The sequence below is a fragment of the Panulirus ornatus genome, chromosome 29 (genome assembly GCF_036320965.1).
Source record: "Panulirus ornatus isolate Po-2019 chromosome 29, ASM3632096v1, whole genome shotgun sequence".
Classification (NCBI taxonomy): Eukaryota; Metazoa; Arthropoda; class Malacostraca; order Decapoda; family Palinuridae; genus Panulirus; species Panulirus ornatus.
The window spans coordinates 21,775,917-21,920,095 of NC_092252.1; the positions used below are offsets into that span (position 1 = coordinate 21,775,917).

At 43.6% G+C, this 144,179-nt stretch overlaps 2 protein-coding genes across 2 annotated transcripts; both read left to right on the top strand.

Moving 5' to 3' along the window:
* Positions 1–25,477: 25,477 nt before the first annotated feature.
* Positions 25,478–62,930, top strand: LOC139758205 (outer dynein arm-docking complex subunit 2-like). The gene is made up of 6 exons (XM_071679448.1): positions 25,478–25,752; positions 26,179–26,337; positions 42,261–42,416; positions 55,550–55,630; positions 58,858–58,986; positions 62,601–62,930. Exons 1-6 carry the CDS (start codon positions 25,651–25,653, stop codon positions 62,928–62,930), a joined length of 957 nt encoding a protein of 318 aa, XP_071535549.1. The 5' UTR covers positions 25,478–25,650.
* A 45-nt stretch (positions 62,931–62,975) lies between these two features.
* LOC139758206 (uncharacterized) lies at positions 62,976–116,503 on the top strand. Its single transcript, XM_071679449.1, has 6 exons — positions 62,976–63,092; positions 70,971–71,150; positions 84,805–84,964; positions 105,062–105,216; positions 113,614–113,910; positions 116,294–116,503. The coding sequence occupies exons 1-6, from the start codon at positions 62,976–62,978 to the stop codon at positions 116,501–116,503; spliced, it is 1,119 nt and encodes a 372-aa protein (XP_071535550.1).
* The last annotated feature ends 27,676 nt before the right edge of the window (positions 116,504–144,179 follow it).

Below are 144,179 nucleotides of genomic sequence, written 5' to 3' on the forward strand. Positions count from 1 at the left end.
TTTAGTGACATTGCTTCTTATAATGCTTACAGTACAGTGCTTGTTATAATGCTTATGCTGGTATCGCTTGGTATAATGCTTTCAGTATAGTGCTTGTTATAATGTTTTCAGTGACAGTGCTTGTTATAATGCTTTCAGTGACAGTGCTTATCATGATGCTCTCAGTGATAGTGCTTGTTATGATTCGTTTAGTGACAATGCTTGTTATAATGCTTTCAGTATAGTGCTTAATATGATGCTTTCAGTGACAATGCTTGTTACAATGCTTTCAGTAGAGTGCTTGTTATAATGCTTTCAGTGACAGTGCTTGTTATAATGCTTTAAGTGACAGTGATTGTTTTAATGCTTTAGTGACAGTGCTTATCATAACGCTTTCAGTGACAATTCTTATTATAATGCTTTCAGTGACAGCACTTGTTATAATGTTTTTAATGACAATAGTTGTTGTAGCGCTTTCAGTGATAGTGCTTGTTATGATGCTTTCATTACAGTGCTTGTTATAATGCTTTCAGTGACAGTGCTTTTATAATGGTTTCAGTACAGTGTTTGTTGTAAAGCTTTAAGTGACAGTGCTTGTTATAATGCTTTCAGTGACAATGCTTGTAACAGTGCCTTTAGTGACAGTGCTTGTTATAATGCTTCTAGTGACAGTGCTTGGTATAATGCTTTCAGTGATAGTGCTTGTCATAATGCTTTCAGTGACATTGCTTGTCATATTGCTTCCAGTGACATTGCTTGTTATGATACTTTTAGTGTCATTACCTTTTATAATGCTTTCAGTGACAATCCTTATTAAAATGCTTTTAGTAACAGTACTTGTTATAATGCTTTCAGTGGCAGTGTTTGTTATAATGCTTGTAGTGACAGTGTCTGTTATTTTGCCTTTTGTGACAGTGCGTGTTATATTGATTTCATTGAGAGTGCTTATGATAATGCATTCAGTACAGTGAATTTCTTAAAGTTTTCAGGGACAGTGCTTCTTATAATGCTGTCAGTGACAATCCTTGATATAATGCTTTCAGTGACGGTGTTTGTTATAATGTCTTTAGTGACGGTACTTGTTAAAACGTTTTCAGTGACAGTGATTGCTATGATATTTTCAGTGATAGTGCTTGTTATCATGCCTTCAGTGGTTGTGCTTGTTATAAAGCTTTCAGTATATTGCTTGGTATGATGCTTTCAGTGACACTGCTTATTATAATACTTTCAGTACAATGCTTGTTATAATGCTTTCAGTGACAGTGCTTGTCATGATGCATTCAGTTACAATGCTTGTTATATTTCCTTTAGTGACAGTACTTGTTTTAATGCTTTAATACAGTGCTTGTTATAATGCTTTCAGTGACAGCGCTATTTATAATGGTCTCAGTACAGTGTTTGTTGTAATGCTTTCAGTGACAGTGCTTGTTATAATGCTTTCAGTGACACTACTTGTTATAATGGTTTCAGTGACAGTGCTTGTTATAATGCATGCAGTGACAGTGCTTGTTATAAAGCTTTCAGTGACAGGGCTTGTTATAATGCATTCAGTGGCAATGCTTGTTGTAATGCCTTTAGTGACAGTACTTGTTATAATGCTTTCAGTACAGTGCTTGTTATAATGCTCTCAGTGACAGTGCTATTTATAATGGTTTCAGTACAGTGTTTGTTGTAATGCTTTCAGTGATAGTGCAGTGACAGTGCATGTTATATTGCTTTCTTTGACATGACTTGTTATAATGCGATCAGTGACAGTGCTCGTTATAATGCTTTCGGTGATGATACTTGCTATAATGCCTTTAGTGACAGTGCTTGTTATGATGCTTTCAGTACATTGCTTGTTATAATGCTCTCAGTGAGAGTGCAATTTTTTATGGTTTCAGCACAGTGTTTGTTGTAATGCTTTCAGTGACATGCTTGTTTTAATGCTTTCGGTGACAGTGCTTGTTATAATGGTTTCAGTGACAGTGCTTGTAATAATGCTTTCCGTGACAGTGCTTGTTATAATGCTTTCAGTGACAGTGGTTGTTATAATCATTTCGGTGACAGTGCTTGCTATAATGCCTTCAGTGACAGTGCTTGTTATAATACCTTCAGTACAGTGCTTGTTATAATGCTTTCAGTGACAGTGCTTTTTATAATGGTTTCAATACAGTGTTTGTTGTAATGCTTTCAGTGACAGTTCGTGTTATAATGCTTTCAGTGACATGACTTGTTATAATTCCTTCAGTGAGAGTGCTTGTTATAATGCTTTCAGTACAGTGCTTGTTGTAATGCTTATACTGACAGTGCTTGGTATAATGATTTCAGTACTGTGCTTTTTATAATGCTTTCAGTGACAATGCTTGTTACAATGCTTTCAGTAGAGTGCTTGTTATAATGCTTTCAGTGACAGTGCTTGTTATAATGCTTTAAGTGACAGTGATTGTTTTGATGCTTTTAGTTAAGTGCTTATCATAATGCTTTCAGTGACAATTCTTATTATAATGCTTTCAGTGACAGCACTTGTTATAATGCTTTTAATGACAATACTTGTAGCGCTTTCATTGATAGTGCTTGTTATGATGCTTTGATTACAGTGCTTGTTATAATGCTTTCAGTGACAGTGCTTTTATAATGGTTTCAGTACAGTGTTTGTTGTAAAGCTTTAAGTGACAGTGCTTGTTATAATGCTTTCAGTGACATTGCTTGTAACAGTGCCTTTAGTGACAGTGCTTGTTATAATACTTCCAGTGACAGTGCTTGGTATAATGCTTTCAATGATAGTGCTTGTCATAATGCTTTCAGTGACATTGCTTGTCATATTGCTTTCAGTGACATTGCTTGTTAAGATACTTTCAGTGTCATTACCTTTTATAATGCTTTCAGTGACAATCCTTGTTAAAATGCTTTTAGTAACAGTACAGTGCTTCCAGTGACATTGCTTGTTATGATACTTTTAGTGTCATTACCTTTTATAATGCTTTCAGTGACAATCCTTATTAAAATGCTTTTAGTAACAGTACTTGTTATAATGCTTTCAGTGGCAGTGTTTGTTATAATGCTTGCAGTGAAAGTGTTTGTTATTTTGCCTTCAGTGACAGTGCGTGTTATATTGATTTCACTGAGAGTGCTTATGATAATGCATTCAGTACAATGAATTTCTTAAAGTTTTCAGGGACAGTGATTCTTATAATGCTGTCAGTGACAATCCTTGATATAATGCTTTCAGTGACAGTGTTTGTTATAATGTTTTCCGTGACAATCCTTGATATAATGCTTTCTGTGACACTGCTTGTTATAATACTTTCTGTGACAGTGCTTGTTATAATACTTTCAGTGACAGTGCTTGTTATTTGCCTTCAGTGACCGTGCTTGTTATAATGATTTCAACGACAGTGCTTGTTATAATGCTTTAAACGGATAATGCTTATTATAATGCTTTGAGCACAGTGCGTGATATAATGCTCTCAGTGATAGTGCTTGTTATAATGCTTTCAGTTAGGGTGATAGTTTTGATGCTTTCAGTGACAGTGCTTATTATCATGCTTTCAATGACAATCCTTATCATAATGCTTTCAGTGACAGCACTTGTCGTAATGGTTCGAGTGACGGTGCTTGTTGTAGCGCTTTCAGTGACAGTGCTTGTTGTAATGCTTTCGGTGACAGTGCTTGATATAATGCTTTCAGTGACAGTGCTTTTTATAATAGTTTCAGGACAGTGTTGGTTGTAATGCTTTTAGTAACAGTGCTTGTCATAATGCTTTCAGTTCAGTGTTTGTTGTAATGCTTTTAGTGACAGTGCTTGTTATAATACATTCACTGACAGTGCATGTTATAATACCTTTAGCGACAGTGCTTTTTATGATGCTTTCAGTGCAGTGCTTGTTATAATGCTTTCAGAGACAGTTCTTTCTATAATGCTTTCAGTACAGTGTTTGTTGTAATGCTTTTAGTGACTGTGCTTGTTATAATGCTTTCAGTACAGTGTTTGTTGTAATGCTTTCAGTGACAGTGCTTGTCATAATGCATTCACTGACAGTACTTGTTATAATACCTTTAGTGACAGTGCTTGGTATAATGCTTTCAGCGTCAGTGCTTGTTATAATTCTCTGTGACATTTCTAGTTATATTGCTTTCAGTGACAGAGCTTGTTATGATACTTTCAGTGAGAGTGCCTGTCATAATGCTTTCAGCGACAATTCTTGTTATAATGCTTTCAGTAACAGTGCTTGTTATAATGCTTTCAGTGACAGTGTTTCTTATAATGTTTAGTGACAGTGCTTGTTATAATGCTTTCAGCGACAGTTCTTGTTATGATGCTTTCCGTTACATTGCCTGTTATAATGCTTTCGGTGACAATCCTTGTTATAATGCTTTCAGTAACAGTGCTTGTTATAATGCTTTCAGTGACGGTTTGTTATAATGCTTTTAGTGACGGTACTTGTTAAAACGTTTTCAGTGACAGTGATTGCTATGATATTTTCAGTGATAGTGCTTGTTATGATTCTTTCAGTGAAAGTGCTTGTTATAATGCTTTAAGTACAATGCTTCTTATAATGCTTTCAGTGAAAGAGCTTATTATATTTTTTTCAGTGATAGTGCTTGTTATGGTGATTCCAGTGATACTGCTTGTTATAATGCTTTCAGTGACAGTGCTTTTTATAATGCTTTCAGTGACAGTACTTGTTATAATGCCTTCGGCGACAGTGCTTGTTATAATGCTTACAGTATAGTGCTTAGTATGATGATTTCAGTGACAATGCTTGCTACAATGCTTTCAGTAGTGTGTTTTTTATAATGCTTTCAGTGACAGTGCTTGTTAAAATGTTTTAGTGACAGTGCTTCTTATAGTGCCTTCAGTACAGTGCTTTTTATAATGCTTATGCTGACAGTGCTTTGTATAATGCTTTCAGTATAGTGCTTGTTATAACGCTTTTAGTTACAATACTTGTTATAATGCTCTCAGTGACAGTTCTTATTATAATATTCTCGGTGATAGTGTTTGTTATAATGCCTTCAGTGACAGTGCTTCCTCATAATGCTTTCAGTATAATGATTAGTATGATACATTCAGTGACAATGCTTGTTACAATGCTTTTAGTAGAGTGCTTGTTATAATGCTCTCAGTGACAATGTTTGTTATAAAGCTTTCAGTGACAGTGATTGTTTTGATGGTTTTAGTGACAGTGCTTACTATAATGCTTTCAGTGACAATTCTTATTATAATGCTCTCAGTGACAGCACGTTTCATAATGCTTTTAATGAGAGTGCTTGTTGTAGCGCTTTCAGTGACAGTTCTTGTTTTAATGCTCTCGGTGACAGTGCTTGCTATAATGCCCTTAGTGATAGTGATTGTTATGATGCTTTCATTAAAGTGCTTGTTAAAATGCTTTCAGTGACAGTGCTTTTATAATGGTTTCAGTACAGTGTTTGTTGTAATTCTTTAAGTGACAGTGCTTGTTGTAATGCTTTCAATGACAATGTTTGTAACAATGCCTTTAGTGACAGTGCTTGTTATTATGCTTTCAGTGACAGTGCTTGGTATAATGCTTTCAATGACAATGCTTGTTATGATGCTTTCAGTGACATTGCTTCTCATAATGCTTTCAGTGACAGTGCTTGATATGATACTTTCAGTGTTATAATGCTTTCAGTGACAATCCTTGTTACAATGCTTTTAGTAACTGCTTGTTATAATGCTTTCAGTGGCAGTGTTTGTTATAATGCTTGTAGTGACAGTGCTTGTTATTTTGCCTTCAGTGACAGTGCTTGTCGTATTGATTTCAGTGAGAGTGCTAATTATAATGCATTCAGTACAATGAATTTTTTAAAGTTTTCAGGGACAGTGCTTCTTATAATGATTTCAGTGACAATCCTTGATATAATGCTTTCAGTGACAGTGTGTGTTATAATGCTTTCAGTGACAATCCCTGATATAATGCTTTCTGTGACACTGCTTGTTATAATGCTTTCAGTGACAGTGCTTGTTATAATACTTTCAGTGACAGTTCTTGTTATAATGCCTTCAGTGACCGTGCTTGTTATAATGATTTCAATGCTATAATGCTTTCAGTTAGGCTGATTGTTTTGATGCTCTCAGTAAAAGTGCTTATTATCATGCTTTCACCGACAATGCTTATCATAATGCTTTCAGTGACAGCACTTGTCTTAATGGTTTTAGTGAGAGTGCTTGTAGTAGCGCTTTCAGTGACAGTGCTTGTAATGCTATCGGTGACAGTGCTTGCTATAATGCTTTCAGTGACAGTGCTTTTTATAATGGTTTCAGTACAGTGTTTGTTGTAATGCTTTCAGTAACAGTGCTTGTTATAATGCTTTATGTAGGGTGTTTGTTGTAATGCTTTCAGTGGCAGTGCGTGTTATAATGCATTCACTGACAGTGCTTATCATAAACATTTAGTGACAGTGCTTGTTATAATGCTTTCAGTACAGTGCTTGTTATAATTCTTTCAGAGACAGTGCTTTTTATAATGCTTTCAAAGACAGTGCTTTTTATAATGCTTTCAGTACAGTGTTTGTTGTAATGCTTTCAGTGACATTGCTTGTTATAATGCTTTCAGTACAGTGTTTGTTGTAATGCCTTCAGTGACTGCTTGTTATAATGCATTCACTGACTGTGCTTGTTATAATACCTTTAGTGACTGTGCTTGGTGCAATGCTTTCAGCGTCCGTGCTTGTTATAATGCTTTCAGTAACATTGCTAGCTATATCGCTTTCAGTGACAGTGCTTGTTATGATACTTTCAGTGACAGTGCCTGTTATAATGCTTTCAACGACAATCCTTGTTATAATGCTTTCATTAAAAGTGCTTGTTATAATGCTCTCAGTGACAGTGTTTGTTATAATGCTTTTAGTGACAGTGCTTGTTATAATGCCTTCAGTGGCAGTGCTTGTTATGATGCTTTTAGTGACAGTTCTTGTCATAATGCTTTCGGTGACCATCCTTGTTATAATGCTTTCAGTAACAGTGCTTGTTATAATGCTTTCAGTGATAGTGTTTGTTATAATGCTTTCAGTGACAGTGCTTGTTAGAACGCTTTCAGTGACAGTGATTGTTATAATACTTTCTGTGATAGTGCTTGTTATCATGCCTTCAGTGACAATGCTTCTTATAAAGCTTTTTGTATAGTGCTTGGTATGATGCTTTCAGTGACACTGCTTGTTATAATGCTTTCAGTACAGTACTTGTTATAATCCTTTCATTGCCTGTTTGTTATTATGCATTCAGTTACAATGCTTGTTATAATGTCTTTAGTGACAGTACTTGTTATAATGCTTTCAGTACAGTGGTTGTTATAATGCTTTTCAGTGACAGTGATATTCATAATGGTTTCAGTACAGTGTTTCTTGTAATGCTTTCAGTGACAAAGCTTGTTATAATGCTTTCAGTGACAGTGCTTGTTATAATGGTTTCAGTGACAGTGCTTGTTACAATGCTTTCAGTGACGGTGCTAGTTATAATGCATTCAGTGACAATGCTTGTTGTAATGCCTTTAGTGACAGTACTTGTTATAATGCTTTCAGTACAGTGCTTGTTATAATGCTTTCAGTGACAGTACTATCTATAGTGGTTTCAGTACATTGTTTGTTGTAATACTATCAGTGACAGTGCAGTGACAGTGCGTGTTATAATGCTTTCACTGACTTGGTTTGTTATAATGCGTTCAGTGACAGTGCTTGTTGTAATGCTTTCGGTGACAGTACTTGCTATAATGCCTTTAGTGGCAGTGCTTGTCATGATGCTTTTAGTACAGTGCTTTTTATAATGCTTTCAGTGACAGTGCTATTTATAATGGTTTCAGGGCTGTGTTTGTTGTAATGCTTTCAGTGACAGTGCTTGTTATAATGCTTTCAGTGACAGTGCTTGTTATAATGGTTTTAGTGACAGTGCTTGTTATAATGCTTTTAGTGACAGTGCTTGTTATAATGCTTTCATTGACAGTGGTTGTTATAATTATTTCGGTGACAGTGCTTGTTATAATGCCTTTGGTACATTGCTTTTTATAATGCCTTCAGTAACAGTGCTTTTTATAATTGTTTCAGTACAGTGTTTGTTGTAATGCTTTCAGTGACAGTGCGTGTTATAATGCTTTCAGTTACATGACTTGTTATAATGCCTTCAGTGAGAGTGCTTGTTATAATGCTTCCAGTACAGTGCTTGTTATGATGCTTATACTGACAGTGCTTGCTATAATGATTTCATGACTGTGCTTTTTATAATGCTTTCAGTGACTGTGCTTGTTATAATGAATTTAGTGACAGTGTTTGTTATGATGCTTTCAGTGAGAGTGCTTGTTATAATGCTTTAAGTACAACGCTTGTCATAATGGTTTTAGTGATAGTGCCTATTATAATGCTTTCAGTGACCGTGCTTGTTATGATGATTTCAGCGAGAGTGCTTTTTATAATGCTTTCAGTGACACTGCTATTTATAATGCTTTCAGTGACAGTGCTTGTTATAATGCCTTCAGTGACAGTGCTTGTTATAATGCTTACAGTATAGTGCTTAGTATGATGCCTTAAGTGACAATGCTTGTTACAATGCTTTCAGTAGAGTGCTTGTTGTAATGCTCTCAGCGACAGTGCTTGTTACAATGCTTTTAGTGACAGTGCTTCTTATAATGCTTTCAGTACAGTGCTTGTTATAATGCTTTAAGTACAATGCTTGTTATATTGCTTTCAGTGATAGTGCCTATTATAATGTTTTCAGTGACAGTGCTTGTTATGATGATTTCAGTGAGAGTTCTTTTTATAATGCTTTCAGTGGCTGTGCTTTTTATAATGCTTTCAGTGACTGCTTGTTATAATGCCTTCCGTGACAGTGCTTGTTATAATGCTTACAGTATAGTGCTTAGTATGATGCCTTAAGTGAAAATTCTTGTTACAATGCTTTCAGTAGAGTGCTTGTTGTAATGCTTTAAGTGACAGTGGTTGTTAAAATGCTTTTAGTGACAGTGCTTCTTATAATGCTTTCAGTACAGTGCTTGTTATAATGCTTATGGTGACAGTGCTTGGTATAATGCTTTCAGTACAGTGCTTGTTATAATGATTTCAGTGACAGTGCTTGTTATAATGCTTTCATTGACAGTGCTTGTTATAATGCTTTCAGTGATAGTGCTTGTTATAATGCCTTCAGTGACAGTGCTTGTTATAATGGTTTCAGTATAGTGCTTAGTATGATGCATTCAGTGACAATGCTTGTTACAATGCTTTCAGTAGAGTGCTTGTTTATAACAAGCACTCTACTGAAAGCATTGTAACAAGCACTGTCAATGAAAGCATTATAACAAGCACTGTCACTGAAATCATTATAACAAGCACTGTACTGAAAGCATTATACCAAGCACTGTCACCATAAGCATTATAACAAGCACTGTACTGAAAGCATTATAAGAAGCACTGTCACTAAAAGCATTTTAACAACCACTGTCACTTAAAGCATTACAACAAGCACTCTACTGAAAGCATTGTTATAATGCTTTCAGTGACTGATTGTTTCGATGGTTTTAGTGACTGTTTATAATAATGCTTTCAGTGACAATTCTTATTATAATGCTTTCAGTGACAGCACTTGTCATAATGCTTTTAATGACAATGCTTGTTTTAGCGCTTTCAGTGATAGTGCTTGTTATGATGCTTTGATTACAGTGCTTGTTATAATGCTTTCAGTGACAGCGCTTTTATAATGGTTTCAGTACAGTGTTTGTTGTAATGCTTTAAGTGCCAGTGCTTGTTATAATGCTTTCAGTGACAATGCTTGTAACAATGCCTTTAGTGATAGTGCTTGTTATAATACTTTCAGTGACAGTGCTTGGTATAATGCTTTCAATGATAGTGCTTGTCATAATGCTTTCAGTGACAATGGTTGGCATATTGCTTTCAGTGACAGTGCTTGTTATGATACTTTCAGTGTCATTACCTGTTATAATGCTTTCAGTGACAATCCTTGTTAAAATGGTTTTAGTAACAGTGCTTGTATAATGCTTTCAGTGGCAGTGTTTGTTATTATGCTTGTAGTGACAGTGCTTGTTATTTTGCCTTCAGTGACAGTGATTGTTATATTGATTTCATTTAGAGTGCTTATTATAATGCATTCAGTACAGTGAATTTCTTAAAGTTTTCAGGGAGAGTGCTTCTTAAAATGCTGTCAGTGGCAATCCTTCATATAATACTTTCAGTGACAGTGTTAGTTATAATGTTTTCAGTGACAATCCTTGATATAATGCTTTCTGTGGCACTGCTTGTTATAATACTTTCTGTGACAGTGCTTGTTATAATACTTTCAGTGACAGTGCTTGTTATAATGCCTTCAGTGACCGTTCTTGTTATAATGATTTCAACGACAGTGCTTATTATAATGCATTTAACGATAATGCTTATTATAATGCTTTCAGCAGAGTGATTTTATAATGCTCTCAGTGATAGTGCTTGTTATAATGCTTTCAATGAGGGTGATAGTTTTGATGCTTTCAGTGACAGTGCTCATTATTAAGCTTTCACTGACAATCCTTATCATAATTCTTTCAGTGACAGCACTTATCGTAATGGTTTGAGTGACAGTGCTTGTTGTAGCGCTGTCAGTGACAGTGCTTGTGTAATGCTTTCGGTGACAGTGCTTGATATAATGCTTTCAGTGACAGTGCTTTTTATGATAGTTTCAGTACATTGTTGTAATGCTTTCAGTAACAGTGCTTGTTATAATGCTTTCAGTTCAGTGTTTGTTGTAATGCTTTCAGTGACAGTGCTTGTTATAATATATTCACTGACAGTGCATGTTATAATACCTACAGCAACAGTGCTTGTCATGATGCTTTCAGTACAGTGCTTGTTATAATGCTTTCAGAGACAGTGCTTTTTATAATGGTTTCAGTACAGTGTTTGTTGTAATGCTTTCAGTGACAGTGCTTTTCATAATGCATTCACTGACAGTGCTTGTTATAATACCTTTTGTGACAGTGCTTGGTATAATGCTTTCAGTGACATTGCTAGTTATATTGCTTTCAGTGACAGTGCTTGTTATGAAACTTTCCAGTGACGGTGCCTGTTGTAATGCTTTCAGCGACAATTCTTGTTATAATGCTTTCAGTAACAGTGCTTGTTATAATGCTTTCAGTGACAGTGTTTCTTATAACGCTTTTAGTGACAGTGCTTGTTATAATGCCTTCAGCGACAGTGCTTGTTATGCTGCTTTCAGTGACAGTGCCTGTCATAATGCTTTCCGTGACAATCCTTGTTATAATTCTTTCAGTAACAGTGCTTGTTATAATGCTTTCAGGGACGGTGTTTGTTATAGGGCTTTTAGTGACAGTACTTTTCAGTGACAGTGATTGTTATAATACTTTCAGTGATACTGCTTGTTATCATGCCTTCAGTGACAGTGCTTGTTGTAAAGCTATCAGTATAGTGCATGGTATGATGCTTTCAGTGACACTGCTTGTTGTAATGATTTCAGTACAGTGCTTGTTATAATGCTTTCAGTGACAGCGTTTGTTATAATGGATTCAGTTACAATGCTTGTTATGATGCCTTTAGCGACAGTACTTGTTATAATGCTTTCAGTACAGTGCTTGTTATAATGCTTTCAGTGACAGTGCTATTTATATTGGTCTCAGTACAGTGTTTGTTGTAATGCTTTCAGTGACAGTGCTTGTTATAATGCTTTTAGTGACACTGCTTGTTATAACAGTTTCAGTGACAGTGCTTGTTATAATGGTTTCAGTGACATTGCTTGTTATAATGATTTCAGTGACAGGGCTTGTTATAATGCATTCAGTGACAAAGTCTGTTGTAATGCCTTTAGTGACAGTACTTGTTGTAATGCTTTCTGTATAGTGCTTGTTATAATGCTTTCAGTGATAGTGCTATTTATAATGGTTTCAGTACAGTGTTTGCTGTAATGCTTTCAGTGATAGTGCAGTGACAGTGCATGTTATATTGCTTTCATTCGCATGACTTATTATAATGCTTTCAGTGACAGTGCTTGTTATAGTGATTTCGGTGACAGTACTTACTATAATGCCTTTAGTGACAGTGCTTGCTATGATGCTTTCAATACAGTGCTTGTTATAATGCTTTCAGTGACAGTGCTATTTATAATGGATTCAGCTCAGTGTTTGTTGTAATGCTTTCGGTGACAGTGCTTGTTTTAATGCTTTCAGGTGACAGTGCTTGTTATAATTGTTTCAGTTACACTGCTTATTATAATTCTTTCCGTGACAGTGCTTGTTATAATGCTCTCAGTGACCGTGGTTGTTATAATTATTTCGGTGACAGTGCCTGCTATAATGCCTTCAGTGACAGTGCTTGTTATAATGCCTTCAGTACAGTGCTTGTTATAATGCTTTCAGTGACAGTGCTTTTTATAATGGTTTCAGTAAAGTGTTTGTAGTAATGCTTTCAGTGACAGTGCGTGCTATAATGCTTACAGTGACATGACTTGTTATCATTCCTTCAGTGAGAGTGCTTGTTATAATGCTATCAGTACAGTGCTTCTTGTAATGCTTATACTGACAGTGCTTGGTATAATGATTTCAGTACTGTGCTTTTTATAATGCTTTCAGTGACAGTGCTTTTTATAATGCATTGAGTAAAAGTGCTTGTTATGATGCTTTCAGTGAGAGTGCATGTTATAATGCTTTAAGTACAATGCTTGTTATAATGCTTTCAGTGAAAGTACCTATTATAATGCTTTCAGTGACAGTGGTTGTTATGATGATTTCAGTGAGAGTGCTTGTTATAATGCTTTCAGTGACATTGCTTTTTACAATACCTTCAGTGACAGTGCTTTTTATAATGCCTTCAGTGACAGTGCTTGTTATAATGCTTACAGTATAGTGCTTAGTATGATGCCTTTATTGACAATGCTTGTTACAATGGTTTCAGTAGAGTGTTTGTTATAATGCTTTCAGTGACAGTGCTTGTTACAATGCTTTTAGTGACAGTGCTTCTTATAGTGCCTTCAGTACAGTGCTTGTTATAATGCTTATGCTGACATCGCTTGGTATAATGCTTTCAGCATAGTGCTATTATAATGCTTTCAGTGACAGTGCTTGTTATAATGCTCTCAGTGACAGTCCTTATTATAATATTTTCGGTGAGAGGGCTTGTTATAATGCCTTCAATGACGGTGCTCGTTATAATGCTTTCAGTATAGTGCTTAGTATGATGCATTCAATGACAATGCTTGTTACAATGCTTTTAGTAGAGTGCTTGTTATAATGCTTTCAGTGAGTGTGTTTGTTATAACTCTTTCAGTGACAGTGATTGTTTTGATGTTTTAGTGACAGTGCTTATCATAATGCTTTCAGTGACAATTCTTATTATAATGCTTTCAGTGACAGCACTTGTCATAATGCCTTTAATGACAGTGCTTGTCGTAGCGATTTCAGTGACAGTTATTGTTTTAATGCTCTCGATGACAGTGCTTGCTATAATGCCTTTAGTGATCGTGCTTGTTTTGATGCTTTTATTACAGTGTTTGTTGTAATGCCTTTAGTGACAGTGCTTTTACAATGTTTTCAGTACAGTGTTTGTTGCAATGCTTTTAGTGACATTGCTTGTTATAATGCTTTCAGTGACAGTACTTGGCATAATGCTTTCAATGACAGTGCTTGTTATAATGCTTTCAGTGACAGTACTTGGCATAATGCTTTCAATGACAGTGCTTGTTATAATGCTTTCAGTGTCATTACCTGTTATAATGCTTTCAGTGACAATCCTTGTTATATTGCTTTTAGTAACAGTGCTTGTTATAATGCTTTCAATGGCACTTTTTGTTATAATGCTTGTAGTGAAAGTGCTTGTTATTTTGCCTTCATTGACAGTGATTGTTATATTGATTTCCGTGAGAGTGCTTATTATAAGGCATTCAGTACAGTGAATTTCTTGAAGTTTTCAGGGACAGTGCTTCTTATAATGCTTTCATTGACAATCCTTGATGTAATGCTTTCAGTGACAGTGTTTGTTATAATGTTTTCAGTGACAATCCTTGATATAATGATTTCTGTGACACTGTTTGTTATAATGCTTTCAGTGACAGTGCTTGTTATAATACTTTCAGTGACAACGCTTGTTATAATACCTTCAGTGACCGTGCTTGTTATAATGATTTCAACTACAGTGCTTGTTATAATGCTTTAAACGATAATTCTTATTATAATGCTTTCAGCACAGTGCTTGTTATAATGCTCTCAGTGATAGTGCTTGTTATAATGCTTTCAATGAGGGTGATAGTTTTGATGCTTTCACTGACAGTCCTTATCATAATGCTTTCAGTGACAGCACTTGTCATGATGGTTTGAGTGACAGTGCTTGTTGTAGCGCTGTCAGTGTCAGTGCTATTTTTAATGCCTTCGGTGACAATGCTTGCTATAATGCTTTCAGCGACAGTGCTTTTTATAATGGTTTCAGTATAGTGTTTATTGTAATGCTTTCATTAACATTGCTTGTTATAATGCTTTCAGTGCAGTGTTTGTTGTAATGCCTTCAGTGACAGTGCTTGTTATAATGCTTTCAGTATAGTGCTTAGTATGATGCATTCAGTGACAATGCTTGTTACAATGGTTTCAGTAGAGTGTTTGTTATAATGCTTTCAGTGACAGTGTTTGTTACAATGCTTTTAGTGACAGTGCTTGTTATATTGCTTTCAGTACAGTGCTTTTTATAATGCTTAAACTGAGAGTGCTTGTTATAATGTTTTCAGTGCTGTGCTTGTTGTAATGCTTTCAGTGACAGTGCTTCTTATAATGCTTTTAGTGTCAGTGCTTATTATGATGCTTTCAGTGACAGTGTTTGTTATAATGCTTCCAGTACAGACAGTGCTTGTTATAATGCTTTCAGTGACAGTGCTCGTTATAATGCTTTTAGTGATACTGCTTCTTATGATGCTTTCATTGACAGTGCTTGTTATAATGCTTTCAGCGACTGTGCTTGTTATAATACTTTCAGTGATAGTGCTTGTTATAATGCCTTCAGTGACAGTGCTTGCTATAATGCTTTTAGTATAGTGCTTAGTCTGATGCATTCAGTGACAATGCTTGTTATAATGCTTTAAGTAGAGTTCTTGTTATAAAGCTTTCCGTGAGAAGTGCTTGTGACAATACTTTTAGTGACAGTGCTTGTTAAAAAGCCTTTAGTGACAGTGTTTCTTATAATACTTTCAATACATTGCCAATTATAATGCTTTCAGTGACAGTGTTTGTTATAATGCTTTCAATGACAGTACTTGCTATGATGCTTTCAGTGAGAGTACTTCTTATAATGCTTTCAGTAACAACCCTTGTTATAATGCCTTCAGTGACAATGCTTGTTATAATGCTTCCAGTACAGTGCTTGTTATAATGCTTTCAGTGACAGGGCTTTTTATAATGGTTTCAGTACAGTGTTTGTAGTAATGCTTTCAGCGACAGTGATTGTTATAATGCTCTCAGTACAATTCTTGTTATAATGCTTATACTAACAGTTATTAGTATAATGCTTTCAGTATAAAGTTTGTTATAATGTTTACAGTGACAGTGGTTGTTATGATGGTTTCAGTGACAGTGCTTGTTAATCCTTTCAGTGACAGTGCTCGTTATAATGATTTTAGTGATAGAGCTTGTTACAATGCCTTCAGTGACAATGCTTGTTATAATGCTTTCAGTATAGGGCTTGGTATGATGCTTTCAGTGACAATGCTTGTTATATCGCTTTCAGTTCAGTGCTTCTTTTATGCTTTCAGTGACATTGCTTATTATAATACATTCAGTGAGAATGCTTGTTATAATGCCTATAGTGACAGTGCTTGTTATAGTGCTTTCAGTACAGTGCTTGTTATAATGCTTTCAGTGACAGTGCTTGGTATAATGCTTTTAGTGACAGTTCCTGTTATAATGCTTTCCGTGACATTGCTTGTTATAATACTTTCAGTGACAGTGCTTCTTTCGATACTTTCAATGGCAGTGCCTGTTATAATGCTTCAATGATAATCCTTGTTATAACGCTTTTAGTAACAGTGCTTGTTATAATGCTTTCAGTGACAGTGTTTGTTACAATGCTTTTAGTGACATTGCTTGTTATAATGCCTTCAGTGACAGTGCTTATTATAATGCTTTTAGTGACAGTGCTTATTATAATGCTTTCAATATAGTGCTTGTTATAATGCTTTTAGTGACAGTGCTTGTTATAATGCTTTCAGTTACAGTACTTGTTATGGTGCTCTCAGTGACAGTGCTTGTTATAATGTTTTCAGTAACAATCCTTGAGATAATGCTTTCTGTGACACTGCTTCTTAAAATGCTTTCAGTGACAGTGCTTGTTATGATACTTTCAGTGACAATGCTTGTTATAATGCCTCTGGTGACTGTGCTTGATGTAATGATCTCAGTACACTGCTTGTTATAATGTTTTAAATGACAATGCTTGTTATAATGCTTTCAGTACAGTGCTTGTTATAATGCTTTCAGTGACAGTGCTTATGATGCTTTCAGTGACAGTGCTTGTTATGATGCTTTCGGTGACAGTGCTTGTTATGATGGTTTCAGTGACAATCCTTGTTATAATGCTTTCACTAATAGTTGTTCTTACAATGCTATCAGTGACAGTACTTGTTATAATGATTTCAGTGACAGTACTCGCTATAATACTTTCAGTGATAGAGCTTGTTAAAATGCCTTCAGTGATAGTGCTTGTTACAATGCTTTCAGTATAGTGCTTGGTATGATGCTTTCAGTGACACTGCTTGTTATAATGCTTTCAGTACAGTTCTTGTTATAATGCTTTCAGTGACAGTGCCTGTTAAAATGCATTCAGTGACAGTGCTTGGTCTAATGCTTTCAGTGACAATGCTTGTGAAAATGCTTTCAGTGACAGTGCTTGTTATAATGCTTTCAGTGACAGTGCTTCTTATAATGCTTTCAGTACAGTGCTTGTTATAATGCTTTCAGTGACAGTGTTTGTTGTAATGCTTTCAGTGACAGTGTTTGTTATAATGCTTTCAGTGAGAGTGTTTGTTATAATGCTTTCAGTGACAGTGTTGTTATAATGCTTTCAGCAGAGTGCTTGTTATAATTCTTTCAATGAAAGTGCTTGTTATAGTGGTTTCAGTACAGTTATTATTACAATGCTTTCAGTGACAGTGTTTGTTGTAATGCCTTCAGTACAGTGCTTGTTATAGTGTTTTTAATGACAGTGCTTTTTATAATTCTTACTTTGACAGTGTTTATCATAATGCTTTCAGTGACAGTGCTTGTTATAATGCTTTCAGTGAAAGTGCTTTTTTAAGGCTTTCAGTGACAGTGCTAGTTATAATTCTTTCAGTACAGTGCTTGTTATAATATTTTCAGTACAGCGCTTGCTATATCTTTTCAGTGACAGTCCTTGTTATATTACTTTCAGGACAGTGCTTATTATAGTGCTTTCACTGATAGTGCTGTTTATCATGCTTTCAGTGACTGTGATTGTTATAATGCCTTCAGTGACCTTGCTTGTTATAATGCTTTCAGTACATTTCTTTTATAATGTTTTCAATACAGTGCCTGTTATAATGCTTTTATTGACAGTGCTTGTTACAATGGTTTCTTTACAGTGCTTGATATAATGCTTTCAGTGACAGTGTTTGTTATAATGCTTTCAGTGACAGTGCTTGTTATAATGCATTCAGTGACAGATCTTGTTATAATACTTCCAGTGCAGTGCTTGTTATAATGTTTTCATCACAGTGCTTGTTATAATGCTTTCAGTGACAGTGCTTATCATAAAGCTTTCAGTGACAGTGCTTGTTATAATACTTTCAGTGACAGTGCTTGTTATAATGCTTTCAGTGACATTGCTTGCTATAATGCCTATAGTAACAGTGCTTGTTATAATGCTTTCAGTAAAGTGTATGTAATGATGCTTTCAGTGACAGTGCTTGTTATAGTGCTTTCAGTCACAGTTCTTGTTATAATGCCTTCAGTGACAGTGCTTGTTATAATGCTTTCAGTGACTCTTTGTTATAATGCTTTTAGTGAGAGTGCTTGTTATAATGATTTCAGTGATAATTCTTGTTATAATGCTTTCAGCAGAGTGCTTGTTATAATTTTCTCAATGACAGTCCTTGTTATAGTGGTTTCAGTACATTATTTATTATAATGCTTTCAGTGACAGTGTTTATTGTAATGCTTTCAGTACAGTGCTTGTTATAGTGCCTTCAGTGACAGTGCTTGAAATGATGCTTTCAGGGAGAGTTTTTGTTATAATGTTTTCAGTAGAGTGCTTGTTATAATGTTTTCAGTGGCAGTGTTTGTTACAATGCTTTCAGTGCCAGTACTTGTTATGATGCTTTCAGTGAGAATGCTTCTTATAATGCTTTCAGTAACAATCCTTATTATAATGCCTTCAGTGTCGATGCTTGTTATAATGCTTGCAGTACAATGCTTGTTATAATGCTTTCAGTGACAGGGCTTTTTATAATGATTTCAGTACAGTGTTTGTAGTAATGCTTTCAGTGACAGTGGTTCTTATAATGCTTTCATTGAAATTTCTTATTATAATGCTTTCAGTGACAGTGATTGTTATAATGCTCTCAGTACAATACTTGTTATAATGCTTATACTGACAGTTATTGGTATAATGCTTTCAGTGTAAAGTTTGTTATAATGTTTTCAGTGACAGTGCTTGTTATGATTATTTCAGTGACAGTGCTTCTTATAATGCTTTCAGTGACATTGCTCGTTATAATGATTTTAGTGATTGTGCTTGTTACAATGCCTTCAGTGACAATGCTTGTTATAATGCTTTCAGTATAGGGCTTGGTATGATGCTTTCAGTGACAATGCTTGTTATATCGCTTTCAGTACACTGCTTGTTTTATGCTTTCAGTGACATTGCTTGTTATAATACATTCAGTGAGAATGCTTGTTATAATGCCTATAGTGACAGTGCTTGTTACATTGCTTGTTATAATCCATTCAGTGAGAATGCTTGTTATAATGCCTATAGTGACAGTGCTTGTTATATTGCTTTCAGTACAGTGCTTGTTATAATGCTTTCAGTGACAGTGCTTAGTATAATGCTTTTAGTGACAGTGCTTGGTATAATGCTTTCAGTGACAATGCTTGTTATAATGCTTTCAGTGACAGTGCTTCTTATGATACTTTCAGTGGCAGTGCTTGTTATAATGCTTTCAATGACAATCCTTGTTATAACGCTTTCAGTAACAGTGCTTGTTATAATGCTTTCAGTGACAGTGCTTGTTATAATGCTTTCAGTGACATTGCTTGTTATAATGCCTATAGTGACAGTGCTTGTTATAATCCTTTCAGTAAAGTGTATGTAATGATGGTTTCAGTGACAATGCTTGTTATAGTGCTTTCAGTCACAGTTCTTGTTATAATGCCTTCAGTGACAGTGCTTGTTATAATGCTTTCAGTGACTCTTTGTTATAATGCTTTTAGTGAGAGTGCTTGTTATAAATGCTTTCAGTGATAATTCTTGTCATAATGCTTTCAGCAGAGTGCTTGTTATAATGTTTTTAATGACAATGCTTGTTATAGTGGTTTCAGTACATTGTTTATCATAATGCTTTCAGTGACAGTGTTTGTTGTAATGCTTTCAGTACAGTGCTTGTTATAGTGCCTTCAGTGACAGTGCTTGAAATGATGCTTTCAGTGACAGTTTTTGTTATAATGTTTTCAGTAGAGTGCTTGTTATAATGTTTTCAGTGGCAGTGTTTGTTACAATGCTTTCAGTGACAGTACTTGTTATGATGCTTTCAGTGAGAGTGCTTCTTATAATGCTTTCAGTAACAATCCTTATTATAATGCCCTCAGTGTCAATGCTTGTTATAATGTTTTCAGTACAATGCTTGTTATAATACTTTCAGTGACAGGGCTTTTTATAATGATTTCAGTACAGTGTTTGTAGTAATGCTTTTAGTGACAGTGGTTCTTATAATGCTTTCATTGACATTTCTTATTATAATGCTTTCAGTGACAGTGATTGTTATAATGCTCTCAGTACAATACTTGTTATAATGCTTATACTGACAGTTATTGGTATAATGCTTTCAGTATAAAGTTTGTTGTAATGTTTTCAGTGACAGTGCTTGTTATGATGGTTTCAATGACAGTGCTTGTTATAATGCTTTCAGTGACATTGCTCGTTATAATGATTTTAGTGATTGTGCTTGTTACAATGCCTTCAGTGACAATGCTTGTTATAATGCTTTCAGTATAGGGCTTGGTATGATGCTTTCAGTGACAATGCTTGTCATATCGCTTTCAGTACACTGCTTGTTTTATGCTTTCAGTGACATTGCTTGTTATAATACATTCAGTGAGAATGCTTGTTATAATGCCTATAGTGACGGTGCTTGTTATATTGCTTTCAGTAGAGTGCTTGTTATAATGCTTTCAGTGACAGTGCTTGGTATAATGCTTTTAGTGACAGTGCTTGGTATAATGCTTTCAGTGACAATGCTTGTTATAATGCTTTCAGTGACAGTGCTTCTTATGATACTTTCAGTGGCAGTGCCTGTTATAATGCTTTCAATGACAATCCTTGTTATAACGCTTTCAGTAACAGTGCTTGTTATAGTGCTTTCAGTGACAGTGTTTGTTATAATGCTTTTAGTGACATTGCCTGTTATAATGCCTTCATTGACAGTGCTTGTTATAATTCTTTCAGTGACAGTGCTTATCATAATGCTTTCAATACAGTGCTTGTTATAATGCTTTAAGTGACAGTGCTTGTTATAATGCTTTCAGTTACAGTACTTGTTATGGTGCTTTCAGTGGCAGTGCTTGTTTTAATGTTTTCAGCGACAATCCTTGTTATAATGTTTTCTGTGACACTGCTTCTTATAATGCTTTCAGTGACAGTGCTTGTTATAATACTTTCAGTGAAAATGCTTGTTATAATTCCTTTAGTGACCGTGCTTGATATGATATTCTCAGTACACTGCTTGTTATAAGGCTTTAAACGACAATGCTTGTTACAATGCTTTCATCACAGTGCTTGTTATAATGCTTTCAGTGACAGTGCTTATGATGCTTTCGGTGACAGTGCTTGTTATGATGGTTTCAGTGACAATCCTTGTTATAATGCTTTCCGTAATAGTTGTTCTTACAATGCTATCAGTGACAGTATTTGTTATAATGATTTCAGTGACAGTGCTTGCTATAATGCTTAGTGATAGTGCTTGTTATATTGCCCTCAGTGATAGTGCTTGTTACAATGCTTTCAGTGTAGTGTTTGGTATGATGCTTTCAGTGACACTGCTTGTTATAATGCTTTCAGTACAGTGCTTGTTATAATGCTTTCAGTGACAGTGCTTGTTAAAATGCATTCAGCGACAGAGCTTGTTATAATGCCTTTAGTGACAGTGCTTCTTATAATGCTTTCAGTACAGTGATTGTTATAATGCTTTCAGTGACAGCGCTTGGTCCTCCATAGTTTACACTCCTCAGCTTTCCGTTACAACTCAGCTCTCTTACTTCAAGTACCATCTTAGCTGCTCTTTCCTGGACCATTTCAATCAAGCCTTTGCTCTTCCTCAAGAGCAGTGACTGATTTATGAGACATAATTCACTGATGGTCTTATATACATATGTTGTGGATGCTTACAAACTTCTCTCAATCATTATGCATATGTTGTGGATATTACAAACATCTTTCTATCATTATACATATGTTGTCAATGCTTACAAACATCTCCCTATCATTATACATATGTAGTGGATGCTCACAAACATCTCCCTATCATTATACATATGTTGTGGATGCTCACAAACATCTCCCTATCATTATACATATGTTGTGGATGCTCACAAACATCTCCCTATCATTATACATATGTTGTGGATGCTCACAAAATCTCCCTAGCATTATACATATATTGTGAATGCTTACAAACATCTCCCTATCATCATACATATGTTGTGGATGCTTACGAACATCTTTCTATCATTATACATATGTTGTCAATGCTTACAAACATCTCCCTATCATTATACATATGTAGTGGATGCTCACAAACATCTCCCTATCATTATACATATGTTGTGGATGCTCACAAACATCTCCCTATCATTATACATATGTTGTGGATGCTCACAAACATCTCCCTAGAATTATACATATATTGTGAATGCTTACAAACATCTCCCTATCATCATACATATGTTGTGGATGCTTACGAACATCTTTCTATCATTATACATATGTTGCCAATGCTTACAAACATCTCCCTATCATTATACATATGTAGTGGATGCTCACAAACATCTCCCTATCATTATACATATGTTGTGGATGCTCACAAACATCTCCCTATCATCATACATATGTTGTGGATGCTCACAAACATCTCCCTAGCATTATACATATATTGTGAATGCTTACAAACATCTCCCTATCATCATACATATGTTGTGGATGCTTACAAACATTTCTCTATCATTATACATATGCTGAGAATGCTTACAAACATCTCCCTATCATTATATATGTGTTGTGGATGTTTACAAACATCTCCCTATCATTATACATATGTTGTGGATGCTCACAAACATCTCCCTATCATTATACATATGCTGTGGATGCTCACAAACTTCTCCCTATCATTGTATGTATGTTGTGGATTCTTAGAAACATCTCCCTATCATTATACATATGTTGTGGATGCTCACAAACATCTCCCCATCATTATATGTATGTTGTGGATTCTTACAAACATTTCCCTGTCATTGTACATAAAGAGGATTTACCTCACAACAGACAATATGCCATTTTACAACACACTTGATGAACATCTCTAGCGACAGGCTTGGTAACATAATTAACCTCTGGGTCTGTTTCTTGTTAGGTTCCCGTAGCATATTTCCTTGTAGGTAATGATCACAATGCGGCTTTCTTTTAGCGTGTTCTGCACACACTGAATTTCATTTACTATTTCTCGACGAACTTTAAGAGGTTTTTCCACGTTCCAGTGTCAGCTGATCCAGTCGTGGTCATTCCTTCCCGGCCTTGCTTGGTATTGCCCGCACACATGTTTAACCAAGAGTCCGTCCCACCCAAACATACATCAAGAACAGTAGTGGCCCAAGATAGAGCCTAGTGGCACGCCTCTTGTGGTTCCACTCCATTTCGATAATGCTCCCTCAAACCGCGCCCTTTGCCACCCCTGCACTAAGTAATATTCCATCCAGTGAACTTAACAGAACTTATCCTTTCATAATAGACAGACATTTGTAAAGCCTGACCCTATTTCTTTAAGTACGTGTTGTCTCCTTCATTAAGCAGTTTGACCTTTGAAATGGCTCTGTTTTTCCTTATCATTTTTTCAATTGTTTCCCAATCCACACTTACTAGTGAGAATGACTTGTAGTTCTCATAAATATAGGCACAACATTTGCCATCTTCTATATTTCTGGAAGGATGTTTTCTCTTGTGATTATATGAACGATATTTGGACTAGGCCAAGCAATTGCTGCCACGCATTCCTTCTGTATATATGACGGAGACGTCATTTGTATCATGATCCTTATAGGTTATGGGTCAAGTTAAGTTATCTGATTTCGTCATTTCCGTCATGTCTTTGCCTTCCAAATTCTGTTCTCAAACAAAAGCAGTCCTTTATTTCATTGTTCCTTGATATTTGTCTTAGTTCTCGAAAATGACCAGTCTACTAAATACTGAACATTATATTCTCCCGACTGATTTCAATGTCTTACTGAAGCTTATTCAGTTTCATAGTCTGGATCCAGAGTCAGGAAAATGTGTGAAAAATGGCTTTCTAAATGATTCCTCTCTTTGGCCCCTGGTATATCTATGGTAGGATTGTGGACATCCAAAAAAAAGGATATTTGGACAGCTGGTTTCAGCCGCGCAAGTTCTACAGACACTTTTTTTTATTTCTATTCATTTCATCGCTAACTCTTACCTTGTCCTTATTTGCCACCTTCACTGATGTTTCCATTAGTTCTCTAGTTTCTCGAGCACTGTTAACCTTTCCTCAAAACACTTTATTCTCCCTAGTGTTTAATGATACTCACTCACCCCAACTCTCATTTACTTTTTCTTCCAACTCCTGCACCTTCCTCTTGACCTCTTGCCTCTTTCTTTCATAAATCTTCCGATTATCTGCACTTCTTCCCTGTGTGTAACGTCCTGTGTATCTCTCTTCTCCCTCACAAGCACATTCGTCGTCCCACCACTCTTCCCTTTCTAACCTGCCAACTTGGGTGTGCCACGCACATATCTTGCACATGCCAGCACAAAGTACCTTCCATTCCTCATCCACTTCACTGTCTTCATTAAGTTCACCTTTCACCATTTTTACACTCAGTCTTACCTGGTATCTCATTGATCAAGAGTCTTTTCCAAGCTCACTTACTTTCTCCACTTTCTTCCAACCCAAAGTGTTTCATCTTTTCCGAAAATCTCCATAAAGTTTCACCCGCGCCTCCACATCCCACCAACTGCAGCACATTCGCGTCCAAAAGTCTCTTTTGCACGTGTATCAATTAGTGTGCAATCCAGTAATGACCAGTGACCACCTCTCCTACTCACACACTTATGTATGCAACTCTTTTTGAACCAGGTATTCCCAATCACTATTTTTCTCTCCGCACACAACCCCACAAGCTGCTCGCCATTTCCGTTCACATTACTGAATACTCTATGCCATCAGACAGAATCCTCAGCTACCACATTACTCACCTTTGCATTGAATTCACCCATCACCAAAACCTAGTTTCTTAGATCAAAACTGCTGAATCACTACATTCACTCATCAGTTGCACCCAGAACATTTATCTCTCATTATTTTTTCTCTCATAGTCAGTCGCATATGCATTAGTGGTCACCCATTTCTCGTGATCCACCTTGATATTTAGCTACCTCAGTCTAAAAGTCATTTCCTTACACTATTCCACACACTCCCACAACTCCTGCTTCAGTAGTAGTGCTACCCAATCCTTAGCAAAATATTCACCCTCATACCATCTCCTGACTTTTCTCTTATGACATTACCAAATGATTCTTTTCTACCCTTGAGTTTTGTTTCGCTTAGAAACAGAAAGTCCTGTTCCTTTCCTAAAGCATACTACCTAACTCTCCTTTTTTCTTATCTTCGTTACATGCACACACATTCAGACACCACAGTCTGAGCCTTTGAGGAAGACGAACACTCCCTGCTCGGCTCCTTCTTCTAGACTATCTTTTAGAAACTGAAATACAGGAAGAGAGGTGTGGTTGTTTCCAGCCCCCACGTTAACTAGGTGTTAGTTGGCTTTGCCTGTTCAAACTAACACCACAAGTGAAAAGTCATTTTTGTCGACGGTATATCATTAGGAGTCCAGTCCCATCGACGAACGTCTCACTCCAAAGGAGCTCATATTTCCCTGCTGCTGGAAGTAGCGCAGCCTTGGGATGCAGAGGCCTATAGATAGGGATCATGGTAAACACCACAGCACTTTCTTAAATGATCATAGGTGAAGAATGAATACACATATAATTATGGTTTTATCGAACAGAAAGCAGCAGGAGGCAGGAGCAGGAAGCAGCAGCAGGAGGCAGCAGGAGGTAACAGCAGGAGGCAGCAGCAGCAGGAGGCAGCAGGAGGCAGCAGGAGGTAACAGCAAGAGGCAGCAGCAGCAGGAGGCAGCAAGAGGCAGCAGGAGGTAACAGCAGAAGGCAGCAGCAGATTTGAGGATGGCGTCCAGGAGGCCGTCGCTAGTTCCTCCTGGGAGAGAGAGCGCCGCTGGCAGCACAGATGGTCGCAGACGCTCCAGCCTCAAGCTGTCGCAGTCGCAGGTAAGTGATGACGTCATCGTCTCTCCAGTAAGTGATGACGTCATTGTCCCTTCAGTTTAACAATGGTAGCTATATATTCTATCGTCACCTTCAGTATAGTTCTTATAGATCCTGTGCTATCCAGACAAGGTGTGCTCTCTAACAGGTAAAACTGTGCACGATAAGTGCGGTGCTGCTCTGCCACAAGACTGTAAGGTTTTAACTTAATCTTGACATATTACTTATAGAGATACGCTACATCATTGGCCTTGTGACCCTCCAACTGGTTGTCTAACAGAACGACACCCATTAGCCACAGTAATGAAGGTAAGGGCCAGTTCTACCGTCAAAGCAACACTACAGGTCACGTAACTTCAGGTTTGTCATAACAGATACTCAAGATCGACAGAAATCTTCACAAACCGAATATTTTCATTTTTTCATCAGCCTGAGAACTCTGACGAAGAGCAGGCGGCCGAGGAGGCGGAGGAGGAAGTGGAGGCAGATGAGGACGAAGGCGGGGAAGAGGAAGAGGACCTGTACCAGTTGGACTTCCAGTCGGCCGATCTCTCTGCAGACTACTGGCAGATACACAGAATGGTTAAGGTACGGCCAAGGGACGGGGGCCCGCAGGGAGAACACAGACATGATGGTGAGGACAGTTAACGTACGGCCAGGAACACCTGAGGGACGGGGGCCCGCAGGAAGAACATGGAGGACAGTTACATGATGTGTATTCATGATAGAGAACAGGAGCTACATGAGGAGGACGCACTGTTCCTCATGCTAGACTTCCACTTTTGCCACATCTTGCATCCACGTTCACTGTCGTTCGACCCATCACCCTACTTCGTTGCTACTGAAGGTGTGGTGTGTGTAGGTCTCTATGCAGACTATAGCGATTCTGGATTGATCTGATCTGTGCCGATAACCCGGTAAGTTTATTGTGCACCCCATGCTCATCCTGTGAGCGATAGCGCAAAAGATTACAGAGGTCACAAATGGCCTTAGTCAGACCCCAGTTGGCTGATGTTACATAAGATAATACAATTCGTATTTCATTATGTACATTACATAGTTTCATATTGTAAGTTTTACCGACTAGATGCAAAAAGTGAACACAAACCTGGAATTTCATGTATGTCGTTATTAATTATAATGTGTTGTGACATTTCTTACAATTTTCTTCTAGATCTATCCCGAAAAGGCTCTATTCTTTTATTTTCTTTTAACTTTCTAAGACATTAGTGTTCTAGTTCGTGTCGACATCTTTGACCACAAACTTTATAGTTCACATGATCAACATCTTCAGTTATGCCAATGCGCCAATAGTAACTGTAGCCTAGCAGTTACAATATCATGTAATCTGCTGATCCTATTACTTTCTCTATATACATGTTTTACTTTGAACATTTCAATATGATGGAAAACGTTTCTACTCGTGTTTAGCTGACTGGACGCTCCTCAGTTCCCTCACAATTTCAACGTCATTCACAAACATATTCAGACATGACTGAAGGTCCTTTCGAAGCCATTTACATATGCAAAAAATGACAGCTTCCCCAAGATTGAGCCCTGCAGAGCATCACTGATTATCTCATCCAGTTTGAAGACTTCTCTGACCTGCCCTTCATTTTATCCTCTTGTTGTAGGTATCACTCTCATATGCTTACGTGAAAATCTACTTTTGTTGTAGCCAATTCGTGTGGGGGTCGGTGGTAGATGCCTTCTGGTACTTTATAAGCAAGTAGTCCACTCACACAGCCTCTCGCCTAGCCAGTGTTCGACCCATCACAGATGTGTGGAAGATTCATCATATATAACATTTAATGATTCTCTCTGAAAAGTTTCTTCCGTGCAAGTGTTCAGCCACCTACTTACTGATCATCTCTTCCATCATCTTGGGTGTCAATATGCGATAACTTATTTGTAGTTTCTGCTGGAGGGAGTTTTGCACTTATGGAGGCCAATCTTCTGAGTATTCTCTGCTTTCACATAACTTCTTGAATCTATGTATGGTGTCTGTATTGACCTCGTCCTCAATCATATTGTTCACACCAATCAATGTTCTTCACACTATAAAAGTACTTTCTTTTTTTACAATTTTCAAATTGTTTTTTTGTTTCATTTCATGTTATGTCATTTTTTTTTCCTTTTTCATGCATCTCTCGATGAATTATCATCCGTCTGTTCTGAAAGCATAAAGATTGTGATCAAGTCAACTATTACTCGTCTCTCCTTCAAGATGGGCAGACCTAATAAAGCCTCTAACCTTTACTTGTAACTCACCTGTCTTGACTCTACTACCATCTTTGCTTCCATCCTTAAGTGATTCGTCTGTCAGTCCTTCGTGGTTCTTGAGGTGTGGCGACCATGATCAGTAAAGCATATCTTAGTTTTGGACTTACTTAGGATATGAACACCTTGCATAATATTTCCTTATACTTGAAGGCTGTTCTTGTATTTGCTAACAGATAGTTTATTTCCTTAACTGTTCTCCTAACGTGGAACTCTGCCTACAGGTCAGGGACGAGGTCGACTCGCAAGTACTTCTCACACCCAGAACCCTGAAGCTTGTATCCTGCTGACGAATAATGATAGTCCTCCTTTTACCTTTTCCCATCCTCCTTAATTCACACTTTCCTCGGGTGGAATTTCACTAGCCAATATCAGACCAAATTTGTAGTCTGGGTTTGGCTGTACGTTGATGCGACCCTCCTCGTATATCACTGACTTCATGAACTTTGCACCGTCTGCATGTATTCGTATAGAAGTCCATACCTTCAGGCAAGTTCCACCGATCACCTCGACCAGTTTCGAGACGACTCCTCTAACATGGGTCGTCTGTGCCCATCCAGCGAGATGATCTTTCCATCAACGGCGTTTGCCCCATGATCCAGCCTGGTGAGCTGGCGTGTTAATCAGCCTCCCACAACGTACAGTGTTACGTACTTTCTACCAGTTCAGATATGAACAATCCAGCCTTGTTGGATTCAGGCAACACTTCAGCTAAAAAAACCCCACACAATTGAGGTATTGCAGACAGAGGTGTGAGGTTAGGTAGTTACTGGCTAACTAATTACAGGAGAACTTGAGATCAAGGTGGAATGCATATTTCCACACCCTGGCTGAGGACACGAGTCAGCTACATCTGGATAGACTGAATGGCCGATATACTTGGATATTCTAGAATAAACAGTAAGGTTTATACATTATGCAGTTGGTTGATCATGCTGTGATGAATAGTTACAGTAATGCATTAGTTGGCATACCACGTAGCCTAACTACAAGACAGCTGTTCTGTTCGCTTGCATAGCTATGCACTTGTCCCTGGATTGTTTATGACGTTCACAGTGTTACGTGTACGACTAGCCTTATTACGGTCTGTACGAGCTGTGATCGGAACAAATCGATTGTGGTGACGAGCGGTGGTCTGAGGTGGTGGTGGAGGTGGGTTGAGGTGGGCTACGATGGAATTGGTGGAAGGAATCTCGGGGAAGAAGGTCTCTGTAAGGTGGGGGGGAAGTCTACCGCCAAACTGCCTGCTCTTGGTAGGTGGTGTATGAGAGACCCAAGAATATTTTGTTTGTCCTTTTCTGCACTGCGTCTAGCTAATCCCTCTGTTTATCTGTTAGTAAGGATGACAAGGCGGGGGAGGTGTAGAAGAGCTCACGTAGAATAAAGATGATACAGACATTCCTGAGCTCAAATGGTGGGACGCCTAGTAATTTCATTAAAGGAGAAGGTGCTGACGGTACCATGATCTGATGTTAGTGCTGACGACTTCCAGTTCTAGCTGTCGTCTGTAGTGAATCAAAAAGGTTTGAAGTTTCTCATTACCCGGAGGATGTCAGGCCCTTGTGTGATGTCAGGAGGCAGGATCATGTTAGCACCCAGATTGGTACTCATCATTACACTCTTGGTGTTGTGGTGGATGGTTTCCCGCAGCTGATGGTTGATGTTGATAGTAAGATGGAGGCGTCTACGTTCTTCCAGCGGTGGTTTGTGTCGTTCAGGAAGTCACTGATATGGGTGAGGAAGCAGAGCGACTCCCATTTTCGTGTCGTGTGGCGCACCACATGTTAGTGAGGCTCCGCTAAAGCGGACAGTATGGTGTCGCTCGGTCAGTAAGTCCACTAGCCACTAGACGACACATCATCTTAGTCCCAAGCTGATGTTATACCTTACCAAGTAAAAGCCTCTACGAAGGTGAGCGCCAACGAGGTCTTGCGCTCGTCCAAGTTGCGGTGACTGAAGTCTAGGTGGCTTACGAGGCAATGAGTAGTGGAGTAAGACTCCATGTTTCCAAACTACTTAAGATCTACTAAATCAGCAATGTCCGCAAAGGTCCAGTCAAAAATAAACTTTCATAAAGTCTATTGAGGACAGAAGTGATTGCAAACGGTCGTAAGCTATCAAGAGACTCTGGGTTGGTGGATTTGGGTAGTAGAGTGACATATGCTGTCTTCCAAGCTGTGGGGTCATTTAGGTTGTATGAGTGAAGCATTAACTGTGGTGGTCAGCGGTAAAGCTCATTCATGGAAGAATTCCTCGTTAGTTTCACCGGAGGATCAATGGATGAGGTTGAACGTTTGGTTCTAAGGCTCTGAAGACGCGTAGCTGCTTGATATTCCATTACTCTTCTGGGGAAATGAAGTTGGTAGGTATGGTGAGGGGAAGCTGTTGTTGAGTTGTGGTAATCGTTGGCAAATATTGACAAAGTGGTTGTTAATTTGATGTGTTTATTTTGTTATTACCAAGTTTGTCTACGTAAGGGAAGGAGAAGAGCTTTCACTTGCCACAGCCAGTCAGGTCTTCTATTCTGTCGTGCCACTTGACCAATATTGTCCCACTGTAAACGCTCCTCCGGGGTTGGATAACGGCCCGTCTTCGTGGCTCGCACTTCGCGTTGCACTTTGTTGCAAAGATGCTTTTAGAAGTCGTTGCTGCGACTGTTGAACGCCCAATTTCGCTGCTGCACAAGTCATGTGATAAGTCATGTAATAAGTCATGTAATAAGTCATGTAATAAGTCATGTAATAAGTCGCGTAATGTAGTGGATGATCAGGGTGCAGCGTTACCACCGTCTTTTGGGGAAAGAAGTGTTGGTAAGCCTGGCTGCAGGTTTCGTGGTACTTTTCCCCACATGATTTCAACATCATCACTAGCTACCTCAGTCCGGTGATATGTGTGTGTGTGTGTGTGTGTGTGTGTGTGTGTGTGTTAGTCGAGGATTAATCATACTGACGTAGGATGACTGAATGTGAGCGGACGTAACTAAGATAAGAAGAACAAGGAAGAGATGATTGATATGTTTGGAGGGAGAAACAGTGTTGGTCTGGCTCTGAGTAAGGCCCTCGGTGAAGGGGAAAAATTGGTTTAGGAACGTCATAGGGTTAAAGTCTATGGTTAGTTTGATGACGAGAAAAAAATAGAGTAGGCTTGTTGAACGAGGAACTGTGGAAACGCGTGACTGACAGTAAGGAGATGAGCTCCATAGTGATGTAGGTGAAGTGAAGCTTTATCATCGTAAGACGTGCGAGTGAGGAAGAGTGGCGATTTACATATAAGACTGGATGATGATGATGGAGCTGTTCAGGGTGTAATTAGGTGGCATGAAGTGCCAATTGGGAGCGAAAATAGCGAAAAGCTTGCGGAATTGTGTGCTTAAGAAGTACTAGTGATTGATAATATCTGGTTTGTGAGTACTAATTGATAGGCCTTTGGATGTGAACGTGCTGACAAAGGCAAATGGTGGAATGCCTGTTCAAATCTTGGTGGAAGAAAGAGTGAAAGTTTTGGTGGCTTAAGGAAGAGAGGATATGATATGGATGGGTGGTGAATATGGGTGGTGAATGTGAGTGAGCTTCGAAAAGAATCTTGTGTGAGGAGATGCCAGGAAGAACTTGGAGAAGAATAGCAAAAGAAAAGAATAAAGGAATGTCGAGGTGTGGGCCAGGAATGTAAGGGATCTAGGGAAACACTGGTTACATGTGCGGGAGAAGAATGTGGCACATAGATGGTAACATAAGGATGTGTGAGAGAGGGTAGTGACTGGTAGGCATGGAACTTAAGTTGTTGGTAAAAGCTAAAAGAGAGGTATAAAAGACGTTACCTGCAGGGAAAGAGTACTTGTTATTGGGCTATGCACAAGAGAAAGTCAAGATGCAAGCGGCTACAAAATAGAGCAAGTAGGAGATAGGTTGAGAGACCATGGGCAAACTTGAGGAAAAACAAGAAAAAATGTTTTGAAAGAGGCGAATAAATGAAAGGAGCGGGTGAGGAAGTGGTAATCTGTAAAGAACAAGTGAAGAGGAGATGGAGTGAGTATTTTAAAGGACTGTTGAATGTGTTAGATGTTAGGAAGGTAGACTTAGGGTGCTTAGGGCATGGAAGTATGCGGACTGAGAGAATCACAGCCAATGGTTTTGTGAAAAGAGATTCGATGGTGAAGGCCTTAAGTATGATGAAGTGTGGCATAACAGATGTAGTAGATAGTACTACAGCTGAATTTCTCAAGGGAAGGGGGTCACTGTGTTTTTAACTGGTTGGTCAGAATTTTCAATTTATGTTTAGCCCAGGGTGAAGTGACTGAGGACTGGGGGAAGCCTATACAGTGCCACTGTATAAACACAAGAGGAATAAAAGAAAATGTTCGAATTACCTGAGTATACCAGGTAAGTTGTACAGGCAACTGGTAACCGAGATGGTGGTGCCATGTACAGAGCATCAGGCGGGGAAAGAACAATGTGGCTTCAGGAGTGGTGGAGGATGTGTAAACCAGGTATTTGCTTTGAAGAATTTGTGTGAAAAGTACTTACAGAAAAAGATTTGCGCGACTTCTGTTGATCTGGAGGAAGCATACGATAAGGTATATAGGGATGCTTTGCTGAAGGTGCCAAGAATATATAGGATGGGAGGAAAACCGCGAGAAGCAGTGAGCTATCAAGAGAGCACGATGTGTATGCGAGTCGGAAGAGAAGACAATGAATTGTGGAGGTGGGTCTTTGTTAGAGGTTTGTCACTTCACCAAGGATTATCTGTTTATGGATGGGATGGTGAGGGAGTTAATACGAGGATTTTGGAGAGGGATTGTTTTTGCAGTCTGCTGGGGGTAACGCAAGGGGCCCGGGAAGTGTTCAGGAGCCAGATTCGAGTGAAAAACTGCTGAAGTTGGTGTCTGACTTTGAGAGCGTGTGAAAGGCGGATATCTACAGTTAATATGAATATAAGCAAGGCAATGAGGTTTAACTTTGGTTTGCTTTGAGTGTAAGTCTGATACCTGGGAGTGGACATGATAGCGAATAGAACTATGGAACTAATGTCAACCGTAAGATGACGAGGGAGGGATGGGTCCTGGGTGCTATAAGGAGTTTGAAAAGAGAGGGATGAAATGAGTATTTCTGATGGTGCAGTAATTTGGACGATACAGACGCGAGTTGTGGGCTATGATTCTGAAAGTGTGGAAGAGGATAGATATGTTGGAAATGAAATGCCTCAGGAAAATATGTGCAATGAGGAGGAATGATGGAGTCAGGAATGGTATTTTGAGAAAAATGCAGTAAACAGAGTATACTGGAAAGAGGTTAGCAGGATCTGCTGAAATAGTTTGGATTTATGAATAGTATGAGTGAAAGGATCTATGCATTAGAAGTGCAAAGAATAGGGAGGAAAAGGAGACCGAGGACGAAATGGAAGTATGGAATGAAAGACGCTTTTAGATTTTGGGGTTTGAAGCTGCGGGACAGCATGTTGTGTGAACAAAATAGAACGAATTGGAGCGATATTGTACACAGGAAACGGGATGCGGGAGGTGCTGGTGGTGGTCGCTAGGCCGTTGAACCTTAACTTCGTCCTCGGCATAAATGGCGTTAACGTTTTCCGTGGTGTGACGGTGCGCACGCCGCCCGACGAGTGGTTTGGTGTTGAAGAGTCTCCATCTTCAACAGTAGCGACTGTGGCAACAGGTCCCGTAATTGATGAAAAGGATCTCCCAGTGACCTATGATGTGGCAGCGAGAAAGTGGATGGTTTTGTGGAAGTGGTGTGATGGTACGGAGCCGCCACGTCTGTTGAACACTACCCCGGAGTACCGGGACGACCGGAGACTCGCCAAGAGTGTGAACGCGAACTGTTGCAATGGATTGCGGATGGCTGGCTAGTACCATACAACGAGAGGCGTCACGGAGCAGTGAAGGGGACGATCCCGCTGATTGCCTTGGTTCAGGAGAACAAAGGGAAGTTGCTCCCGGTGCTCGACTTCCGTGAGCTGAACTCTCATCTTAGTCCACTTACGGCCGATGCAGACGTTTGCAGCGAGGAGATTAGAGAGTGGCGCCCCCGTGGGCAGATGATAGCCTACCTCCAGACCCGCGTGGACCAGTCGCTGTGGCCGGTATCAGACGGTGGTATTCCAGGGATGGCGGTATTGCTCGACACGGCTGGGCTACTGACTGAGCATCGCGCCCTTGGTAATGAAGATTCTGAGTGTTGTACTGAGTTGGGACGAGAGGATCAATCGTGAAACTTCGTACTTGGATGACACCCTGGTGGACGAGAGAGTGGCGCTTGCGACGGAGGTTGAGAACCACCTCAGTTATCACTGCCTGCTGTGCAAGCCCGCTGAGCCAGTGTCCGAAAGAGCTCGGGTGTTGGTCATACGAGTCTGGGGGGAGCGACGCAGCCTTTTTTGGAAACGAGACAACGATGTTGGTGAGGTGCCGGAGAAGTTGTCAAGACGCGTAGTATCTTCCCTGTGTGTGGACGCCTCACGAGCCACTTACCTGTTTGTGGCTGGCTGCGTGCGGCGGCCTCGTACCTCATGGGACATCGAGCTCACCAGTTTCGAGCCGCACTCGATGCTCGCCGAGACCCGACAGCGTGTGAAATGTTCGGATCCAGCTCAAGGTCGGTGGGATGTAGATTGCGACCAGGCCGTCGTATGAGTGGACGCCAGTTCTCTTGCAATAGGGTCGGTGCTGAGGTTAACGGCAACGTCGGTAAGGACGTCCGCTGGCTACGGCAGAACGAATGCTCGCTCATAGAAAGAGAAGCAGTAAGTGTGTGTGTCTAACTTGCTTATTTTAATAGCACTTAGATTGTCATCATCATAGATCAAGACTCCACCACCTACCCTATATAAGCGATCTTTCGGACATAGTTTGTATGTGGGGCGATTAAGTATCTATTCTCACAGTTCATCCACGTTTCTGAGATAGCAGTTATGTTCGGTTTTTCAGTCTCTGTATAGGATATAAGTTCGCCGCGTTTGGTTATGATGTTTGGGCCTGACATTATGCCAGGCATGAATTTTCATTATGTGGACAGGAAAGAGAATATTACAAATTTTGCCAAAGACAAAGCTATCCAGTTTGTATAGACCTTTACGTAGATTAAAGTTACAATTCTTTGTGTATTTGATGATAGAATATCGAATGATATTTCTCGTGGTAAAGGAGTTTCAGTTAATTGCTGAATTAACGTTACTCCAGTCAGTACAATGGTCAAAATTTTCAACATGATTATATAAAGCATTTAATTTTTGTCCTGTTCTTATACAATATCTATATTGCTTAAGTCTAATAAAGAACCTTACCAATTTGCCCAACCTAACATTACAGTTTATGCAAGGTATTCTGTAAACACAGCCCGTAGAGTTTTCTGGTGAGGTTTTCATTAGGATATTCTTTATATATGTCCTTCAGAGATAATTCTACATTACTTCTCAGGTTTCTTAAATCCATATAAATGTAGCATTCATCAATAGAAATTCTATAAAAGAATAATAAAAACACTCACCAGAAATTTTGCAGGTTTGTTTAAAGAATTCCTTGTAAAAACTGTAATATGTTTTATGTTGGACAGACTGGTAAGGATCTTTATGTTAGAGTTGAGCAACATAAAGATCATATAAGAGTAGGACACTGATCAAATGCTTTGTTTAATCATGTTAAAAACTATGACCACTGTACTGACTGGAGTAATGCTAATTCAGTAATTAACTATATGTCCTTTACTACGAGAAATATCAATCAATCTTCTATCATCAAATGCACAAAGCTTTGTAACATTAATGATAGTGAAGGTCTATACAAGGCGGCGTGTTTGGATGGTATTGCAGTAGAACTGAATAAAAAAGAGGGTGACTTTGTTGTTGATTTGTTAGTAAGGATATTAAATGTATGTATGGATCATGGTGAAGCGCCTGAGGATTTGCAGAATGCATGCATAGTGCCATTGTACAAAGTACAAAGGAGAGTGTTCAAACTACAGAGACATAATTTTGTTGAGTACTCCAAGGAATTCATATGGGAGGGTATTGATTGAGAGGGTGAAGGCATGTACAGAGCATCAGATTGGGGAAGAGCAGTGTGGTTTCAGAAGTGATAGAGGACGTGTGGATCAGGTGTTTGTTTTGAATAATGTATGTGAGAAATACTTAGAAAAATAGAAGGATTTGTATGCAGCATCTGTGGATCTGGAGGAAGCAAATGTTAGGATTGATAGAAATGCTTTGTGGAAGGTCTTAAGAGTATATGGAGTGAGAGGTAAGTTGCTAGAAGCAGTGAAAAGTTTATTTTTACCAAGGATGTAAGGCATGTGTACGAACAGGAAGAGAGGAAGGTGATTGGTTCCCAGTGAATGTCGATTTGCGGCAGGGATGTGCGATGTCCCCATGGTTGTTTGATTTGTTTATGGATGGGGTGGTCAAGGAGGTAAATGCAGAAGTTTTGGAGAAAGGGGCGAGTATTTATTGTGATGGGGATGAGAGGGCTTGGGAAGGGAGTCAGTTGTTGTTCGCTGATGATACAACACTGGTGGCTGATTCGGGTGGGAAACTTCAGAAGTTGGTGACTGAGATTGGAAAAGTGTGTGAAAGGAGAAAGTGGGAGTAAGTGTGAATAGAAGCAAGGTTATTAGGTTCAGTAGGATTGAGGGACAAGTTAATTGGGATGTAAGTTTGAATGGAGAAAAAATGGAGGAAGTGAAGTGTTTTAGATATGTAGGAATGCACTTGCTCTTATTCACATTTACTTTCAACTTTGTCCTTTCACACACTTTTCTAAACTTAGTCACCAACTTCTGCAGTTTCTCACCCGAATCAACCACTAGAGCTGTATCATCGGCGAGCAACAACTGCCTCACTTCCCAAGCTCTTTCATCTACAACAGACTGCATACTCGCCCCTCTCTCCAAAACTCTTGGATTTACCTCCCTAACCACCGTACACATAAATTGATTAAACAATCATGGAGACATCACACATCCCCTGCTGCAAACCGACCTTCACTGGGAATCAGTCACTCTCCTCTCTTCCTACTCGTACACGGGCCTTACATCTTTGGTAAAAACTTTTCACTGCTTCTACCAACTTACCTCCCACACTATATACTCTTAAAGCCTTCCACAAAGCATCGCTATCAACCCAATTATATGCCTTCTCCAGATCCATAAATGCTACATACAAATCCATCTGTTTTTCTAAGTATTTCTCACATACATTCTTCAAAGCAAACACCTGATCCAAACATCCTCTACCACTTCTGAAACTACACTGTTCTTCCCCAATCTGATGCTCTGTACATGCCTTCACCCTCTCAATCAATACCCTCCCATATAATTTCCCAAGGAATACTCAATAAATTTATACCTCTGTAGTTTGAACAGTCACCTTTATCCCCTTTGCCTTTGTACAATGGCACTATGCTCGCATTCCGCCAATCTTCAGGCACTATATCATGATGCATACATTCACTGAATATCCTTACCAACCAATGAACGATAGTCACCCCTTTGATATATTCAACTGAAATACCATCCAAAGCCACCGTCTTGCTGGATTTCATTTTCCGCAAAGCTTTCACAACCTCGTCTTTCATAAGCAGACCATTCTCCCTGATCCTCTCACTTCGCACACTACCCCGACCAAAACTCCCTACATCTGCCACTGTATTATCAAACACATTCAACACAACTTTAAAGTACTCACTCTATCTCCTTCTCACTCCTTCACAACCTGTTTTTAAACAAATATAGTGCATTTGAACATGCACCTTAATAGAACATATGAACACGGCAAGTATTCAAACCTTGTGGTATATGCGTGGTTGCTGACTGCTCGGCTGTTACCCATGATCGGGAAATGATAATTCGATTACATGGAATTGAATATCCTTTGCCTCACGTCCACGAGAAACGGGGTTCAGACCGGTCCAATCCCGCCAGGCTTATGTTTCCCGGTAGTCAACAACTTTACCAAACTTAATGTCATATCGTGAAGGTATATGAATACAAATATAGTGCATATGAAGGAATACCTTCAAAGAAAACATGATACTCTCCAACAACAAGATTCGAACCTCGTACCATTTGCGTGGTAGATGGGTACGCAGCATAGCCAAACATCACGCAGCATCTTTTCTAACACGTCGCCCTACACGGGTCAACTCTTCTCACAACACTTCAGCCATAAATAGTTTTGATCTCCCATCGATTAATCATACATAACATATCTTTCCTGCCACTGTGCCTGGCTCTGCTCAGCTCTGCCAACAATTTGACATAGAAAACTTGACTCACTAGGTCTCGTTATCTTACTACAAACAGTTTAATTTTCCCAACAGACTTTCACAGTGTTACTCTCCTACCGCTTTGCCACATACAACTTAGCCCTCTCATGATTCTATCGCATCATATCTCACCCAACTGCCACACAACTTTCTCACCTCTACTCTACCGATCTTAGCTTCGTCACCATCTTACCTGACATAATTCTCCCAACCCTCTATATAAATCACATAAACCTTAACCAGACACAACCTAGAACCCCCAACACTTCGTTACGCACAGTATAGATCCTGCAATACAACGTCTTTGTTAACACTTCCGTACAAGTATGTCACCTCTCCCACGACCTTGCCACAATCTTTTCAGCCGTACCAACGTCTTGCCACACTCACGGGCATAGCGGCGTCCAAAGGGAAAGAAACAGATTGAAGTTTTACCTTATAGTCCCTTTAGGGGTGCCAAAGGCCAATAGAATGGCGTGGCGGCAACCAAAAGTAAAGAGGGAATTTGAAGGTTTACTTTAAATCCCCTTTGGCGGTGCCAAAGGCCATTACTTCCCTTAAATCTCTGACACACAACTGAGTTTCCCCACATCTTTGCCTACCCTTCCACCGATATACTATGCACAGAGTAAGTTTCTCACCAGTTCACCCCTCACAACTCATCCTTCACAACGCTTTCCTGTACACAGCCTAACTGCAGACAGCACTTGACTTCCTCATTACTCTGCCACGCGTAACTTTCCCACTGATCTGCTAGATATAACTAGTTCCCAGTAACACTTTGCCTCAAACAGGTAACCTCCACCAACTCTTAGCCACACAGTTCGCTTACCCGTAAACCTGGCAGGAGAAAGGTTAACTTTCCCATCTTTTTCCCTGGTCTAGTTTATCTGTCCCAGTACCGTCCAACACTCACTTTAACACACCACTTTTGGAAAACACACAACTGAACTCTTTCCACAATGTCACACACTTTATTTCAGAGTTTTGACATACACAACTTTACCCTTCAAACAATTCGTTCTACCTCAGAAACAGGACAATATCTTCACTTTGCATGATCTTAATAGTTTACTTACAAATACTTTGTAAAAACAAGGTCCAGTTGTTGTTTGACCTGTGTAAACAGTTCACTATACAAATTAACAAATAATTCATCCATTGTTTCCTGATCTTTGCTGAAATGTTTCTCACTACGTAACTTCTAGATGGGTTGGAATGCATAGCATAACTCTCCCACCATGTGCCACATATAAAGCAGAATCCTCCTACCATGTTGCCACACACAGCATCTCTCCCACCATGTTGCCACACACAGCATCTCTCCCACCATGTTGCCACAAGTACAGCATCTCTCCCACCATGTTGCTACACACACAGCATATCTCTCACCATGATGCTACACACGCAGCATATCTCTCACCATGTTGCTACACACACAGCATCTCTCCCACCATATTGCTACACACAGCATATCTCTCACCATGTTGCTACACACACAGCATCTCTCCCACCATATTGCTACACACAGCATCTCTCCCACCATGTTGCTACACACACAGCATCTCTCCCACCATATTGCTAAACACAGCATCTCTCTCACCATGTTGCTACACACACAGCATCTCTCCCACCATGTTGCTACACACACAGCATCTTTCCTACCATGTTGCCACAAGCACAGCATCTCTCCCACCATGTTGCTACACACACAGCATCTCTCCCACCATATTGCTACACACACAGCATCTTTCCTACCATGTCGCCACAAGCAAAGCACCTCTCCCACCATGTTGCTACACACAGCACCTCTCCCACCATGTTGCTACACACACAGCATCTCTCCCACCATGTTGCTACACACACAGCATCTTTCCTACCATGTTGCCACAAGCACAGCATCTCTCCCACCATGTTGCTACACACACAGCATATCTCTCACCATGTTGCTACACACACAGCATCTCTCCCACCATATTGCTACACACAGCATATCTCTCACCATGTTGCTACACACACAGCATCTCTCCCACCATGTTGCTACACACACAGCATCTTTCCTACAATGTTGCCACAAGCACAACATCTCTCCCACCATGTTGCTACACACACAGCATATCTCTCACCATGTTGCTACACACACAGCATCTCTCCCACCATGTTGCTACACACACAGCATATCTCTCACCATGTTGCTACACACACAGCATCTCTCCCACCATATTGCTACACACAGCATATCTCTCACCATGTTGCTACACACACAGCATCTCTCCCACCATGTTGCTACACACACAGCATCTTTCCTACCATGTTGCCATAAGCACAGCATCTCTCCCACCATGTTGCTACACACACAGCATCTCTCCCACCATGTTGCTACACACACAGCATCTCTCCCACCATGTTGCTACACACACAGCATCTTTCCTACCATGTTGCCAAAAGCACAGCATCTCTCCCACCATGTTGCTACACACACAGCATCTTTCCTACCATGTTGCCACAAGCACAGCATCTCTCCCACCATGTTGCTACACACACAGCATCTCTCCCACCATGTTGCTACACCCACAGCATCTTTCCTACCATGTTGCCACAAGCACAGCATCTCTCCCACCATGTTGCTACACACACAGCATCTCTCCCACCATGTTGCCACAAGCACAGCATCTCTCCCACCATGTTGCCACACACAGCATATCTCTCCCACCATGTTGCCACACACAGCATATCTTTCACCATGTTGCTACACACACAGCATCTTTCCCACCATGTTGCCACAAGCACAGCATCTCTCCCACCATGTTGCTACACACACAGCATCTCTCCCACCATCTCTCCCACCATGTTGCTACACACACAGCATCTCTCCCACCATCTCTCCTACCATGTCGCCACAAGCACAGCATCTCTCCCACCATGTTGCTACACACACAGCATCTCTTCCACCATGTTGCTACACACACAGCATCTCTCCCACCATATTGCTACACACAGCATCTCTCCCACCATGTTGCTACACACACAGCATCTCTCCCACCATATTGCTAAACACAGCATCTCTCTCACCATGTTGCTACACACACAGCATCTCTCCCACCATGTTGCCACACACAGCATCTCTCCCGCCATGTTGCTACACAAACAGCATCTCTCCCACCATGTTGCCACACACACAGCATCTCTCCCACCATGTTGCTACACACAGCATCTCTCCCACCATGTTGCCACACACACAGCATCTCTCCCACCATGTTGCTACACACAGCATCTCTCCCACCATGTTGCCACACACACAGCATCTCTCCCACCATGTTGCTACACACACAGCATCTCTCCCACCATGTTGCTACACACAGCATCTCTCCCACCATGTTGCCACACACACACAGCATCTCTCCCACCATGTTGCTACACACAGCATCTCTCCCACCATGTTGCCACACACACAGCATCTCTCCCACCATGTTGCTACACACACACACAGCATCTCTCCCACCATGTTGCTACACACACAGCATCTTTCCCACCATGTTGCTACACACACAGCATCTCTCCCACCATGTTGCCACACACACAGCATCTTTCCCACCATGTTGCTACACACACACACAGCATCTCTCCCACCATGTTGCTACACACACAGCATCTTTCCCACCATGTTGCTACACACACACACAGCATCTCTCCCACCATGTTGCTACACACACAGCATCTTTCCCACCATGTTGCTACACACACAGCATCTCTCCCACCATGTTGCTACACACACAGCATCTTTCCCACCATGTTGCTACACACACAGCATCTCTCCCACCATATTGCTACACACACAGCATCTCTCCCACTATGTTGCTACACACACACACAGCATCTCTCCCACCATGTTGCCACACACACAGCATCTCTCCCACTATCAACTTGATAGTGAAGCAAGCTGCAACCTTCTGTTTTACAGTACCTGAAAGTTGGGAACGCGACCTGCACAACCATAGCCCTGGTGGGGCTGAAGGACTGTGGGATGTACCGTGAGGTGTGCCAGGTGGCTCTCAAGATGGTGGGCGGCCTGGAGGTGCTCCTCAACATACTCAGGACCAGCAACCTCAGATGTAACGTGAGTGACACATTCTTATGCGAGTTGAGACGACGCAGGCAACGGAAATCCCGATAAGTTCCCAAATGCATTTTCGTGTAATAATCACATCACCAGGGAAGACACAAGAGAGAAATATAACAGTCAGTTGATATACAACGAAGAGATGTAGCTAGGACGCCATTTGGTAATCATGTGATTGTCCAAGACAGACAACGAGCGTATCATAAACTTATTATATGGACAAGAAGGTGAAATGTTTACAAACTTTATCAACAATAAAGCTATCCAATTTGTACAGACCATCGCTAATATTAAGATTATAATTCTTTGTGTATTTGATGATAGAAGATTCAATGATATTTCTCGTGGTAATAGAGTTAGAGTTACTAACTGAGAGGGCATTACTCCAGTCAATACAATGATCATGGCTTTTGACGTGAGTAAACAAAGCATTTGATTCGTGTCCCGTTCTTATACTATATTCATGTTGCTTCAGTCTAAGAGAAATATCCTTACCAGTCTGCCCAACATAAAACTCATCACAATTTCTACATGGCACTTTAAAGATGCACCCAGGAGAATTTTCTGGTGAATTCCTGATTGATATTCTTTATGGTATTATTGTTGATGAAAGCAACATTTACATTAAAGGATTTAAGCAACATGGGAAGTAAAGAAAAATGATTATTAAAAGGGAGAACTAAAAGATTCTTGGTGTCAATGGGAAGTTTGGGCTCAACTCTATAAAATGATTTCTTTGCTTACTTAAGGGATTTGTCAATGAAAGATCTAGGGTACTTTAACTTAGATCCAATAGAATATATCTTCTCAAACTCATCATCAGTATACTCTGGACTGCAAATACGTAATGCCACAAGGAACATAGATTGAAATGATGATAATTCAACTCTGTCATGTTGAGATGAGTAATAATGGATATATGAGCATGCATTGGTAGGTTTTCTGTGTTTGCTAAACTTAAACCTGTTTCCTTGCCTATGGATCATGCAATCTGAAAGTGGTAACATACCATTATTTTCAATTTCTACAGTATATTTGATGGACGGTACTAAATTGTTAAGTAAGGGGAGAAATATTTGTAAATTTTCATTTGTTGGCCAAACACAAAGAACATCATCTACATACCTAAACCAAATTGCATTAGAAGGTAAGATATCCTTTAGCAATTTTGTTTCAAAAAATTCCATATAAAGATTATTTAGTACAGGTGAAAGAGGGTTACCCATTGCCATACCAAATTTTTGAGCATAATAATCTCCATTGAATTGAGATACACAGTCTTTTATACAGAATTTCATCAGTTCAGTGAAATTAGACTTTGAAACAGGTAAATGAATATGATCCAAGACATCAAATAAATATTCTAGAGGATAATCAACTGGAACTTTTGTGAAAAGTGAGGAAACATCAAAGCTAACAAATTTGAAATCAAAATCAACATTGATATTGTTAAGTTTGTTAACTAAATCTACATTGTTCATGATATCAGAATTTGATATCTTACCCACTAAAGGGCTTGATATAGAAACTAACCATTTTGACAATTTATATGTGATGGAGCCTACTGAACTCACTATAGGTCTTGCTGGAAAATATGGTTTAAGTGTTCTGATAAGTCCCTACGTGTATGGCAATGAAGGGGACAAAGATGACAAACTTTTGATAAGAGAACCATTACCTTTCGACAACAACGTCAATTCTTTATTGAAATGGGAATTAAGTGCTTCTAGGGGATTCTTACTGAGTTTAGAATATGTTGTGACATCATTTAAAAGATCATTCTTTTAGATAGATAATTACTTTTGTCCATAATCCCCACAGTGTTAGCCTAATTTGAACTGGTAATATGTATATCATTGTCTTATTTAAGGTGTTAATAGCTCTGTTAAATCTTTTAGGGTAATTAGGTTCCACTGATTTTGCCAAACTGGCATACACTTTTGTGTTGATGTGACAAAGTCTTTTTGCAATTTAGAGATTTACAGTAATTAACTAATGATGAAATAATATCAGTAAGTATATCAGCATTAATATCAGTCAGTATATCAGTATGTATATACATACATACACATACATACACATACATTTCAACTTATACATACATATACATACACAGACATATACATATATATACACACATGTACATATTCATACTTGCTACTCTCTATTTCCTCCAATTTTTCTCCACTCACACTTACATCCCAAGTAACTTGTCCCTTAACCCTACTGTACTTAATTACCTTGCTCTTATTCACATTTACTTTCAACTTTCTCCTTTTACACACTTTTCAAAACTCAGTCACCAACTTCTGCAATTTCTCACTTTAATCAGCCACCAGAGCTGTATCATTAGTGAACAACAACTGACTTACTTCCCAGGCCCTCTCATGTCCAACAGACTGCATACTCGCCCCACTCTCCAAAACTCTTGCATTTACCTCCTTAACCATCCCATCCCTGAACAAATCAAACATCCATAGGGATATCACACACCCTTACTGCAGACCAGCATACACTGGGAACCAATCACTCTCCGCTCTTCCTATTCGTTCACATGCCTTACATCCTTGGTAAAAACTTTTCACTGCTTCTAGCAACTTACCTCCTACACCATATACTCTGAACACCCTCCACAAAGTATCTCTATCCACCCTATCACATGCCTTCTCCAGATTCATAAATGCTACATACAAATCCATCTGATTTTCCAAATATTTCTCCCATACATTCTTCAAAGCAAACACCTGATCTGCACATCTCTACCACTTCTGAAACTACACTGCTCTTTCCCAGTCTGATATTCTGTACATGCCTGTACACTCTCAATCAATACGCTAACATATAATTTACCAGGAAAACTTAACAAACTTATACCTTTGTAGTTTGGACACTCACCATTATCCTCTTTGCTTTTGTACAATGGCACTATACATGCATTCCGCCAATCCTTAGGCACTTCATCATGACGCATACATACATTGAATATCCTCACCAACCAGTCAACAACACAGTCAACCACTTTCTTAATAATTCTACTGCATTACCATCCAAACCCGCTGCCTTTCCGGATTTCATCATCCGCAAAGCTTTCACTACCTCTCCTCTGTTTACCAAATCATTCTCCCTGACCCTCTCACTTCCAACGCCAACCCTACCTAAACACCCTATATCTTCCACTCTATCATCAAACACATTCAACAAACCTTCAAAATACTCACTCCATCTCCTTCTCACATCACCACTCCTCACATGCTCCCTTCACCGATGTTCCCATTTGGTCTATTGTCTTACGAAATTTATTTACCTCCTTCCAAAACATCTTTTTATTCTCCCTAAGATTTATTGATACTCTCTCACCCCAACTCTCATTAGCCCTCTTTTTCACCTCTTGCACCTTCTTCTTAACCTCCCGCCTCTTTATTTTTTACATTCAGTCATTTGCGTATGTATTTGACCTTTCCTGGTATAACGGTTAGCATTCATGACCGAGACGCATTCACAGACCACCCAAGGTCGAGCGTATAGGTTCGAATCCTGATTGCGTCAATCGGTCCAGTGTCGATCCAACTGCTCATCCACCACTAGGAAGTGGTCAATGAAATGAGTACCTGACTCAGGGTACGGAATATATATATATATATATATTTTTTTTTTATTTTTTTTTTGCTTTGTCGCTGTCTCCCGCGTTTGCGAGGTAGCGCAAGGAAACAGACGAAAGAAATGGCCCAACCCACCCCCATACACATGTATATACATACGTCCACACACGCAAATATACATACCTACCCAGCTTTCCATGGTTTACCCCAGACGCTTCACATGCCCTGATTCAATCCACTGACAGCACGTCAACCCCGGTATACCACATCGCTCCAATTCACTCTATTCCTTGCCCTCCTTTCACCCTCCTGCATGTTCAGGCCCCGATCACACAAAATCTTTTTCACTCCATCTTTCCACCTCCAATTTGGTCTCCCACTTCTCATCGTTCCCTCCACCTCTGACACATATATCCTCTTGGTCAATCTTTCCTCACTCATTCTCTCCATGTGCCCAAACCATTTCAAAACACCCTCTTCTGCTCTCTCAACCACGCTCTTTTTATTTTCACACATCTCTCTTACCCTTACGTTACTTACTCGATCAAACCACCTCACACCACACATTGTCCTCAAACATCTCATTTCCAGCACATCCATCCTCCTGCGCACAACTCTATCCATAGCCCACGCCTCGCAACCATACAACATTGTTGGAACCACTATTCCTTCAAACATACAGATTTTTGCTTTCCGAGATAATGTTCTCGACTTCCACACATTCTTCAAGGCTCCCAGAATTTTCGCCCCCTCCCCCACCCTATGATCCACTTCCGCTTCCATGGTTCCATCCACTGCCAGATCCACTCCCAGATATCTAAAACACTTTACTTCCTCCAGTTTTTCTCCATTCAAACTTACCTCCCAATTGACTTGACCCTCAACCCTACTGTTCCTAATAACCTTGCTGGTATTCACACACACACACACACACACACACGCACACACACACACACACACACACATATATATATATATATATATATATATATATATATATATATATATATATATATATATATATATATATATATATATTATCATTTTTTTTTATTATTTTGCTTTGTCGCTCTCTCCCGCGTTTGCGAGGTAGCGCAAGGAAACAGACGAAAGAATGGCCCAACTCACCCACATACACATGTATATACATACACGTCCACACACGCAAATATACATACCTATACATCTCTACGTATACATATATATGTACACACACAGACATATACATATATACGCATGTACATAATTCATACTGTCTGCCTTTATTCATTCCCTTCGCCACCTCGCCACACATGAAATAACATCCCCCTCCCCCCTCATGTGTGCGAGGTAGCGCTAGGAAAAGACAACAATGGCCACATTCGTTCACACTCAGTCTCTAGCTGTCATGTAATAATGCACCGAAACCACAGCTCCCTCTCCACATCCAGGCCCCACAGAACTTTCCATGGTTTACCCCAGACGCTTCACATGCCCTGGTTCAATCCATTGACAGCACTTCGACCCCGGTATACCACATCGTTCCAATTCACTCTATTCCTTGCCGGCCTTTCACCCTCCTTCATGCTCAGGCCCCGATCACTCAAAATCTTTTTCACTCCATCTTTCTAGCTCCAATTTGGTTTCCTACTTCTCCTCGTTCTCTTCACCTCTGACACATATATCCTCTTGGTCAGTCTTTTCTCACTCATTCTCTCCATGTGAACGAACCATTTCAAAACACCCTGTTCTGCTCCCTCAATCACACTCTTTTTATTACCACACATCTCTCTTACCCTTAAATTACTTACAAGATCAAACCACCTCACACCACATATTGTCCTCAAACATCTCATTTCCAGCACATACACCCTCCTCCGCACAACTCTATCATGGCATAGCCCACGCCTTGCAACCATACAACATTGTTGGAACCACTATCCCTTCATACATGCCCATTTTTGCTTTCCAAGATAATTTTCTCGACTTCCAAACATTCTTCAAGGCTCCCAGAATTTTCGCCCCCTCCCCCACCTTATAATTCACTTCCACTTCCATGGTTCCATCCGCTGCCAGATCCACTCCTAGATGTCTAAAACACTTCACTTCCTCCAGTTTTTCTTCATTCAAACTTACCTCCTAATTGACATGACCCTCAACCCTACTGTACCTAATAACCTTGCTCTTATTCACATTTACTCTTAACTTTCTTCTTTCACACACTTTACCAAACTCAGTCACCAGCTTCTGCAGTTTCTCACATGAATCACCCATCAGCGGTGTATCATCAGCGAACAACAACTGACTCACTTCCCAAGCTCTCTCATCCAGAACAGACTGCATACGTGCCCCTCTTCCAAAACTCTTGCATTCACCTCCCTAACAACCCTATCCATAAACAAATTAAACAACCATGGAGACATCACACACCCCTGCCGCAAACCTACATTCACTGAGAACTAATCACTTTCCTCTCTTCCTACTCGTACACATGCCTTACATCCTCGATAGAAGCTTTTCACTGCTTCTAACAACTTGCCTCCCACACCATATATTCTTAATACCTTCCACAGAGCATCTCTATCAACTCTATCATATGCCTTCTCCAGATCCATAAATGCTACATACAAATCCATTTGCTTTTCTAAGTATTTCTCACATACATTCTTCAAAGCAAACACCTGATCCACACATCCTTTACCACTTCTGAAACCACACTGTTCTTCCCCAATCTGATGCTCTGTACATGCCTTCATCCTCTAAATCAATACCCTCCCATATAATTTACCAGGAATACTCAACAAACTCATACCTCTGTAATTTGAGCACTCACTTTTGTCCCCTTTGCCTTTGTGCAATGGCACTATGCAAGCATTCCACCAATCCTCAGGCACCTTACCATGAGTAATACATATATTCAGATAATTGAGGGAATAATTGGTATACATGGGGTGTTCAGTGTTGTAAATGGAAATGGTGAAGAGCTTGTAGATCCATGTGCTGAAAAACGACTGGTGATTGGGAATACCTGGTTTAAAAAGAGAGATATACATAAGTATACGTATGTAAGTAGGAGAGATGGCCAGAGAGCGTTATTGGATTACGTTTTAATTGATAGGCGCGCAAAAGAGAGATTTTTGGATGTTAATGTGCTGAGAGGTGCAACTGGAGGGATGTCTGATCATTATCTTGTGGAGGCGAAGGTGAAGATTTGTATGGGTTTTCAGAAAAGAAGAGAGAATGTTGGGGTGAAGAGAGTGGTGAGAGTAAGTAAGCTTGGGAAGGAGACTTGTATGAGGAAGTACCAGGAGAGACTGAGTACAGAATGGAAAAAGGTGAGAACAAAGGAGGTAAGGGGAGTGGGGGAGGAATGGGATGCATTTAGGGAAGCAGTGATGGCTTTCTCGAAAGATGCTTGTGACATGAGAAGAGTGGGAGGTGGGCAGATTAGAAAGGGTAGTGAGTGGTGGGATGAAGAAGTAAGATTATTAGTGAAAGAGAAGAGAGAGGCATTTGGACGATTTTTGCAGGGAAATAATGCAAATGAGTGGGAGATGTATAAAAGAAAAAGGGAGGAAGTCAAGAGAAAGGTGAAAGAGGTGAAAAAGAGGGCAAATGGGAGTTGGGGTGAGAGAGTATCATTAGATTTTATGGAGAATAAAAAGATGTTTTGGAAGGAGGTAAATAAAGTGCGTAAGACAAGGGAACAAATGGGAACTTCAGTGGAGGGGGCTAATGGGGAGGTGATAACAAATAGTGGTGATGTGAGAAGGAGGTTGAGAGAGTATTTTGAAGGTTTCTTGAAGGTGTTTGATGATAGAGTGGGAGATATAGGGTGTTTTGGTCGAGGTGGTGTGCAAAGTGAGAGGGTTAGGGAAAATTATTTCGTAAACAGAGAAGAGGTAGTAAAAGCTTTGCGGAAAATGAAAACCGGCAAGGCAGCGGGTTTGGATGGTATTGCAGTGGTAAGGTTATCCCTGGGGATACGTGAGAAAGAATACTTCCCATGCATTCCTCACGTGTCGTAAAAGGCGACTAAGTGGGACGGGAGCGGGGGGGCTAGAAACCCTCACCTCCTTGTATTTTAACTTTCTAAAGGGGGAAACAGAAGAAGGGGTCATGCAGGGAGTGCTCATCCTCCTCGAAGGCTCAGACTGGGGTGTCTAAATGTGTGTGGATGTAACTAAGATGAGAAAAAAGGAGAGATAGGTAGTATGTTTGAGGAACCTGGATGTTTTAGCTCTGAGTGAAACGAAGCTCAAGGGTAAAGGGGAAGAGTGGTTTGGGAATGTCTTGGGAATGAAGTCAGGGGTTAGTGAGAGGACAAGAGCAAGGGAAGGAGTAGCACTACTCCTGAAACAGGAGTGGTGGGAGTATGTGATAGAGTGTAAGAACGTAAACTCTAGGTTGATATGGGTAAAACTGAAAGTGGATGGAGAGAGATGGGTGATCATTGGTGCATATGCACCTGGGCATGAGAAGAAAGATCATGAGAGGCAAGTGTTTTGGGAGCAGCTGAGTGAGTGTTAGTAGTTTTGATGCACGAGACCGGGTTATAGTGATGGGTGATTTGAATGCAAAGGTGAGTAATGTGGCAGTTGAGGGAATAATTAGCGTACATGGAGTGTTCAGTGTTGTCAATGTAAATGACGAAGAGCTTGAACATTCATGTGCTGGAAGAGGACTGGTGATTGGGAATACCTGGTTTGAAAAGCGAGATATACATAAGTATACGTATGCAAGTAGGAGAGATGGCCAGAGAGCGTTATTGGATTACGTGTTAATTGATAGGCGCGCGAAAGAGACTTTTGGATGTTAATGTACTGAGAGGGGCAACTGGAGGGATGTCTGATCATTATCTTGTGGAGGCGAAGGTGAAGATTTGTAGATGTTTTCAGAAAAGAAGAGAGAATGTTGACGTGAAGAAAGTGGTGAGAGTAAGTGAGCTTGGGAAGGAGACTTGTGTGAGGAAGTACCAGGAGAGACTGAGTAAAGAATGGAAAAAGTTGAGAACAAAGGAGGTAAGGGGAGTAATGGGAGGAATGGGATGTGTATAGGGAAGCAGTGATGGCTTGCGCAAAATATGTTTGTGGCATGAGAAGCGTGGGAGGAGGGCAGATTAGAAAGGGTTGTGAGTGGTGGGATGAAGAAGTAATATTATTAGTGAAAGAGAAGAGAGAGAGGTATTTGGACGATTTTTGCAGGGAAATAATGCAAATGAGAGGGAGATGTATAAAAGAAAAAGGCAGGAGGTCAAGAGAAAGGTGCAAGAGGTGAAAGAGAGCGCAAATGAGAGTTGGGGTGAGAGAGTATCATTAAATTTTATGGAGAATAAAAAGATGGCTTGGAAAGAGGTAAATAAAGTGCGTAAGACAAGGAAACAAATGGGAACTTCAGTAAAGGGAGCTAATGGGGAGGTGATAACAAGTAGTGGTTATGTGAGAAAGAGATGGAGTGAGTATTTTGAAGGTTTGTTGAATGTGTTTGATGATAGAGTGGCAGATATCGGGTGTTTTGGTCGAGGTGGTGTGCAAAGTGAGAGGGTTAGGGAGAATGATTTGGTAAAAGCTTTGCGGAAGATGAAAGCCAGCAAGGCAGCGGGTTTGGATGGTATTGCAGTGGAATGTATTAAAAAAGGGGGTGACTGTATTGTTGACTGGTTGGTAAGGTTATCTAACATATGTATGACTCATGGTGAGGTGCCTGTGGATTGGAGGAATGCTTGCATAGTGCCATTTTAGAAACGCAAAGGGGATAAATGTGAGTGCTCAAATTAAAAAGGCATACGTTTGTTGAGTATTCCTGGTAAATTATATGGGAGGGTATTGATTGAGAGGGTGAAGGCATGTACAGAGCATCAGATTGGGGAAGAGCAGTGTGGTTTCAGAAGTGGTAGAGGATGTGTGGATCAGGTGTTTGCCTTGAAAAATGTATGTGAGAAATACTTAGAAAAACAAATGGATTTGTATGTAGCATTTATGATCTGGAGAAGGCATATGATAGAGTTGATAGAGATGCTCTGTGAAGGTATTAAGAATGTATTGTGTGGGAGGCAAGTTGGTAGAAGCAGTGGAAAGTTTTTATCGAGGATTTAAGGCATGTGTACGTGTAGGAAGAGAGGAAAGTGATTGGTTCTCAGTGAATGTTGGTTTTCAGCAGGGGTTCGTGATGTCTCCATGGTTGTTTGATTTGTTTATGGATGGGGTTGTTAGGGAGGTGAATGCAAGAGTATTGGAAAGAGGGGCAAGTATGGAGTCTGTTGTGGATGAGAGTGCTTGGTACGTGGGTCAGTTGTTGTTCCCTGATGATACAGCGCTGGTGGTTAATTCGTATGTGAAACTGCAGAAGCTGGTGACTGAGTTTGGTAAAGTGTGTGAAAGAAGAAAGGTGAGAGTAAATGTGAATAAGAGCCAGGTTATTAGGTAGAGTGGGGTTGAGGGACAAGTGAACTGGGAGGTGAGTTTGAATGAAGAAAAACTGGAGGAAGTGAAGTGTTTTAGATATCTGGGGGCGGATTTGGCAGTGGATGGAACCATTGAAAGCGGAAGCGAATCATAGAGTGGGGGGGGGGGGGACGAACGTTCTGGAAGCGTTGAAAAATGTGTGGAAGTCGAGAACATTATCTCAGAAAGCAAAAATGGGTATGTTTGAATGAATAGTGTTCCAACAATGTTATATGGTTGCGAGGCTTGGGCTACAGACAGAGTTGTCCGGAGGAGGGTGGATGTGCTGGAAACGAGATGTTTGAGGACAATATATGGTGTGAGATGGTTCGATCGAGCAGGTAATGAGTGGGTAGGAAAGATGTGTGCTAATAAAAAGAGCGTGGTTGAGAGAGCAGAAGAGGGTGTTTTGAAATGGTTTGGACACATGGAGAGAATGAGTGAGGAAAGATTGACCAAGAGGATATATGTATCGGAGGTGGAGGGAACGAGAAGTGGGAGACCAAATTGGAGGTGTAAAGATGGAGTGAAAAAGATTTTGAGTGATCGGGGCCTGAACATGCAAGAGGGTGAAAGGCGGGCAAGGAATAGAGTGAATTGGATCGATGTGGTATACCGGGGTTGACGTGCTGTCAGTGGATTGAATCAAGGCATGTGAAGTGTCTGGGGTAAACCATGGAAAGCTGTGTAGGTATGTATATTTGCGTGTGTGGACGTGTGTATGTACATGTGTATGGGGGGGGGGGGGGGTTGGGCCATTTCTTTCGTCTGTTTCCTTGCTCTACCTCGCAAATGCGGGAGACAGCGACAAAGTATAAAAAAAAAAAAAAAAAAAAAAAAAAAAATATATATATATATATATATATCTGTGTGTGTATATATATGTATACGTTGAGAGGTATAGGTATGTATGTGTGTGTGTGTGGACGAGTATGTATATACATGTGTATGTGGGTGGGTTGGGCCAGTCTTTCGTGTGTTTCCTTGCACTACCTCGCTAAGGCGGGAGACAGCGACAAAGTATAATAAATAAATATATACATATATTTTTCTTTCTTTCATACTATTCGCCATTTCCCGCGTTAGCGAGGTAGCGTTAAGAACTGAGGACTGGGCCTTTGAGGGAATATCCTTCTTTGTTCCTTGTTTGGGAAAAAAGAAAAAAAATAGGGGAGGATTTCCAGCCCCCCCGCTCCCTTCCCTTTTAGTCGCCTTCTACGACACGCAGGGAATACGTGGGAAGTATTCTTTCTCCCCTATCCCCATTTATATACACAAGTATATGTTATATGAAGGCGCACTTTCATAGAACACATGATGCCCTCCAACAACCAATACTCGAACACAGGACCGTTCCATAGTAGTCGGGAAAGTTCACAACGAAGCGGTTAACGTTGCGACTGCCAGGCAAAGGTTCCTGGGTTTGAGTCCTGGCTGCTGGGGGTGGATAAACAGCTCGATCTACTGTAGACGGACTGTCGCAACCAGGATTCGAACCTACGCTCTCGACCCTTGGCGGCCTTTGATTCAATATGTCAGGGTCAGGGACACTAACCGCTATACCACGGTGTTTGGAGAGAAGGATCAATATATGTTATTACTAGAATTCACCTCTATGATCTATTGCTTCCTGGACACTGAGCCAGGTGAGAAATACATGCATACATACATACGTATATATATATATGTCCATCCGTAGTAATGGACACAAACTCGTGGTCAAACGTTTTACCTCGAATGAGTCGAAGTAGTTTTCTTGAGCAGGATTGTTTACACATGGAGCCAGTCCACACACACAGTTTATGTGGCATCATGAAACCAAGTGATGGTGTGTGTGTGTGTGTGTGTGTGTGTGTGTGTGTGTGTGTGTCGTGAAGGTTGGAAGTCATCACGTGGAGGGACCAGGAAATAAAGGCTTGTCTCAGTTAGTGTTCTTGATGAGGAAAGTGATGGCAGGATTTCAATGACAAATACTAAGTATACAGCCGAAGTTGAAGGAGACTAGTGAAGCCCACATGGTAACACAGTAATGCTACGACTTGCTCTGATGCCGAAGAACATATGATTGGCCACCAAGATCCGCTACACTGTACCCGGCAGTGGCAAACGTCAGAGCTCTCAATTACCTCATGCTGCAGCTGGCGAGGAACCCAAGCTGGCAGGTCTGCTAACTGCTGACAAACTTGTGTACTAAATATTTCATGCGATGACAGTTGCTCAAAGTGATGGAGATTCAGTTCCTCATAACAAGTAATTTGATATTTTCCCCGGCACAAAGTGTTCCATGCTAACTCCCTCCCAGAATCCCAGACTTTCCAGCTGCCAACAGTTCCTCATAGAACCTTTCCTCTACCGGTTTTTATCTCTGCTGATAACTCGCACATGACCACAGATAACACACTCACGTATCATGTGTGACGCAGTTGGTGAATTATTTCCTATTCTTACAATATGATAATCATCAAAGGTTCTGAAATTAACATAAACAAGGTCGTTATGTGCTGAGGCACTGCATGAGAGAATGTAGCTATATGTAAGAGAGAATGTAGCTATATGTATGAGAGAATGTAGCTATATGTATGAGAGAATGTTGCTATATGTATGAGAGAATGTAGCTATATGTATGAGAGAATGTAGCTATATGTATGAGAGAATGTAGCTATATGTATGAGAGAATGTAGCTATATGTATGAGAGAATGTTGCTATATGTATGAGAGAATGCAGCTATATGTATGAGAGAATGTTGCTATATGTATGAGAGAATGTAGATATAAGCATGAGAGAAAGTAGGTAAAAGCTAAGATAATATAGATAAGTATCTATGAACCATCATTATCAACTCCATTCCCAGTTTCATGGGATGGGTCGGGTACAATCAGCCTCTGAAATCTCTCATCATACACATCCTCGACCCATTCCAGGTGGGTTCAGTTGAAACAAAGTAAATATAACGAAATAAAGTAAGTTATAGTCTCCGGAGTAGGAGTTTGTCTGCCATTAGAGATAGTGGCCAGCGAAGACACAACATAAGACTTGCACGAAACTGATGATGAATATCCCGCAAGACGACGTCCTCTTCATGTACTGATTATTCTCATGTATTGACAGATTGGAGCGCTGCAGGTGCTGGAGTCGGCCTGTGGACACGTAACAACCCGGGCTGCCGTGTACAGGCTGGGGGGATTACAGGTCAGTGTAGTAAATAAGCTACGTTGCTGGCAGGACTGATGTACATACTGTTAGACTCAGGCTACGTCAGGTTAGGTATACCCAAGATATCATACGAGGTAACACATTACACTTAAGATATGACCAGCTGTGAGACTGTGAGCTGCAGAGCCTAACAACCAGCTGGAACCAACCAGAGCCAGTATAACCTACTCCAGAGTTACCACAAACCTCCACCAAACGTAACTAAAGGTATTCTTCTCAGTGTGTGGGTAAGCTGCGCTGGTTCCCACTGTCAAGACGGAATGTGATCATAACACATGGCGTCTCTCCTACATGCAGATATGATCTTACAGTTCGGTGAGGTAACACTGGCACCTCTACTTACGTTCTTGTAATTAGAGTATATATGTATGCATATATAAATATATTCATATTTATTTATTCTACTTTGTCGCTGTCTCCCGCGTTAGCAAGGTAGCGCAAGGAAACGGACGAAAGAATGGCTCAACCCACCCACATACACCTGTATATACATACACGCCCACACACACATATACATACCTATACATTTCAATGTATACATACATATACATACACAGACAAATACATGTATACACATGTACATAATTCATACTTGCAGCCCTCAGCCATTCCCGTCGCCACCCCGCCACACATGAAATGGCACCCCCCCCTCCCCCCGCACGCGCGCAAGATAGCGCTAGGAAAAGACAACAAAGGCCACATTCGTTCACATTCAGTCTCTAGCTGTCATGTGTTATGCACCGAAATCACAGCTCCCTTTCCACATCCAGGCCCCACAAAACTTTCAATAGTTTACCCCAGACACTTCACATGCCCTGGTTCAGTCCATTGACAGCACGACGACCCCGGTATGCCACATCGTTCCAATTCACTCTATTCCTTGCACGCCTTTCATCCTCCTGCATGTTCAGCCCACGATCGCTCAAAATCTTTTTCACTCCATCCTTCCACCTTTGGTCTCCCACTTCTCGTTCCCTCCACCTCTGACACATTTATTCTCTTTGTCGATCTTTCCTCACTCATTCACTCCATATGACTAAACCATTTCAGCACACCCTCTTCTGCTCTCTCAACCACACTTCTTTTATTACCACACATCTCTCTTACCCGTTCATTACTTACTCGATCAAACCACCTCACACCACATATTGTCCTCAAACATCTCATTTCCAACACATTCACCTACCTCCGCTCAACCCTATCTATAGCCTATGCCTCGCAACCATATCACGTTGTTGGAACCACTATCCCTTCAAACATACCCATTTTTGCTTTCCGAGATAATATTCTCGCCTTCCACACATTCTTCAACGCTCCCAGAACCTTCGCCCCTTCCCCCAACCACACTTGTATATATTCGCACATACAAGTACATATACATACTTATACACATACATATACATACACATACATTTACATACATCAACATGCACATCTCCACACCTGCTTGCCCTCTTCCATTCCCAGCGCCACTCCTTTCCAAAGGAAGCAACATCGTCACCCACTGCGTCAACGAGGTAGCGCCAAGGAACAGACGATAAAAAGGCCACATTCGCTCACACTCAGTCTCTAACTGTCACGTGTAATGCACCGAAACCACAACTCCCTATCCACATATAGGCTCTACAGACCTTTCCATGGATTATTTCTCACATACATACTTCAAATCAAACACCTGATCCACACATCCTCTACCACTTATGAAACCACACTGCTCTTCCCCAATCTGATGCTCTGTACATGCCTTCACCCTCTCACTCAATACCCTCCCATATAATTTCCCAGGAATACTCAACAAACTTATACCTCTGTAATTTGAACACTCACCTTTTTCCCCTTTGCCTTTGTACAATGGCACTATGCAAGCATTCTGCCAAAACTAGGTCACTAAGGCACAGAGGTAAACACAGAGCAAATCATGGTACCATTAACAATGAGAAACTGATAAGAGTACAAGCATCTGCAGAGCTTGTGTGCTGTATGGAAAGGATGGGAACTGATGGATTCTACGGCATTAATTAACGTCATGTTTTGGCTGTGAGGCTAGCTCCATGTTAACCCTCATGCCAAGCCGGAATATGGGCTCTGGTGAAGCGTGCAGAAGGAATGTTATTCCTACGTGAAATATTAATGAAATAACGACCATAACCCAGTTTAACCCTCCCTTTATAGCAGTCCTGATGTAGTTTGAATTGCAATATTGATGAGCATTATGAACGTCCTCTTCGTATCAGACGGGGCACAAGGTGAACATGGATGTGATGTTCGATTGTGTACATCATGACAATCCTCATCCATTATCAACATAAACCTACCTCCTCCCTGTGTGCACGACGTACGTAGAGTAAGAGAGAGTAATGTTTCCTCCCTGTGTGCACGACGTACGTAGAGTAAGAGAGAGTAATGTTTCCCCCTTGTCTGCACAACGTATGTAAAGTAAGAGAGAGTAATGTTTCCCCACTGTGTGCACGACGTACGTAGAGTAAGAGGGAGTAATGTTTCCCCCTTGTCTGCACAACGTATGTAAAGTAAGAGAGAGTAATGTTTCCTCCCTGAGTGCACGACGTATGTAGAATAAGAGGGCGTAATGTTTCCTCCCTATGTGCACAACGTACGTAGAGTAAGAGGGAGTAATGTTTCCTCCCTGTGTGCACGACGTATGTAGAATAAGAGAGAGTAATGTTTCCTCCCTGTGTGCACGACGTATGTAGAGTAAGAGAGAGTAATGTTTCCTCCCTGTGTGCACAACGTATGTAGAGTAAGAGGGAGTAATGTTTCCTCCCTGTGTGCACGACGTATGTAGAGTAAGAGAGAGTAATGTTTCCTCCCTGTGTGCACAACGTACGTAGAGTAAGAGGGAGTAATGTTTCCTCTCTGTGTGCACGACGTATGTAGAATAAGAGAGAGTAATGTTTCCTCCCTGTGTGCACGACGTATGTAGAGTAAGAGAGAGTAATGTTTCCTCCCTGTGTGCACAACGTATGTAGAGTAAGAGGGAGTAATGTTTCCTCCCTGTGTGCACGACGTATGTAGAGTAAGAGAGAGTAATGTTTCCTCCCTGTGTGCACAACGTACGTAGAGTAAGAGGGAGTAATGTTTCCTCCCTGTGTGCACGACGTATGTAGAGTAAGAGGGAGTAGTCTTTCCTCCCTGAGTGTATAATATGGTTAAGAGTAATAGTAAGTAGCTGTGCCTCCGTACAGGTGCTGCAGGGGCTGGTGTGTCACAGTCATGTGGAAGTGCGGGGTCTGGCAGCTTCGGTGCTGGCACAGGTCTGTGCTTTGCCCACCGCTCGCTCAGCTCTCATCACGGATCACGGTCTTCCTCGGCTGGTGAGTCCTACGGCCACACGCATCCACACTTCCTCTTGTTATGTCTTGATGTTTTGCAACACACTGGAATTATCTCTTATGGAACTTAGATAATATCTGGATCGTAGAAGTAGACGAATTATCTACTTGCTTCCGTATTAGCTTCCACCAGTATGATGTCTTCACCTCCATGATGTTGTCTTCACCTGCATGATGTTGTCTTCTCCTGCATGATGTTGTCTTCTCCTGCATGATGTTGTCTTCTCCTGCATGATGTTACCTTCATCTGCATGATGTTGTCTTCACCTGCATGATGTTGTCTTCACCTGCATGATGTTGTCTTCTCCTGCATGATGTTGTCTTCATCTGCATGATGTTGTCTTCATCTGCATGATGTTGTCCTCTCCTGCATGATGTTATCTTCATCTGCATGATGTTGTCTTCATCTGCATGATGTTGTCTTCATCTGCATGATGTTGTCTTCTCCTGCATGATGTTGTCTTCATCTGCATGATGTTGTCTTCATCTGCATGATGCTGTCTTCATCTGCATGATGTTGTCCTCTCCTGCATGATGTTGTCTTCATCTGCATGATGTTGTCTTCATCTGCATGATGTTGTCTTCTCCTGCATGATGTTGTCTTCATCTGCATGATGTTGTCTTCACCTGCATGATGTTGTCTTCACCTGCATGATCTTGTCTTCATCTTCATAATATTGTCTTCATCTGCATGATGTTGTCTTCATCTGCATGATGTTATCTTCATCTGCATGATGTTGTCTTCATCTGCATGATGTTGTCTTCACCTGCATGATGTTGTCTTTATCTGCATGATGTTGTCTTCATCTGCATGATGTCTTCATCTGCATGATGTTGTCTTCATCTGCATGATGTTGTCTTCTCCTGCATGATGTTGTCTTCATCTGCATGATGTTATCTTCACCTGCATGATGTTGTCTTCATCTGCATGATGTTGTCTTCATCTGCATGATGTTGTCTTCTCCTGCATGATGTTGTCTTCATCTGCATGATGTCTTCACCTGCATGATGTTACCTTCATCTGCATGATGTTGTCTTCATCTGCATGATGTTGTCTTCATTTGCATGATGTTGTCTTCACCTACATGATGCTGTCTTCATCTGCATGATGTTGTCTTCACCTGCATGATGTTACCTTCATCTGCAAGATGTTGTCTTCATCTGCATGATGTTGTCTTCTCCTGCATGATGTTGTCTTCACCTGCATGATGTTGTCTTCATCTGCATGATGTTGTCTTCATCTGCATGATGTTGTCTTCATCTGCATGATGTTGTCTTCACCTGCATGATGTTGTCTTCATCTGCATGATGTTATCTTCATCTGCATGATGTTGTCTTCATCTGCATGATGTTGTCTTCATCTGCATGATGTTGTCTTCATCTGCATGATGTTGTCATCTGCATGATGTTGTCTTCACCTGCATGATGTTGTCTTCATTTAATCTTTGTATGTTTTACGGCATATTACTTAATGGTACTCCAAGATGGCGTCTGTGTTTGTTACAGCTTTTACGTCTTTTAAAGACGAACCTTTTCCTTTTGCTGCGTAGATATTTTTCTTGTGCATTCACCAAGTGCTTCCATCTCTGTCGTGTTTGCTTTGTTTACCTGATGTGCCTTACTTGTTGTTGTAAGCGTCTACCAGTTCAATTCTCTCCTCGTAAGGCAAAATAAACTTTTCATATTCCTGAATACAAATATTCTTCAATGTGTTCAATGAATGATTTGTGTGTACCCAGTGTGTACTCACACACTATCTAACCATGGCAGTCACTACTAGTATTCACATGCACACACACACACACACACACACACACACACACACACACACACACACACACACACACACATACACACACACACACACACACACACACACACACACACACACATACACACACACACACACACACACACACACACACACACACACACACACACACGCAGACACACACACACACACACACACACACACACACACACACACACACACACACACACACACACACACACACACACACACACACACACACACACACACACACACACACAACACAAAGTTATATATACTGCAAGATCATTTTGTAATTTGGAACAATACAGTAAATTATCAAAAGATGAAGTGAGCATTTGTATAGTGTATGCCAGTTTGTCAAAACCAGTTGCTTCCAACTGTCCACAAAGGTTCATCATTGCTATCAAGAAATTATAAAAAAGATGATTTACATATTACCAAAGCAGATAAGACGAACAGTTGTAATTACAGAATAGTTGATTATATTCAAAAATGAGTGATTTTTTATGTGATGATACAGCAAACTTTAAACTCAGTAGAAGTCAACTGGAAGCATTCAACTCTCACTCTGATAAAGAGATAAAAACTGAAGTTGTTGTTATAAGGTAATGATTTCTCATCAAAAGATTTTCATCATTGTCCCCTTCATTACCATATATGTATGAACTGATCAAAATACATCATCTAGACTTTCCAGAAAAACCCATAGTGAATCCAATGCAATGCAACCCATTATCAATATCATTAATATGGATGAGGAAGAGAACCGGTCCCAACACTGATCCTTGTGGCACTCCACTTGTTGTGTCTGAACATTCTAAACCTTGACCATTGATCACTAAAGTTACATCCCATCATTGCTATGTGACTAAATTTGTGTCAGTAATCTTTGCTGCGGTACCATATTGAGAGCCACTTGAAAGTTTAGATAGATAATATCAGTTACTTTACATGTTGATTATATGATAAAAAATATCAAATAGATTTGTTAGACATGAGCATCTCGTCGAAAACTATGCGGTGAATCGGTTATCAAGTGATGATTCTGTAGATGGCTTATAATTCTGTCTCGAATTATCGTTTCCATACGTTTTCCAACTCCAGATGTTAAGCTGATAGGACGATAATTCCTTAGCAGTGACATATTACCATTTTTGAATAACTGTGTTACATTGGTCAACTTTGATTCATCTAGAACTTTTCCTTTAGCAAGTAACGTATAGATAAGGACAGCCAAGGGCTTGAATATCTCATTTTCTCCTCTTTCATTGTTCTTGGTTAAAACTTATCAGAGTCTGCCGTTTTGTTTATTTTCATTCCATTTTATTACTGAAAGTATGTCTTTGACTTTTATGAGAGTTTGGTGAAGAACTTTCTCGTCCCTCTGATCGTAAATATAGATGCAAAAAAGGAAATTTTATATTTTTGTCATGACCTCGTTGTCATGAACCAAGTCACTGATTTCCTTAATTGATGAACCAATTACTGGGTAATGATTCTCTTGCTTCTAAGATAACTGTAAAACTCCTTTAGGTTTTCCTTTGCTATTTTCAGCAATATACTGACGTTCACTTTGCCGTATAACTCTAACTTTCTCCTCGCGAACTCACATACTATACTGTATCCTGTTGGTGATTGGATTTTCTGAGTTTCTCATGAGCTACCGTGTTATACAAAAGACACTTTCGTATTTCACCGTTCCACCATCTTGGTTGTGTTGCAAATCGTCTGTGGGAGTATTCGTGTGTATGTGACCTGGTGGTTGGAAGGAGGTGCATAACTTTAGTGTATTGGCTTCCAGGTTCGTCTGCTGCAGGTGGACCCTGCCGCCACCACCACAGACGCAGACCTTGCGGCGGCGGTGGAGGGTGCGGCGCGTGCACTGTGGGCCTGCAGTGTGTCAAGGCCTGGACGTGCGGCGCTCCTGCGAGCCGGTGGACTGGAGATGGTAGGAGGCCTCCTGTCTGTGTCCAGGCCTACCCTTCTCGTGCCCATCGTGGGAATCTTGCATCAGTGCATAGCTGAGGTGATGCTCCTGAGTTCCTGTATCGCTCATATTTTCATACAAGGAATAATAGAACAATGTCATTTTATCACAAATGTTGAACCACAAGTTATGTTTCTGTACTGACTGATGCATCCTAGTCATTGCTTATTTCCCTCACTCTATGGTTACATGCAGGCAGTGTTCCGTGAGCGTGTGGAGGTGTCAGGCTACACCTCGGCGCTCGTGAGGCTGCTACACTCCCCCTGCCAGCAACTACAGGTCCTGGCTACAAAAGCCCTGGCCAGAGTAAGTACACACCTGCTGCTCATCATGTCTGGTAGACACCATCATGGCTCGACCGCCACACCTAACCTGGCCCAAATGGATAATTATATTCCCTGTTTAACTTACCCTGATAGACCACCTTAAGTAACTTGGGCCAGCTAGAACATCCTAACTAACTTGTCCCGTCTGATTCATTTCAACTAGCCTGCCTAAGCTAGATTACCATAACTAATTTGGCCCAGAGAGATCACTTTAACTAACCTGACCTAACTAGATAAATCCTGACCAAACTTGCCCTGATAAGCCATCATAACTATTCTGACCCATCCAGGCCATCTTAGCCAACCTTTCCCACTTAGAGCACCTTAAGTAACCTGACCAAGACAGACCATCTGAACGTGTAACTGAAGTTGGGATGGAAAGCTAGATCACTTGGATCGGATCGTTCCCGCTCAGACCATGGTTTGATCGCTCCTTCTTTGATGCCTAACACGTCAAGTACAGAGCCAATCTGGTCACGAAGTCCTTCCCCTCCCTCCCCTTATTCCTACTTCACTTTCACTTTTGGTCAGAAACATTGGGAAGCTGTTCTTCGTCGTAATTTCAGCAACAGAAAATGTGCAAAACTAACTCTACTGATAATCCTTTTGTTCCTTAACCAGAAACATCCATAACAACTTCCGTAGCTACAACTTTCCTCCCCGGTTCTGATCTGCCACTTTTGTCGACACCAAAATCTCCTGCAATTACACGTTAAATGGTGTCACGTGTATTTCTTCTTCATCTTCTCCCACTGAAGTTATTCCCTCTGCCAGACTCACCTTGCGCTGGAATTTTCGAGTAGCTTCCCAGCTTCAAGTGGACAAAACATGTGATACTTACGACATGACTACCTGGATCCTCGGGTAGTGTGCCTCTTACACAGCTCCGATCCTTGGTCGTCTATTTTGTGAGTCTAAAAACCCATTTTATTTTCTTGGAAGCATCCCTTGGTGCAGTTCTTCTCCTAAGAAAAACGACAGCTCCAAATCTGCCAACTATCGCGCCAAAATCTTTAAAACTCGCTTCGATTCACTTTCTCAAACACTTAGATCTTCATTTCTCTCACACAATCGATATTGCTTTCGCGACGCTTGGTCTACTGATGACCTTCACGTCTGGTGACAAGTCTGGTGCAGATATTTTGGTGAATCTTCCGTCATGGCCAGCAGCATTTCCAAACCACTGGACAGAGAATAGCTTTCCTTACTCTGTGTTCTCCTTCACTCTTTTCCTTAGTTCAGAGCTTCCTATCAAACCGTTCCATTATGGTAATCGTTGATGGATAGATTTCCCCATCTTATGCTCTCAAATGTGGTGTTCTATAGCTTCCTCTTGATCTTCTACCCATAAATGTAATTCTCTCTTTTGAATATAGAATTGACTCTTACTCTGATGACTCTACTCTAAATCAGATCAGCTTTTCCTTCCCCCATTACTCTAATCACGGGGAAAAAACATCTGAAGGGCGAGCCTAAATCGAAATATAAAGAGGTTAATGAAAAGGATGAAAGAAGAGATGAGGAAAACTATTTACAAATTTATTCCCAATACATCCACAGTTCTCCGCAAAACTTTATATATAACCCATATAATATTGTTGGAACCACTATTCCTTCAAACATATCCATTTTTGCTCTCCGAGATAACGTTCTCGCCTTCCATACATTCTTCATCAATTCCAGAACTTTCGCCCCCTCCTCCACCCTGTGATTCCACTCCACTTCCAAGGTACCATCTGCTGCCAAGTCCAATCCCAGATACCTAAAACACTTAGCTTTCTCATATATCTCTCCACTGAAACATATTTCCCAACTAACTTGTACCTGAACCCTACCTTGCTTTTATTCACATTTACTCTCAACTTTCTCCCTTTACACACTTTACCAAACTCAGTCACCAACTTTTGCAGTTTCTCACTCGAATCAACCCCCAGTTCTGTATCATCGGTGAATAACAACTGACTCACTTCCCAGGCCCTCTCATCCTCAACAGACTGCATACTCGCCCCTCTCTCCAGAACTCTTAGTTTTACCTCCCTAACCACCCAATCCATAAACAAATTAAACAACCATGGACATCACACACCCCTGCTGCAAACCGACCTTCACTGGGAATTATTCACTCTCTTCTCTTTGCACTGATACACAAGCTTTACACCCTTGATAAAAACTTAATGCTTCTAGCAGCTTATTTCCCACACCATATATTCTTAAGACCTTCCATAAAGCATTTTTATCAACCTCATCATATGTCTTCTCCAGATCCATAGATACCACATACAAATCCATCAGTTTTTCTAAGTATTTCTCACATACATTCTTCAAAGTAAACACCTGATCCACACATCCTCTACCACTTCTAAAACCACTTTGCTTCTTTCCAATCTGGTGCTTTGTACATGCCTTCACCCTCTCAATCAATACCCTCCCATATAACTTACCAGGCATACTCAACAGACTTATACCTTTGTGGCTAGAATACCGACTTTTATCCCCTTTGCCTTTATACATTTGCATTATACATGCATTCCGTCAATCCTCAGGCACTTCACCATGATCCATAGATACAATGAATATCTTTAACAATCAATCAACAACACAGTCAACCTCTTTTTCAATAAATTAAATTGCAATACCATCCACTCCTGCCGTCTTTCCCCATTCATCACCTCTTGTCTCTTCACGAACCCACTCTCCATGACTCACTTCGCATACCACCTGACCAAAACCCCCTTACGTCTACCACTATCATCAAACATGTTTAATAATCCTTCAAAATACTCATCCCACATCCCACCAGCCACCGCTTTCTGCACAGTCTCTCTTTTGTACGCTTATCAGTTAATATGTAATCTAATAATGCCCTCAAGCCATCTATCCTACTCAAATACATATACCTGTGTATATCTCTCTTTTCAAAAAAGGTATCCCCAGTCACCATACTTTTTCAGCACACAAATCAACAAGTTCTTCACCATTTCCATTCCTAACACCGATTACCCATTATGAACCAATCATAACATCAACTGCCACATTACTCACCTCAGCATTTAATTCACCCATCACTAATACCCGGTGTCGTGTACACTCATCCAGCTGCTCCGAAAACACTTGTCCCTTATGATTTTCCTTTTCATGACCAAGATATACATAGGTATACATATGTGAACAGAAGAGATGGTCAAATGGCATTACTGGATTACGTGTTAATTGATAGGCGTGTAACAGAGAGATCTGATCATTATCTTGTGGAGGTGAAGGTGAAGAATTGTAGTAGAGGTTTCCAGAAAAGAAGAGAAATTGTTGGGGAGAAGAGAGTGGTAAGAGTAAGTGAGCTTGGAAAGGAGACTTGTGTGAGGAAGAACCAGGAAAGATTGAGTGTATAATAGCAAAAGGTGAGAACAAATGACGTAAGAGGTGTGGGGGAAGAATGGAATGTATTTAGGGAAGCAGTGATGGTGTGCGCAAAAGACGCATGGGGTATGAGAAAGGTGAGAGGTGTGGTCGGATTAGAAAGGGTAGTGAGTGGTGGGATGAAGAAGTAAGGTTGTTAGTGAGAGAAAAGAGAGGCGTTTGGACGATACTTGCGGGGAAGTAGGGCAAATGGCTGGGAGATTTATAAAAGAAAGATGCAAGAGGTAAAAAAAGAGGGCAAATGAGAGTTGGCGTGAAAGAGTATCATTAGATTTTAAGAAGAATAAAAAGATATTTTTGCTTTCTGTTATATTGCTTGCATAGTGCCATTATGCAAAGGCAAAGGGGAAAAGAGCGAGTGCTCAAATTACAGAGGTATAAGTTTGTTGAGTATTCCTGGTAAATTATATGGGAGGGCATTGACTGAGAAGGTGAAGGCATGTACAGAGCATCAGATTGGGGAAGAGCAGTGTGGTTTCAGAAGTGGTAGAGGATTTGTGAATAAGATGTTTGCTTTGAAGAATGTATGTGAGAAATACTTAGAAAAGCAAATGGATTTGTATGTAGCATTTATGGATCTGGAGAAGGCACATGATAGAGTTGATAGAGATGCTCTGTGGAAGGTATTAAGAATATATGGCGTGGGAGGCAAGTTGTTAGAAGCAGTGAAAAGTTTTTATCGATGATGTAAGGCATGTGTACGTGTAGGAAGAGAGGAAAGTGATTGGTTCTCAGTGAATGTAGGTTTGCGGCAGGGGTGTGTGATGTCTCCATGGTTGTTTAATTTGTTTATGGATGGGGTTGTTAGGGAGGTGAATGCAAGAGTTTTGGAAAGAGGGGCAAGTATGCAGTCTGTTCTGGATGAGAGAGCTTGGGAAGTGAGTCAGTTGTTGTTCACTGATGATACAGCGCTGGTGGCTGATTCATGTGAGAAACTGCAGAAGCTGGTGACTGAGTTTGGTAAAGTGTGTGAAAGAAGAAAGTTAAGAGTAATTGTGAATAAGAGCAAGGTTATTAGGTACAGTAGGGTTGAGGGTCAAGTCAATTGGGAGTTAAATTTGAATGGAGAAAAACTGGAGGAAGTAAAGTGTTTTAGATATCTGGGAGTGGATCTGGCAGGGGATGGAACCATGGAAGCGGAAGTGAATGATAGGGTGGGGGAGGGGGCGAAAATCCTGGGAGCCTTGAAGAATGTTTGGAAGTCGAGAACATTATCTCGGAAAGCAAAAATGGGTATGTTTGAAGGAATAGTGGTTCCAACAATGATGTATGGTTTCAAGGCGTGGGCTATGGATAGAGTTGTGCGCAGGAGGGTGGATGTGCTGGAAATGAGATGCTTGAGGATAATATGTGGTGTGAGGTGTTTGATCGAGTAAGTAATGTAAGGGTAAGAGAGATGTGTGGAAATAAAAAGGGTGTGGTTGAGAGAGCAGAAGAGGGTGTTTTGAAATGGTTTGGTCACATGGAGAGAATGAGTGAGGAAAAATTGACTAAGAGGATATATGTGTCACAGGTGGAGGGAACGAGGAGAAGTGGGAGACCAAATTGGAGATGGAAAGATGGAGCGAAAAAGATTTTAAGTGATCGGGGCCTGAACATGCAGGAGGGTGAAAGGCGGGCAATGAATAGAGTGAATTGGATCGATGTGGTATACCGGGGTCGACGTGCTGTCAATGGATTGAATCAGGGCATGTGAAGCGTCTGGGGTAAACCATGGAAAGTTCTGTGGGGCCTGGATGTAGAAAGGGAGCTGTGGTTTCGGGCATTATTACATGACAGCTAGAGACTGAATGTGACCGAATGGGGTCTTTGTTGTCTTTTCCTAGCGCTACCTCGCACACATGAGGGGGGAGGGGGATGTTATTCCATGTGTGGCGAGGTGGCGAAGGGAATAAATAAAGGGAGACAGTATGAATTATGTACATGTGTATATATGTATGTGTCTGTGTGTGTATATATATGTGTACATTGAGATGTATACGTATGTATATTTGCTTGTGTGGACGTGTATGTATATACATGTGTATGGGAGTGGGTTGGGCCATTTCTTTCGTCTGATTCCTTGCGCTACCTCGCAAACGCGGGAGACAGCGACAAAGCAAAATGAATAAATAAATAAAAAAGGATATTTTGGAAGGAGGGAAATAACGTGCGTAAAGCAAGAAAACAAATGAGAACATCGTTGAAGGAGGCTAACTGGGAGGTAATGACAGGTAATGATGAAGTGAGGAGATGGAGTGAGTATTTTAAAGGTTTGTTGAATGTGTTTGAAGACAGAGTGGCAGGTGTAGGGGTGTTTTGGTCGGGGTAGTGTGCAAAGTAAGAGGGTCACGGAGAATGGTTTGGTAAAGAGAGATGAGGTAGTGAAAGCTTTACGGGAGATGAAATCTGGCGAGGCGGTGGATTCGGATGGTATTGTAGTGGAATTTGTCAAAAAAGGGGGTGACTGTGTTGTTGACTGGTTGGTAAGAATATTCAATGCATTTATGGATTATGGTAAAGTGCCTGAGGATTGGCGGAATGCATGCATAGTGCCATTGTACAAAGGCAAAGGGGATAAAGGTGAATGTTCAAATTACAGAGGTATAAGTTTGTTGAGTATTCCTAGGAAATTTTATGGGAGGGTATTGACTGAGCTTCTGCTATTTCCAGAGTCTTTGAGACTTTCCCTAGTTCCTCTTTCTTATGGCCCTACAATCCAGTTCCCTACTTTTAGATCACTGGCGAGGTTTTCGCAGTGGTGGGTCGACTGGTAATCTCTTACATGTGGCTCACCTCTGGTGTGGTATAGGACTACGCTCTCAACTCTCTTCCAATAGTTAGTTTGCTTCTCTCGGTTCTGCAATGCATAGTTTCCCTTCCAGCCGTTCCGTTGCAGTAACTCTTGATGGGGCGATTTTCTGCCATTCTGTTGACAGTCGAGTTCTTCGTGACTCTGTCGTTTCCTTTACTCTCTCATCTCTCATTAATTGACCTTCTCTCTTCAATTGCTATCCTTATTCACTCTTATGATGATGATTCCACTTTCGACACTTCATTTCATTTTCCCTCCCCTATTCCTTCCAATACTCTTTCTCGTACTGAACATATTTCCTCTCTTACTTTGGACTTTTGTAGCATCTCGGCGCTGGGAAGCAATAATCTAGTGAAATATAACAGTACTAAAACAATTTCTTTGCTTCTTTATCTATTCCCATCCGTTCAATTCTTTGATAACATAAATATGTTGGGCATATCATTATCCTACACTGTGTCCTGGAATCCCCATATAATCATCACAAATCCTTCTTCCCAGAGTCTAGATGGTGATGTGTAGGTGCCGTAATAGATTTTCTTGTGAGTGGCTGTTTCATATCAGCAGAGGCTATATTCGCTCTGTTATCGAGTACTGTTCACATATCTGGGGTGGCTCATCGTTTGCTTTTACTAACCAGTATAGAATCATAAGCAAACCTTCTCATTTTTTCTCCTTTTTACAATCAGCCCGTCTGTATGGCGCGATGTTGCTGCTCTCTCTCTCTCTCTCTCTCTCTCTCTCTCTCTCTCTCTCTCTCTCTCTCTCTCTCTCTCTCTCTCTCTCTCTCTCTCTCTCTCTCTCTCTCTCTCTGTGTTCCACTGGTATTATTTTGGCTTTTGTTCTGTTGAGCCGTCTGCATGTGTCCTAGCTCTCCAAAGGACACGACTAGCCGTTGCCTCCCACAGTTGTAGTGTTAAGGCCAGTCATTCGAGGACTGACCATTATGACAGCTCCTTTCTTCCCTCGAACAACTAAGATGCGGAGTTCTCCGGTTTTCGTCTTTCCCTTTACCTATAAGCTTTCTAAACTTGAGAGTAAGGTTTACATACGCCCGTGGAACACTATTGAGTTTGTAGATTACATTTTTCTCCTGAAGTGACCTTTAACTGTGGCATGTTTTGCTCGTGACATTTTGGTTACAATGGGAAAAGTAGACATTACTGACCTTAACATAACCTGATCATTATCACTGACGTCGATCACACCCTAACCAGTATTACTGACCTTGATCTAACCCCAACTAGTAGTACTGACCCTGATCTAACCCCAATCAGTATTACTGACCCTGATTCAACTCTAAGCCAGTATTACTGACCCTGATCCAACCCTAAACCAGTATTACTAACCCAGACCCAACCCTAAACCAGTATTACTGACCCTGGTCCAACCCTAAACCAGTATTACCAACCCCGATCCAACCCTAAACCAGTATTACTGACCCTGATCCAACCTTAAACCAGTATTACTGACCCTGATCCAACCCTTGACCAGTATTACTGACCCTGATCCAACCCTTGACCAGTATTACTGACCCTGATCCAACCTTAAACCAGTATTACTGACCCTGATCCAACCCTTGACCAGTATTACTGACCCTGATCCAACCCTTGACCAGTATTACTGACCTTGATACTGCTCCTGTCGCAGTGTTCGGTGCTGGAGGCGACGAGCGCCAGGCTGGTGCGGGAGGGAGGGCTGGAGGTACTTGTCAGCCTCTTAAACCGGGAGGCCCAAACGTACACGGACGCCCTCATAGAGAAGGACCCAGCCTTCGCCAGGGACACCGGCCTGGTGACTGAGGGGCCCGGCGTACCTCGCTCCAGGAAGGTTAGTAAACTTTGAGTCTTCACGCGTTCCAGGGGTGGGCTGTCTTGTCTTCACGCGTCCCAGCGGTGGGTGGGCTCTCTTGGTAAGTTAGCAGTCTTGATGATTACATCCTACCGCCTGGAAAACTCGAGGTGGCCAGTCCGTTGATGTGGTCAGTTGCTGTAGTGAAGAACAAGGCCTTCTTACTTCCCTGTAATATGACGAAGACGTGGTTATCACTGTGTCTGAATACTTATAAGTGTATGTTGATTGCACGTGTATGTTTATTAACACGTGTGTGTTAACGAATGTTTGCGTCTTGATGCGTATTTCTTTGTGTTTGTGCATATGCGTAGATGTGGGAGCATTTATGTGTACCTAGCTGTCATGTGTAATGCACCGAAACCACAGCTCGCTTTCCACATCCAGTCCCCACAAAACTTTCCATGGTTTACCTCGGACACTTCACATGCCCTGGTTCAATCCATTGACAGCACGTCGACCCCGGTATACCACATCGTTCCAATTCACTCTATTCCTTGAACGCCTTTCACCCTCATAAATGTTCAGCCCCGATCGCTAAAAATCTTTTTCACTCCATCTTTCCACCTCCAATTTGGTCTCCCGCTTCTCCTCGTTCCCTCCACCTCTGACACATATATCCTCTTTAACAATCTTTCCTCAATCATTCTCTCCATGTGACTAAACCATTTCAATACACTCTTTTCTGCTCTCTCAACAACACTCTTTTTATTACCGCACATCTCCCTTACCCTTTCATCACTTACACGAACAAACCACCTCACACCACATATTGTCCTCAAACATCTCATTTCCATCACATCCACCCACCTCCACGGAACCCAATATATAGCCCATGCCTCGTAACCATATGATATTGTTGGAACCAATATTCCTTCAAACATACCCATTTATTCTTTCCGAGATAATGTTCTAGCCTTCCATACATTCTTCAACGCTCCCAGAACCTTCACCCCCTCCCCCACCCTAAGACTCACTTCCGCTTCCATGGTTCCATCCGCTGTTAAAGCCACTCCCAGATAACTAAAATGCTTCACTTCCTCCAGTTTTTCTCCATTCAAACTTACCTCCCAGTGGACTTGTCTCTCAATCCTACTGTACTTAATAACCTTGCTCTTATTCACATTCACTCTCATCTTTCTTCTTTCACACATTTTACCAAACTCAGTCACCAGCTTCTGCAGTTTCTCACCCGAATTAGCCACCAGGGCTGTATCATCAGCAAACAATATCTGACTCCCTTTCCAAGCCCTCTCATCCACAACAGACTGCACACATGCCTCTCTTTCTAAAACTCTTGCATTCACCTCCCTAACAACCTCGTCCATAAACAAATTAAACAACCATGGAGACATCACGCACCCCTGCCGCAAACCGACATTCACTGAGAACCAATCACTTTTCTCTCTTCCTACTCATACACATGCCTTACATCCTCGATAAAAACTTTTCACTGCTTCTAGCAACTTACCTCCCACATCATATACTCTTAATACCTTCCACAGATGATAGATGATAGAGTAGCAGATAACAGGGTGTTTTGGTCGAGGTGGTGTGCGAAATGAGAGGGTCAGGGAGAATGATTTGATGATGAGAGAAGAGGTAGTGAAAGCTTTGCGGAAGATGAAAGCCGGCAAGATGGCGGGTTTGGATGGTATTGCAGTGGAATTTATTAGAAAAGGGGGTGACTGTGTTGTTGAATGGTTGGTGAGGATATTCAATGTATGTATGGCTCATGGTTAAGTGCCTGAGGATTGGCGGAATGCATGCATAATGTCATTGTACAAATTACAGAGGTATAAGTTTGTTGAGTATTCCTGGGAGTATGGCAGGGTGATGATTGAGAAGGTGAAGGCATATACAGAGCATCAGACTAGGAAAGAGCAGTGTGGTTTCAGAAGCGGTAAAGGATGTGTGGATCAGGTGTTTGCTTTGAAGAATGTATGTGAAAATACTTAGAAAAGCAAATGTATTTGTATTTGTATGGAAAAGGCATATAATAGGGTTGATAGAGATGCGCTGTGGAAGGTATTAAGATTATATGGTGCGGGAGGCAAGTTCCTAGAAGCAGTAAAAAGTTTTTATCGAGGATGTAAGGCATGTGTACGAGTAGGAAGAGAGGAAAGTGATTGGTTCTCAGTGAATATCGGTTTGCGGCAGGGGTGCGTGATGTCTCCATGGTTGTTTAATTTGTTTATGGATGGGGTTGCTAGAGAGGTGAATGCAAGAGTTTTGAAGAGAGAGGCAATTATGCGGTCTGTGTTGGATGAGAGGGCTTGGGAAATGAGTCAGTTGTTGTTCGCTTATGATACAGCGCTGGTGGCTGATTCGTGTGAGAAACTGCAGAAGCTGGTTTCTGAGTCTGTTAAAGTGTGTGAAAGAAGAGAGCTGAGAGTAAATGTGAATAAGAGCAAGGCTGTTATGCACAGTAGGGTCGAGAGACAAGTCAACTGGAAGGTAAGTTTGAATGGAGAAAAACTGGAGGATATGAAGTGTTTTAGTTATCTGGGAGTGGATTTGGCAGTGGATGGAACCATGGAAGCGGAAGTGAGTCACAGGGTGGGGAAGGGGGCGAAGGTTCTGGGAGCGTTGAAGAATGTGTGGAAGGCGAGAACATTATCTCAGAAAGAAGAAAATGGGTATGTTTGAAGGAATAGTGTATCCAATGCTATATGGTTGCGAGGCGTGGGCTATAGGTAGGGTTGTGTGGAGGAGGGTGGATGTGTTGGAAATGAGATGCTTGAGGAGAATATGTGGTGTGAGGTGGTTTGATCGAGTAAGTAATGTAAGGGTAAGAGAGATGTGTGGTAATAAAAACCGTGTGATTGAGAGAGCAGAAGAGAGTGTTTTGAAATGGTTTGGTCACATGGAGAGAATGAGTGAGGAAAGATTGACCAAGAGGACATATATTTCAGGGGTGTGGTGAACGAGGAGAAGTGGGAGACCAAATTGGAGGTGGAAAGATGGAGTAAAAAAGATTTTCAGCAATCGGGGCCTGAACATGCAAGAGGGTGAAAGGTGTTCAAGGAATAGAGTGATTGGATCGATGTGGTATACCGGAGTCGACGTGCTGTCAATGGATTGAACCAGGGCATGTGAAGCGTCTGGGGTAAATCATGGAAAGGTTTGTGGGACCTGAATGTGGAAAGGGAACTGTGGTTTCAGTGCATTATGCATGACAACTAGAGAATGAGTGTGAACGAATGAGGACTTTGTTGTTTTTCTTAGCGCTACCTCGCGCGCGTACTGGGGGAGGGGGGGGGGCATTTCATGTTTGGCGGGTTGGCGACGAGAATGAATGAGGGCAGCAGGTATGAATTATGTATATATATATATATATATATATATATATATATATATATATATATATATATATATATATATATTTTTTTTTTTTTTTTTTTTTTTTTTTTTTATACTTTGTCGCTGTCTCCCGCGTTTGCGAGGTAGCGACAAAGTAAAAAAAAAAAAAAAAAAAAAAAAAAAAAAAATATATATATATATATATATATATATATATATATATATATATATATATATATATATTTTCCCTGGGGATAGGGGAGAAAGAATACTTCCCACGTATTCCCTGCGTGTCGTAGAAGGCGACTAAAAGGGGAGGGAGCGGGGGGCTGGAAATCCTACCCTCTCGTTTTTTTTTTTAATTTTCCAAAAGAGGGAACAGAGAATTGCGCCAGGTGAGGGTATTCTCTCAAAGGCCCAGTCCTCTGTTCTTAACGCTACCTCGCTAATGCGGGAAATGGCGAATAGTTTGAAAGAAAGAATATATATATATATATATATATATATATATATATATATATATATATATATATATATATATATATATATATATATATATATACATATATATATATATATATATATATATATATATATATATATATATATATATATATATATATATATATATATATATATATATATATATATGTATATATATATATATGTATATATGTATATATATATATATATATATATATATATATATATATATATATATATATATATTTATATACATATATATATATATATATATATATATATATATATACATATATATATATATATATATATATATATATATATATATGTATATATATATATATATATATATATATATATATATATATATATATATATATATATATATATATATATATATATATATATATATATATATGTACATAATTCAATATGTATACGTTGAAATGTATAGGTATGTATATGTAAACAATTCATGATGGTTCAGCTGTCAACGTCAGCACAAAGGCTTGTACATCCTGTTCTCGTCCCGCCAGAGTAAACACTGTTGTGGCACCTTGTGGTTAAGTGGGTTTGTGTCAGAGAAGTTTGCCTGGGTAGCGAGATGCGTCTTCAACTAGTCTTATGTTACGTTTCTTGATATTTCTTTCATAATGATTTGGTTGATATTAGGATGTGGGTTTTGATGTTAACCTGCAATAAAGTTACTGATATCGGAAATAAAGATTTACTGACGTTCAGGTTTGCATCATCAGATGAGTACGATGTGACTGGGTTGTTAAGGTCTATAGGATGATCGTGGTCTTGTCAATGTTTAGCAGTAGCATTACTGTGGTCACCCCTGCCTACTGAATGACTGTGCCAGTAACATCTCTCAGTACCTGTTTCACAGGTCTGACCGACATATATACATCTTTACATTCAACAGCCTAAACACTCCCAATTGTCTGATAATTTGGCCTACTTTTAATTAAGGTTTTATTAACAGTGTTATTGTATTGGAAGGCAACGTTAAAAGTGGTTTTTAATACCTGTCTCACATTAAGTTAGGAGAATAGAGCATAACCAAACATTTAGATCAAACATCCTTTTCCATATCTTTGTTATCAGATACACAACATGTCCTCCTGGCTTTCAACTACGCTTTGTTCATAACCAATTGTGATAACATAATTGCTTAAAGGTGCATTTTGCAGAGTTACGGTCATTTCCGTAATAATCTATTAAACATAGACGTAACTACTAACATTTTTACAGACTGATCACCTACTGAGAAATAATGAAGCTTACCAACACTGAGAATTATATAGTGATTATTTTTTCAGTCCATGATCATTGTGTAGAAATGCCAGCAGCTACTTATGCATGTGTCCATGTGGTATGCATACGTATGTCTGTATCCATGTGGCATGCATACGTATGCGTGTATTTACGCGGTATGTATACGTATGCTTGAGTGTCCAAATGGTATGTATACGTATGCATGTGTGTTCATGTGGTATGTATACGTATGCATGTGTGTCCATGTGGTATGTATACGTATGCATGTGTGTACAAGTGGTATGTATACGTATGCATAGGTGTCCATGTAGTATGTACACGTATGCATGTGTGTTTATGTGGTATGTATACGTATGCATATGTGTCCATGTGGTATGTATACGTATGCATGTGTTCATGTGGTACGTATGCGCATGCATGTGTGTCCATGTGGTATGTACACGTATGCATGTGTATCCATGTGGTATGTATACGTATGCATGTGTGCATATGTGTGTGTTTGTGTAGGGTGTACTAGACACTTCCACAAATGATGTAGTTAAGTCATTAACATTACCGTCAGCCATCTAGCACTGGCACCAACACAGTTGTGGTGACTGGTAACAACACAGTTGTGGTGATTGGTAACAACACAGTTGTGGTGACTGGTAACAACACAGTTGTGGTAACTGGTAACAGCACAGTTGTGGTGACTGGTAACAACACAGTTGTGGTGACTGGTAACAACACAGTTGTGGTGACTGGTAACAACACAGTTGTGGTGATTGGTAACAGCACAGTTGTGGTGACTGGTAACAACACAGTTGTGGTGACTGGTAACAACACAGTTGTGGTGACTGGTAACAACACAGTTGTGGTGATTGGTAACAGCACAGTTGTGGTGACTGGTAACAACACAGTTGTGGTGACTGGTAACAACACAGTTGTGGTGACTGGTAACAACACAGTTGTGGTGACTGGTAACAACACAGTTATGGTGACTGGTAACAACACAGTTGTGGTGACTGGTAACAACACAGTTGTGGTGACTGGTAACAACACAGTTGTGGTGACTGGCACTAGCACAGTTGTGGTGACTGGTAACAACACAGTTGTGGTGACTGGTAACAACACAGTTGTGGTGACTGGTAACAACACAGTTGTGGTAACTGGTAACAATACAGTTGTGGTAACTGGTAACAGCACAGTTGTGGTGACTAGTAACAACACAGTTGTGGTCACTGGTAACAACACAGTTGTGGTGACTGGTAACAACACAGTTGTGGTGACTGGTAACAACACAGTTGTGGTGACTGGTAACAACACAGTTGTGGTGATGGTAACAACACAGTTGTGGTGACTGGTAACAACACAGTTGTGGTGACTGGTAACAACACAGTTGTGGTGACTGGTAACAACACAGTTGTGGTGACTGGTAACAACACAGTTGTGGTGACTGGTAACAACACAGTTGTGGTAACTGGTAACAGCACAGTTGTGGTGACTGGTAACAACACAGTTGTGGTGACTGGTAACAACACAGTTGTGGTGACTGGCACCAACACAGTTGTGGTAACTGGTAACAGCACAGTTGTGGTAACTGGTAACAACACAGTTGTGGTGACGAGTAACAACACAGTTGTGGTGACTGGTAACAACACAGTTGTGGTGACTGGCACCAGCACAGTTGTGGTGACTGGTAACAACACAGTTGTGGTGACTGGTAACAACACAGTTGTGGTGACTGGCACCAGCACAGTTGTGGTGACTGGCACCAACACAGTTGTGGTGACTGGTAACAACACAGTTATGGTGACTGGTAACAACACAGTTGTGGTGACTGGTAACAACACAGTTGTGGTGACTGGTAACAACACAGTTGTGGTGACTGGTAACAACACAGTTGTGGTGATTGGTAACAACACAGTTGTGGTGACTGGTAACAACACAGTTGTGGTGACTGGTAACAACACAGTTGTGGTGACTGGTAACAACACAGTTGTGGTGACTGGTAACAACACAGTTGTGGTGACTGGTAACAACACAGTTGTGGTGACTGGTAACAACACAGTTGTGGTGACTGGTAACAACACAGTTGTGGTGACTGGTAACAACACAGTTGTGGTGACTGGTAACAACACAGTTGTGGTAACTGGTAACAGCACAGTTGTGGTGACTGGTAACAACACAGTTGTGGTGACTGGTAACAACACAGTTGTGGTGACTGGCACCAACACAGTTGTGGTAACTGGTAACAGCACAGTTGTGGTAACTGGTAACAACACAGTTGTGGTGACTAGTAACAACACAGTTGTGGTGACTGGTAACAACACAGTTGTGGTGACTGGCACCAACACAGTTGTGGTGACTGGTAACAACACAGTTGTGGTGACTGGTAACAACACAGTTGTGGTGACTGGTAACAACACAGTTGTGGTGACTGGTAACAACACGGTTGTGGTGATTGGTAACAACACAGTTGTGGTGACTGGTAACAACACAGTTGTGGTGACTGGTAACAACACAGTTGTGGTGACTGGTAACAACACAGTTGTGGTGACTGGTAACAACACAGTTGTGGTGACTGGTAACAACACAGTTGTGGTGACTGGTAACAACACAGTTGTGGTGACTGGTAACAACACAGTTGTGGTGACTGGCACAAGCACAGTTGTGGTGACTGGTAACAACACAGTTGTGGTGACTGGTAACAACACAGTTGTGGTGACTGGTAACAACACAGTTGTGGTGACTGGTAAACAACACAGTTGTGGTGACTGGTAACAACACAGTTGTGGTTACTGGTAACAACACAGTTGTGGTGACTGGTAACAACACAGTTGTGGTGACTGGTAACAACACAGTTGTGGTGACTGGTAACAACACAGTTGTGGTGACTGGTAACAACACAGTTGTGGTGACTGGTAACAACACAGTTGTGGTGACTGGTAACAACACAGTTGTGGTGACTGGTAACAACACAGTTGTGGTGACTGGTAACAACACAGTTGTGGTGACTGGTAACAACACAGTTGTGGTGACTGGTAACAACACAGTTGTGGTGACTGGTAACAACACAGTTGTGGTGACTGGTAACAACACAGTTGTGGTGACTGGCACCAACACAGTTGTGGTGACTGGTAACAACACAGTTGTGGTGACTGGTAACAACACAGTTGTGGTGACTGGTAACAACACAGTTGTGGTGACTGGTAACAACACAGTTGTGGTGACTGGTAACAACACAGTTGTGGTAACTGGTAACAACACAGTTGTGGTGACTGGTAACAACACAGTTGTGGTGACTGGCACCAACACAGTTGTGGTGACTGGTAACAACACAGTTGTGGTGACTGGTAACAACACAGTTGTGGTGACTGGCACCAGCACAGTTGTGGTGACTGGCACCAACACAGTTGTGGTGACTGGTAACAACACAGTTGTGGTGACTGGTAACAACACAGTTGTGGTGACTGGTAACAACACAGTTGTGGTGACTGGTAACAACACAGTTGTGGTGACTGGTAACAACACAGTTGTGGTGACTGGTAACAACACAGTTGTGGTGACTGGTAACAACACAGTTGTGGTGACTGGTAACAACCACAGTTTGTGAGTGACTGGTAACAACACAGTTGTTGGTGAACTTTGTAACCAACACAGTTGTGGTAACTGGATAACAACAAGTTGTGAGTGACTGGCAACCAGCACAGTTGTGGTGACTGGCACCAACACACAGTTGTGGTGACTGGTAACAACACAGTTGTGGTGACTGGTAACAACACAGTTGTGGTGACTGGTCACAACACAGTTTTGGGTAACTGGTAACAACACGTTGTGCAGTGACTTGGTAACAACACAGATGTGGAGACTGGTAACACCACCAGTTGTGGTGACTCAGGTCACCATCACCAGTCTGTGTGTGACTGGTCACCAGCCACAGTTGTGGTGACTGGTCACAAGCACAGTTGTGGTGACTTGTCACCAGCACGTTGTGGTGACTGGTAACAACACAGTTGTGGTGACTGGCACCAACACAGTTGTGGTGACTGGTAACAACACAGTTGTGGTGACTGGTAACAACACAGTTGTGGTGACTGGTAACAACACAGTTGTGGTGACTGGTAACAACACAGTTGTGGTGACTGGTAAACAACACAGTTGTGGTGACTGGTAAAACAAACATAGTTGTGGTGACTGGCACCAGCACGTGAAAAGTTGTGGTGACTGGCACCAACCCAGTTGTGGTGACGGTAACAACACAGTTTGTGGGACTGTAAACAACACGGTTTGTGTGACTGGCACCAACACAGTTTGGACTGGCACCAACACAGTTGTGATGACTGGTAACACACAGTTTGGTGACTGTAACAAACAGTTGTGGTGACTGGTAACAACACAGTGTGGTGAACTGGTAACAACACAGTTGTGCTGGACTGGTAACAAACACAGTCGTGGTGACTGGTAACAACACAGTTGTGGTACTGGTTACACACAGTTGTGGTGACTGGTAACAACACAGTTGTGGTGATTGGTAACAACACAGTTGTGGTGACTGTAACAACACAGTTGTGGTGACTTGTAACAACACAGGTTGTGGTGACTGGTAACAACACAGTTGTGGTGACTGGTAACAGCACAGTTGTTGTGACTGGTAACAACACAGTTGTGTGACTTGGTAACAACACAGTTGTGGTGATTGGTAACAACACAGTTGTGGTGATTGGTAACAACACAGTTATGGTGACTGGTAACAACACAGTTGTGGTGATTGGTAACAACACAGTTGTGGTGACTGGTAACAACACAGTTGTGGTGACTGGTAACAACACAGTTGTGGTGACTGGTAACAACACAGTTGTGGTGACTGGTAACAACACAGTTGTGGTGACTGGTAACAACACAGTTGTGGTGACTGGTAACAACACAGTTGTGGTGACTGGTAACAACACAGTTGTGGTGACTGGTAACAACACAGTTGTGGTGACTGGTAACAACACAGTTGAGGTAACTGGTAACAACACAGTTGTGGTGACTGGTAACAACACAGTTGTGGTGACTGGCACTAGCACAGTTGTGGTGACTGGTAACAACACAGTTGTGGTGACTGGTAACAACACAGTTGTGGTGACTGGTAACAACACAGTTGTGGTGACTGGTAACAACACAGTTGTGGTGACTGGTAACAACACTTGTAACAACACAGTTGTGGTGACTGGTAACAACACAGTTGTGGTGACTGGCACCAGCACAGTTGTGGTGACTGGCACCAACACAGTTGTGGTGACTGGTAACAACACAGTTATGGTGACTGGTAACAACACAGTTGTGGTGACTGGTAACAACACAGTTGTGGTGGACTGGTAACAACACAGTTGTGGTGACTGGTAACAACACAGTTGTGGTGATTGGTAACAACACAGTTGTGGTGACTGGTAACAACACAGTTGTGGTGACTGGTAACAACACAGTTGTGGTGACTGGTAACAACACAGTTGTGGTGACTGGTAACAACACAGTTGTGGTGACTGGTAACAACACAGTTGTGGTGACTGGTAACAACACAGTTGTGGTGACTGGTAACAACACAGTTGTGGTGACTGGTAACAACACAGTTGTGGTGACTGGTAACAACACAGTTGTGGTGACTGGTAACAACACAGTTGTGGTGACTGGTAACAACACAGTTGTGGTAACTGGTAACAGCACAGTTGTGGTGACTGGTAACAACACAGTTGTGGTGACTGGTAACAACACAGTTGTGGTGACTGGCACCAACACAGTTGTGGTAACTGGTAACAGCACAGTTGTGGTAACTGGTAACAACACAGTTGTGGTGACTAGTAACAACACAGTTGTGGTGACTGGTAACAACACAGTTGTGGTGACTGGCACCAGCACAGTTGTGGTGACTGGTAACAACACAGTTGTGGTGACTGGTAACAACACAGTTGTGGTGACTGGCACCAGCACAGTTGTGGTGACTGGCACCAACGCAGTTGTGGTGACTGGTAACAACACAGTTATGGTGACTGGTAACAACACAGTTGTGGTGACTGGTAACAACACAGTTGTGGTGACTGGTAACAACACAGTTGTGGTGACTGGTAACAACACAGTTGTGGTGATTGGTAACAACACAGTTGTGGTGACTGGTAACAACACAGTTGTGGTGACTGGTAACAACACAGTTGTGGTGACTGGTAACAACACAGTTGTGGTGACTGGTAACAACACAGTTGTGGTGACTGGTAACAACACAGTTGTGGTGACTGGTAACAACACAGTTGTGGTGACTGGTAACAACACAGTTGTGGTGACTGGTAACAACACAGTTGTGGTGACTGGTAACAACACAGTTGTGGTGAACTGGTAACAACACAGTTGTGGTGACTGGTAACAACACAGTTGTGGTGACTGGTAACAACACAGTTGTGGTGACTGGTAACAACACAGTTGTGGTGACTGGTAACAACACAGTTGTGGTAACTGGTAACAACATAGTTGTGGTCAACACAGTTGTGGTGACTGGTAACAACACAGTTGTGGTGACTGGAAAAATCAAATTTGTTTTTTATGGGTCCAACACAGTTGTGGTGACTGGTAACAACACAGTTGTGGTGACTGGTAACAACACAGTTGTGGTGACTGGTAACAACACAGTTGTGGTGACTGGTAACAACACAGTTGTGGTGACTGGTAACAACACAGTTGTGGTGACTGGTAACAACACAGTTGTGGTGACTGGTAACAACACAGTTGTGGTGACTGGTAACAACACAGTTGTGGTGACTGGTAACAACACAGTTGTGGTGACTGGTAACAACACAGTTGTGGTGACTGGTAACAACACAGTTGTGGTGACTGGTAACAACACAGTTGTGGTGACTGGTAACAACACAGTTGTGGTGACTGGTAACAACACAGTTGTGGTGACTGGTAACAACACAGTTTGTGGTGACTGGTAACAACACAGTTGTGTGACTGGTAACAACACAGTTGTGGTGACTGGTAACAACACCGTTATGGTGACTGGTAACAACACAGTTGTGGTGACTAGGTAACAACACAGTTGTGGTGACTGGTAACAACACAGTTGTGGTGACTGGTAACAACACAGTTGTGGTGACTGGTAACAACACAGTTGTGGTGACTGGTAACAACACAGTTGTGGTGACTGGTAACAACACAGTTGTGGTGACTGGTAACAAACACAGTTGTGGTGACTGGTAACAACACAGTTGTGGTGACTGGTAACAACACAGTTGTGGTGACTGGAAACAACACAGTTGTGGTGACTGGTAACAACACAGTTGTGGTGACTGGTAACAACACAGTTGTGGTGACTGGTAACAACACAGTTGTGGTGACTGGTAACAACACAGTTGTGGTGACTGGTAACAACACAGTTGTGGTGACTGGTAACAACACAGTTGTGGTGACTGGTAACAACACAGTTATGGTGACTGGTAACAACACAGTTGTGGTGACTGGTAACAACACAGTTGTGGTGATTGGTAACAACACAGTTGTGGTGATTGGTAACAACACAGTTGTGGTGACTGGTAACAACACAGTTGTGGTGACTGGTAACAACACAGTTGTGGTGACTAGTAACAACACAGTTGTGGTGACTGGTAACAACACAGTTGTGGTGACTGGTAACAACACAGTTGTGGTGACTGGTAACAACACAGTTGTGGTGACTGGTAACAACACAGTTATGGTGACTGGTAACAACACAGTTGTGGTGACTGGTAACAACACAGTTGTGGTGACTGGTAACAACACAGTTGTGGTAACTGGTAACAGCACAGTTGTGGTGACTGGTAACAACACAGTTGTGGTGACTGGTAACATCACAGTTGTGGTGACTGGTAACAACACAGTTGTGGTGACTGGTAACAACACAGTTGTGGTGACTGGTAACAACACAGTTGTGGTGACTGGTAACAACACAGTTGTGGTGACTGGTAACAACACAGTTATGGTGACTGGTAACAACACAGTTGTGGTGACTGGTAACAACACAGTTGTGGTGACTGGTAACAACACGGTTGTGGTGATTGGTAACAACACAGTTGTGGTGACTGGTAACAACACAGTTGTGGTGACTGGTAACAACACAGTTGTGGTGACTGGTAACAACACAGTTGTGGTGACTGGTAACAACACAGTTGTGGTGACTGGTAACAACACAGTTGTGGTGACTGGTAACAACACAGTTGTGGCAGATGGCAGTAGGAACAGAGACCACTGCTACGTACTCCACACTCCCTTCATGTAATCCTTCTTTCCTTTTAACTCTTCTTTATATAAGAATATCCATGACTCTCCTATACTGATTATACTCATCTCACGAAGCGACTTTGTGGCATGTATTGTCTTCTCTTGTTCTCCTGAACTCTGTTCTTACTACGTTAACTCACAGAATCTGTCTGTAGCTCCACGGCAACCATGACTACACGTACACCACTGTATGTATGTAACGCACCTCACGCCTTCTCCTGTTTCATAATGTGACCAGCAGTTACTTTCTTCCAACTCTAACACACTCCTTCCAGTCTCACTCCTCTTTATCCGGCAGCATTCGATGATGCCGGACACTGTGGGCAGCACGGGCGGCGGCGGGCAGGGAGGACAGCAGCTGGCCGGACTTTTACCTAATGGCGAGGGAGGAGCGATGGTTGGTGCTGGCCCAGGGCTGGAGGGTATAGCGGACACCATCAGCGCTCCGGACCTCAACGGTAAGGTGGACACGGGAAACCTCCACATAGGCAGTGAAGGCAACTGTCTTTTACCCTCACTGGTTCGATCGGGATGGTGTTAGTAGTGACCTGAACAGTCACTGTATTAAGATGATGATTTAGGCTGGTATAATTGTGGGGTAGCACTGTTATAGCTCAGCAATGATCTGGGCAAGCACTGTTTTCTGGGGTTTGTGCTGCTGATCACCGTTAGCAGTGCACCAGGTAATTAGTTTTGAAGTAGCGCTGATCTGACTTGGCACTGCTTTAGCTCAGCACTGTGTCGGGGTAGCACTGGTTTGGAGTAAGATATTCTGGATTAGAGCTGTAGTTTGGTACTAATGTTGTGGATGACAACCCTGGTCTAGTGTAGCACTGCTCTGGATCAGCAGTGCTCTGGGTAAGAGCCTGCCTCGGTTGGCACTGTTATGGGTTAACACTGTTCCGTTGTGGCAATGTTGCAGGTTAGAACTGGTTTGGGTAAACACTGCTCTGGGTTACGACTGTTTTGGTATGCACTGGTTTGGGCTAACACTGCTTTATGGTAGCACTGTTTTCTGTTAGCAACTCTCCTGGTTTATATAAGACACTGGAGTAGGAATTCTTGGGTTAGCAATGTTCTGTAGCAGTACTTTTCTTGGTTTGCAGTACGTTGTGTTAGCAGTAGTCTAGGTCTGCAATGTACTGGATTAACACTGTTCTGGATGTGTTGGTGTAGCACTGCTACTGATGTTCTGGATTACCATTGCTCTAGTTTAGCAATGAATGATATAGCACTGTTCTGGGGTAGCAGTACACTGCAGTTGCACTGCTCCAGGTTAGCACTGCTCTGGAGTAGCAATGTACAGGAGTAGCGCTGTCCTGGATTAGCAGTATTCTAGACTAGCACTGTTCCAGGTTAGCAATAATGCTCGTGTAACACAGCTCTAGGGCAGCAATGTACTGAAGAAATACTGTTCTAAGATAACACTAGTCTGGGTTAACACTTTTTTTTGGTTATCATTATGGACGATTAGCACTGTTGTTGATCAGCTGTGTTTACGATTAGAACTATTCTGGGATAATACAGAACTGGAGAAGCGCTGTTCTAGGCCAGCACTGTTCACAGTTAACACTTTTAGATTAAAGTACTAATGTGGCTCTTTCCTGGGTTAGTATTGTTCTGGATTATCTGTTTGGTTTAGCTGTCTTCTTCGTTAGCACTGCTCCTGGTAGCATATTTCTGTACACTGGAGCAGAAATATCTGGAGTTAAAACTGCTCTGTAGTAGCATTGTTCTGAGTTAATATTGCGTTTGTAATGTACTAGAACAGCATTCTGGGTAAGCATTGTTCCGGGTCAGCATTATTTTGGGTTAGCAATGTAGTGTTACAGCACTGTTCTGGTGTAGCAATGTACTGGAGTAGTACTGTTCCTTGTTAGAAATGTTCTAAGTTAGTATTGCACTCGAGTAGCAATGTACAGGTACTGTTCTAACGTGACAATGGAATGAAGAAGCACTGTTTCGAGTTGGACCCGTTCTGGGTTAACATTGCACTGGTGTACCACTGATCTAGAGCAACAATGTACCCACTACTGGACTTCAGAAGTGTTGTGTGTTGTTGGTCTTCTAAGATAGCACTGTTCTGGGTTGGAATTCGTTTGGACTATACCGTAATGGGGCATCATTATTATAATGGGAAAGAGAGAGGAAAGGAGGAAGAGAACTCCACAACTGAGCTGTTCAAAGGAAGGAAGTATCACCTCGAGTGAAGTGAAGTATTTGAAATATTATCACAAGCATCAGAACCTGTAGACTTAGAAGAACACGATCATTTATAAAGACTAGAAAGAGAGTGAGCGACAAGAGAGAACCTGAGGGACACCAGTGTTGATAGAAAGTGGGGGAAAGTCACTGTCAAAAACTACAACATTTATTCACATCCGATGAATTGTTGAGTCAAAAAACTTCTCCCCTTGCGTGCTAGTTATACAAAAACTTATTTTTGAGTCCTCCCACATCAAAGTTAACAGCAAGATAAACATAGATATAGGAATGTATAAGATAGATGATATAAAATCTTAATAATATCTCTCTTGAAATGTGGCAAAATTATAGAGCCAGGTAGAGTGACGGGTCACTTTACCGTTCTGGTGAACCTTGCCATGTGCCTGAGATCAACTGTTCTATATTTCCTTAGTTGTGGTGAAGTTTGGCTTTGTAAATATGCTCTTGTTCACGTTGACTTTGTAAACTTCAACATGGCTTAAAATACTGTCGAAAGCTTGGAGCTTCTGTATTCATTTTTCAAGAGAGTTTACGTATGTAAGTGTTTCATGTGTGTAGGTGATTTACTTCAATATATGAGTGTGTTAGCAGCTTTGATGCACGAGAACGGGTTATAGAGACGGGTGATTTGAATGCACAGGAGAGTAATGTGGCAGTTGAGGGTATAATTAGTGTAGATGGGGTGTTTAGTGATGTGAATGGAAATGGTGAAGAGCTTTTGGATTTGTGTGCTGAAAACAGATTGCTGATTGGGAATACCTAGTTTAGAAGGAGAGATATACATAAGTATACGTATGTAAGTAGGAGAGATGGCCAAAGAGCGTTATTGGATTACGTGTTAATTGATAGGCTCGCGAAAGAGAGACTTTTGGATGTTGATGTGCTGAGAGGTGCAACTGGAGGGATGTCTGATCATTATCTTGTGGAGGCGAAGGTGAAGATATGTAGAGGTTTTCGGAAAAGAAGAGAATATTGGAGTGAAAAGAGTGGTGAGAGTAAGTGACCTTGGAAAGGAGACTTGTGTAAGGAAGTACCAGGAGAGATTGAGTGCAGAATGGAAAAATGTGAGAGCAAATGACGTAAGGGGAGTGGGGGAGGAATGGGATGTATTTAGGAAAGCAGTGATGGCTTGCGCAAAATATGCCTGTGGCATGAGAAATTGAGAGGTGGGTAGGTTAGAAAGGGTAGTGAGTGGTGGAATGAAGAAGTAAGATTGTTAGTGAAAGAGAAGAGAGAGGCATTTGGATGATTTTTGCAAGGAAATAGTGCAAATGACTGGGAGATGTAAAAAAAGAAAGAGGCAAGAGGTCAAGAGAAAGGTGCAAGAGGTGAAAAAGAGGGCAAATGAGAGTTGGGGTGAGAGAGTATCATTAAATTTTAGGGAGAATAAGAAGATGTTTTGGAAGGCGGTAAATATAGTGCGTAAGACAAGAGAACAAATGGGAACATCGGTGAAGGGGGAAAATGGGGAGGTAATAACAAGTAGTAGTTAGGTGAGAGGGAGATGGAGTGAGTATTTTGAAGGTTTGTTTAATGTGTTTGATGACAGAGTGGCAGATATAGGATGTTTTGGTCGAGGTGGTGTGCGAAGTGAGAGGGTCAGGGAGAATGATTTGATAAACAGAGAAGAGGTAGTGAATGCTTTGCGGAAGATGTAAGCGGGCAAGGCGGCGGTTATGGATGGAATTGCAGTGAAATTTACTTAAAAAGGGGGTGACTGTGTTGTTAACCGGTTGGTGAGGATATCAAATGGTTCATGGGGAAGTGCCTGAGGCTTGGCGGAATGCATGCAAAATTCAATTGTGCAAAGGCAAAGGGGATGAAGGTGAGTGCTCCAGTTACAAAGGTATAAGTTTGTTGAGTATTCCTGGGAAATTATATGGGAGGGTATTGATCGAGAGGGTGAAGGCATGTACAAAGCACCAGATTGGGGTGGAGCAGTGTGGTTTCATAATTGGTAGAGGATGTGTAGATCAGGTGCTTGCTTTGAGGAATGTTTTTGAGAAAAACAGATGGATTTGTATGTAGCATTTATGGATCTGGAGAAGGCATATGATAGAGTTGATAGAGGTGATCTTTGGAAAGTATTAAGAGTGTATGGTGTGGGAGGTAAGTTGTTAGAGGCAGTGAATATATTCTATCGAGGATGTAAGGCATATGTACGAGTAGGAAGAGAGGAAAGTGTTTGGTTCCCAGTGAATGTCGGTTTGCGGCAGGGGTGTGTGATGTCTCCATGGTTGTTTGATTTGTTTATGGATGGGGTAGTTAGGGAGCTGAATGCAAGAGTTTTGGAGAGAGGGGCAAGTATGCGGTCTGTTGTGGATGAGAGGGCATGGGAGGTGAGTCAGTTGTTTACTGATGATACATCGCTGGTGGCTGATTCAGGTGAGAAACTGCAGAGGTTGGTAACTAAGTTTGGTAAAGTGTGAGAAAGAAAGCTGAGAGTAAATGTGAATAAGAGCAAGGTTATTAGGTTCAGTAGGGTTGAGGGACAAGTAAATTGGGAGGTAAGATTAAATGGAGAAAAACTAGAGGAAGTGAAATGTTATAGATATCTGGGAGTGGATTTGTCAGCGGATGGAACCATGGAAACGGAAGTGAGTCACAGGATTGGGGAGAAGGCGAAGGTTCTGGGAGCGTTGAAGGATGTGTGAAAGGCGAGAACGTTATCTCGGAGAGCAGAAATGGGTAAGTTTGAAGGAATAGTGGTTCCAATAATGTTATATGGTTGTGAGGCATAGACGATAGATAGGGTTGTACGGAGGAGGGTGGATGTGTTGGAAATGAGATGTTTGAGGACAACATGTGGTGTGAAGTGGTTTGATCAAGTAATGAAAGGGTGAGAGAGATGTGTGGTAAAAAAAGAGTATGGTTGAGAGAGCAGAAGAGGGTGTATTGAAATGGTTTGGTCACATGGAGAGAATGAATGAGGAAAGATTAACAAAGAGGATATATATATCAGAGGTAGAGGGATCGAGGAGAAGTGGGAGACCAAATTGGAATTGGAAGGATGGAGTGAAAAGGATTTTGAGCGATCGGGCCTGAAGCAGCAGGAGGGTGAAAGGTGTGCAAGGAATAGAGTGAAGTGGAACGATATGGTATACCGCGGTCGACGTGATGTCATTGGATTGAACCAGGGCATGTGAAGCGTCTGGGGTAAACGATTGAAAGTTTCGTAAGGCCTGGATGCGGAGAGGGATCTATGGTTTCGGTGCATTACACATGACAGCTAGAGACTGAATGTGAACGAATGTGGCCTTTGTTGTCTTTTCCTCATGCTCGCGCTGGGTGAGGGGAGTGCCATTTCATGTGCGGCGGGGTGGCGGTGAAAATGGATGAAGGCAGCATGTGTCAATATGTACATGTGTATATACGCATATGTCTGTGTAGTAATATGTATGTATACGTTGAAATGTATAGGTATGTATATGTGCGTGTGTGGGCGTTTTTGTTTATACATGTGTTTGTGGGTGGGTTGGGCTCTTCTTTCGTCTGTTTCCTTGCGCTACCTCGATGACACAGGAGACAGCGACAAAGTATAATGATGATAATAATAATGATATATATATATATATATATATATATATATATATATATATGTATATATATATATATATATATATATATATATATATATATATATATATATATATATATATATATATATATATATATATATATATATATATATATATATATATATATATATATATATATATATATATATATATATATATATATATATATATATATATACATCAAGGGTAAAGGGGAAGAGTGGTTTGGGAATGTCTGGGGAGTAAAGTCAGGGGTTAGTGAGAGGACAAGAGCAAGGGAAGGAGTAGCAATACTCCTGAAACAGGAGTTGTGGGAATATGTGATAGAATGTAAGAAAGTAAATTCTCGATTAATATGGGTAAAACTGAAAGTTGATGGAGAGAGGTGGGTGATTATTGGTGCATATGCACCTGGGCATGAGAAGAAAGATCAAGAGAGGCAAGTGTTTTGGGAGCAGCTGAATGAGTGTGTTAGTGGTTTTGATGCACGAGACCGGGTTACAGTGATGGGTGATTTGAATGCAAAGGTGAGTAATGTGGCAGTTGAGGGAATAATTGGTATACATGGGGTGTTCAGTGTTGTAAATGGAAATGGTGAAGAGCTTGTAGATTTATGTGCTGAAAAAGGACTGATGATTGGGAATACCTGGTTTAATAAGCGAGATATACATAAGTATACTTATGTAAGTAGGAGAGATGGCCAGAGAGCGTTATTGGATTACGTGTTAATTGACAGGCGTGCGAAAGAGAGACTTTTGGATGTTAATGTGCTGAGAGGTGCAACTGGAGGGATGTCTGATCATTATCTTGTGGAGGCTAAGGTGAAGATTTGTATGGGTTTTCAGAAAAGAAGAGTGAATGTTGGGGTGAAGAGGGTGGTGAGAGTAAGTGAGCTTGGGATGGAGACCTGTGTGAGGAAGTACCAGGAGAGACTGAGTACAGAATGGAAAAAGGTGAGAACAATGGAAATAAGGGGAGTGGGGGAGGAATGGGATGTATTTAAGGAATCAGTGATGGATTGCGCAAAAAATGCTTGTGGCATGAGAAGAGTGGGAGGTGGGTTTATTAGAAAGGGTAGTGAGTGGTGGGATGAAGAAGTAAGAGTATTAGTGAAAGAGAAGAGAGAGGCATTTGGATGATTTTTGCAGGGAAAAAATGCAATTGAGTGGGAGATGTATAAAAGAAAGAGACAGGAGGTCAAGAGAAAGGTGCAAGAGGTGAAAAAGAGGGCAAATGAGAGTTGGGGTGAGAGAGTATCATTAAATTTTAGGGAGAATAAAAAGATGTTCTGGAAGGAGGTAAATAAAGTGCGTAAGACAAGGGAGCAAATGGGAACTTCAGTGAAGGGCGCGAATGGGGAGGTGATAACAAGTAGTGGTGATGTGAGAAGGAGATGGAGTGAGTATTTTGAAGGTTTGTTGAATGTGTTTGATGATAGAGTGGCAGATATAGGGTGTTTTGGTCGAGGTGGTGTGCAAAGTGAGAGGGTTAGGGAAAATGATTTGGTAAACAGAGAAGAGGTAGTAAAAGCTTTGCGGAAGATGAAAGCCGGCAAGGCAGCAGGTTTGGATGGTATGACAGTGGAATTTATTAAAAAAGGGGGTGACTGTATTGTTGACTGGTTGGTAAGGTTATTTAATGTATGTATGACTCATGGTGAGGTGCCTGAGGATTGGCGGAATGCGTGCATAGTGCCATTGTACAAAGGCAAAGGGGATAAGAGTGAGTGCTCATATTACAGAGGTATAAGTTTGTTGAGTATTCCTGGTAAATTATATGGGAGGGTATTGATTGAGAGGGTGAAGGCATGTACAGAGCATCAGATTGGGGAAGAGCAGTGTGGTTTCAGAAGTGGTAGAGGATGTGTGGATCAGGTGTTTGCTTTGAAGAATGTATGTGAGAAATACTTAGAAAAGCAAATGGATTTGTATGTAGCATTTATGGATCTGGAGAAGGCATATGATAGAGTTGATAGAGATGCTCTGTGGAAGGTATTAAGAATATATGGTGTGGGAGGCAAGTTGTTAGAAGCAGTGAAAAGTTTTTATCGAGGATGTAAGGCATGTGTACGTGTAGGAAGAGAGGAAAGTGATTGGTTCTCAGTGAATGTAGGTTTGCGGCAGGGGTGTGTGATGTCTCCATGGTTGTTTAATTTGTTTATGGATGGGGTTGTTAGGGAGGTAAATGCAAGAGTTTTGGAAAGAGGGGCAAGTATGAAGTCTGTTGGGGATGAGAGAGCTTGGGAAGTGAGTCAGTTGTTGTTCGCTGATGATACAGCGCTGGTGGCTGATTCATGTGAGAAACTGCAGAAGCTGGTGACTGAGTTTAGTAAAGTGTGTGAAAGAAGAAAGTTAAGAGTAAATGTGAATAAGAGCAAGGTTATTAGGTACAGTAGGGTTGAGGGTCAAGTCAATTGGGAGGTGAGTTTGAATGGAGAAAAACTGGAGGAAGTGGTGTTTTAGATATCTGGGAGTGGATCTGGCAGCGGATGGAACCATGGATGCGGAAGTGGATCATAGGGTGGGGGAGGGGGAGAAAATTCTGGGAGCCTTGAAGAATGTGTGGAAGTCGAGAACATTATCTCGGAAAGCAAAAATGGGTATGTTTGAAGGAATAGTGGTTCCAACAATGTTGTATGGTTGCGAGGCGTGGGCTATGGATAGAGTTGTGCGCAGGAGGATGGATGTGCTGGAAATGAGATGTTTGAGGACAATGTGTGGTGTGAGGTGGTTTGATCGAGTGAGTAACGTAAGGGTAAGAGAGATGTGTGGAAATAAAAAGAGCGTGGTTGAGAGAGCAGAAGAAGGTGTTTTGAAGTGGTTTGGGCACATGGAGAGAATGAGTGAGGAAAGATTGACCAAGAGGATATATGTGTCGGAGGTGGAGGGAACGAGGAGAGGAGGGAGACCAAATTGGAGGTGGAAAGATGGAGTGAAAAGGATTTTGTGTGATCGGGGCCTGAACATGCACGAGGGTGAAAGGAGGGCAAGGAATAGAGTGAATTGGAGCGATGTGGTATACCGGGGTTGACGTGCTGTCAGTGGATTGAATCAGGGCATGTGAAGCGTCTGGGGTAAACCATGGAAAGCTGTGTAGGTATGTATATTTGCGTGTGTGGACGTATGTATATACATGTGTATGGGGGTGGGTTGGGCCATTTCTTTCGTCTGTTCCCTTGCGCTACCTCGCAAACGCGGGAGACAGCGACAAAATATAATAAAATAATAAATAAATATATATATATATATATATATATATATATATATATATATATATATATATATATATATATATATATATATATATATATATATATATATATATACATACATGTATATATATATATATATATATATATATATATATATATATATATATATATATATATATATATATATATATATATATATATATATATATATATATATATATATACATATATATATATATATATATATATATATATATATATATATATATATATATATATATATATATATACATATATATATATATATATATATATATATATATATATATATATATATGTATATATATATATATATATATATATATATATATATATATATATATATATATATATATATGTATATATATATATATATATATATATATATATATATATATATATATATATATATATATATATATATATATATATATATTGATTAGAAAGGGTAGTGAGTGGTGGGATGAAGAAGTAAGAGTATTAGTGAAAGAGAAGAGAGAAGCATTTGGACGATTTTTGCAGGGAAAAAATGAAATTGAGTGGGAGACGTATAAAAGAAAGAGACAGGAGGTCAAGAGAAAGGTGCAAGAGGTGAAAAAAAGGGCAAATGAGAGTTGGGGTGAGAGAGTATCATTAAATTTTAGGGAGAATAAAAAGATGTTCTGGAAGGAGGTAAATAAAGTGCGTAAGACAAGGGAGCAAATGGGAACTTCAGTGAAGGGCGCAAATGGGGAGGTGATAACAAGTAGTGGTGATGTGAGAAGGAGATGGAGTGAGTATTTTGAAGGTTTGTTGAATGTGTTTGATGATAGAGTGGCAGATATAGAGTGTTTTGGTCGAGGTGGTGTGCAAAGTGAGAGGGTTAGGGAAAATGATTTGGTAAACAGAGAAGAGGTAGTAAAAGCTTTGCGGAAGATGAAAGCCGGCAAGGCAGCAGGTTGGGATGGTATTGCAGTGGAATTTATTAAAAAAGGGGGTGACTGTATTGTTGACTGGTTGGTAAGGTTATTTAATGTATGTATGACTCATGGTGAGGTGCCTGAGGATTGGCGGAATGCGTGCATAGTGCCATTGTACAAAGGCGAAAAGGATAAGAGTGAGTGCTCAAATTACAGAGGTATAAGTTTGTTGAGTATTCCTGGCAAATTATATGGGAGGATATTGATTGAGAGGGTGAAGGCATGTACAGAGCATCAGATTGGGGAAGAGCAGTGTGGTTTCAGAAGTGGTAGAGGATGTGTGGATTAGGTGTTTGCTTTGAAGAATGTATGTGAAAAATACTTAGAAAAGCAAATGGATTTGTATGTAGCATTTATGGATCTGGAGAAGGCATATGATAGAGTTGATAGAGATGCTCTATGGAAGGTATTAAGAATATATGGTGTGGGAGGCAAGTTGTTAGAAGCAGTGAAAAGTTTTTATCGAGGATGTAAGGCATGTGTACGTGTAGGAAGAGAGGAAAGTGATTGGTTCTCAGTGAATGTAGGTTTGCGGCAGGGGTGTGTGATGTCTCCATGGTTGTTTAATTTGTTTATGGATGGGGTTGTTAGGGAGGTGAATGCAAGAGTTTTGGAAAGAGGGGCAAGTATGAAGTCTGTTGGGGATGAGAGAGCTTGGGAAGTGAGTCAGTTGTTGTTCGCTGATGATACAGCGCTGGTGGCTGATTCATGTGAGAAACTGCAGAAGCTGGTGACTGAGTTTGGTAAAGTGTGTGAAAGAAGAAAGTTAAGAGTAAATGTGAATAAGAGCAAGGTTATTAGGTACAGTAGGGTTGAGGGTCAAGTCAATTGGGAGGTAAGTTTGAATGGAGATAAACTGGAGGAAGTAAAGTGTTTTAGATATCTGGGAGTGGATCTGGCAGCGGATGGAACCATGGAAGCGGAAGTGGATCATAGGGTGGGGGAGGGGGTGAAAATCCTGGGAGCCTTGAAGAATGTGTGAAAGTCGATAACATTATCTCGGAAAGCAAAAATGGGTATGTTTGAAGGAAGAGTGGTTCCAACAATGTTGTATGGTTGCGAGGCGTGGGCTATGGATAGAGTTGTGCGCAGGAGAGTGGATGGGCTGGAAATGAGATGTTTGAGGACAATGTGTGGTGTGAGGTGGTTTGATCGAGTAAGTAACGTAAGGGTAAGAGAGATGTGTGGAAATAAAAAGAGCGTGTTTGAGAGAGCAGAAGAGGGTGTTTTGAAATGGTTTGGGCACATGGAGAGAATGAGTGAGGAAAGATTGACCAAGAGGATATATGTGTCAGAGGTGGAGGGAACGAGGAGAAGTGGGAGACCAAATTGGAGGTGGAAAGATGGAGTGAAAAAGATTTTATGTGATCGGGGCCTGAACATGCAGGAGGGTGAAAGGAGGGCAAGGAATAGAGTAAATTGGATCGAGGTGGTATACCGGGGTTGACGTGCTGTCAATGGATTGAATCACGGCATGTGTAGCGTCTGTGGTAAACCATGGAAAGCTGTGTAGGTATGTATATTTGCGTGTGTGGACGTATGTAAATAGATGTGTATGGGGGTGGGTTGGGCCATTTCTTTCGTCTGTTTCCTTGCGCTACCTCGCAAACGCGGGAGACAGCGATAAAGCAAAAAAAAAAAAGAAAATATATATATATATATATATATATATATATATATATATATATATATATATATATATATATATATATATATATATACATATACATATATATATATATATATATATGTATATATATATATATATATATATATATATATATATATATATATATATATATATATATATATATATATGTATATATATATTTATATATATTTATATATATATATATATATATATATATATATATATATATATATATATATATATATATATATATATATATATATATATATATATACATATATATATATATATATATATATATATATATATATATATATATATATATATATATATATATATATATATATATATATATATATATATATATATATATATATATATATATATATATATATATATATATATATATATATATATATATATATATATATATATGTATATATATATATATATATATATATATATATATATATATATATATATATATATATATATATATATATATATATATATATTAGGTCCCACAGAACTTTCCATGGTTTACCCCAGACGCTTCACATGCCGTGATTCAATCCATTGACAGCACGTCGACCCCGGTATACCACGTCGATCCAATTCACTCTATTCCTTGCCCGCCTTTTACCCTCCTACATGTTCAGGCCCCGATCACTCAAAATCTTTTTCACTCCATCTTTCCACCTCCAATTTGGTCTCCCACTTCTCCTCGTTCCCTCCACCTCTGACACATATATCCTCTTGGTCAATCTTTCCTCACTCATTCTCTCCATGTGCCCAAAGCATTTCAAAACACCCTCTTTTGCTCTCTCAACCACGCTCTTTTTATTTCCACACATCTCTCTTACCCTTACGTTACTTACTCGATCAAACCACCTCACACCACACATTGTCCTCAAACATCTCATTTCCAGCCCATCCACTCTCCTGCGCACAACTCTATCCATAGCCCACGCCTCGCAACCATACAACATTGTTGGAACCACTATTCCTTCAAGCATACCCATTTTTGCTTTCCGAGATAATGTTATCGACTTCCACACATTCTTCAAGGTTCCCAGGATTTTCACCCCCTCCCCCACCCTATGATCCACTTCCGCTTCCATGGTTCCATCCGCTGCCAGATCCACTCCCAGATATCTAAAACACTTTACTTCCTCCAGTTTTTCTCCATTCAAACTTACCTCCCAGTCGACTTGACCCTCAACCCTATTGTACCTAATAACCTTGCCCTTATTCACATTTACTCTTAACTTTCTTCTTTCACACACTTTTCGAAACTCAGTCACCAGCTTCTGCAGTTTCTCACATGAATCAGCCACCAGCGCTGTATCATCAGCGAACAACAACTGACTCACTTCCCAAGCTCTCTCATCCAGAACAGACCGCATACTTGCCCCTCTTTCCAAAACTCTTGCATTCACCTCCCTAACAACCCCATCCATAAACAAATTAAACAACCATGGAGACATCACACACCCCTGCCGCAAACCTACATTCACTGAGAACCAATCACTTTCCTCTCTTCCTACACGTACACATGCCTTACATCCTCGATAAAAACTTTTCACTGCTTCTAACAACTTGCCTCCCACACCATATATTCTTAATACCTTCCACAGAGCATCTCTATCAACTCTATCATATGCCTTCTCCAGATCCATAAATGCTACATACAAATCCATTTGCTTTTCTAAGTATTTCTCACATACATTCTTCAAAGAAAACACCTGATCCACACATCCTCTACCACTTCTGAAACCACACTGCTCTTCCCCAATCTGTTGCTCTGTACATGCCTTCACCCTCTCAATCAATACCCTCCCATATAATTTACCAGGGATACTCAACAAACTTATACCTCTGGAATTTGAGCACTCACTCTTATCCCCTTTGCCTTTGTACAATGGCACTATGCACGCATTCCGCCAATCCTCAGGCACCTCACCACGAGTCATACATACATTAAATAACCTTACCAACCAGTCAACAATACAGTCACCCCCTTTTTTAATAAATTCCACTGCAATACCATCCCAACCTGCTGCCTTGCCGGCTTTCATCTTCCGCAAAGCTTTTACTACCTCTTCTCTGTTTACCAAATCATTTTCCCTAACCCTCTCACTCTGCACACCACCTTGACCAAAACACCCTATATCTGCCACTCTATCATCAAACACATTCAACAAACCTTCAAAATACTCACTCCATCTCCTTCTCACATCACCACTACTTGTTATCACCTCCCCATTTGCGCCCTTCACTGAAATTCCCATTTGCTCCCTTGTCTTACGCACTTTGTTTACCTCCTTCCAGAACATCTTTTTATTCTCCCTAAAATTTAATGATACTCTCTCACCCCAACTCTCATTTGCCCTCTTTTTCACCTCTTGCACCTTTCTCTTGACCTCCTGTCTCTTTCTTTTATACATCTCCCACTCAATTTCATTTTTTCCCTGCAAAAATCGTCCAAATGCCTCTCTCTTCTCTTTCACTAATACTCTTACTTCTTCATCCCACCACTCACTACCCTTTCTAATCAACCCACCTCCCACTCTTCTCCTGCCACAAGCATCTTTTGCGCAATCCATCACTGCTTCCCTAAATACATCCCATTCCTCCCCCACTCCCCTCACTTCCATTGTTCTCACCTTTTTCCATTCTGTACTCAGTCTCTCCTGGTACTTCCTCACACAAGTCTCCTTCCCAAGCTCACTTACTCTCACCAGCCTCTTCACCCCAACATTCACTCTTCTTTTCTGAAAACCCATACAAATCTTCACCTTAGCCTCCACAAGATAATGATCAGACATCCCTCCAGTTGCACCTCTCAGCACATTAACATCCAAAAGTCTCTCTTTCGCGCGCCTGTCAATTAACACGTAATCCAATAACGCTCTCTGGCCATCTCTCCTACTTACATACGTATATTTATATATATATATATATATATATATATATATATATATATATATATATATATATATATATATATATATATATATATATATATATATATATATAGCGAGAGATGGGTGATTGGTGCTTATGAAATTGGTCATGGGAGGGAAGATCTTGAGAGGCAAGTGTGTGTCAGCAGTTATGATGCAAGAGACCGGTGTACTAGTGATGGTGACTCAAATGCGAAGGTAAGTAATGTGGCAGTGAGGGTACAATTGGTGTACATGGGTATTCATTATCATGAATGGAAATGGTGGAAAGTTTGTGGGGTTGAGTGTTGAGAAAACACTGGTGATTGGGAATACGTGATTTGAAAAGAGAGGTACACGGAAGTGTACGCAAGTGATTATGAGAAATGATCAACGGGAATCATTAGATTATGTATTAATTGATTGGCGTATAAAAGAGAGACTTTTGTAAGTAAATGTGCTGAGAGGGGCAGCTACTGGGATGCATGATCACACTACCTTGTGGAGACGAGGTTGAATATTTGTAAAGGTTTTCGGAAAAGTGGAGACAATGTCGGGGAGGAGAGAGTGGTGAGAGTAAGTGAGCTTGGAAAGGACACCTGTGTGAACATCTGCCAGGAAGTACTGAGTGTAGAAGGCAAAAGGTGAGAGCAAGTGAAGTGAGAGGAGCGAATGAGGAATGGGGGTTGTTTAGGGAAGCAGTTATGGCATGTGTGAGAGATGCATGTAGCATGCAAAAACTGGGAGGTCTGATCAAAAAGGGTAGTGAGTGATGGGATGAAAAATTAAACTTGTTAGTGAAAAAAGAGAGGCGTTTGGACGATACTTGCAAGGAAGGAGTACAAATGATTAGGAGATATATAATAGGAACTGGCAGGAGACCAAGAGAAAGATGCAGGGGTTGAAAAACAGGACAAATGAGAGCTGAGGTGAGAGAATATCATCATCCTTTAACGAAAATGAAAAGATCTTTTGGAAAGAGGTAAATAATGTGTGAAAGACAAAAGAACAAATGAGAACATCGGTGAAGGGAGCAAAAGGAGAAGTGATAATATGTACTAATGGAGTGAGGAAATAGAATGAGTACTATGAAGGATTGTTAAATGTGTTTGATAATGAGGGGCAGATGTAGGGTGTTTATCGGGGCGATATGCGAAGTGAGAGGGTCAGGGAGAATGGTTTCGCAAAAAGGAAAGGGGTGATGAAAGTCTTGCGGAAGATGAAATCCGGCAACGTGGAGAGATTAGATGGTGTTGCAGTTGAGTTTATTATGAAAGGGAGTGACTGTGTTGTTGACTGGTTGGTAAGGATATTCAGTGTATGCATGGAACATGGTGAAGTGGCTGAGTATTGGCGGATTGCATATATATTGATATGGTATAAAGGCGAAGGGGGTAAAAGTAAGTGTTCAAACAACAGAAGCATAAGTCTATTTAGTATACACGGAAAAATATATGGGAGGGTATTGATTGAGAGGATGAAGGCATCCACAGAATATCAGTGTGGTTTCAGAAATGGTAGAGGATGTGTAGATCAGGTGTTTACTTTGAAGACTTTGTGTGAGAAATGCTTAGAAAAGAAAAACGGATTTGTATGCAGAATTTATGGATCTGGAGAAGGCATATGATAGAGTTGATAGAGATGCTCTGTAGAAGGTATTGAAAGTATAAGGTGTGGAGGTAAGCTGCTAGAAGCAGTGAAAAGTTTTTATCAAGGGTATAACGCGTATGTACGAGTAGGAAGAAAGGTGAAGGTCGGTCTACGGCAAGGATGTGTGATGTCACTATGGTTGTATAATTTGTTTATGGACGTGGTGGTGAGGGAGGTAAACGCAAGAGGTTTGGAGAGAGGACAAGTATGCAGTCTGTCGGGGATGGTAGGGCATGGGAAGTGAGTCAGTTGTTCGTCGATGATACAGCACTGGTGGTTGATTCGAGTGAGAAACCGAAGAAGCTGGTGATTGAGTTTGGAAAAGTGTGTGAAAGGAGAAAGTTGAGAATAAATGTAAATAAGAGAAATGTTTTTAGGTTCATTATGGTTGAGGGACAAGTGAATTGAGATGTAAGTTTGAATGGAGAAAAATTGGAGGAAGTGAAATGTTTTAGAGATCTGGGGGTGGACTTAGCAAGGAATGGAACCATGGAAGAAGTGCCTCACAGGGCGGAGAGGGGGCAAAGGTTCTGGGAGCAATGAGGAATGTGTGGAAGGAGAGAACGTTATCTCGGAGAGCAAAAATGTGTATGTTTCAAGGAAAAGTAGTCCCAACAATATTTGTTCACAGTCTTTAGCCGTCATGAATAATGCACCGAAACCTCAGCTTCCTATCTACATCCAAGCCCCAAAGACCTTTCTATGGTTTACTCTACACGTTTCACGTGCCCTGGTTCAGTCCATTGACAACACGTCGACCCCGGTATACCAATTCACTCTATTCCTTGCACACCTTTCACCCTACTGTATGTTCAGGCCCCGATCGCTCAAACTCTTTTTCACTCCGTCCTTCCACCTCCAATTTGGTTTCCCGCTTCTCCTTGTTCCCTTCACCTCTGACATATATATCTCTTAGTCAATCTTTCTTCACTCATTCTCTCCATATGGCCAAACCATTTCAATACACCCTCTTCTGCTCTCAACCACACACTATATTTCCATACATCTCTCTTCCCCTTTCATTACTTACTCGATCAACCACACATTGTCCTCAAACATCTAATTTCCAACACATTCACCCTCTTCCGTACAGCCCTATTTATAGCCCATGCCTCACAACCATATGATATTGTTGGAACTACTTTTCCTTCAAACTTACCCATTTTTGCTCTCCGAGATAACGTTCTCTCTTTCCACACATTCTGGAACGCTCCCAAAACCTTCGCCCCCTCCCCCACCCTGTGACTCACCTCCACTTTCATGGTTCCATTCGCTGCAAAGTCCACTCCCAGGTATCTAAAACACTTCACTTCATCAAATTTTACTCCATTCAAACTTACATCTCAATTGAATTGTCCCTCATCCTTATTGAACCAAATGATTTTGCTCTTATTTACATTTACTCTTAGCTTTCTCCCTTCACACACTTTACCAAACTCAGTCACCAACTTCTGCAGTTTCTTACTCGAATCAGCAACAAATTCACTTCCCAAGCTCTCTCATCCCCAACGGACTGCATACTCTCCCCTCTCCTCAGAACTCTTGCATTCACCTCCCTAACCACCCACATCCAAAAACAAATCTAACAACCATGAGGACATCACGCACCACTGCCGCAGACCGAGCTTCACGGGGAACCAATCACTCTCCTCTCTTCCTATTCGTACACATGCCTTACATCCTTGGTAAAAACTTTTCACTGCTTCTAGCAACTTACCTCCCACACCATATAGTCTTAAAACGTTCCACAGAGCATCTTTATCAACCCTATCATGTGCCTTCTCCAGATCCATAAATGCTACATATAAATCCATCTGTTTTTCTAAGTATTTGTCACACATTCTTCAACGCAAACAACTAATCCACACATCCTCTACCCCATTCTGAAACCACACTGCTCTTCCCCTGTCTGATGCTTTGTACGTGCCTTCACCCTCTCAATCAATACCCTTCTATACAGTTTCTCTCGAATTCTTAACAAACTTATGCCTCTATATTTTGAACACTCACCTTAGTCCCTTTTGCCTATGTACAATGGCACTATGCATGCATTCCGCCAATCCTCAGGCACTTCACCATGATCCATACATGCATTGAATATCCTCACCAACCAGTCAACAATACAGTCACCACCTTTCTTAATAGATTCTACTGCAATACCATTCACACCCGCCGCCTTGCCGGATCCCATCTTCCGCAAAGCTTTCACTTTTTCCTCTCTCTTAATCAAACCATTCTTCCTGACCCTCTTACTTATACGCACCACCCCTACCAAAACATCCTACATCTGCCTCTCTATCATCAAACACATTCAACAAACCTTCAAAATACTCACTTCATCTCCTCTCATTTCATCAATACCTGTCATTTCTCCCCTCCCACCTTACCCGCTTCACCGATGTTCCCATTTGTTCTCTTGTCTTACGCACGTTATTTACCTCCTTCCAAACGTTTTATTTCCCCTGAAGTTTGATGATACTCTCACCCCATCTCACATTTGCCGCTTTCTTTTATACATCACCCGATCATTTGCACTCCTTCCTTGTAAGTATCGTCCAAATGTTTCTCTTTTCTCTGTCATTAACAACTTTACTTCTTCATCCCACCACTCACTATCCTTTCTAATATGCCCACCTCCCACCTTTCTCATGCCACATGCATCTTTTGCACATAGCATCACTGCTTTCCTAAGTACATCATTTGCTATCCCTTTTCGCCATTCTATACTCAATCTCTCCTTGTACTTCCTCACACAAGTCTCCTTTCCAAGCTCATTTACTCTCACCATTATTTTTTCCCCAACATTCTCTCTTCTTTCTTTTGAAAACCTCTACAAATCTTCACCTTTGCCTCCACAAGATAATGATCAGACATCTCTTCAGCTGCCCCTCTCAGCACATTAGCATCCAAAAGACTCCCTTTTACACGCGTATCACTTAACACGTAATCCGATAACGCCCTTTGACCATGTCTCCTACTCACATACATATACTTCCGTGTATCTCTTTTCAAACCAGATATTCCCAATCACTAGTCATTTTTCAGCACACAAATCAAACAAGCTCCTCACCATTTCCATTCACAGCACTGAAAACCCATGTACTCCAATTATATCCTCAACTGCCACATTAATCACCTTCACATTTTAATCACTCCCCCCTAAAGCTGCTGGCACAATCACTCAGCTGCTCCCAAAACACTTGCCTCTTATGATCTTTCTTCTCATGAGCAGGTGCATAGGCACCTATAATCACCTATCTCTTGCCATCTACTTTCAGTTTTAATCGCATTAATCTAGAATTCACTTCCTTACATCCTATCACACACTCGTACCACTCCTGCTTCAGGAGTAGTGCTACTCCTTCGTTAGCTCTTTTCCTCTCACCAGCCCCTGACTTTACTCCCAAAAGATTCCCAGACTACTCTTCCCCTTTACCCTTGAGACTCGTTCCACTCAGAGCCAGATCATCCAGGTTCCTTTCCTCAAACATCCTACCTATCTCTCCTCTTGTATCATCTTGGTTACGTACACGCACATTCAGACAACCCAATCTGAGCCCTCGAGGAGGATGAGCACTCTTCGCTTGACTCCTTCTTTTCCTCTCTTAGAAATTGAAATATAAGAAGAGGAGGGTTCGCAGCTCCCGCTCCCGCCCCATTTAGTCGCATTTTACGACACGTTCGGAATACGGGGTATTCCTCATGTGTCGTAGAAGGCGACTGAAGGGGATAGGAGCAGGGACCTGGAAACCCTCCCCTTCTTGTATTTCAAGTTCTAAAGAAAGGAAACAGAAAATTGAGCCAGGTAAGAGTACTCTTTCTTCCCAAAGACTTAGATTGAGGTATATGAATATTTGTGGAGGTAACCGATATCAGGAGGGAGGAGAGAAAGGCAGTATGTTTAAGAAAAGAAACCTGGAAACTCTGTTTTTGAGTGAAGCGAGGATCAAGGTAAAGGGGGAAGAATGGTCTAGAAATTTTTTAGCATTAAAGTCAGGGGTTAGTGAGGTGACAAGAGCTAAGGAAGGAGTAGCCCTTCTCCTAAAGGAAAAGTGGTGGGAGTGCGTAATAGGGCGTAAGGAAGTAAATTCTAGCTTAACGTGGGCAAAACGTAAAGTGGATGGCGAGAAATGGGTGATTATTGGTTCTTACGCGCCTGACCATGATATGAAAGATTGTAATAGGCAAGTGTTTTGGGAGCAGCTGAGTGAGTGTGTCAGCAGTTTTGTTGCAAGAGGCCGAGTATTAATGATGATAGATAATGTCAGCAGGTATTGTTCCTTCAAAATGTAGTTAACCTTGTGCTGGGTTAGGCAGCTGGTGGAGGGACCATCGTGGGCGACAGTGAGCTGCTGGAGGCCGTGTCGGAGGCCATCTGGCACGTTTCTCTCCTACCAGGACACGTGTCTGCAGTAAAGAACCTCACAGCCGTACCGGTTCTTGTGGCTCTCCTTCATCACAACGATGAAAAGGTACGATACTGCTCCACCAGAGGAAGGTGAGGCAAAGTATGGCTCCAACAGAGGAAGGTGAGGCAAAGTATGGCTCCACCAAAGGAAGGAGAGGTAAAGTAAGGCTCCACCAGACGAAGGTGAGGCAAAGTATGGTTCCAATAGAGGAAGGTGAGGCAAAGTATGGATCCACCAGAGGAAGGTGAGACAAAGTAAGGCTCCATCAGACCAAGGTGAGGCAAAGTATGGTTCCAGCACAGGAAGGTGTGGTAAAGTATGGCTCCACTAGAGGAAGGTGAGGCAAAGTATAGTTCCACCAGAGGAAGGTGAGGTAAAGTATGACTCCACCAGAGGAAGATGAGCAAAGTATGGATCCACCAGAGGAAGGTGGGGTAAAGTAGGGCTCCACCAGAGGAAGGTGAGGTAGAGTATAGCTCCACCAGAGGAAAGTGAGGTAAAGTATGGCTCCACCAGAGGAGGTTGAGGCAAAGTATGGCTCCACCAGAGGAAGTGAGATAAAGTATGGCTCCACCAGAAGAACTGAGGTAAACTATGGCTCCACCAAAGAAAGGTGAGGCAAGATACGGCTCCACAAGAGGAAAGTGAGGTAAAATACTGCTCCACCAGAGGAAGGTGAGGTAAAGTATGGCTCCACCAGACGAAAGTGAGGTAAAGATGGCTCCAACAGAGGAAGGTCTGGTAACATATTGCTCCACCAGAGGAAGGTGAGGTAGAGTTTGGCTCCACCAGAGGATAGTGAGGTAAGGTATAGCTCAACCAGAGGAAGTGAGGTAAAATACTGCTCCACCAGAGGAAGGTGAGGAAAAGTGTGGCTCAACCAGAGGAAAGTGAGGCAAAGTATGGCACCACCAGAGGAAGGTGACGTAAAGTATAGCTCCACCAGAGGAAAGTGAGGTAAGGTAATGCTCCACCAGAGGAAGGTGAGGTAAAGTATGGCTCCACCAGAGGAAGGTGAGGTAAAGTACGGCTCCACCAGAGGAAGGTGAGGCAAAATATGGGTCCACCAGAGAAAGTTTAGGTAAAGTATGGTTCCACCAGAGGAAGTGCGGTAAAGTATGGCTTCACCAGAGGAAAGTGAGGCAAAGTATGGCTGCCCCAGAGGAAAGTGAGGAAAAATACTGCCCCCAGCAGAGGAAGGTGAGGTAAAGTATGGCTCTACCACAAGAAAGTAAGGTAAAGTATGGCTCCACCAGAAGAAGGTGAGGTAAAGTATGGCTCCACCAGAGGAAAGTGAGGTAAAATACTGCTTCACCAGAGGAAGGTGAGGTAAAGTATGGCTCCAGCAAAGGAAAGTGAGGTAAAATACTGCGCCACCAGGGGGAGGTGAGGTAAAGTATGGCTCCACCAGAGGAAGGTAAGGTAAAGATGACTTCACTAGAAGAAGGCGAGGTAAAGTATTGCTCCACAAGAGTGAGGCGAGGCAAAGTAATCCTCCAGCAGAGGAAGGTGAGGTAAAGCATGGCTCCACCAGAGGAAGGTGAGGCAAAGTATGGCTCCACCAGAGGAAGGTGAGGTAAAGTATGGCTCCACAAGACGAAGGTGAGGCAGAGTATGTTTCACCAGAGGAAAGTGGGGTAAAGCAGGGGTCAACCAGAGGAAAGTGAGGTAAAATACTGCTCCACCAGAGGAAGGTGAGGTAAAGTATGGCTCCGCCAGAGGAAGGTGAGGTAAAGTATGGCTCCACCAGAGGAAAGTGAGGCAAAGTATGGCTCCACCAGAGGAAGGTGAGGTAAAGTATGGCTCCGCCAGAGGAAGGTGAGGTAAAGTATGGCTCCACCAGAGGAAAGTGAGGAAAAATATTGCTTCACCAGAGGAAGGTGAGGTAAAGTATGGCTCCATCAGAGGAAAGTGAGGTAGAATATTGCCCCACCAGAGGAAGGTGAGGTAAACTATGGCTCCCTCCACCAGAGGAAGTGAGGTAAAGTATGGCCTCACCAGAGGAAGATGAGGCAAAGTGTGACTCCACCAGAGGAATGTGAGGTTAAGTATGGCTCCGAAAGAGGAAGGTGAGGTAAAGTATAGCTCCAACTAGAGGAAGTGAGGTAAAGTATGGCTCCATCAGAGGAATTGAGGTAAATCACTGCTCCACCAGAGGAAGGTGAGGTAAAGTGTGGCTCCACCAGAGGAAGGTGAGGTAATATTTGGCTCCACCAGAGGAAGTGAGATAAGTTATTGCTCCACCAGAGGAAGGTGTGGAAAATTACTGCTCCATCAGAGGAAGGTGAGGTAAAGTATGGTTCCAACAGAGGAAGTGAGGTAAATTACTGCTCCACCAGAGGAAGGCGAGGTAAAGTACGGCTCCACCAGAGGAAGGTGAGGCAAAGCAATTCTCGACCAGAGGAAGGTGAGGTAAAGTATGGCTCCACCAGAGGAAAGTGAGGTAAAGTATGGCTCCACCACAGGAAGGTGAAGTAAACTATAGCTCCACCAGAGGAAGGTGAGGTAAAGTAGGGTTCCACCAGAGGAAGGTGAGGCAAAATATGGCTCCTATAGACGAAGGTTAGGTAAAGCATGGCTCCACCAGAGGGAGATGAGGCAATGTAAGTCTCCACCAGAGGAAGTGAAGTAAAGTTTGGCTCCAGCAGAGGAAATGATGTAAAGTATGGCGCCACCAGAGGAAGTGAGGTAAATTACTGCTCCACCAGAGGATGGTGAGGCATAGTATTGCTCTACTAGACGAAGGTGAGGTAAAGTATGGCTCCACTAGAGGAAGGTGAGGCAAAGCAAGGCTCCACCAGAGAGAGGTGAAGCAAAATATTGCTGCACCAGAGGAAGATGAGGTTAAGCATGGTTCTACCAGAGGAAGTGAGGTAAAGTATGGTTCCAACAGAGGAAGGTGAGGCAAAGTATGGCTCCACCAGAGGAAGGTGATATAAAGTATGGGTCCACCAGAGGAAGGAAAGTATGGCTTCACTAGAGGTGGTGAGGTAAAGTATGGCTCCATTAAAGGAAGTGAAGTAAATTACCGCTCCACCAGAGGAAGGTGAGGTAAAGTATAGCTACACCATTAGGAGGTGAGGTAAAATACTGCTTCACCAGATGAAGTGAGGTAAAGTATGGCTCCACTTGACGAAGGTGAGGTAAAATAAGGCTCCACCAGAAGTTGAGGCAATGTAAGGCTCCACCAGAGGAAGTGAGGTAAAGAATGGCTCCACTAGAGGTAGGTGAGGCAAAGTATAGCTCCATTCGGCGAAGGTGAAGTAAAGTATGGCTCCACCAGAGGGATGTGATGTAAAGTATGTTTTCACCAGAGGAAGTAAGGTAAGTTACTGCTCCACCAGAGGAAGGTGAAGAAAAGTATAGTTCTACTAGACGAAGGTGAGGTAAATAATGGCTCCACCGGAGGCGGGCGACGCAAAGTAAGGCTGCACTAGAGGAAGGTGAGGCAAAGTATGGCTCCGAGAGGAAAGTTAGGTAACATATGGCTCCACCAGATGAAGGTGAGGTAAAGTATGGTTTCGCCAGAGGAAGGTGAGATAAAGTATGGGTCCACAAGAGGAAGGTGAGGTAAAGTATGGCTTCACCAGAGAAAATGAGATATAGTATGGCTCCACAAGAGGAAGTGAGGTAAATTGCTGCTCTTCTAGGAAAAGGTGAGGTAAAGTGTGGGTCCATCAGAGGATGGTGAGGTATATTATGGCTCCACTATTGGAAAGTGAGGTAAAGTATGGTTCCACCAGAGGAAGGTGAGGTAAAGTATCGCTCCACCAGTGGGAGGTGTGGTAACGTATGGCTTCACCAGAGGAAGTGAGATAAATTATGGCTCCCTAGAGGAAGGTGAATCAAAGTTTGGTTCCACCAGGGGAAGGTGAGGTATGGTGTGGCACCATTAGACGAAAGTAAGGCAAAGTACGGCCCCACAAAAGGAAGTGAGGTAAAATATGGCTCCAACAGATGAAGGTGAGATACAGTATGGCTCCACCAGAGGAAGTCAGGTAGTTTACTGCTCTAACAGAGGAAGGCGAGGAAACGTATGGCTCCATCAGAGAAAGTGAGGTAAAATACTTCTCCACCAGAGGAAGTTGAGGTAAAGTATAGTTCCACCAGAGTAGGTTGAGGTAATGTATGGCTCCACCAGGAGAAGGTGAGGTAAAGTATGGTTACACCAGAGGAAGTGGGACAAAATACTGTTCCTCCACCAGAGGAAGTGAGGTAAAGTATGGCTTCACTAAAGGAAGGTGAGGCAAAGTATGGATCCACCAGAGGAAGGTGAGGTATAGTGTGACTCCACCAGAGAAAGTGCGGTAAAGTATGGCTCCATCAGAGGCAGGTGAGACAAAGATTGGCTCCACCAGAGGAAGTGAGGTAAAATATGACTCCAACAGATGAAGGTGAGGTGCAGTATGGCTCCACCAGAGGAAGTGAGGTAGTACACTGCTCCCACGGAGTAAGGTGAGGTAAAGTAAAGTATGGCTCCGCCAGAGGAGGTGAGGTAAAATACTTCTCCACCAGAGGAAGTTGAGGTAAAGTAGGGTTCCACTAGACGAGGTGAGGTAAAATACTGCTCTATCAGAGGAAGGTAAGGTAAAGTATGGCTCCACCAGAGGAATTTGAGGTAAAGTATGGGTCCACCATGGAAGTTGAGGTAAAGTATGGTTTGACCAGAGGCAGGTGAGATAAAGTATGGCTCCACCATAGGAAAGTGAGGTAAAGTATTGCTCCACCAGATGAAGGTGAGGTAAAGTATGGCTCCACCAGAGGAAGTGAGGTAAAGTATGGATCCACCAGAGGAAGTGAGGTAAATTACTGCTCTACCAGAGGAAGGTGAGGTAAAGTACGGCTCCACCAGAGGAAGGTGAGGTTAAGTGTGGCTCCACCAGAGGAGGTGAGGTAAAGTATGGCTCCACCAGAGGAAAGTGAGGCAGAGTATGGCTCCACCAGAGGAAATGAGGTACAGTATGGCTCCACTAGAGGAAGTGAGATAAAGTATGGCTTCACCAGAGGAAGTGTGGTAAAGTATGTCTGCATCAGGGGAAGACTAGGCAAAATATGGCTCCTATAGACGAAGGTTAGGTAAAGCATGGCTCCACCAGAGTGAGATGAGGCAATGTAAGTCTCCACCAGAGGAAGTGAGGTAAAGTTTGGCTCCACCAGAGGAAATGATGTAAAGTATGGCGTCACCAGAGGAAGTGAGGTAAATTACTGCTCCACCAGAGGATGGTGAGGCATAGTATGGCTCTACTAGACGAAGGTGAGGTAAAGTATGGCTCTACCAGAGGAAGGTGAGGAAAAAAAGGCTCCACCAGAGAGGGGTGAGGCAAAATATTGCTGCACCAGAGGAAAATGAGGTTAAGTATGGCTCCACCAGAGGAAGTGAGGTAAAGTATGGTTCCACCAGACGAAGGTGAGGCAAAGTATGGCTCCACCAGAAGGAGGTTAGATAAGGTATGGCTTGACCAAAGGAAGGTAAGGTAAAGTATGGCTTGACCAGAGGAAGTGAGGTAAAGTATGGCTCCACCAGAGGAAGTGAGGTAAATCACTGCTCCTCCAGAGGAAGGTGAGGTAAAGTATGGCTCCACTAGAGGAAGGTGAGGTTTAGTATGGCTCCACTAGAGGAAAATGACGTAAAGTATGGATCGACGAGAGGAAGGTGTGGCAAAGTATGGCTCCACCGAAGGAAGGTGTGGTAAAGTATGGCTCCACCAGTGGAAGTTGAGGCAAACTATGGCTCCACTAGAGGAAGGTGAGGTAAAGTATGGTTCCACCATAGGAAGGTGAGGTAAAGTATGGCTCCACCAGAGGAAGTGAAGTAAAATACTGCTCCACCAGATGAAGGTGAGGTAAAGTACGGCTCCACCAGAGGAAGGTGAGATATAGTATGGCTCAACTAGAGGGAAGTGAGGTAAAGTATGGTTCCACTAGAGGAAGGTGCGGCAAAGTATGGTTCCACCGGAGGAAGTTAAGGTAAAGTATGACTCCAGAAGAATTTGAGGCAAAATTTGGCTCCACTAGAGGAAGGTGAGGTAAAGTATGGCTCCAACAGAGGAAGGTGAAGTAAAGTATTGTTCCACCTTAGGAAGGTGAGGTAAAGTATGGCTCCACCAGAGGAAGGTGAGGTATAGTATGGCTCAGCTAAAGGAAAGTGAGTCAAAGTAAGGCTCCACCAAAGGAAGATGCGGTAAAGTATGGCTCCACCGGAGGAAGGTGAAGTAAAGTATGGTTCCACTAAAGGAAGGTGAGGTAAAGTATGGTTCCACCAGAGGAAGGTGAGGTAAGGTAAAGTATGGCTCCACCAGAGGAACTGAGGTGGAATACTGCTTCACCAGAGGAAGGTGAGGTAAAGTATGGCTCCACCAGAGGAAGGTGAGGTAAAGTATGGCTCCACCAGAGGAAGGTGAGGTAAAGTATGGCTCCACCAGAAGAACTGAGGTAAAATACTGTTTCCCCAGAGGAAGGTGAGGTTAAGTGTGGCTTCACCAGAGGAAGGTGCGGCAAATTATGGCTCCACCAGAGGAATGTGAGGAGAAGTATGGCTGCACTAGAGGAAGGTGAGGTAAAGTATGGCTCCACCAGAGGAAGGTGAGGTTAAGTGTGGCTCCACCAGAGGAAGGTGCGGCAAATTATGGCTCCACCAGAGGAATGTGAGGAGAAGTATGGCTGCACTAGAGGAAGGTGAGGTAAAGTATGGCTCCAACAGAGGAAGGTGAGGTAAAGTATGGCTCCACCAGAGGAAAGTGAGGGCAAGTAGTTCTCCACCACAGGAAGGTATGGTCCTGCTCCACCACAGTAAGGTTTGGTCCTTCTCCATCACAAGATGATCAGGTCTTGCTCCACCACAGGAAGGTTAGGTCCTGCTCCACCACAGGAAAGTTAGGCCCTGCTCGACCACAGGAAGGTTAGGTCCTGCTCCACCACAGGAAGGTTAGGTCCTGCTCCACCACAGGAAGGTTAGGTCCTGCTCCACCACAGGAAGGTTAGGTCCTGCTCCACCACAGGAAGGTTAGGTCCTGCTCCACCACAGGAAAGTTAGGCCCTGCTCGACCACAGGAAGGTAATGGTCCCATTGCTGGAGAGTGATATAAAGATGAGGGTAACCTTGCTCCACATTACGAACTTGGTGGTGGTTATGATGAATTACAGCCGCACTGTTGCTTTACTGACGACCCCAATGTGGTATAGTACGTGTATTAATGAACTCATTGCCACACAGTACATGTTTGGTAGTTGCCTTAATGTTGCACAGTACATGTTTGGTGATTGCCTAAATGTTGCACCGTATAGATCTGGTGATAGCCTTAATGTTGCACAGTACAAATTTGGTGATTCCCTTAATGTTGCAGAGTACAAGGTTGGCGATTGCTTTAATGTTGCAAAGTACATATTTGGTGATTGCTTTAATGTTGACCAGTACATGTTTGGTGATTGTCTTAATGCTGCACAGTACAAGCATGATGATTGCCTTAATGTTGCACAGTACAAGGTTGGTGATTGCCTTAATGTCGCACAGTTCAAGTTTGGTCATACCTTAATGTTGCACAGTACAAGTTTGGTGATTGAGTTAATGTTACACAGTGCAAGGATGGTGACTATCTTAATGTTGCACAGTACATGTTTGGTGATTGCCTTATCGTTGCACAGTACAAAGTTTGTGAGTGCCTTAATGTTGCACAGTACATGTTTGGTGATTGCCTTTATGTTGCACAATACAAGTTTGGTGATTGCCTTAATGTTGCGCAGTATATGTTTGGTGATTGCCTTAATGTTGCATAGTGCAAGTTTGGGATTGCCTTAATGTTGCACAGTACAAGTTTGGTGATTTCCTTAATGTTGCGCAGTACATATGTGGTGATAGTCTCAATGTTGCACAGTACATGTTTTGGTGATTGGGTTAATGTTGCACAGTAAAAGAATGGTGATTGCCTTAATCATGCACAGTACAAGTTTGGAGATTGCCTTTATGCTGCACAGTACAAGGTTGGTGATTGCCTTAATGCTGCACAATACACGTTTGGTGATTGCCTTTATGTTGCACTGTACAAGTTTGGTGATTGCCTTAATGCTGCACAGCACAAGGTTGGTGATTGCCTTTATGTTGCACTGTACAAGTTTGGTGATTGCCTTAATGTTGCACAGCACAAGGTTGGTGATTGCCTTTATGTTGCACTGTACAAGTTTGGTGATTGCCTTAATGCTGCACAGCACAAGGTTGGTGATTGCCTTAATGGTGCACAGTAGGAGTTTTGTGATTGCCTTAATGTTGCACGGTTCAAGTTTTGTGATATCCTTAATGTTGCACGGTTCAAGTTTTGTGATATCCTTAATATTATAACTGACGCGTGTAGTGATGAATTTAATGGTGTGTTTGTGTCCCCGGAGGCCATTGTAGCTGATGTTAAAAGGTTTTTATGACAATACAGTAAAGGTTTGGTTTTGGCTGAATGCCTTCATGTGCTGCAGGTCCTGACTAACGTGGTGGGAGCGCTGGGCGAGCTGGCAAGTGACCCTGAGTGTTGCATGACCCTGCTGCGAGGAGGTGGGGTGACCACAGTGATCCAGCTCCTCCGACGAACTTCTGATAAATTGCTGCTCAACGTGACGCGCGCACTGGGCTCTTGCGCTGCCGACGAGGAAGCCCTGTCAGCGCTTCTGCAGCAGGATGGTCTACGTCTGCTCTGGTCCCACCTGAAGAATCCAAACTGTCGAGTACAAGCGTCAGCTGCTAACGCCATATGTACATGTCTCCAACAAGAATCGGTAGATCCCATCACAGTTGTTGATATCATTTGTTTGGTCCATCTCTCTGTCCTCCACCCATGACTTGGTCCATCTCTCTGTCCTCCACCCATGACTTGGTCCATCTCTCTGTCCTCCATCCATGACTTGGTCCATCTCTCTGTCCTCCACCCATGACTTGGTCCATCTCTCTGTCCTCCATCCATGACTTGGTCCATCTCTCTGTCCTCCACCCATGACTTGGTCCATCTCTCTGTCCTCCATCCATGACTTGGTCCATCTCTCTGTCCTCCACCCATGACTTGGTCCATCTCTCTGTCCTCCATCCATGACTTGGTCCATCTCTATCCTCCATCCATGACTTGGTCCATCTCTCTGTCCTCCACCCATGACTTGGTCCATCTCTCTGTTCTCCATCCATGACTTGGTCCATCTCTATCCTCCATCCATGACTTGGTCCATCTCTCTGTCCTCCACCCATGACTTGGTCCATCTCTCTGTCCTCCATCCATGACTTGGTCCATCTCTCTGTCCTCCACCCATGACTTGGTCCATCTCTCTGTCCTCCATCCATGACTTGGTCCATCTCTCTGTCCTCCATCCATGACTTGGTCCATCTCTCTGTTCTCCACCCATGACTTGGTCCATCTCTCTGTTCTCCATCCATGACTTGGTCCATCTCTCTGTCCTCCATCCATGACTTGGTCCATCTCTCTGTCCTCCACCCATGACTTGGTCCATCTCTCTGTCCTCCATCCATGACTTGGTCCATCTCTCTGTCCTCCACCCATGACTTGGTCCATCTCTCTGTCCTCCATCCATGACTTGGTCCATCTCTATCCTCCATCCATGACTTGGTCCATCTCTCTGTCCTCCACCCATGACTTGGTCCATCTCTCTGTTCTCCATCCATGACTTGGTCCATCTCTATCCTCCATCCATGACTTGGTCCATCTCTCTGTCCTCCACCCATGACTTGGTCCATCTCTCTGTCCTCCATCCATGACTTGGTCCATCTCTCTGTCCTCCACCCATGACTTGGTCCATCTCTCTGTCCTCCATCCATGACTTGGTCCATCTCTCTGTCCTCCATCCATGACTTGGTCCATCTCTCTGTCCTCCACCCATGACTTGGTCCATCTCTCTGTCCTCCATCCATGACTTGGTCCATCTCTCTGTCCTCCATCCATGACTTGGTCCATCTCTCTGTCCTCCACCCATGACTTGGTCCATCTCTCTGTCCTCCATCCATGACTTGGTCTATCTCTCTGTCCTCCATCCATGACTTGGTCCATCTCTCTGTCCTCCACCCATAACTTGGTCCATCTCTCTGTCCTCCATCCATGACTTGGTCCATCTCTCTGTTCTCCATCCATGACTTGGTCCATCTCTCTGTCCTCCACCCATGACTTGGTCCATCTCTCTGTCCTCCATCCATGACTTGGTCTATCTCTCTGTCCTCCATCCATGACTTGGTCCATCTCTCTGTCCTCCACCCATGACTTGGTCCATCTCTCTGTCCTCCACCCATGACTTGGTCCATCTCTCTGTCCTCCATCCATGACTTGGTCCATCTCTCTGGTCTCCATCCATGACTTGGTCCATCTCTCTGTCCTCCATCCATGACTTGGTCCATCTCTCTGTCCTCCATCCATGACTTGGTCCATCTCTCTGGTCTCCATCCATGACTTGGTCCATCTCTCTGTTCTCCATCCATGACTTGGTCCATCTCTCTGTCCTCCATCCATGACTTGTCAAGAGGTTTTCAGTCATAAAAAGTTAGCCACAGACAATTTTCTTCTCTTTCAAGAAACTCTCATAATACGTCCTTGGAATCTGTAGCTACAGAGTCATATCTCAATATTTACTGGACGTGTGTTAGAGCAGGGTATGGGGACCAGCGCCTCACCCATGTGAGCACACATTTAGTGCCTCTCCTAACAACTATGTTATAACACGGACTCTATATATCCTCTTCCTATATGACATCTCTTTTCATATATCTTCATCTCATAAATCCTCCTCACATTTCGGTCTATGCTCGGCCTCACTTTGCACCTCTGCCCATGACTGGCGCCTTCAACATAAACATAAAATCTCATAAGGCTTATTTTTTCTTTTTCATTTTTTTTCTTTTGCACTGAACACTATTTCATATTGTTCATCTCGCATACTGTACATTATCTTGGGATGATTCCATATTCTTCCTATTTGAATGAGAGAGAGAGAGAGAGAGAGAGAGAGAGAGAGAGAGAGAGAGAGAGAGAGAGAGAGAGAGAGAGAGAGAGAGAGAGAGAGAGAGAGAGAGAGAGAGAGAGAGAGAGAGAGAGAGAGATCGTCTGTCTTATACCACAACACCACACACAGTCTATTCTGATCCATTAAGGAGTGGGTATGCTGGCAGGAGGGGCTGGCGGAGGTGGTGAGGAGCCTGGTCGGGGGCATTGAGCTGCTGGTGTCGCTGCTGGAGAGCGAGAGCGAGTCAGTGTTGTCAGCAGTGTGCGCTGCCATCGCCAGGATCGCCCGAGACCCCCAGAACCTGGCCATAATGACTGACTACGGTGCTGTGACGTCTCTCTCCAGACTCGCCGTCAGGGTAGGCCTACTGTGGTGAGGCAGAGTAACATAAGGTGGTATACGTGGCCAGATATGTGGTGAGGCAGGGTAACATAAGGTGATATACGTGGCCAGATATGTGGTGAGGCAGGGCAGCGTGAGGTGATATACGTGGCCAGATATGTGGTGAGGCAGGGTAACATAAGGTGGTATACGTGGCCAGATATGTGGTGAGGCAGGGGAGGCGGAAGAGTAGTGGTGTATAAGCGCATTTCTCTGGTAAGGTAGCGCCCCCAGAGGGAGAAGTGTGAAGGTGTGAGTTACGCAGGTGTGAAGACCAGTATGCCTGACTCAAGCCTATGTGACGGTGTGCGATGAATGGTATGGTGAGGAAGGTGGGAGTTTAGAGAGATGTGATCAGGAGTATCCGAGAGATGCGGTGGTGGTCTTGGTGTACCCCAGAGATGCGGTGGTGGTCTTGGTGTACCCCAGAGATGCGGTGGTGGTCTTGGTGTACCCCAGAGATGCGGTGGTGGTCTTGGTGTACCCCAGAGATGCGGTGGTGGTCTTGGTGTACCCCAGAGATGCGGTGGTGTACCCCAGAGATGCGGTGGTGGTCTTGGTGTACCCCAGAGATGCGGTGGTGGTCTTGGTGTACCCCAGAGATGCGGTGGTGGTCTTGGTGTACCCCAGAGATGCGGTGGTGGTCGTGGTGTACCCCAGAGATGCGGTGGTGGTCGTGGTGTACCCCAGAGATGCGGTGGTGGTCTTGGTGTACCCCAGAGATGCGGTGGTGGTCTTGATGTAATCCAGAGATGCGATGGTGGTTTTCTTGTACCCCCGAGAAGCGGTGTTGGTCTTGGCGTACCCAAGAGATGCGGTGGTGGTCTTGGTATACCCCAGAGACACGATGGTGGTCTTGGTGTACCCCCGAGAAGCGGTAGTGGTCTTGGGGTACCCCAAAGATACTGTGGTGGACTTGGTGTACACCAGAGATGCGATGGTTTTCTTGATGTACCTCTGAGAGGTGGTGGTGGACTTAGTGTACCCCAGAGATGCGGTGGTAGTCTTGGTGTACCCCAGAGATGCGGTGGTCTTGGTGTACCTCAGATATGTGGTGGTGGTCTTGGTGTACCCAGAGATGCGGTCGTGGTCTTAGTGTACGCCAGAGATGCAGTGATGGTCTTGGTGTACCCCAGAGATGCGACGGTGATCCTGGTATACCCCAGAGATGCGCTGATGGTATTGGCGTAACCCAGAGATGCGATTGTGGTCTTGGTGTACCCCAGAGATGCGGTGGTGGTCTTGGAGCACCCCAGTGATGCAGTGTACCCCAGAGATGCAGTGATGGTCGTGGTGTACCCCAGAGATGCGGTGGTGGTTTTGGTGTACCCCAGAGATGCGGTGGTGGTCTTGGTGTACCCCAGAGATGCGATGGTTGTCTTGGTGTACCCCAGATATGTGGTGGTGGTCTTGGTGTACCCCAGAGATGCATTGGTGGTCTTGGTGTACCCCAGACATGCGGTGGTGGTCTTGGTGTACCCCAGAGATGCGATGGTTGTCTTGGTGTATCCCAGATATGTGGTGGTGGTCTTGGTGTACCCCAGAGATGCATTGGTGGTCTTGGTGTACCCGAGTGAAGCAGTGGTGGTCTTAGTGTACCCCAGAGATGCGGTGAAGGACTTAGAGTACCCCAGAGATGCGATAGTTGTTTGGTGTACCCCAGAGATGCGATGATGAACTTGATGTACCCCAGAGATGCGGTGGTTGTATTGGTGTACCCCAGAGATGCGGTGGTTGTATTGGTGTACCCCAGAGATGCGGTGGTTGTATTGGAGTACCCCAGAGATGAGGTGATGGTCGAGGTGTACATCAGAGATACGGTGGTGGTCTTGGTGCATCCCAGAGATGCGGTGGTGGTCTTGGTGTACCCCAGAGATGCGGTGGTGGTCTTGGTGTACCCCAGAGATGCGGTGGTGGTCTTGGTGTACCGCTGAGATGCGACGGTGGTCTTGGTGTACCCTAGAGATGCGGTGGTGGTCTTTGTGTATCCCAGAGATGCGTTGGTGGTCTTGGTGTACCCAAAGATACGGTGGTGGTCTTGATGTACCCCAGAGATGCGGTGGTGGTCTTGATGTACCCCAGAGATGCGGTGGTGGTCCTGGTTTACCCCATAGACGCAATGGTGGTCTTGGTGTACCCCAGAGATGCGACGGTGGTCTTGGCATACCCCAGAGATGTGGTGAAGGTATTGGTGTAACCCAGAGATTCAATTGTGGTCTTGGTGTACCTTAGAGATGCAGTGGTGGTCTTGGTATTCCCCAGAGATACGGTGGTGGTCTTGGTGCACTCCAGATATACGGTGGTGGTCTTGGTGTACCCTAGAGATATGATGGTTCTCTTGGTGTACCCCAGAGATACGATGGTGGCCTTGGTGTACCCCAGAGATGCGGTGGTGGACTTAGTGTACCCCTGAGATGCGATTTTTGTCTTGCTGTACCCTAGAGATATTGTGGTGATCTTGGTGTACCCCAGAGATGCGGTGGTCTTGGTGTACCCCAGATATGCAGTTGTGGTCTTGGTGTACCCAAGAGATGCTATTGTGGTTTGGTGTACCCCAGAGATGCGATGATGGACTTGGTTAACCCAAGAGATGTGGTGGTGGTCTTGGCGTGCCCCAGAGATGCGGTGATGGTCTTGGTGTACATCAGAGATACGGTGGTGGTCTTGATGTACGCAAGAGATGCGGTAATAGTCTTGGTATACCGCAGAGATGCGAAGGTGGTCTTGGTATACCCCAGAGATGCGGTGGTGATCTTAGGGTACTCCAGGGATGTGGTGGACTTGGTTTACCCCAGAGATGCGGTGGTGGACTTGATATACCCCAGAGATGCGGTGTTGGTCTTGGTGTACCCCAGAGATACGGTGATGGAATTGGTGTACCGCAGAGACGCGGTCGTGGTCTTTGTGAACCACAGCGATGCAGTGGTGATCTTGTTGTACCCCTGGTTGTCTTGGTGTAACCCAGAGATGCGGTGGCGGTCTTAGTATACCCCAGAGATGAGGTGATGGTCTTGGTGTACCCGAGATGCGATGGTGGTCTTGGTGTACCCCAGAGATGCGGTGGTCTTGGTTTACCCCAGAGCTGCGATGGTTGTCTTGGTGTACCCCATAGATGCGGTGATGGTCTTAGTGTACCGCAGAGATGTGGTGATGGTCTTATTGTATCCGAAATGCGATGGAGGTCTTGGTGTACCCCAGAAATGCGGTGGTGGTCTTGGTGTACCCCAGAGATGCGGTGGTCTTGGTTTACCCCAGAGATGCGATGGTTGTCTTCGTGTACCCCAGAGATGCGATGGTGATCTTAGTGTACCCCAGAGATGTGGTGGTTTTGGTTTACCCCAGAGATGCGGTGGTGGTCTTGGTGTACACCAGATATGCGCGGGTGGACTTGGTGTACCCCAGAGATGCGGTGGTTGTCTTGGTGTACCCCAGAGCTACGGTGATGGTCTTGGTGTACCCCAGAGATACGGTGGTGGTCTTCGTGTACCCCAGAGATACGGTGGTGGTCTTCGTGTACCCCAGAGATACGGTGGTGGTCTTCGTGTACCCCAGAAATGCGGTGGTGGTCTTGACGTACCCCATAATTGCGGTGATGGTCTTGGTGTACACCATAGATGCGGTTGTGGTTCTTGGTGTACCTTATAGATGCAGTGGTGGTCTTGGTGTACCCCAGAGATGCGATGGTGGTCTTGGTGCACCCCAGAGATGCGATCGTGGTCTTGATGTACCCCAGAGATGCGGTGTTGGTCTTGGTGTACTCCAGAGATGCGGTGGTTTTGGTGTACCCCAGAGATGCGGTGGTGGTCTTGGTGTACGCCAGAGATACGATGGTGGTCTTGGTGTACCCCAGAGATGCGGTGATGGTCTTGGTGTGCTCCAGAGATGCGGCAGTGATATTGATGTCTTGGTGTACCCCAGAGTTGCAATGGTGAACTTGGTGTACCCAAGAGATCTGGTGGTTGTCTTGGTGTACGCCAGAGATGCGGTGGTTGTCTTGGTATATTCCAGAGGTGCGATGGTGGTCTTTGTGTGCCTCAGAGATGCGGTGGTGTTCTTGGTGTACCCCAGAGATGTGGTGGTCTTGGTGTACCCCAGAGAAACGGAGGTGAGTCTTGGTGTACGCCAGAGATGCGGTGATGGAATTGGTGTACCCTAGAGATACGGTCATGGTCTTGGTGTGCTCCAGAGATGCGGTGATGGACTTCGTGTACGCCAGAGATGCAGTGGTGGTCTTGGTGTACTATAAAGTTGCGGCGGAAGTCTTGGTGCACCCCAGAGATGTAGTGGTCATAGAGTACCCCAGAGATGTAGTGATCTTAGAGTACCCCAGAGATGTAGTGGTCTTAGAGTACCCCAGAGATGCAGTGGCGGTCTTGGTGCACACCAGAGATGAGGGAATGGATGTGGTGTACCCCAGATATACGATAGTGATTTGGTGTACCCTCGAGATGCGATGATGCACTTGATGTACCCCAGAGATGCGGTGGTGGTCTTGGTATAACCCAGAGATGCGGTAATGGTCGTGGTGAGCCCCAGAGATACAGTGGTGGTCTTTGTGTACCACAGAGAATGCGGTGGTAGTCTTCATGTACCCCAGAGATGCCGTGGTCTTAGTGTACCCCAGAGATGCGGTGGTGGTCTTGGTGTACGCCATAGATACGATGGTGGTCTTAGTGCACCCAAGAGATACGGTGATGGTCTTGGCGTGCTCCAGAAATGCGGCAGTGATCTTGATGTACCCCAGAGATGTGGTGGTCTTGGTGTACCCCAGAGATGCGGTTTTGGACTTGGTGTACCTCAGAGATGCAGTGGTTGTCTTGGTGTACGCCAGAGATGTTGTGGTTGTCTTGGTGTACCCCAGAGATGCGGTGGCGGTCTTGGTGTACCCCAGAGATGCAGTGTGGTTTTGGTGTACCCTAGCGATGCGGTGGTGGTGTTGGTGTACCCCAGAGATGCGGTGGTGTTCTTGGTGTACCTCTGAGATGCGGTGGTCGTGGTGCACCCCAGAGATGCGATGGTGGTCTTGGTGTACGGCAGATTCGGTGATGGACTTGGTGTACCCCAGAGATGCGATAATGGTTTTGGTGCACCCCAGATATGCGGTGATGGACTTGGTGTACCTAAGAAATGCGGTCGTGGTCTTGGTGTACCCCAGAGATGCGGTGGTGGTCTTGGTGTACGATAGAGTTGCGGTGCTGGTCTTGATGTACCCTGGAGATGCGGTGGTGGTCTTGGTGTATCCAAGAGATGTGATGATCGTCTTTGTGTACCGTAGAGATACGATGTTGGTCTACGTGTACCGCAGTGATGCTGTGTTGTTCTTGGTATACGCCAGAGACGCGGTGGTGATCTTGGCGTACGTCAGAAATGCGATGGTGGTCTTGGTGTACCACAGATATGCGGTGTTGGTCTTGATGTACCCCAGAGATGTGGTGGTGGTCTTGTTGTACCCCAGAGATATGGTGGTGGTCTTGGTGTACTCCAGAGATGCGGTGATGATCTCGAAATATCCTAGAGATGCGATGGTGAGAGCCTATGATGGTCTTAATGTACCCCAGAGATGCGATGGTGGTCGTGGTGTACCCCAGAGATCTGATGGTGGTCTTGGTGTACCCCAGAGATGTGGTGGTGGTCTTGGTGTACCCTAGAGATGCGGTGGTGGTCTTGGTGTATCCAAGAGATGAGTTGGTGATCTTGATGTACTCTAGAGATGCTGTGGTGGTCTTGATGTACTCCAGAGATGCGGTGGTGGTCTTGGTGTACCTCAGAGATGCTGTGGTGGTCTTGGTGTATCCCAGAGATGCGGTGGTGGACTTGGTGTACCCAGAGATACGGTGGTGGTCTTGGTGTACCCCAGAGATGCGGTGGTGGACTTGGTGTACCCCAGAGATACGGTGGTGGTCTTGGTGTACATGAGCCACCACCTGGGAAACACATGAGTCGCCACGTGGGGAATACATGAGCCACCAAATGGGGAACGTATGAACCACCACGTGGGGAACACAAGAAGCGCCACATGCGAACATATGAGCCACTACATGGAGATACATGAACGACCACGTGGGGAACACATGACGTGCCACAGGGGCACATGAGCCTCCACATGGGGAACACAGTAGCACCATATGGGGAAATATGAGGCACCACATTGAGAACACATGAGCCACGATATGGTGAACACATGGGCTACAGCGTCGGGAACATATTAAGCGCAAGATAGGGAACACCTGAACCTCCATGTGTGTCACACATGAGTATCCACATGGGGACATTTTTGCATCTATGTGGGAATATTTGAGCCTCCACTTTGAGAACACATGAGCCTCCTCATGGGGAACACATAAGCCTTTGAACACATATGCCACCACATGGAGAACACAAGTGTCACCACATAGGGAGCACATGAACCTCCATATGGGGAATACATTAGTTTCCACAAGGGGACAACTGAGCCTCTATATGGAGGTATTTGAGCCTCCATATTGGGGAACACCTGAGCCTCCACATGGGTAACACATAAGCCTCCACGCGGGAACCCATGAGCCAACACATGAAAAACATATAAGCAACCACGTGGGAAACTAATAAAGCGCCACCTGTGGAACACATGTCACCTCTTGGGGAACGCATGTCGCACCACATATGAATACCTTAGCCACCACATGGAAATACATGAACCACCACTTGGGGAAGGCATGAAGCGCCACCTGGGGAGCACATGAGCTACATCATGAGAACACATGAACCGCACTGGGAACACATGAGCCACCACTTGAGGAACACATGAAGAACCAAATGGGTAGCATATTAGCCTATACATGGAGAATACATGAGCCTCCACATGGGGAATACAAGAAACGAAACACGGAGAATACATAAGCCTCCACATGGAGAACACACGATGCGCCACATGGGGAACACATTAGCCACCACGTGGGAACATTTGAAGCACCACGTGGGAACACATGACCCACCACGGGGAACTCATGAGGCACCATGTGGGCAACACATGAGCTTCCACATGGGGAATACATAAGCCACCACATGTGAAACACATGAGCCTCTACATGGGGAACACAGGAGCACCACACAGGGAACACATGAAGCGCCACATGGGGAACACATTAGCCGCCACATGGGGAACACATGAGCCAACATGGCAACAAAAGAGCCGCCACGTGGGGAACACATGAGCCACCACATGGGAATACATGCAGCGCCACATGGGAAACACTTGAGCCACTACATGGAGAACATATGAAGCGCCACAAGGGGAACATATTAGCCACCACATGGCGAACACATGAAGCGCTACATAGGGAACACATGACCCACCACATGAGTAAAATTTGAAGAGACACATGAGGAGCACATGAAGCGCCACATGGGAACACATGAACTACCACATGGGAAACACATGAAGTACCACTTGGGAACACATGAACCTCCCCATGGGCAGCACATGAGCTACCACATAGGGTACACATGAACTGCCACATGGGGAACACACGCGCTTCCACACGGAACACATAAACCACCGCATCGTAAACATATGACCCTCCAAAATGGGAACACGTGAGCCACCGCAGGTGGGGGGACATGAAGCGCCACATGGAAAACACATGATCCACCACATAGGGAACACATGAGGCACCAGGGGAACACACCCGCCACCACGTGAGAAACACATGAGCTATCACATGACAAACGCATGAAGCGCCACATGGGGAGCACATGAGACACCACGTGTGGAACACATTAGCCACCACATGGGGAACGCATAAGCCACCGAGGCAACACAAGAGCCACCACGTTGGAAACACATGAGCCACCACATGGGGAACACATGAAGCGCCACATGGGGAACACAGAGGCACCACATGTGGAACACATGAACTGCCAGGAAAACACACGAGCTACCACGTGGGGGAACACGTGACCCACCACATGGGAATACATGAAGCGCCACATGGGGAACACTTGAGCCACTACATGGGGAACATATGAAGCGCCACATGGGTAACATATTAGCTACCACATGGGGAACACATGAAGCGCCACATAGGGAACACATGAGTCACTACATGAGTTACACTTGAAGAGCTACACGAGGAACACATGAAGCGCCACATGGGAACACATGAACCACCACATCAGAAACACATGAATTACCACTTGAAAACACATGAGCAACCCCATGGGGAGCACATGAGCTACTCCATGGGGAACACAAGAAGCGCCACATAGGGAACACAGGAAGTGCCACATGGGGAACGCATGAGCTTCTACATGGGAACATGTATGCCACCACATTGGGAACACACTGGGGAACACATGAACCATCACATGTGGGACACTTGAAGCGCCACATGTGGAACACATGAGCATCCACATGAGGAATATATGGGTTTCCAGAAGGGAATACATGAGCCTCCACATGGAAAACATATGAGCTACCACATGGGAACACATAAAGCGCCACATGGGAAAAAATGAAACACCTCTTGGGAAGCACATGAAGCGCCACATGGGGAACACATGAAGCGCTACATGGGGAACACAGAAAGCGCCATATGGGGAACACTTGAAGCGCCAAATGAGGAACACATGAGCCACAACGTAGGGAGCACATGAAACACCACTTGGGAAGCACATGAACCACCACATGGGGAACACATGAAGCGCCACGTGGGGAACACATGAAGCGCCACATGGGGAACACAGGAAGCGCCACATAGGGAACGCATGAGCCACGACGCAGGGAACACATGAATCGCCAAATGGGAAACACATGAGCCTCAACGTAGGGAACACATGCAGCGCCACATGGGGAACACATGAGCCACCACATGGGGAACACGTGAGCCTTCACATGAGAAACACATGAGCCAACACATGGGAACACATGAAGCGCCACATAGGGAAAGCATGAAAGGCCATATGGAGAAAACGCGAGCCACCACTTGGGAACACATGAACAAACGCATCTGGAACACAAGCCATCACGTAAGGAACACATGAAGCGGAACATGGGGAGCACATGAGCCTCTACATGGGGTACACATGAGCCTCCATATGGGGAACACATGAAGCGCCACGTTGTGAACACATCAAGTTCCTCATGGGGAACAAATGAAGCGCAACAAGGGGAATTCATGACCCACCATATGGGGAACACATGAAGCGCCGCATAGGGAACACAGAGCCACCACGTGGGGAACACATGAGTCTCCATATGGGGAATACATAAGCCACCAAATGTGGAACACATGAGCTTCCACATAGCGACCACATGAGCCACAACATGGAGAATACATGAAGTACCATATGGGAAACACATGAACTGCCACATGGGGCACACATAAGCCTCCACATGGAAACACATAAACCACTACATTGGGAGCATATGAACCCCACAGGGAGAACACATGAGCCACCACATGGGAAACACATGAAGCGCCACATGGGGAACTCATGATTCACCACATGGGAACACATGAAGCGCCACATAGGGAACATAGAGCCACCACGTGGGGAACACATGAGCCTCCACGTAGGGAATACATAAGCCACCAAATGTGGAACACTTAAGCCTCCATATAGAGACCACATGAGCCACAACATGGGGAATACACGAGGCACCACATGGGGAACACATGAACTGCCACATGAGGCACACATAAGCCTCCACATGAGAACAAATAAACCACTCTATTGGGAGCATATGAGCCTCCACAGGGGGAACACATGAAGCGCCATATGGGAAATACATGAAGCGCCACATGGGAAACACATGAAGCGCCACATGGGAAACACATGAAACGCCACATGGGGAACACATGAGCCACCACATGGGAGCACATGAGCCACCAGAGAACACACGAACCACCACATGGGGAACACATGAGCCACCACGTGGGGAGCACATGAGTCACCACGTGGGTAATACATAAACCACCACACGGTTATCATATGAGCCACCTCATGAGGAACGCATGAAGCGCCATATGGGGTGCACATGATTCACCACGTGGGGAACTCATGACTCACCATATGGGGAACCCTTGAGCCACTACGTGGGGAACTCATGAAGCGCCATATGGGGAATACATGAAACGTTAGATGGGGAATACATTAACTGTTACGTGGGGAACACAAGCCACCATGTCGGGAACGTTTGAGCCTCCACATTGGGAACACATGAACCATCACGTGGGGAATATATGAGCTGCTACATGGGGAAGGCATGGAAAGTCACGTGGAAAACAAGAGACACCACGTGGGAACATATGAGCCGCCATGTAGGGAACGAATGATCCACCACGTGAGGAAAACAAGAGACACTACTTGGGAACATATGAATCGCCATGTAGGGAACGAATGATCCACCACATAGGGCACGCATGAACCACCAAGTAAGGAAAACAAGAGTCGCCACGTGGGAACACATGAGCCGCCACGTGGGAACATATGATCCGTTATGTAGGGAACATTTGAGCCATCACGTGAGGAAAACAAGAGACACCATGTGGGACCATATGAGCCACTATGTAGGGAAAGAATGAGCCACCACGTGGGGCACGCATGAACCACCACGTGAGGAAAACAAGAGCCACCACGTGGGAAGACATGAGCTGCCACTTGGGAACATATGAACCGCTACGTGGGAACATATGAACCGTCACATGGGGAACACGTAAGCCGCCACACGGGGAACACATGACTTCACACACGCAAGAAAACACGTGCCTACTTTCAGAAAACACGTGAGCCACGGAAGTAACACATGAAGAACACGTGAGCTTACACACAAGGAACACCTCAGGCAATACTCAGATAAAAGATGGCCACCAAGCTGGGAACATATGAACCACCACGAAGGAACACGTGAGCCACCACACAGGAAACACATGAACCACCACGCATATAACGCATGAACCACCACGCAGGGAACACATGAATCAACACGCGGGAACACGTGAACCACCACGCAGGGAACACATGAATCAACACGCGGGAACACGTGAACCACCACGCATATAACGCATGAACCACCACGCAGGGAACACATGAATCAACACGCGGGAACACGTGAACCACCACGCAGGGAACACATGAATCAACACGCGGGAACACGTGAACCACCACGCAGGGAACGCATTAGTCACCACGCAGGAAACACATGAACCACTGCGCAGGAACACGTGAACCACCACGCAGGAAACACATGAACCACTACCCAGGAAAAACATGAACCGCCACGCAGGGAACACATGAACCACTACGCAGAAACACGCGAACCAGCACGCAGGAAACACATGAACTACCACGCGAGGAACACATGAGCCGTCACGCAGGAAAAACATGAATCACTACGCAGGAACACATGAACCACTACGCATGGAACACATGAACCACTACGCAGGAAAACGTGAACCACCACGCAAGTAACACATGAATCACCACGCAAGGAACACATGAACCACCACGCAGGAACACGTGAACCACCACGCACGGAACACATGAACCACCACGCAGGAACACGTGAACCACCACGCAGGGAACACGTGAACCACCACGCAGGGAACACGTGAACCACCAGCAGGGAACCACCACGCAGGGAACACATGAACCACTACGTAGAAGCATTGATCTCAAGATGATCATGTGCTATGCATTGCTAGAAAATCTCCCTCAATGATTAGAGGAATGTATTAGTGTTGGTGCCGACCATCTACTGTTGGTGCCGACCATCTACTGTTCTTGTCGACCATCTACTGTTGGTGCCGACCATCTACTGTTGGTGCCAACCATCTACTGTTGGTGCAGACCATCTACTGTTGGTGTCGAACATCTACTGTTGGTGCCAACCATCTACTGTTTCTGCCGACCATCTACTGTTGGTGCCGACCATCTACTGTTAGCGCCAACCATCTACTGCTGGTGCTGACCATCTACTGTTGGTGCCGACCATCTACTGTTGTTGTCGACCATCTACTGTTGGTGCAGACCATCTACTGCAGGTGCAAACCATCTACTGTTGGTGCCGACCATATACTTTTGGAGCCAACCATCTACTGCTGGTGCCGACCATCTACTGTTGTTGCCGACCATCTACTGTTGCCGTCGACCATCTACTGTTGGTGCCGACCATCTACTGTTGGTGCCGACCATCTACTGTTGTTGTCGACCATCTACTGTTGGTGCAGACCATCTACTATTGTTGTCGACCATCTACTGTTGGTGCCGACCATCTACTGCGGGTGCAAACCATCTACCGTTGGTGCCGACCATCTACCGTTGGGGCCAGCCATGTACTGCTGGTGCCGACCATCTACTGTTGTTGCCGACCATCTACTGTTGCCGTCGACCATCTACTGTTGGTGCCGACCATCTACTGTTGGTGCCGACCATCTACTGTTGGTGCAGACCATCTACTCTTGTTGTCAACCATCTACTGATGGTCCCGACCATCTACTGTTGGTGCAGACCATCTACTGTTGGTGTCGACCATCTACTGTTGGTGCCAATCATCTACTGTTTCTGCCGACCATCTACTGTTGGTGCCGACCATCTACTGTTAGCGCCAACCATCTACTGCTGGTGCCGATCATCTACTGTTGCTGCCGACCATCTGCTGTTGTTGTCGACCATCTACTGTTGGTGCCAACCATCTACTGATTCTGCCGACCATCTACTGTTGGTGCCGACCATCTACTGTTGGGGCCAACCATCTACTGCTGATGCCGACCATCTACTATTGGTGCCGACCATCTACTGTTGTTGTCGACCATCTACTGTTGGTGCCAACCATCTACTGTTGGTGCTGACCATCTACTGTTGGTGCAGACCATCTACTGCTGCCGTCGACCATCTACTTTAGTTGTCGACCATCTACTGTTGGTGCCGACCATCTACTGTTGTTGTCGACCATCTACTGTTGGTGACGACCATCTACTGTTGGTGCCGATCATCTAATGTTGGTGCCAACCATCTACTGTTGTTGTCGACCATCTACTGTTGGTGCCCACCATCTCTTGTTGGTGTCGACCATCTACTGTTGGTGCCGGCCCTCTACTTTAGGTGCCCGCCATCTACTGCGGTGCCGAACATCTACTATTGGTGCCGACCATCTACTGTTGTTGTCGACCATCTACTGTTGGTGCCGACCATCTGCTGTTCGTGCCGATCATCGACTGTTAGCGCCAACCATCTACTGTTGTTGACGGCCATCTACTGTTGGTGCCGACCATCTACTGATGTCGTCGACCATCTACTGTTGGTGCCGACCATCTACTGTTGGTGCCGATCATCTAATGTTTGTGCCAACCATCTACTGTTGTTTTCGACTATCTACTGTTAATGCCGACCATTAGCTGTTGGTGTCGACCATCTACTGTTGGTGCCGACCATCTACTGTTAGTGCCAACCATCTACTGCTGGTGCCGACCATCTACTGTTGGTGCCGACCATCTACAGTTGTCGTCGACCATCTACTGTTGGTGCCGACCATCTACTGTTGTTGTCGACCATCTACTGTTGGTGCCGACCACCTACTGTTGGCGCCGATCATCCAATGTTGGTGCCAACCACCTAATGTTGTTGTCGACCATCTACTGTTGGTGCCGACCTTCAACTGTTGTTGTCGACCATCTATTGTTGGTGCCGACCATCTACTGTTGGTGCCGATCATCTAATGTTGGTGCCTACCATCTGTTGTTGTCGACCATCTACTGTTGTTGTAGACCATCTACTGTTAGTGCCGACCATCTGCTGTTGGTGCCGACCATCTACTGTTAGCGCCAACCATCTACTGTTGGTGACGGCCATCTACTGTCGGTGCCGACCATCTACTGTTAGCGCCTACCATCTACTGTTGGTGCTGACCATCTACTGTTGGTGCCGATCATCTAATGTTGGTGTTGACTATTTACTGTTGGTACCGACTGTCTACTGCTGGTGCCGACCACCTACTGCTGGTGCCGACCATGTACTGTTGGTGTCGACCATCTACTGTTCGTGTCGACCATCTACTGTTGATGCCGACCATCTACTGCTGGTGTTAACCATCTACTGTTGGTGCAAACCACCTACTATTAGTGCTGACCATCTACTGTTAGTGCTGACCATCTACTGTTGATGCCGGCTATCTATTGTTGGTGCCGACCATCTACTGCTGATGCCGACCATCTACTGCTTGTCCTGACCATCTATTGCAGGTGCCGACCATCTACTACTGGTGCCAACCATCTACTGTTGGTGCTGACTATCTATTATTGGTGCGACCATCTACTGATAGTACCGACCATCTACTGTTGGTGCTGATCATCTAATGTTGGTGCCAACCATTTACTGTTGTTGTCGATCACCTACTGTTGATGCCAGCCATCTATTGCTGATGCCGACCATCTACTGCTAGTAATGATCATCTACTGCAGGTGCTGACAGTCTACTGTTGGTGCAACCATCTACGGTTGGTGCCGACCATCTACTGGTAGTGCCGACCATCAACTGTTGGTGCCGACCATCTACTGCTGACGCCGACCATCTACTGCTGGTACCGACAATCTACTGCAGGTGCCGACCATCTACTGTTGTTGTCGACCATCTACTGTTGGTGCCGACCATCTATTGCTGATGCTGACCATCTACTGCTGGTACTGACCATCTACTGCAGGTGCCGACAGTCTACCGTTGGTGCAACCATCTACTGTTGGCGCCGACCATCTACTGTTGGTGTCGACCATCTACTGTGGGTGTCGACTATATACAGTTGGTGTCGACCATCTACTGTTGATGCCATCCATCTACTGCTAGTGCTGACTATTTACTGCTGGTGCAGACCATCTACTGTTGGTGCCGACAATCTACTGTTGGTGTTGACCATCTACTGTTGGTGCCGACAATCTACTGCTGGTGCCGACCATCTACTGCTAGTGCCGACCATGTACTATTGGTGCCGACCATCTACTGTTTGTGTCGGTCATCTACTGTTGGTGTCGAACATCTACTGTTTTTGTCGACCATCTACTGTTCTTGCCGACCATCTACTGTTGGTGTTGACCACCTACTGTTGATGCCGACTATCTTTTTTTGGTGCCGACCATCTACTGCTGATGCCGACCATCTACTGCTAGTAATGACCATCTACTGCAGGTGCTGACAGTCTACTGTTGGTGCAACGATCTTCGGTTGGTGCCGACCATCTACTGATAGTGCCGACCATCTATTGTTGGTGCCGACCATCTACTGCTGATACCGACCATCTACTGCTGGTACCGACCATCTACTGCAGGTGCCGACCATCTACTGTTGTTGTCGACCATCTACTGTTGGTGCCGACCATCTATTGCTGATGCCGACCATCTACTGCTGGTACTGACCATCTACTGCAGATGCCGACAATCTACTGTTGGTGCAACCATCTACTGTTGGTGCAGACCATATTCTGTTGGTGTTGACCATCTACTATTGGTGTCGACTATATACAGTTGGTATCGACCATCTATTGTTGGTGCCATCCATCTACTGCTAGTGCTGACTATCTACTGCTGGTGCAGACCATCTACTGTTGCTGCCGACCATCTACTGCTGGTGCCGACCATCTACTGTTGGTGTCGACCACCTTCTGTTGGTGCCGACAATCTACTGTTGGTGTTGACCATCTACTGTTGGTGCCGACTATCTACTGCTGGTGCCGACCATCCACTGCTGGTGCCGACCATGTACTATTGGCGCCGACCATCTACTGTTGGTGTCGATTATCTACTGTTGGTGTCGAACATCTACTGTTTTTGTCGACCATCTACTGTTCGTGCCGACCATCTACTGTTGGTGTTGACCATCTACTGTTGATGCCGACTATATGTTGTTGGTGCCGACCATCTACTGCTGATGCCGACCATCTACTGCTGGTACCGACCATCTATTGCAGGTGTCGACCATATACTGCTGGTGCAGACCATCTACTTTTGGTGCTGACCATCTACTACTGGTGCCGACTATCTACTGATAGTGTCGACCATCCACTGTTGGTGCTGACCATCTACTGCTGGTACTGACCATGTACTGCTGGTGCAGACCATCTACTGTTGATGTCGACCATCTACTGTTGGTACCGACAATCTACTGTTTGCGCCGACCATCTACTGTTAGTGTCAGCCATCTACTGTTCGTGTCGACCATCTACTTTTCGTGTCGACCATCTACTGTTCGTGTCGACCATCGACTGTTCGTGTCGACCATCTGATGGTGCCGACCATCTACTGATGGTGCCGACTATCTACTGCTGGTGCCGACCATCTGCAGTTGGTGTCGACCATCTCCTGTTTGTGTCGAGCATCTACTGTTTTTGTCGACCAGCTACTGTTGTTCTCGACCATCTGCTATTGGTGCTGACTATCTACTTTTGGTGCCGACCGTCTACTGTTGGTGCCGACCATCTACTGTTGGCGCCAACCATCTACTGTTGGTGTTGACTATATACTGTTGGTCTCGACAGTCTACTGTTGGTTCCGACAATCTACTGTTTGTGCCGACCATCTACTGTTGGTGTCAACCATTTACTGTTGGTGTCGACCATCTACTATTGGTGCCAACCATCTACTGCTGGTGCCGACCATCTACTCTTAGTGCCAACCATCTAGTGTTGGTGCCGTCTATCTACTATTAGTGCCGACCATCTATTCCTGGTTACTGTTTGTGCCGACCATCTACTGTTGGTGTCAACCATTTACTGTTGGTGCCGACCATGTGCTATTGGTGCCAACCATCTACTGCTGGTGCCGACCATCTACTCTTGGTGCCAACCATCTACATGTTAGTGTCGACGATCTACTCTTGGTGCCGACCATCTACTCTTGGTGCCGAACATCTATTGTTGGTGTCGACCATCTACTGTTGGTTCTGACAATCTACTGATGGTTCCGACTATATACTGATGTTGCCGACCACATACTGTTGGTGTCGACTACCTCCTGTTTGTGTCGACCACCTACTGTTTTTGCTGACCATCTGCCGTTGGTGTCGACCATCAACTATTGGTGGAGACTATCTACTGTTGGTGTCGATCATCTATTGTTGGTGCCAACCATCTACTATTAGCGCTGACCATCTACTGTTGGTGTCGACCTTTTACTGTTGGTATCGACCATCTACTGTTAGTGTCGACCTTTTACTGTTGGTGCCGATCATCTACTGTTCGTGCCGACCATCTACTGCTGGTGCCGACCATTTACTGTTTGTGTCAACCATCTACTCTTATTGGCGACCATCTACTGTTGGTGCCCACCATCTACTGTTGGTGCCGACCATCTACTGTTGATGTCGACCATCTACTGTTGGTGCCGACCATCTACTGCTGATGCCGACCATCTACTGCTGGTACTGACCATCTATTGCAGTTGCCGACCATCTACTGTTGGTGCCGACCATCTACTGTTGGTGCCGACCATTTACTGCTGATGCCGACCGTCCACTGTTGGTGCCGACTATCTACTGTTAGTGTCGACCATCTACTGTTGGTGTCGACCATCTACCGTTCGCGTCGACCATTTACTGTTGGTGCCGACCATCTACTGCTGATGTCGACCATCTACTGCTGGTGCCGACCATCTACTGCAGGTGCCAACTGTCTACTGTTGGCGCCAACCATCTACTGCTGGTGCCGACCATCTACTGTTGGTGCCGACCATCTACTGTTGTCGGCGACCATCTACTGTTGTTGCCGACCATCTACTGTTGGTGCCGACCATCTAATGCTGGTGCCGACCATTTCCTGTTTGTGTCAACTATCTATTATTATTGGCGACCATCTACTATTGGTGCCCACCATCTAATGCTTATGCCGACCATCTACTGTTGATGTCGACCATTACTGTTGGTGCCGACCATCTACTGCGGATGCCGACCATCTACTGCTGTTACAGACCATCTACTATTGGTGCCCACCATCTACTGCTTATGCCGACCATCTACTGTTGATGTCGACCATATGCTGTTGGTGCCGACCATCTACTGCGGATGCCGACCATCTACTGCTGTTACAGACCATCTACTGCTGTTACAGACCATCTACTGCTGTTACAGACCATCTACTTTTGGTGCCGACCATCTACTGTTGGTGCTGACCATCTACTGTTAGTGTCGACCACCTACTGTTGGTGCCGACCATCTACCGTTGGTGTCGACCGCCTACTGTTGGTGCCGACCATCTACCGCTGATGCCGACCATCTACTGTTGGTGCCGACCATCTACTGCTAGTGCCGACCATCTACTGTTTGTGCCGACCATATACTGTTGGTGCAGATCATCTAATGTTGGTGCTATCCATCTACTGTTGTTGTCGACCATCTATTGGTGGTGCCGACCATCTGTTGTTGGTGTCGACCATCTACTGTTGGTGCCGACCATCAACTGTTCTTGCCTACCATCTACTGCGGTGCCGAACATCTACTGTTGGTGCCGATCATCTACTGCTGGTGCCGACCATCTACTATTAGCGCCAACCATCTACTGTTGGTGCCGATCATCTACTGTTGGTGCCGACCATCTATTGTTAGCGCCAACCATCTACTGTTGGTGACGACCATCTACTGTTGGTGCCGATCATCTACTGCTGTTGTCAACCATCTTCTGTTGGTGCCGACTATCTACTGTTGGTGCCGATCATCTAATGTTAGTGCCAACCATCTACTGTTTTTGTCGACCATCTACTGTTGGTGCCCACCATCTGTTGCTGGTGTCGACCATCTACTGTTGGTGCCCACCATCTACTGTTGGTGCCCACCATCTACTGCTGGTGTCGACCATCTACTGTTGGTGTCGACCATCTACTGTTGGTGTCGACCATCTACTTTTGGTGTCGACCATCCACTGCTGGTGTCGACCATCTATTGTTGGTGTCGACCATCTGATGGTGCCGACCATCTACCGTTGGTGTCGACCATCTACTGTTGGTGTCGACCATCTTCTGTTTATGTCGAGCATCTACTGTTTTTTAGTCCATCTACTGTTGTTGTCGACCATATGCTATTGGTGCCGACGATTGTTGGTGCCGACTGTACTGTTGGTGCCGACCATCTACTGTTGATGTCGACCACCTACTGTTGGTGCCATCTATCTACTGCTGGTGCCGACCATCTACTGCTGGTGCCGACCATGAACTATTGGTACCGACCATCTACTGCCGGTGTCTATCATCTACTGTTGGTGTCGACTATCTACCGTTGGTATTAACCATCTACTGCTGGTGCCAACCACCTACTGTTAGTGCTGACCATCTAATGCTGGTGCCGACCGTCTACTGTTAGTGTCGATCATCTACTGTTGGTGCCGAACATCTATTGCTGGTGTCGACCATGTACTGTTGGTACCGACCATCTACTGTTGGTGCTGACCATCTACGGTTGATGCCGACAATATGTTGTTGGTGCCGACCATCTACTGCTGATGTCGACCATCTACTGCTGGTACCGACCATCTAATGCAGGTGCCGACCATCTACTGCAGGTGCCGACCATCTACTGCAGGTGCTGACCATTTACTATTGGTGCCGACCATCTACTGATAGTGTCAACCATCTAATGTTTTTGTCGACCATCTGCTTTTGGTGTCGACCATCTACTGTTGGTGTCGACCATCTATTGTTGGTGTCGACCATCTGATGGTACCGACCATCTACTGTTGGTGTCGATTATCTACTGTTTTTTCGACCATCTACTGTTGTTGTCGACCATCTTCTATTGATGCCGACTATCTACTTTTGGTGCCTACCCTCTACTGTTGGTGCCGACCATCTGCTGTTGGCACAAACCATCTACTGTTAGTGTCGAATATATACTGTTGGTTTCGACAGTCTGCTGTTGGTGCCGACCATTTACTGCTGGTGCCGACCATCTACTGTTTGTGTCGACCATCTACTGTTGGTGTCAACCATTTACTGTTGGTGCCGACCATCTACTATTAGTGCCAACCAATTACCGCTGGTGCCGACCATCTACTATTGATGCCAACCATCTACTGCTGGTGCCGACCATCTACTGTTGGATCCGACCGTCTAGTGTTGGTGTCGACCGTCTACTGTTGGTGCCGTCTATCTACTATTAGTGCCAACCATCTACTGCTGGTGCCGACCATCTACTGTTGGTGCCGACTATCTATTGTTGGTGCCGACCATCTACTGCTGATGCCGACCATCTACTGCTGGTACCAATCATCTACTGCTGGTGCCGACCATCTACTGTGGTGCCGACCATCTATGTTGGTGCCGACCATCTACTGTTGATGCCGACTATCTACTGTCTGGTCCATCATCTACTGCAGGTGCCGACTATCTACTCCTGGTTCCGACCATCTGCTGTTGGTGTCGATCATCTACTATTGGTGCCGACTATCTTCTTTTCGTGCCGACCATCTACTGTTCGTGCCCACCATCTACTGCTGGTGCTGACCATCTACTGTTGGTGTCCACTATATACTGTTGGTGTCGACCATCTACTGTTGGTGCCGACCATCTACTGTTGGTGCCGACCATCTACTGTTGGTGTCGACCTTCTAGCTGTTGGTGCCGACCATCTACTGTTGGTGCCGACCATATACTGCTAGTGCTGACCATGTACTGTTAGTGTCAACCATCTAATCTTGGTGCCAACCTTCTAGTATTGATGCCAACCATATACCGCTGGTGCCGACCATCTACTCTTGGTGCCGACCATCTAGTGATGGTGTCGAACATGTACTGTTAGTGTCGACCATCTACTGTTGGTGTCGACCATCTACCGTTGGTGTCGACCATTTACTGTTGGTGCCGACTATCTACTGCTGATGCCGACCATCTACTGCTGGTGCCGACCATCTCTTGTTGGTGCCGACCATCTACTGTTGGTGTCGACCATCTAATGTTGGTGCCGGCCATCTACTGCTGGTACCGACCATCTACTGCTGGTGCCGCCCATCTACTGCTGGTGCCGACCATCTACTGTTGTTGACGACCGTCTTCTGTTGGTGTCGACCTTTTACTGTTGGTGCCATCTCTCTATTGTTGGTGTCAACCATTTACTGTTTTATGCCGACCATCTACTAATGGTGCCAACCATCTACTGCTGGTGCCGATCATCTACTCTTTGTGCCGACCATCTACTGTTGGTGCCGTCTATCTACTGTTATTGCCGACCATGTATTCTTGGTGCCGACCATCTACTGTTGGTGTCGACGATCTAATGTTGGTGTCGACCATCTACTGTTGGTGCCGACCATCGTACTGATGGTTCCGACTATATACTGATGTTGCCGACCATCTACTGTTGGTGTCGACTGTCTCCTATTTGTGTCGACCCTCTATTGTTTCTGCCGGTCACCTACCGTTGGTGTCGACCATCTACTATTGGTCCCAACTATCTTCTTTTGGTGACAACCATCTACTGTTCGTGCCGACCATGTAATGTTCCTGCCGACCATCTACTGCTGGTGCTAACCATCTATTGTTGGTGCCGACAATCTATTGCTGGTGCCGACCATCTACTGTTGGTGCCGACCATCTGCTGTTGGTGCTGACCATCTACTGTTGGTGCCGGCCATTTACTGCTGGTGCCGAACATCTACTGTTGGTGTCGACCATCTTCTGTTGGTGCCGGCCATCTACTGTTGGTGCCGAACATCTATTGTTGGTGTCGACCATCTTCTTTTGGTGCCGACCATCTACTGCTGGTGCCGAATATCTACTGTTGGTGTCGACCATCCTCCGTTGGTGCCGACCATCTGCTGTTGGTGCCGACCATCTACTGTTGGTGTCAACCATGTAATGTTGGTGCCGACCATCTGCTGTTGGTCCCGACCATCTATTGCCGGTACCGATCATCTACTGTTGGTGTCGACCATATGTTGTTGGTCTCGGCCATCTACTGGTGGTGTCGACCATATGCTGTTGGTGTCGACCACCTACTCGTAAAGTCGTCTCCACATCTAATCCGAACAGTCAGCGTTGCTTTCCGTGAGGTGTGAACCCGAGAAGTAAGGTCTCACTGCTTCCAAGCTTTCAGTTCAAGCTTCTTCCAAGCTTTTATTGTCCGTAGTTTTGCTCACCATTTCCTGGTTATTAGTAGTCTCGTAGCGGCTCAGTATGAATGACCTGTGAAGCTGAAGGTCATCACTCACCTCGTGAGTTCGAAGCCACACGTGGGTAAACAGAGCCGATGTCTGAGCTCAGGTGGTCGTAAAACCACGCCAGTCCTGCTCTGACCCGGGTATACAACACTGGTTGTGGCATAGTCTTACCTTGACCCAAGCAGGAGATAATGATAAATGGGAGTGTATATCATTAAGACTTATTATGAAGGAAGATATGTACAGCGCTATAATGATTTAACGTGGTGTGAGGATGGAGGAAAGTGAAGCATGATGTGTGGGGTCACCAAGCATAAGGAGTGGGGTCACCGAGCATGATGTGTGGGGTCACCAAGCATAAGGAGTGGGGTCACCGAGCATGATGTGTGGGGTCACCAAGCATGATGTGTGAAGTCGCCAAGCATGATGTGTGGGGTCACCAAGCATAATGTTTCGGGTCGCCAAGCATGATGTGTAGAGTCACCAAGCATGATGTGTGGGGTCACCAAGCAAGATATGTGGGTCGCCAAGCATGGTGTGTGCGGTCACCAAGCATGGCGTGTGAGGTCGCCAAGCATGATGTGTGGGGTCACCAAGCATGATGTGTGCGGTCACCAAGCATGGCGTGTGAGGTCGCCAAGCATGATGTGTGGGGTCACCAAGCATGGTGTGTAGGGTCATCAAGCATGGTGTGTGGGGTCACCAAGCATGATGTGTGGGGTCACCAAGCATTATGTGTTGTGTCACCAAGCATGATGTGTGGGGTCACCAAGCATTATGTGTTGTGTCGCCAAGCATGATGTGTGGGGTCACCAAGCATGGTATGTGGGGTCACCAAGCATGATATGTGGGGTCGCCAAGCATGATGTGTGGGGTCACCAAGCATGGTGTGTGGGGTCATCAAGCATGATGTGTGGGGTCATCAAGCATGATGTGTGGGGTCACCAAGCATGATGTGTGGGGTCACCAAGTATTGTGTTTAGGGTCACCAAGCATGATGTGTGAGGTCACCAAGCATGATGTGTGGGGTTACCAAGCATGATGTGTGGGGTCACCAAGCATGATGTGTGGGGTCACCAAGCATGATGTGTGGGGTCGCCAAGCATGATGTGTGGGGTCACCAAGCATGATGTGTGGGGTCACCAAGCATGATGTGTGGGGTCACCAAGCATGATGTGTGGGGTCACCAAGCATGATGTGTGGGGTCACCAAGCATGATGTGTGGGGTCACCAAGCATGATGTGTGGGTCACCAAGCATGATGTGTGGGGTTACCAAGCATGATGTGTGGGGTCACCAAGCATGATGTGTGGGGTCACCAAGCATGATGTGTGGGGTCACCAAGCATGATGTGTGGGGTCACCAAGCATGATGTGTGGGGTCACCAAGCATGATGTGTGGGTCACCAAGCATGATGTGTGGGGTTACCAAGCATGATGTGTGGGGTCACCAAGCATGATGTGTGGGGTCACCAAGCATGGTGTGTGGGGTTACCAAGCATGATGTGTGGGGTCACCAAGCATGATATGTGGGATCACCAAGCATGGTGTGTGGGGTTACTAAGCATGATGTGTGGGGTCACCAAGCATGATGTGTGGGATCACCAAGCATGGTGTGTGGAGTCGCCAAGCATGATGTGTGGGGTCACCAAGCATGATGTGTGGGGTCACCAAGCATGATATGTGGGATCACCAAGCATGGTGTGTGGGGTTACTAAGCATGATGTGTGGGGTCACCAAGCATGATGTGTGGGATCACCAAGCATGGTGTGTGGGGTTACTAAGCATGATGTGTGGGGTCACCAAGCATGGTGTGTGGAGTCGCCAAGCATGATGTGTGGGGTCACCAAACATGATGTGTGGGGTCACCAAACATGATGTGTGGGGTCACCAAGCATGATATGTGGGATCACCAAGCATGGTGTGTGGAGTCGCCAAGCATGATGTGTGGGGTCACCAAGCATGATGTGTGGGATCACCAAGCATGATGTGTGGGGTCAATAAGCATGATGTGTGGGGTCACCAAACATGATGTGTGGGGTCACCAAGCATGATGTGTGGGATCACCAAGCATGATGTGTGGGATCACCAAGCATGATGTGTGGGGTCACCAAGCATGATGTGTGGGGTCACCAAGCATGATGTGTGGGGTCACCAAGCATGATGTGTGGGATCACCAAGCATGATGTGTGGGGTCAATAAGCATGATGTGTGGGGTCGCCAAGCATGATGTGTGGGGTCACCAAGCATGATGTGTGGGGTCACCAAGCATGATGTGTGGGGTCACCAAGCATGATATGTGGGATCACCAAGCATGGTGTTTGGGGTCGCCAAGCATGATGTGTGGGGTCACCAAGCATGATGTGTGGGATCACCAAGCATGATGTGTGGGGTCGCCAAGCATGATGTGTGGGGTCACCAAGCATGATGTGTGGGGTCACCAAGCATGGTGTGTGGGGTCACCAAGCATGATGTGTGGGGTCACCAAGCATGATGTGTGGGGTCAATAAGCATGATGTGTGGGGTCACCAAACATGATGTGTGGAGTCACCAAGCATGATATGTGGGATCACCAAGCATGGTGTTTGGGGTCGCCAAGCATGATGTGTGGGGTCACCAAGCATGATGTGTGGGATCACCAAGCATGATGTGTGGGGTCGCCAAGCATGATGTGTGGGGTCACCAAGCATGATGTGTGGGGCACCAAGCATGATGTGTGGGTCACCAAGCATGATATGTGGGGTCACCAAGCATGAGGTGTGGGGTTACCATGCATGATGTGTGGGGTCACCAAGCATGGTGTGCGGGGTCGCCAAGCATGATGTGTGGGGTCACCAAGCATGATGTGTGGGGTCACCAAGCATGATGTGTGGGGTCACCAAGCATGATGTGTGGGGTTACCAAGCATGATGTGTGGGGTCACCAAGCATGGTGTGTGGGGTCACCAAGCATGATGTGTGGGGTCACCAAGCATTGTGTGTGGGGTCACCAAGCATGATGTGTGGGGTCACCAAGCATGATGTGTGGGGTTACCAAGTATGATGTGTGGGGTCACCAAGCATGATGTGTGGGGTCACCAAGCATGATGTGTTGGGTCACCAAGCATGATATGTGGGGTCACCAAGCATGAAGTGTGGGGTCGCCAAGCATGATGTGTGGGGTCACCAATCACGGTGTGTGGGGTCACCAAGCATGGGGTGCGGGGTCGCCAAGCATGATGTTTGGGGTCACCAAGCATGATGTGTGGGGTCGCCAAGCATGATGTGTGGGGTCACCAATCACGGTGTGTGGGGTTACCAAGCATGATGTGTGGGGTCACCAATCACGGTGTGTGGGGTCGACAAGCATGATGTGTGGGGTCACCAAGCATGGTGTGTGGGGTCACCAATCACGGTGTGTGGGGTCGACAAGCATGATGTGTGGGGTCACCAAGCATGATGTGTGGGGTCACCAAGCATGATGTGTGGGGTCACCAAGCATGATGTGTGGGATCACCAAGCATGATGTGTGGGGCCACCAAGCATGATGTGTGGGGTCACCAAGCATGATGTGTGGGGTCACCAAGCATGATGTGTGGGGCCACCAAGCATGATGTGTGGGGTCACCAAGCATGATGTGTGGGGCCACCAAGCATGATGTGTGGGGTCACCAAGCATAATGTGTGGGGTCGCCAAGCATGATGTGTGGGGTCACCATACATGGTGTGTGGGGTCACCATGCATGATGTGTGGGGTCACCAAGCATGATGTGTGGGGCCACCAAGCATGATGTGTGGGGTCACCAAGCATGATGTGTGGGGCCACCAAGCATGATGTGTGGGGTCACCAAGCATGATGTGTGGGGCCACCAAGCATGATGTGTGGGGCCACCAAGCATGATGTGTGGGGTCACCAAGCATGATGTGTGGGGTCACCAAGCATGATGTGTGGGGCCACCAAGTATGATGTGTGGGGTCACCAAGCATGATGTGTGGGGTCACCAAGCATGATGTGTGGGGCCACCAAGCATGATGTGTGGGGTCACCATGCATGATGTGTGAGGTCGCTAAGCATGATGTGTGGGGTCACCATGCATGATGTGTGGGGTCGCCAAGCATGACGTGTGGGGCCACCAAGCATAATGTGTAGGGTCACCAATCATGATGTGTGGGGTCACCATACATGGTGTGTGGGGTCACCATGCATGATGTGTGAGGTCACCATGCCTGATATGTGGGGTCACCAAGCAAGGTGTGTGGGGTCACCAAGCATAATGTGTGGGGTCACCATGCATGATGTGTGAGGTCGCCAAGCATGATGTGTGAGGCCGCCAAGCATGATGTGTGGGGTCACCATACATGGTGTGTGGGGTCACCATGCATGATGTGTGAGGTCACCATGCCTGATATGTGGGGTCACCAAGCAAGGTGTGTGGGGTCACCAAGCATAATGTGTGGGGTCACCATGCATGATGTGTGAGGTCGCCAAGCATGATGTGTGAGGCCGCAAAGCATGATGTGTGGGGTGAGTGAGACGTGAGTGAGGCGTGAGTGTTTGGCGTGAGTGTGTGGCATGAGTGTATGGCATGAGTGAGGCGTTAGTGTGTAGTGAGTGTGTGGTGTGAGTGACGCGTGAGTAAGGCGTGAGTGAAGCGTGAGTGTGGCGTGAGTGCGTAGTGTGAGTGAGGCGTGAGTGAGGCGTGAGTGTGGCGTGAGTGAGGCATGAGTGTGTGGTGTGAGTGCTGGTTTGTGGTGGTGGTGTGGTCAGTGCGGGATCGGTCGGTCACACAGCAGGTCGGAGGCATCAAAGATGACTTGTACAGGTAACCAGCTTGGTGTTCCTTGATATCTAGCTAACCTACAAATGTTACAAATGATAGATATGATAGGATGTCCAGTATCTGGCCAGCCGACATTTTGATAGTCATGGCCAGTTTAACCAGTTTGTCAAATTATACGCCACGCCATACTAATCTATAATCTCTTATCAAACCCTTTGTATCATGAAGATCATCAGATGAGCTCGTGTATATATCACGTTTCCTGACACACACCGGTAAACACTTTCATGCCCCAAGTGTTGACGAAAGCAAACAAGGACCAAAATGGACGTAACTTGCTCTTACATTATCCAGACTAAACCACCACAATATATATTACTACAACTATGCTGGGTCAGTACGTGTGTGGTGTTGACCCCACCTGACATTATCACAACATCTCACTATGCACACCGCCACCCTACAGCCAACACCATACTGTTGTTATAGGTTGTAAACTGTGACACGTTACATGGAACAGATGATATGTGCAGCGAAATGATATTCCTTTTTCATATTCATTACACATTAGAATGTTTGCCAGCTTACTGGATCATTATACTGATAACAGAAGGGATTAAGTAGCTACTCAAATACATCATGTAACTGCTACACCACAGGTCGTACGAGCTGCCCCTTGCGACAAAGCCAACAGGTGTGAAGATCACGACCCTCGAGTTGGTGACATTTCCTTGTGTGGCTGGAGAGAGGGATGTGTGTTTGCATCTAGGTCAATGAACTGCGGGAAGGACTGATATGGGCTAATTCAAACGT

Excerpts from the sequence above, each read along its gene's own strand:
- LOC139758205 (XM_071679448.1), top strand. The coding sequence starts at position 25,651 with ATGGCGTCCAGGAGGCCGTCGCTAGTTCCTCCTGGGAGAGAGAGCGCC. Across the intron at positions 42,417-55,549 it reads CCAGCAACCTCAGATGTAAC|ATTGGAGCGCTGCAGGTGCT; the intron begins GTGAGTGACACA and ends ATGTATTGACAG. Across the intron at positions 58,987-62,600 it reads ATCACGGTCTTCCTCGGCTG|GTTCGTCTGCTGCAGGTGGA; the intron begins GTGAGTCCTACG and ends ATTGGCTTCCAG.
- LOC139758206 (XM_071679449.1), top strand. The coding sequence starts at position 62,976 with ATGCAGGCAGTGTTCCGTGAGCGTGTGGAGGTGTCAGGCTACACCTCG. Across the intron at positions 71,151-84,804 it reads GCGTACCTCGCTCCAGGAAG|CATTCGATGATGCCGGACAC; the intron begins GTTAGTAAACTT and ends TTTATCCGGCAG. Across the intron at positions 84,965-105,061 it reads CAGCGCTCCGGACCTCAACG|CTGGTGGAGGGACCATCGTG; the intron begins GTAAGGTGGACA and ends TGGGTTAGGCAG.